The sequence below is a fragment of the Lygodium microphyllum genome, chromosome 16 (assembly GCF_053477565.2).
Source record: "Lygodium microphyllum isolate KBCC chromosome 16, Lygodium_microphyllum_v1.1.10, whole genome shotgun sequence".
Classification (NCBI taxonomy): domain Eukaryota; kingdom Viridiplantae; phylum Streptophyta; class Polypodiopsida; order Schizaeales; family Lygodiaceae; genus Lygodium; species Lygodium microphyllum.
In genome coordinates, this window is record NC_141150.1 from 70,332,245 (window position 1) to 70,476,423 (window position 144,179).

The 144,179-nt window shown below is 41.2% G+C and overlaps 2 protein-coding genes and 2 pseudogenes across 9 annotated transcripts; 2 read left to right on the plus strand and 2 right to left on the minus strand.

The window, feature by feature from the left end:
• Positions 1-13,659: 13,659 nt before the first annotated feature.
• Positions 13,660-17,134, plus strand: LOC148022962 (uncharacterized). The gene is made up of 7 exons (XM_087695897.1): positions 13,660-14,001; positions 14,448-14,685; positions 14,938-15,128; positions 15,623-15,858; positions 15,952-16,195; positions 16,292-16,399; positions 16,519-17,134. Exons 1-7 carry the CDS (start codon positions 13,783-13,785, stop codon positions 16,642-16,644), a joined length of 1,362 nt encoding a protein of 453 aa, XP_087552023.1. The 5' UTR covers positions 13,660-13,782; the 3' UTR covers positions 16,645-17,134.
• A 24,988-nt stretch (positions 17,135-42,122) lies between these two features.
• On the minus strand, positions 42,123-112,468 carry LOC148022963 (zinc finger C3H1 domain protein). Of its 8 annotated transcripts, XM_087695901.1 has the most exons (11): positions 111,850-112,453; positions 63,794-64,049; positions 62,429-63,723; positions 60,389-62,348; positions 60,121-60,197; positions 58,920-60,008; positions 58,651-58,755; positions 57,265-57,390; positions 44,894-44,972; positions 42,628-44,770; positions 42,123-42,518 (listed from the first exon to the last, which is right to left on the minus strand). In XM_087695901.1, the coding sequence occupies exons 1-10, from the start codon at positions 112,033-112,035 to the stop codon at positions 43,056-43,058; spliced, it is 6,888 nt and encodes a 2,295-aa protein (XP_087552027.1). In that variant the 5' UTR covers positions 112,036-112,453; the 3' UTR covers positions 42,123-42,518; positions 42,628-43,055. The 8 variants fall into 8 exon arrangements, with proteins under 8 accessions (XP_087552027.1, XP_087552024.1, XP_087552026.1 ...); XM_087695898.1 differs by having other exon boundaries at positions 42,628-44,972; positions 111,850-112,451; XM_087695900.1 differs by having other exon boundaries at positions 42,628-44,972; positions 58,950-60,008; positions 111,850-112,450.
• Positions 73,845-75,068, plus strand: LOC148022964 (uncharacterized; annotated as a pseudogene).
• LOC148022965 (uncharacterized) lies at positions 86,778-89,545 on the minus strand (annotated as a pseudogene).
• Positions 112,469-144,179: the final 31,711 nt, after the last annotated feature.

Below are 144,179 nucleotides of genomic sequence, written 5' to 3' on the forward strand. Positions count from 1 at the left end.
AGTAAAAATACTAAAATCTTCCTTAAAATTGAATTCTTTAGCTTGGAATATCGATCAGGAGAAGACTTGGGAAAATTCATCTCTCACATGAAGGGACTTATGGCACAATTTGCCTCAATAGAAGCTCTAATCCATGAAGAAGATGCTATAGCTATTCTCCTAAAAGTTGTAAAACAGGTGTTTCCTACTCTTGCAACCACTCTTACCAACATTCCAGATCCTACATTGGCAAGTACCATCCAATCCTGTTTGGATGAAGAAAAGAGGAACCACAAAGAAGGCACCAACAATCAGGCATCTTCAACTTCCCGTGATCAAGTATTGGTACATACAGCTCTCACTAGATGTTCTTTCTGTAAGAAAAAAGAACATCTTGTAAACAACTGTTGGAAGAGGTATCCTGAGAAAATAAAATGTAACAAATGCAAGAAGATAGGGCATATCACTAGTAAATGCCCCAACACTCCTGATTGTGGGAGCTTTCGCTCAACCGCCAAGACCCACGGACCGCTTATTGTTTCAAGCGTTCCAAGTGAGCTCTAATGGCTATCTCTCACCTACCCGACGCGCCGTCGATCCTACGAGTGTAGTGAGCTTACCTTGATGCCCGATCGAGTACCCTCCTCTCTCTTGCACTCCGGTAGCTCCACGATTCTCGATGCTAGCTCAAGCCTCCTCCATCTCCAAGCTCCATCCTCCATAGCCGCACGCGCAAGAGAAGAAAAGAGAAGAGAAGAGAAGAAGAGGAGAGGAGATGGTGAAGAGCTTCACCCTCTTGATCCCTCACTCTCACACACTCACTCCCTCACACTCTCACACTCCCTCTCTCAAGAACACACACACAAGCAAGAAGGAGAGAAGAAGAGAGGAAGAAGAAGACTCTGTTTGCCACACACCAAAGAATGAGCTTCTCATTCACTTTTCAACTTTATATATAAAGCCCTAAATCCTTTTTGGGTGGTCATCCCCTTTTTCCTCTTTTACATGGCCGGCCGTAGCCTAGGCCCTTTTTCCCATTTCCCACCATTCTAATTTATCCTATTCCCAACTAATGCATACACTTTGCACAGGAGCGAGCCTGGTACTCTTTTACAAAGATTCGGGGGGCGCTTTCGCATTTTAATTCTTTTGTTGCCTCGGGCCGACACCAAAGCTTCTTAGGGTCGTGCCCGAACATTTGAATTTTTCAGGGACTGGCTCTCGGTCAAGGTGCATTTTTCTGCTTTTATCCTGCGCCTTTTTTGCTATTTCCATTTTTTCCATTTTCTGCTCCTCTGTGCTGCGGAAACACGGTAACATTACCCCCCTCCTAGCCAAGTGCCAGTCCCATGGAACTGCGGTGGGACGGAGTGGCGAGTTAGGTCGGCTGCTGGGCGGAGCAGGTAGGTGGGTGGTTGGGGGAATGATAGGTGATGGAGGTTGGGGACGATGACCAAGAAAGATTCCAGCGTGCTTTAGGCTCCATGAAGATACTCGGTATCTTTCACACTGTTGTGGCGCCCCTTATGTAGCCGGTCGTCTTTTGAGTATCAGAAACGCTTAAAGCAATAAGTAATCCCTTAGGAGGATGGTATTGGAGGGATTTATTCTGGAGAAACCCCCCAAACGCTGTTTGTCTTGAAAACCCGTGGCTTTTATTGAAGATCCTTGTCTTTGAGTTGAAAGTCTTCAGTTTTGAGTTGAAGGTCTTCAGGCTTGTTGAATCAATAAGCGATCCGTAGATCTTGAGGCGTTGGGCATGGATCTTTGGACGGTGAGGTTCCAAGATCTATGCCAATGGTAGTTCTACCTTGACTTGGTTTGATCATGGTGGCCATCAGCAGGCAGATGGTTGGAGGCCGGCGCATGAAAAGAAGTTTGAGTCATTAAAGGGTGCCATGGGTGATCTTCTTCTGCGGGTAGCCATTTCTTGAGAGTCGAACATAACCTACAAAAAAAGTTGTGCACTCCCTAAGGGGTGTGTCTGCTCGCCGTGTAGTGCATGGTGCTCGTGGTAGTGGAACTAGGAGATGGGTCTAACCTTGGGTAAGCCCTTGGTAACGTCCCACACTTGAGGACCTAGTTCGTGCTTCGTTGGAGGTGCGGTGCGAGTCTTAGGGTGACAGGTCTGAAAGTCCTATCCTTGATGTGCCCTAAGCATGAAGTGGGGGAGGGGGCTAGGGAGAACCCTAGGTGTAGTGACTGTGGTGCTTCTCTTTTCTTTTCTTTTCTTTTCTTTTTTCTTTTTTTTTTCTTTTTTTCCCTTTTTTTTTGGTAATGATACATAGGCCTAATTGTCTTGATCGGAATGAGGAGGAGAAGGGGGTCGTAGAGACTTGCTCAAAAATCCTTACTTAGGGGCAATCTTCTTCCGAGGTTTAATGGTCTGCTTCAATGATTTGAACCTAAACTGGACTTCAGGCTCCTCTTTGTGGTATGGCTCAGTGGATGACCCTTGTGTAGGACAAGGAGGGTCAATGCTTGTTGCTGATGATTCTGAGGAGAGTACAATGACACTTATCCCTCTAATTTCATTGACCAATATACTTAAGAAGAAATCACTCAAGATATGCAATACACTTCTAGTGTATGATGGTCTATGTGTTTATAGTTGTACACATAGCCTTACAACTTGATGCAGGGTACTTAGTTGTTTTATTATCCTGATGAAAAACATTCAGATTATGTAAGTATTGCAGCAATGATGATTAGGCAATGTGCCTTAGTGCTCACAAGCACTCATCTGTAGCTCATGTTGCTAGAGATGGTAAATGTCGGTCTTTATGAGCTTGATGATGACTGTTCGAGTAGAGGAACTGCTAAAATGAAGTTCCCAGGTTCATAACTCACTCTGGAAGAGTTAACTCAATGATTAAAATCAATGTCGATGACCAAACATTGAAAAAATTGAAGATGGATGAAGCTTGAAGCTCCTGGCTATGGCTGCCAGTGTGACTGATAGTTAGGGTTTGGCTTGTAGCAGCCAATAGAGGTCAAATTTTATAGAGCCCTCTTAAGAGTAGTTGGCCCACTAGGGGGCTACAAAAGCCCTATGGTGGCCGCCTTCAATGCATCTCCCACTGCCTGTGCTTCAGTACAAACTGGCCTTCTGCCTCAGAATTGCGCCGTTCTGACTCAAAACGTAACGCCGTCCTTCTGCGTGGCTTATTTCAAGGTCTATGGTGCTGGGCAGCTGTGCCCTCAGTTGGGGAAGAGTTCCTTAGAAGGAACCATGAGCTGAAACCTCTTCCTTTATTCTCCCCGAGTCCTCCATCAGAGGTGGGTTTGGTTTGGCTATGGAGGCAAGAGGTAAAAGATGAAGATGATGGACAATCATGTGCACTTAGTGAGGCTGAGGGTATAGGAAGCTTAGGGGATCAGAGGAGGCTCTGATACCATGTGAGAAAGTAGAGTTGCAACATTGGAATGTGTACACAAGAGGAAGGAGAGAGCTCAAAGTACAAGAACAACATCTTGTTTACTAAGTTGCTTACAAGTATAACTTGGGTACACTCTCCCACACTTAATAGTGACCATAGGTTGTTTATATAGCCTCTGCCAAGCTAGGGTTAGGGTTTCCCCTGCCCCTAAGGCTATTCACACCCATCTTCCCTTATGCACCTTTGCTTACAGTGGGTTCCTATGCCTATCTTCTAACAACACATTTGTCAATCGAAATGGCATGACTATGTAGGAAAACACTCCCCATTCCGTTACAAACATTGTCTTATGCCTATTTTTGGGGTGTACCTACACTTGGCTATAACTTGAGAAGCCATCTAGGAAACTATAGGCAACTTTTTCCACTACTCTTTTGAGCATGTGCTCCGTGTAGGGCAATGGATAGTTCTCTCTCTTTGTTGTAGCATTTACCTTTTTATAATTCACGCACACTTGAATCTTTCCATTCTTCTTCAGGACAATCACTATGGATAATACCCAATCCATGTGCTTTATTTTGTAGATAAATTTGACCTTCAGCAACTTATCTATCTCCGCATTGACGGCATGTGCGTGCTTTGGATTCATTGGGTATGGTTGCTATTTAATTGGTGTTGCATCTGAAGTCATCAGGATGTTATGGGTTATGACCCTCGAATCAACTCCTTTGAGTTCATCTAAGGACCAAGAAAATACATCTATGAGCTCTCGTAGGAGAACAATGAACCTGATTCGGCCTCGGAGGCCATCCACATGGACTCGGATGATTGATCACCAAACCACTCGGACTCTGATAAGTCGGATTCAGATGAGTACTTTACTAGGATGTCTGAGTTTGCAACTAAGACGGTGCAACTTGAACATTGTCACTCAGAAACACATGGAATGGCTCATAGGGCCACTAGACTCACGAATCACTATCTAACAGCCCAAAAAATGACTGCACCACTAACCCTCTACCCCATGCCCTAATAGAGACGTAGACTAATTGATCAAACCTACTAACCATCGGACCAAATGTCTAGGATGCTGTAGAGACCAGAACAAACCGACTAGAGTGGTTGTTAAATGTACAAAAGGATCATGAAAAGCATATGTTGCAATGTGTTGTTTTCATTGAATTTTCACACTGCATCAATTGAACATTTGATGTGCACCAGAAAATCTAAAATCCTGATTTTTTACAATGCATTTGAGGAGCACACCACTAGCATCTAAGTGCCTGTAACATTGAGGATTGTTTTAAATAACAAGGAATTCACATAAAATAATATAAGCTGAATAAACCCACTACTAGGAAGAGACCCTAGACATCGAACAGTGGCCAAGGATACCAATCGTTGAATGCTGAGAGACTCAAATATTTGAACCGCCAAGGAGCAACAACAACAACAAGCACGATTAGGGACACAACTCTATCTGACTTGATCAATTTGATCGATGCCCTAGTTGCTTAAGAAGCCAACAACATGTGAAGGGCCAGCACAAACCCTGAAAATGAAGAGCTTGACTTGGGAGAATCCCCAGTTGATATCCAACAAATGATAACCCGATATGAAACTAAAATGGAGCATCACGATAGAACCCAAAGACATCATAGTCAATCTCGAGGAAGAGCAAAAGTTAGCAAGGAGAGCATTGCAAGGCATAGCCACCTACAATCAAGAGCAACGAGCTCAAAAGGTGAGGCAAGACATAGAAATGTGCGAGGTCCAATGCATCTTAGTACTCACCGACTGAAATAGGACAGGACCAAATGCTGAGAGGGAGAGAGCACTAGAAGTCAACCTTATGTTGAACGAGCTTCTTATGAAGTGACTCTTAGACAACATGGCTGCATAGCAGAGCGGAGCAGCCCTGGAAACTTATTGCTAGTAGGACTAGGAATCATCTTGAAATCTAGGAGCCAAACCAAGATACCCGTGGTTGCCCAAAAACTCGACAAGTATTAGCCTGACAATGATCTGTATAGTTTTGTGGAGTAGTTTAAGCAAATATGCAAGGCTAACGGCCTCACAAACCTACACAATGTGTGTAAGCTTTCAAACTTTGCCTAACGGGCATGATGCACTAGTCTAGACAATGCCAAATGCAATGACTTTGATAACCTCAAGCTTTCAAACTTTGGCTAACAGACAAAGGACAGACGTTGTGCACTAGTTTAGACAATGCCAAACGCAATGATTTCAATAACCTCAAGAGTCTGTTCATCAAGATATTCTCTACGACAGGATACTCTAACAACCTCATTGTTAAATTGATGAATGTCAGTCAAAATGACAAGGAGGATATCCGAGACTATGTCATCCACATGTGAAGTCTCTTTAAGAGAATCCCAATCATAGAGTGACCTAGCAAACAAGTAGTCTCCATTGTATTCATAAGTGGAATCCAAAGTGAAGAGCTTTAAAAGGCCTTGGTGAGCAACTCAACCCTGCAAAAGGATGTGCTAGCTAGGATCTTTGAAGAAGCCATACGAGTGGATGACCTACTCAAGGAGAGGAGCTCAAGACCCACAACCCAAGACAATACTACCTCTAGAACCTTAGAAAGAGCTATGAACATTAGTGAAAGATCTAGCAAGAGTATCCAAGACAAGGGAAAGAGTATCAACTAGAGCCAAGATTTGGCGGACATGAAGCTAGAGTTGGCTAGGTTGCAAAAGATGATAAGAAGGTCCACACAACCTCACGTGTAATGCATGCATTGTGGAGCAAACCACCTTTTGACCGAGTGCATGGATCCTAGATCATGAACCTATGCCAATTACAATAGGTTTGTCCATAATGCAATGCATTACTGATTACTGAGGTGATTGCCATACTCACATCCATACAATCAGCCTTACCTCCTAGGGAGTAGACCACCATATTTTGGAAGGGGAGCTCCACTAGCTCTCCCATCACCCAATTATTCAAAGCCAATTGTCCCTAGGATGGATATCAACCCACAAGGATACCTAGACCACTTGTGCCCATTGTGACCCATCCGCCAACGATGCTCCAATACATTACATGGAGGAGCTGAACAAGGACAAAGCATACGTGAGCCCTTACGTCTTGTGGTGATAGCATTGGGTAGGCGAAGAGGTAGAGGTCTAGGAGGACAAAACCAGGAACCCATCACATGTAGACTTGCAGCGGCCACTGAGGCCATTGAGGACACATCTCATCTCAATGCCCCAAAAGGGAGCAAGCCAATTGAGAAAATGCCGACTTAAGATATCCCTGAGTGAAGGATCGCACACGTACATCGAGTACCCTAGGCAGAAACCTTCCACTAATTCAACTATCATGCCATCCATACCATTGGGGCTGTTCGAAGTTGAAACACTAAATGGTAAAGTGATGCCAATTTTGCTAAATGTCATGACTCCAGCACAAGCAAGGCAAACTAGTATTTCATTACCAAGACCTAGCGACCTCAACACATCTTCAATAGGGAAGAAAAGATATAGAAGAAGGAAAAGAAGGAAAAGAAGGAAAAGAAGGAAAAAGAGGGTTAAGACAAAGATAATGCTTAAGATGGACGGTGACACCGCAATACCAAAGGGAAGCAAGTCATCGATGGAAAAGTAGAGATATCTACTCCTAAGACAACAGAAAAGGAAAGTTCCAAGATTGGAGAATATGTGGATCCGAGGTACCAATTAGAAGAGATTTATAAGGTCAAGAAGTGGATGAGAGAAGCCCAAGCGAACCTAAAGGATAAAAAACATATTATTGAAGATGGGATCGATGAGCTCTCTAGCATGAGCATACTAGTCTTTCTGACTCGGTGTTAAGATCAAGAGACACATCTGCACCCCAATGTAGCACCGCATAGACAAAACCTAGATGCCAAGGTAGGCAGACTACCAAAGATCATTGGAAAAAGAGTGCAAAGCCTTAAAAAAATTAGGTGGTTGGAAACTTGTTCATGACATTGATATTGGCCCTTGTGACCCTATCTCAGGGAGAGTTGCTCAAGCAGAACCCGATGCTATGGCAAGGGTTGAGGTAGTGGGGGATAGAATGACTTGACAAGCTTGGAGTGACCAACTTGCTTGACCGCGACATAGTAAAACACATACCAAGCTTGACCTTGAACTCAGTGCCTAAGTCTTTGAACATAAATGCCTTTTGAGAAGGCACTAAGATGCACACAGTCTTGCCTCTCAATGCATTGGGAGATGTCACAAGAAAGGGGATCGTAGACATAGGAGCAAGAGTTAATGTACTTAGCCATGCAGTCTTGCAGGCTTGGGGTAACCCATCTATGGAGACTGCAAGGTTTAATGTCACACTATCCAATGGAATGAGAGTTAGGCCACTTGGGGTATTGAAAGAGTGACCCTTGAAGATATTGGGAGTCCGGTTCTTAGAGTGAACTTCATAGTCATGAAGGGAGTGGACTACCACATCCTACTAAGCCGACCCTAGAAGTGAAATGCACGAGTGATGGAAGATTGAAGCAATGTTCTTATATTCTTAGGCAACAAATTGGAGGCTATGAGAATCAAGATGGATACCTAGAAGTCCACGCCGGTTGATCTAGATGCCATCTCTGTTATCTTGAAAGGAGACTCACAGGTTAGGAATTCTTAGGGACCACTCATGAAGTGTGTCCCTTGCCCTAGATCGAGTGAGATTGGATGCATGTGCTAGCCACCATTGACCTACCGCTCTCAGGTGATGATGAAGATTATAAGCAGGCTACAAGGATAGCCAGTGAGTCCCATACAACTACAACATCTAAGTTGTATCAAAGGGTAAGACCTTGCCATCAGTACCACTTTGCATGATAGCCAAGAGCCGTAGAGTAGACAACCAACACCTGTCCCTTTTCACATTCTGTGTAACAAACTTGACCTCCAGGGGACCCTTGAATACTTGACAAAAGGGCTGGCAAGTAACCCAACTGCCAATCTCAAACCCCTCAAGGATCTCATGGACCAACCAAAGTGGTAGTGGACCCAAGTGCACAACTTGAACCTAATGTACAATTGGGCACTAATCACGGATGAGAACAGGGTTGAGGCTAGAAGCCTAGGAGACGATGAGTAGTCAAAAGATAACGATTCAGACTATGAGTATGAAGACTGCTACTCTAAAAATGAGAAAAGTGAGGAAGAGGCTAAGACAATAGAGTATGATATGGACAACCAAGTGATTGAACAGATACGAGTAGACTCCAAGCCTCGCAAAGCCAATGTCCTTAGGATCAAAAGAGAATTCTTCAAAATAGAATGGGACCACCTAAGGGTGATAGACCATGACCAAGCTAGATTAGTTCAACCAAGTACCACGCCACTCCTTGGAACATAATCAACCTCAGAGCTACAACCACCTGGGGGAACTCCTTCTTCTAGGGAAGGTTGTGAGTTTGACTTTGAGTTAGAAGTGAGCTTTGAAAGTGACCCAAAAATGCTCAGACTACCTAAGGCCAAATTCACCAAAGGGGACCTTCCAGTCCACCGAAGGCATAGGCGGTTGAAGGAGGACAAGAGGAAGCAGCCAAGGGGATTGGAAGACAAAGAGCAACAAAAGCCCCGTGACCTACCTAAGCACTTCACAAATTTTAAAAAGGGTGACATGGTAGTAATCTTGTTAGGAGCTAAGAGGCAAGGAAAAGAAAATGAACCAATAGAAGGGCTTGCTAGTTCAAATCCAAGGTGTAGATCTCAACATAAGCATATCTAGGCATAAACAACAGTATCGAGCAAGTATCAACATAACCATATAGCATGCCCAAATAGCATGTATGCATTCGATACAATGTTGAGCTATTCAAGCTCTAATCAATCCAAGAAGGTTGGCTAAGCATCAGACTAACATCTGAGAGCTACAAACTTGTCCCATAAGCAGCATTACATAAGCATAGGCATTCAAATACATGCTACCCACTGTGTATTGCAGTAGACTTGCTCTATTTGCACAATCAATAGCTAAGTATATGCACTTGAAATGGTGCTCATTCAAGACTAGGCCTCCAATGTTGAAACAATGCCGAAATGATGGCCAAACCCAAGCATGGGGCAAAGAGTAGTGAGCTGTAGGTGAGCTAGAGCAGACAGGACAGGGTCTGAAAATGTAGACGCAAACAGTGTGGGCTATTCTTGCGAAGTTGTGGGTAGTTACTAACTAAGGGTGGAATAATAGAGTACTTGTCAATAAATACTTCCCTAGAAGGGCTCAAACAAGTACGGAACAAGTTGGAGTAAGTGGAAGCTCAATGGGACTTATGCATACCTTAGTGTGTGGCTGCCACGAAAGCTTCAAGTAAGATCTTCTTTCTCGGGTTGAATACAATGCTAAAGAAGCTGCTCGAATGCCCACTCTAAGATCTGTCTTGGAGCAAGAGTGGAAACATGAGCGGAAGCAAAAGAGAACTAAGAGCTGTGGAGGTTGAAGCAAGAGATAGCAAGACTGGTATGTAGGAACCCAAACGGTCACGATGTATAAATTGCCTTCCCTTATTCTATTGTTGTGTAAAGAATATGTGAAAAGTGCGGATCTAGAGCATGGCAAGAGCTGTGGAGGATGGAAGATGAAGACAATATTCATGTTGACATAGACAAATAGAGACCAACTGTTACACAAGTGAATTGGGTTCCAAGATGGAAGCTTGGACTCATAAATACAACCTTGTGTAATGGACTGACAATGACAAAGACACTAAGTGAAAGGACAAAGCATCATGATATTGTATTCATTCCATATGAAAGTGATAGTCGAGTACAATGCTTTATAGAAGTTGGATTGTTCCACTCTCCTCACTGCGCATATGGGATTCAAAACAGCTCTTCTTGGAGCATACATCATTTGTCATTTCTCAATACCCCCCCTCAAATGATGAGTCCCGGCACTTGATGGCTTTTCTCCCCCCTACATGATGACATTGCTCGAGAGACTAGCTCACAGATAGCCTACTCAAGTTAAAGCTTGAAACTTTACATCTCTGGCAAGGGTTTTGTTTTACAAAGCAAATCCACTAAGGGAAAAATAGAGATCCACTATGGGAAAAACATATGAAAGATACAATGAAAATTCTTTAGAACAATCTGTCAGAGTTGTTGATGGTAGTAGAAGCATCTTCTTCTTCTTCTTCATTCATGAATTGGTTCTAGTGGTGATCATTCTGCATTTGTTGTGCTCTTTTCTTGTGGAAACATTCACTAGCTATATGGCCAATCTTATCACATCAATTTTTGTTGTCAATGCTGAATCCTCGACCTCTTTCTTTGGGTCTAGCAGCTCCTTTGGTGTATAAGAGATTTTCCCTAGATGATGGGATACCATCTTTTGCATTCTTGTTCTTCTGTTTGTTCTCTTCATCAAGAAGAGAGTGCTCAATATCTTTAAGTGAGAGACTTGGAACATTACTTAGGGTGGACACAAGATTCTCATATGAATCCTTATTTACACTTGCAAGCAGTACAACTATTGCTTCATCTTCATCAATATTCTTCTTAAGAGTTGCAAGCTGGGGTTTGTTAATGTGTATGGTCATGGAAGCACTGTCTTTTATATCCAATTTATAAAACTACATGAGTAATTTTACCTTTGAATTCTTTACTTGGGTACCAAACATCCTATCAAGTTCCTCCCAAGTAGTTCTAGCATCTCTAATGCCAGAGATATGATGTAGCACATCATCACTTAGTCCCTAGGCAATGACGCCTAGTGCCTTGTTATTCATATTCTTCCATTCTTTGGTTTTTGGTGGAGCTATTGCAAGGATTCCACTTTTTAAATCTTCTTTCCCGTCATCTGCATCACCTTCATCATCTTCAAAGAGATCCCAGAGGTGTTTCCTCATGAGGTGGTACATGGTCTTTTCCTTCCAGGCATGGAAACCTTCTCCATTGAACTTTGCTATTTGTTCAAGCTCTACCATGTTGATAAGCTTCAATTAACCAGCAAAAGAGTTGCATTTCAATGTGTCAAGAGACACAAGTGCAAGGTAATGTGAAGACACACTCTATAGTATCAAGAGATACTATGTATGGTCTTGAGCTTGAATCTTCTTCCTACTTAATGGTGATGGCTTTGTCAAATGTATTTGAGAATGGAGTGAGGAGGGAAGCTTGAATGTTAATGACTATGGTGTTTTATTAGGGTTTGCAGGAACAGGCGACTAGTTTTTTGGCTGTAGCAGATTGTACAAGCAATCATTTGGTACAAGAATTGTTGGGGAGGTAGCCTATGAGGTAGGCTTAAAAAGCCCTATACCAACAAGATAGATTGCTCTGCGTGGAGGAATATATGATCGTACGTACAGGGATTGGCGCATTTTTCAAGGCAGCGACCATGAAATCTAGAAATGCTGGAGCATAGGGTGCTCAATGTCATGAGCTATTGTGGTAGAAAGTTGCGCCTTGAGTTGCTGAACAATCTTTAGAAGAAATCATAATGAGATATGGCCTCTACTATGAGATCCAATAGCTCAAATGGCTGTAGGTCCTGTTTGGCTATGGAGGACACGTAGAACAAAAGTTGACACAGTTGACAATGTTGAGCTATAGATGACCTAATACTGAGCTCTGAGGTGATAGAGAGGAGCTCCAGGAGTAGGAGTAGAGATCTCTAGAAGGAAGCTTGTCAAGATCTTGTCTGGTTGAAGAGATCTAAGAGCTTAAAGCAAGGTAGGTGCAGGGTGGCTATGGCTACCAAGCAGGGCAGTGAGAGGAAGGAGTAGGAAGACTTGTCCTAAGGACTGAGCTCAAGCTGAGCTAGATGAGAGGGAAACAAAGCTGGAGGAGTAGTGCCATGCTTGACTCAGCTCTGATACCATGTGAAAAGTGCGGATCTAGAGCATGGTAGGAGCTATGGAGGATGGAAGATGAAGATAAGATTCATGTTGACATAGACAAATAGAGACCAACTGTTACACAAGTGAATTAGGTTCCAAGATGGAAGCTTGGACTCATAAAGACAATCATGTGTAATGGACTGACAATGACAAAGACACTATGTGAAAGTACAAAGCATCAGGATATTGTATTCATTCCATATGAAAGTGATAGTCAAGTACAATGCTTTATAGAAGTTGGATTGCTCCACTCTCCTCATAGTGCATATGGGATTCAGGACAACTCTTCTTGGAGCATAAATTATTTGTCATTTCTCAACAGAATAAAGAATAAAGTGACACTGATTGGCATTCGTCACATACAATGTACAAGTGTGTGGGCGATAAGTACAAGTAAATGTAGGTGGCTAGGCATATACAACCTTTAACCCCCAACACTTTTTACATTCTTTTCATGTGGAAAAGAATGTCTTGCCTCCTTAACAAACTATCATGCTTCAGAAAATTTTTGCATTTCTACAACTTCAGAAACAAGTAATAGCCAAACCTTTAAGCTTCACTCTAACTGCATTGATTTTAGCCTTTGTATATTTGCATGACTAACGTGTTTGTGTCAGATTTTAATATTTGCAACCACACCTTTATCTTTAGGATATGTAGTACAATTAATGGCAATAATACCAACATAAGTAAGCATATGACTAACTTTGCTTCATTTTGGAACCAATCTCCACTTGTCATTAAAGTCTTCAATATATCCCTTTGGATTAAATCTAACATGCATCCATAGCTCAACCATTTGCCCAACAAAAACTAGATTCTTTGTGATATTCTTTGATACATGCAAGACATATGACAAATACTTAACTTGTCCATTATGCAAAGACAAGCGAACTTTGCCAATATGAGCTATAGGGTGGCATAACTCATCACTTGTCTCAATATAGCTTGCATTGTCCAAATTCTACACCTCTTTAAACCATTTTGCATAGCTAATTATATGGTTAGATCAATGTGAATCAACATGCCATGCATCATCACAAGTTTACTCTCCTACAACAACATTCATCATATATTGCATGACAAGTAGATCGGCATGCCAAGATGTGATGCCATGACCATTTCACTGTCACAAACTCTCTCTCTCTCTCTCTCTCTCTCTCTCTCTGTGGTGGGACCCTTCCAATCGCGAAAGACAAACGATTTTGTTATTTTCAAGTTGTGGCTCTCTTTCTTCATTTTACCTTTTCCATAAAAGGAAAGGGTTTAGGACAGCATCTCCTTGTGTTTTGGGAAAATCCTGGTTTTGGGAGAAAACTGGAAACCCCACGTGTAGCCCAGGGTGGTTTCCAGTTTTCTCACAAGACCGGTGGGAAACCCCCCCCCCCCTTCAAAAACCGGTGCGGGAACAGTTCCTTAATGTTGGCATCGCAATCTTCATGCAACTATACAAAAAACGTTTGGCAATCAAAGTCTCGATGAACTCGAAGAGAGCTCTCTCTCTCTCTCTCTCTCTCTCTGTTTGTGTGGGTTTCTCTTTCCGTCTATCTGAAGCTATAACGATCGCAGATGGCTCCTCCCACGCCTCGGACTGTGGTGAGCGTGGACACTGGCAAGAGGCCATGGGAGCAGCCGCAGCCTCTCCATAACCGATGGCATCCCGACATCCCCCCTGTGGCCCAAGTGGCAGCCGGCGAGGTCTTCCGCGTAGAGATGCTTGATTGGACTGGAGGTCAAATTGCAGACAATGATTCTGCTGAAGATGTCAAACACATAGATCTCTCCCAGGTATGGGATATTGTGTCTGATTCTCTGAGAGAGAGAGAGAGAGAGAGAGAGAGAGGGGTTGATTGTAATCTTTCCCCATAGTACCTTCCCGTGTTCATGTCTGCTTCAGTTCTCTGTATCTTAACACTCACCGTATGCATAGGTGCTGTTACTAGAGCTGAATTTCATGTCCTGACGATGATTCTGCACTAAATCTTACCTTATAGAAGCATACTCTGTTTAGTCCTTTGGTCAAATGAGCATGATGTTTGCTGGCTAGCAATTCTTTCTGTGCCGAAACATGCAGTGCTTCTTTGTGTCTACTCATAGAGAGAGGGAAACAAGTCTAAAAACACACTGTTTTGGTGTCACTTATTCAACAGTCCATGCACGTTGTCTGAAAATACATAATCTGTTTTCAATCCAGTCCTTAGCATACACCATCACGATTTTCAAATTTTTGGCAGGTGCACTACATCAGTGGCCCCATTCATGTAACAGATTCAGCTGGTGTTCCTGCCAAGCCAGGCGATCTACTTGCAGTTGAGATTTGTAACTTGGGCCCTCTCCCAGGAGACGAATGGGGATTTACAGGCACTTTTGACCGAGAGAATGGTGGTGGTTTCCTGACTGACCACTTTCCTCATGCTACCAAGGCAATTTGGTATTTTGAGGGAATTTACGCTCATTCTCGCCATATCCCTGGTAGTAATTGGAGTTTAGCTCAAAAACAGCTCAAAATGCTCTGACTTTTAATGAAATTTTTCTGAAGATCTTACATTAAAGGTGCTAGCTTTAAATTTTTTAAGCAAGTATGGTCATAACATAGTCATGCTTTCTCAGTAGATCTAGTTTTGCTGATTGCTATCTTAGTTGCACTGCTTTTTTTGAGATTCATGAGCTTGAGGATGTTGAGGGCTATTCTCATGAGCAGCTGTAAATTGATTTTTCCTGTAGGTGTTCGCTTCCCAGGTCTGATACATCCTGGTCTTATTGGCACTGCGCCTTCCCAGGAGCTTCTCGACATTTGGAATAAACGTGAGAGAGAGCTGGTAGAGAATGGAATGGAAGCCACCACATTGACTACTGTGTTACATACACGTCCCTTAGCATTGCTACCAACAACTCATGGTGCCCTACTTGGAAAGGTTTATTTTTTCCTACTCATCTTCTTGGATGATAATGTGTGTGTGGGTATGCCCATGTGTGGAATTTTGCATTTGTGAGCATGGACATGTCACCCCAGCCACAACCATCGTTTATGTTGAATAGTTGTCAGTGCATTGCAGCTTCCATGGAGTTTTGGTGGCGGTAGCATGCCCAGTAGGCAGCTATATGAGAGAGAGAGAGAGAGAGAGAGAGAGAGAGTGTGTGTGTGTGTGTGTATTTTTTAAAAAAACCGGAGTCTTGTATCAACAGTTGGTAGTGAATTACAAGCTAACAATCAGGAGAGTTTTTTTGAGTCTTCTGAACAAGTAGGCTATAGATAAAGTTCCACAGAAACTGACCCTTGCTCCGGGCTGATAGCATGTGCTCAGTGTTTCAAGGATGCCAAGAGTGTGTGCATAGTGCCTTTCATGTTGTATTTAATGTTTGCAATATGTCAAGAGGGAGGGCATAATTTACAATTGCTGTAGTGTAGGTTGAAGCTGGTACTGCAGCTTGGACCAAAATTGCGGCTGAGGCTGCACGAACTATTCCTGGACGTGAAAATGGCGGGAATTGTGACATAAAGAATCTTAGTCGGGGTTGCAAGGTTTACTTCCCTGTGTTTGTGGAAGGGGCCAACCTTAGCATGGGTGATATGCACTTTTCTCAGGGTGATGGTGAAGTATCCTTTTGCGGCGCTATTGAAATGAGTGGCTTTTTGGAGCTGAAGTAATAGAACAGTTTTTATGGTATTCTTGGTCTGTCTATTGACAATTGTCGGAATGTCATTTGGAATACTAAGCAGAGATGCTGCTAATGCAGGTGCGATATTCTGCGGGGGGGCATGGAGAAATATCTTACTCCGATGGGCCCCACGAAGCTACATGTAAATCCCATCTTTGAAATTGGACCTTTGGAGCCGCATTTTACTGGGTGGCTGGTTTTTGAAGGGGTGAGTGTGGATGAAAGTGGATGCCAACATTACCTTGATGCCAGTGTTGCTTACAAAAGGGCAGTCCTGAATGCCATTGATTATCTCTCAAAATTTGGATATACAAAAGAGCAGGTATGTTATTTTGCAAAGGAAAGTGGATGGTTGCAATCGATGCTGATACTGCCCATAGCTTGAAGTGACGTGGGTGTTTGGAAAAACCCTCTGCAGGTCTATCTGCTTCTATCCTGCTGCCCTTGTGAAGGTCGAATTTCCGGCATAGTGGACACTCCAAATGCATGTGCTACATTAGCCATCCCCACTGCAATATTTGACCAGGTTGAAGTTTTCGTTGGTTTCACTTCAAGTATTTCTCAGAACACTTATATAATCTTTGTGATTCATCTGGTCTTACTGCATCTATGATTCATCTAGTCTTACTGCATCATTTTCCACAGGACATCCGCCCCAAAAGAGAGGGCCCTCCAAGACCACCTTACGTGATTCAGCGCGCAGATGTCGCAAAATGCAGATATGATGGATCTTTGCCAACCACCAAAAATCAAGCTCTCTCTTCAATTTAAGTTCCATGTCCATCAATGTTAAACACTAGAATCCATTGAGCTTTTCTACAGTGAACCACAAATCTCGTGGATAATTGGCAGGTATATCTACTTGCCAATGGGTACTGTACATTCACCAAATAAACACCTACACACAACCACCCCCAACCCACACTTCCTGCCTCTGCCACGCTTTCTCCGTCTCTCATCAAGTACCCATACATTTATCGTGCCTTTCATATGCACTTCAAACAATCAAAGAAATTAAGTGTCCCCCGCCCCATCTGTGTGCCTGCACACATGTTACAAAGGTTAAGGTTTTAAATCTTAATCAAGAGTTACTAGAGCTTATGTAGAATTCCAACCAATAATTTGGCTTTAGTAAAAGTTTTCTAGCCTACTTGAAAGCCCTCGGGCAAACTTCTTGAAAGCCATGTAATCATCAAGCCAAGGACAAATAACATTTTAGGGCACATAGACAAAAGCATCAACTTTGATAATATTTTCAAGATATCTCGTAGTAGAATTGCAAAATGCCATCCATACAATCACTCTCATCTCGGACTTTTTGTGAAAGCTTAGACTAGGTATCAATGCTTTTTTAGCATTTTAGAACCAAGAACCTAGGAGAGAAGTGAAGAGTTGAGTCAATGAGTGAATCAAGAAGAGAAGTGAAAAGAGGAGAATAAAAGAGAGAACATATAGAAATGAACCTTTAGAGCTACGATGGAAAATAACTAGTGAATGAGATGGGCAAGGGTTAAAGACCTTCTAATCATTGATCTTAAAACCCTTGTGTAGGTATCTATACATGTCTCCTCCAAGACATTTATTTCTATCCATTACGATGATATCATGATTTTGTTAATATTAAATAGAATGGTCAACATGATGGTTTCCTTTTGTAACATTATGTTACAAAACCTTAGCTTTGTGATGTTTAGGGTAAAGATGTCTTTGGCTAGCCACTTGTGTATTTATTACATTGACAATATTTGCATACTTGTACATTATAGGTGGTAGGTGCCTATCATTGTCATTTTATTCTTTGTTATTTCAATGATATTTGAGTAAGGAAAGATCAGTCACATGTAACAGTTGGAGTTTTCACATGTCTATTTGTTTTTTTGTTTCATCTATCGTAGCTCTTGCTTTGCTCTCGCTTTTGCTTGTGTGCTTTCACTCATGTTTTACCTTTCAACTAGTATGAGGGCCAACCATTCAAGTAGCTTTATTTTTTATTTCAATTGGGATTTCAAGCTTCAACCCAAGGTTTCATAGTAGTTATTGTTTTTTTCTTTCGAGATATGTATTGAGTCTTTACATCTTTCGACTTGTTTTAATTTGCTCTGCACATATGAGTAGATGCGAAGCATATTATAGAAGTTGTGGTCAATTATGGCAATTTGATAACACTATTGTATTTTGGTTATAACTTTTATATATAATGTCAAAATTAGGTGTTTTTATAGCTAGAAATAAAGAGTGCAATGAGAGCTATAGATCTAGGTATCTATAGAGTTAATTATGTGTATATTTTTGTTCTTTGTTTCACATGAATAAAATAATTTTGGTTTGGATGGCAAACAATAAATTTCATAATACTTATTTGATACTTCAACAATATTACTTTAGTACTTGGATGGTATGGTTATGTGTTTGGAATTGGTTTGAGCTTGAAATAGCTTGGATTTTATTGTCATTTCAATATTGTAATAATAGAGGTATAAGTATTTATGAGTGAAAAGCTTATGTCTAATGTTTATTAATGCTTTATGAGATACTCGAAAAACGTGTCACTACTTCAGTAATGTATACTTTTTGATATGCTATGGTATATTTTTTAGTTGAGATTTGGGTTTCATTATATTAATGTTGGTTGTGGTCACATGCCTTGATTACTTTAGTGGTTGGCTTAGTTCCAAGCTTGAAAAATCTATTGGATTTTATAATCTTGATTTATGTTGCATATTTTTTGGATACTCAGTTGTCATGTACTTAATATTTTGAGTTTATATTGTTCATTTGGTATTTGTTTTTGTTTCAGTGAAAGCTATCTACACTACTTTTAATAGTACATAGAGCTTTGGATTCCTACAATTTAACTTAAGATTACTTTCACTATGATCATGAGATACGTATTTCGTGTACATGCTCTCTTGATATGTATTGCATATAGTTGTTTTATAATGGATTGATTTGATCACTTTGTATTTAGCATTTATGTTTATTGGTGTGTTAGTGATATTTTATATACTTTTGGGTTATATATTGAGCTTTGTTCAATGGGTTTTATACTCTTGGCTTATGTTATATACATCTTGGATAGTGGATGTCATGTACTTGATATTTTGAGTTTACGTTGCTCTTTTGATATTTGATTTTGTTTTAGTGGAAGTTATCTATGTTACTTTGGATAGTATATAGAGCTTTGGATTTATACAGATGAGCTTGATTTTACATTCACTATGATTTTGGGATACGTACCTTATATATATGCTCTTTTGATGTATGTTGGATGTAATTATATTATAGTGAATCGATTTGATCACTTACTTTACATCTAGCATTTATGTTTATTGATGTGTTGTGAATGATATTTTATATGCTTTTGGATTATGTATTGAACTTTGCTCAATGGGTTTTATACGTAGCTTATGTTGCATATATCTTGGATATTAGAATATCATATACTTGATATTTTGACCTTGCTCATTTGGCATTTGATTTTGTTCCAGTGGGAGTTACATTACTTTAGATAGTACATAGAGCTTTGGATTTATACAATTGAGTTTGAGTTTACTTTCACTAAGATTATAGAATATCTATTTTATATGCATGTTTTCTTGATATGTATTGAATGTAGTTATTTTATAGTGAGTTGATTTGATCATTTACTTTGTATTTAGTATTTATATTTATCGATGTGTTGTCAATGATATTTTTAATATGCTTTTGGATTATATATTACAATTTACCAAGTGGATTATGCATTTGGCAATTATCTTCTTTTTATCTTAAGATCTCTTATGTGTATAATGTTTATGTTTATCATATATAGTTACTAATGTACTACTATTACGATAGCTTTCACTATTTGTTATTTCTAATCTTTTTTTAATTGGTTGCTCATATATTGTTGTAGTTTATTACAATAATTTGTTATTTCACTTTTGTGTATTTTATCTTAGGACAGTTACTTAGATTTGACAGTCATGATTAATGTTAATGGATAGCTCGTTCTTCTAGCAGCTTCTCTTGTTCGGTCCTTAATTTGATTGTGATTTTGAGGTTGTTTTACTATCTTTTATAACTTATTTGTCTTGGAATGTGCTTTCATTTACTCCATTATGGCTAGTGGATTAAATTACATTGTTATTTGCATCATTGATAAGTTGGATGACACCAACTATAGCTATTGAAAGATATAAGTTTTTCAAGTTTTAGTATAAAATTTGCAAATTAAACCATTGAGACATACGGATGTCAAGTTTAAATGCATTGATGTAGAGAATTGGACTAAACTTAATGAGTTATGTAAATCTACAATCATTTTGTTACTCTATAAGTAGATATATTAAAATAGTCTTTAATGAGCAGATCACCTGGCAATTATGGGATAAGATTTATAATATTTATGATAAGTAGAGTCATGCCTCTTAGATGTATTGACTGAAGCAACTCATGGACCTTTGTATAGAGGAGATTTCTATGTCTATCCACTTAAATGAGTTTCATTTTACTTTCAACCACTTGTCTTTGCAAGGGTTTAAATTTAAGTATAATCTTCCTCCCTTAATAGTTATATTACTCGAGTATTGAGACACATTCTATATTACTATATGTGTAAATATATCTATGATGAGTTAAAATTGTAGGATATAGAAGGTGTACTCTTGAATAAAGAGTTTGATAGAAAGAATATATATAATTTTTGTATCTCTTATGCATCGATAGTCAAAGGTAATAATGGTAGAAACGATAATGATTATTGTGGAAGAGACTCTCAGAAGTCTTATTCTTAGTCACATGGACAATCTTATAGTAAGCTTCGTGGTTGTAAGTCTGTATTGACTTGTCATTATTATAGGAAGCAAAATCATATTTGATCAGTGTCATAAAATACGTAGTGTCTAGCACAAGGAAAAGAAAAAGGATGAAGTGTATGAGAAAAATGATGATAGCATTCTCTAACAAGTCTAGTATAAACATTAAAAAGATTAATGTCATATAGATTGATTTTAATGATGACTAAATACTTGTAGCTTCTTCTCTTGATGTTTCGCAATTGATTGATGTCTTATTCACCTATGCTTAGTGTTGACTAATTGATTTAAGAATTTCATTTAATGTCACTCCTTATTGAGAGTGCTTTCACTCCTACTTTAGCATGAAATAATTTGTTAGATTGGGTAATGACTTAACATTGAATATTGTTGGTATTTGAGATATTCAGCTCTAATTTTCTTTAAGCAATATATTTACTTTGCAGATGTATGTTATATTTTGGCTGACTAAAAACCTACTTTTAGCTGGACAGTTGGATAATGCAAGCTATGTTGTCTCTTTTGGTGATTTCTTATAGAAGCTTATATGTGGAAATCTTGTTTTTGCATGAGGTGTCAAGTCTAGTACTCTTTATTCCTTACCCTGTTTTGGTAGTAACTATGGTACTATATGTATTATTATGGTATCGTTGCCTTGGATATATATTCATAAAGGCAATGAAAATACTTACTTATTTATAGTATCTTCTTTTTCTTAACTATAAGTGTTTTAATTCTTGTGATCGTTGTCTTTATAGCAAGCAAACCCATAGTTCACATAAGAAGTCTAGCATTACATGTATGGGTGTCTCTAGCTCTTGTTCATTTTAATATTTGTGGACCTATACCTTGTAAGACTTTAGGTGGTGCGAGTTATTTCATTACTTTCATTGATGATTACTCACATAAAATCTCAGTATCTTCTATAAAGTAAAAATCGGAAGGCTTGGCTATATTTTAGTATTGGCTTGCTTTTGTTGAAAACTAGTATGAGTATAGACTGAAATACCTTCGATTTGATAATGGGAAAAATATGTATCTAAAGTCTTTGAGCGGTTTTGTAGCAAGAGGGGTATTAAGCGTTAGTTGACTACCTTGTATATTCCACCCCAGAATGGTATAGTTAAGCACATGAATAGGACGATTTGGGAGGAAGTTCATAGTATGTAGCTAGGTAGATTTAGAGCAGTACTTTCGAATTGAGATAGTTACCTTTGTCGTATATTTGATTCATTTATCCCTATGCACTACTATTGATTGTTAGATTGCAGAGGAGGTATGATTTGGAAAACCTTCATGAGGGATAGTTTACAATAAGCGATGCTCTAGTGGCCTAAGACCATGATATTACATAGGAGATACATACTTCATAGTCTATTTTGCGATGGTCTACTAGAGATGGACATAGTCTAATTGATTTACACTCTATGGATTATGTTATGGTGACATATGTTTATAAGTCTCTTACTTATGATGATGTCGTGCATAAATGTAATAGTTACTCTTGGGAGAGAGCAATGCAGTCAAAGTATGACTCACTATAGAAAAACCATACGTGTGATTTGGTTCCTTTACCTAATGAAGAACGTGCTTTGCCATGCAAGTGGATGTATAAGTTGAAGAGTACCATTGGATGCCCCAAGCAAGCCTATAAGGCCATATTGATTATTAAGGATTTTAAGCAAGAGCATGGTGTTGACTTCAATGAAGTCTTCTCTCATGTCTTCAAGATAATTACCTTACGCTTGGTTTGGCTTTAGTTATGTAGCTCGAACTTAACCTCTGCCATCAGATGGATGTCAAAATGGCATTTCTACATGGAGACTTGCATGAAAATATTTATACATAGCAATCTAAGGGCTTTAAGAAAAAGGGTAAAAACACCTAGTGTACAAGTTGAGAAAGATTCTTTATGGCCTTACGTAGGTATCTAGGAAATGATACCACAAGTTCGATGCTTTGATACATTACTAGGGATATATTCGTAGTAATATGGATTTGTGTTTGTATATGAAAAAGGCTCCTGATGGCAACCTTATGATTTTGGTATTGTATATTGATGATATATCGATTATTAGGAGAACTTATATGAGTTGGATGCCTTGAAAATTTAGCTCAAGAAGAGCTTTGAGATGAAAGACATGGGACATGCCTGACATATTCTTGGGATGCGTAAGAGTACATCCAAAATATTTTTAAGCAATTTCATATGTTTGATGTGAAGTCTATTGGTTGTTTATCTTCGATAGTTAGGCTAATTGTCCATAATCTGATGGTCTTTGATGTGGTGGTTTGAGGAAGCTACAAATCGAAAAAAATTAGATTATACTAGAGCTAGGCCAGTGTGTCCAAGTCTAATGGCTAGCATGGAAGCTTGCAAAGATAAGTGATTATGTCTATTAACAAGTTTGAGCCTTCAAGTTAGTTTGCCACATGAAGTTCTTCTTCTAGAAGGACTTTGTCCAATAAAGGATGTTGCTTTAGTTCAAAGGAATATATTAAACTATGAGAAATGAAAATTGCATGAAGTGAAACTCCACTTGCAGCAAGTTGGGTAATGCTATAGGGTCCTTATGGCAGGTCACTATTCTATGTTGGTAATTAATTGACTTCTGTTACAAGCAATGCTAGAAAGAACATTGTAGTAGGCCTCCAAAAATCAATGCTTGGACTTCCACTTTTGCCAGATTTCAGCCATTAAGAACCTTTGCTTTTGTGTGGCTAGAGCCCAATTTAAGATGTGTGTGGCTTTGGCACTCTTATCTAGAAGCATCATCAATATATCTTTTTGAGCCTTTTGACTTTTGCAAAAGATGTGTTTTCTATCCTTCCAAGTAGTCTTCTAATGGGAGATGAGCTCTATAAGTCCATGGTTGAGAACCTAATATATCCAACATCTTTTGATAATAACGATTGAAATAATCTTTTGTTAAAAGGTGTGTAAGAGAGGAAGATCTTAAATCCTTGAGAAATTGAATCCTACTATTTGACTTTTGTGTCAATCAAAATATCCAAAGTAATGAGGGTTTGTGATACTTACAAGGAGCTACATGAGAAGAAATTCCTTCTAAAGAAAACTCTACCACCCAACTATAATGAAGAAGAATCTACAATAGAGTAAGCCTTTGAAGCTTCAATCAAAACCATGGATGATTACTTTTTTTCCATGCAAGAACTATTGTTGCTCATCAATCCATGATCATATTTCCTAAGAAAAATGATTAAGCGCAACTCTTTAGAAAGTCTTCAGCCTATAGAAGAGCTTGCAAAAGCTTCAACATGGAGTTGCAGTAAGGTGCATGAACTTCACATACAAATGCACTTTCTTGGTTTCCATGATCTCAAAATATTAGAAGAGTTATCAAATGAAGGTGATTCTTTAAAGATGTATCTCAAGGTGAGGAGTTGGATGGAAAATTTGAGGACGAAGCCTTAAACCAATGAACTACAAAGACTAAATTATGATACCAATGGATGGGCCATAGAAAATATCCTTTTCCAAAAGGTGCTAGTGGACTATTAGTTCCAATACAGTGATTAAGCTTAAGATTGAAAGGGGGTGACTAGAATTTTTAGATGCCTTGAACTATGAGAGAGCCCAAATGAGACTACCTAACCTAGAGACCCTCAAGTAGGACATGAAGCAAATGCCACTTGTACTTAAGGTCAAGATAATTATTCTTGTAAGCTAGATAAGCTCCAAAAATTATTGAACAAAAGCATATCATTCATGCAACGAAAGAAAAATCTCAAAAGGATGCTTTTTCATATTTCTTTAATCATAAAATAAGCTAAGAAATATGAATCCCTAAATACATGCACAAGCGAAGTGATCACTCATGCATGGGGGGGGGGGGGGGGGGGGGATTTTACACATCCTCTTGTAGTGCACTCTTGTCTTGTAACTAAGTGAGATGGAGGAGAGAGAAAATAGATTATATGTGATATCTTCGAGCCCTTGGGTTCGAAAAGCACACAAACTATGGCTACGAGTAAAATGGTAAGGATAAATGAGATTTTTTAATTAAAATTAAAATCTTTTAAAAGAAGTGCATTCACTTTATCTTTCCCAAAGCTAGAGTCATCTCTACTTTTGCTTAGAAAGTTACCTAATGAATAGGAGAAGAAACTGCAACCAACCACTAAGTCCAAAGAAACAAAAAGACTATCAAATACCAATGGAAACCAAAAGAAAAGCCAAAGGTGGCTTCAATCAAATCTCATCACCCAAAGGCTATCAAGCATAGGTGTAAAACTCAAATCCAATGAAGGAGGAAACATAGATGGCGGTGTACCTCGCCATGATGGATGGCCAAAGCCCTACTTGAGGCATAGGGATACTACCAATGTAATCACCAAAATGCATCCAAGGTGAATTTATAATGAGAGATTGAGAACTTATACAGGAGCTTCCCAAGGCTTAGGCTTAGTGAGTGCTTATTGAGCTAAGGAGTAGCAATTTAATCCATTTTGAGTGGATATAGAGCATGCTATAGAAGTCATGGACAATTATAGCAGCTTAATAGCACTATCGTATTTTGGCCATAGCGTTTGCATTCAATATTGGATTTAGGCATCCTATAGCTAGAAACAAAGAATGCATCAAGAGATATAGATCTAGACACTCATAGAATTTATTTTTTGTCTTTTTCTATTCTATGTTTCACATGGAATAGAATAGTTTTTGGTTTGGACAACAAACAATAAATTTCATAATACATATTTGATACATCGGGGATGCTATTTTGGTGCCTGGATGGTATAGTTATGCTTTTGGGACTGATTTGAGCTTGAAATAGCTCAGATTTCACTATCATTTTAGCATTGTAATAACAGGACATCAAGCATTTATCAATGAGAAGCTTATGCATAATGCTCATTGATACTTTACGGGATACTTGATGGATGTGCCACTACTTTAGTTGTTATATATACTTCCTGATATGCTATGGCATGTTTTGAGCTAAGATTTGGACTCCATCACATCGATCTTGGCTATCGTAACATGCCTTGGTTACTTCAGTGGCTTAAAAAAATTACGAGCTTAAAGAATCTATCAGGTTTTATGCTCCTAGCTTATGCTTCATGTATCTTGGATACTTGGATGTTATGTACTTGATGTTTTGAGTTTGCATTGCTCATATGCCATTCAATTTTATTCTATTGGGAGTTAGTGACCTACTTTGGATATTACATAGATCTTTGGATTTATGTAGTTGAGCTTGAGCTTACTTTCATTGAGACAGTGGGACACTTACTTCACGTACATGCTCTCTTGTTGATATATATTGGATGCAATTGCCCTACAATGGGATGGTTTGATTACTTGCTTTGGACCTATCACTTATGTCTATCAATGTATTGTCAATGATATTTATATACTTTTGTGTTATGTATTGTGCTTTGGTTAGTGGATTATGCATTTGATAACTCTCTCTCTTTACTCTAAGATATGTGCATGATGTTTATGCCTACCGCATGTATGGTTACTGACATATTGTAGTTATAATAGCCTTCAGTGGGGGCGGTTATTCTCAATCTTTTTTTCTTGGTTACTTACACTTGGTTGTTGGTCATAGTTTATTACATCATCCTGTCATTTCAATTTTATGCATTCTATCTTAGGGCAATCACTTGGATTCGATAGTTGCGTGATTACAATTTGTGGACAACGCACCATTTTGGTAGTTTCTCTTGCTTAGCCCTTGATTTGGTTGTGATTTTGAGTTGTTTTACTATCATTTATAGTAGTTTTTTTGTCTTGGATTGTGCTTTCAACTCTTACATTATGGTTAGTGGGTCAAATGATAGTGCTATCTTTAACATTGAGAAGTTGGATGGCACAAATTACAACTATTGAAAGGTACAAATTTGGCAAGTTCTAGTGCAAAAATTGCTAATTAAGCCATTAAGACGTGAGGGTGTAAAGCCCAAATTCTTTGATATAGAGGATTGGGCTAAATTGGATTAGTGATATACATGTATAATCATTTTATCACTCTCTAAGTATATCTACTATAATGTTGTCTCAGACAGGCAAGACCACTTGGCAACTATGGGATAAGATTCACAATGTCTCTTTGATAAGTAGAGCATGCCTCTCAAATGTATTGATTGAAGCAACTCATGGATCTTTGTATGAGGGAGGGAATCTCCATGTTCGCCCACGTGAATGGGTTTCATTCTATCTTCAGCCACTTGTCTTTGTAGGGAATTAAATTTAAGAACAATTTTTCTCCCTTATTTTTACTGGTCACATTACTTAAGTCATGGGACACATTCCGTACTACTATGTGTGTAAGTATGCCTACTACTAATGGGCTGAAATTGTAGGATGTAGAGGGTGCGCCCTTGAATGGAGAGATTAATAGAAAAAATGTCGATGCTTCCTACACCTCTCATGCTTTGACAATCAGTGGAAATAATAGGAGTGGTAATGACCATCGTAGAAAAGACTCTTTGAAGTCTCATTCTTAATCACATGGATAGTCTCACAGTAAGTCTCAACACCCGTGGCCATAAGTCCACATTAACTTGTCACTATTGTGGGAAGCAGGGTCATTTTTTGCCACAATGCCATAAAATGTGCGATGATAAGTGCAAGGAAAAGGAAAATGATAAAGTTTAAGAAAATAATGATGATCACTGTATTGTCTCTAGTAAGTCCAGTGTCAATATTGAAGAGATTAGTGCCATGTAGACTAATTCTGATGATGACTATATAGTTGCAACTTCTTCTCTTGATGTTTCATGGTTCATTGATGCCTCATCCACCTATGCTCAATGTTGGCTAATTGATTCAAGGACTTCATTTCATGTCACTCCTCATTGAGAGTGGTTCCAGTCTTACTATAGCATTGCAAGAACTTTCAGATTGGATGATGATTTGGCATTTGATATTGTTGGTATTGGAGATGTCTAGCTATAGTTTCCTTTAGGCATCGTGTTTACTTTGCATGATGTATGCCATGTTTCGGCTTTAACTAAAAGCCTACTTTCAACTAGATGATTGGATATTGTAGGTGATGCTATCCCTTTTGGTGATTCCTCATGGAAGCTTACCCATGAGAATCTTGTCCTAGCATGAGGTTAGGTATATCAACCATGTTTTAGCAATAGATGTTGTACCACATGTATCGCTATGGCATCCTCACCTTGGGCACCTGTCAAAGGGAATAAAAATGCTTACTTATTTGTAGTATCTTTTGCTCCTTGACTATAAGTGTTTTGATTCTTGTGATCATTCTCTTTATACCTGGCAAACTCATAACTCACATAAGAAGTCTAGCATTATGCATATGGGTGAGCCTCTAGCTCTTGTTTATTCTAGTGTTTGTGGACCTATGTCCTACTAGTCTTTGGATGGTGCAAAGTATTTTGTTACTTTCATTGATGATTACTTACATAGGGTATGGGCATACCCCATAAAGTAGAATCATAAGTCTTGGCTACATTTTTCAGTTTTGGCTTGCTTTTCTTAAGAACCAATCTAGATGTAGGCTGAAATACCTACATCTAACAATGGGGACATATATGTATCTGAAGCCTTTGAGTAGTTTTATGATGATAGGGCTATTATATGTTAGTTGAGTACCCTAGAATGATATGGCCAAGCGTATAAATAGGACCATTCAAGAGCAAGTTCATAATGTGCTTAGCTAAGTACTTTTGGGTTGAAGCAATTACTACTACCATACATTTGATTAATCAATCCCCATGCACTGCTTTTGACTAAGTTGTAGAGGAGATATGGTTCGGAAAACCTCCATCATTTGCTCATTTGCATGTCTTTGGTTGTTGTGAGGCTTTCTGCTATGTTTTCAAGGACAAGTGCAATAAGATAGATCCTAAGTCCACGAAATGTATCTTTCTTGGTTATGGGGATATATATGAGATGGGCTATTACCTATGCGATCCATAGGCTTGAAAGCTCATACTATGTAGCCATGATGCTCTTTTCCATGAGGAGAAAATGCATAAGCAGCCTGAGTCAGTAGTTGAGGTATGCAAAGTGATATCTCAAGAGGAGCCTCGTGTTACTATACAGCCAACTAGACAGCTTACAACAACTGTGATACTCAAGTGACCCAGGACCATAATGTTAAACACGAGGTATAGACTCCACAGCCTATTTTGCAATAGTCTACCAGAGATAGGCATCAACCTGATTGATTTATACCCTCTATGGATTATGTTATGGTGATAGATGTTGGTGAGTCTCTTACCTATGATGAGGCCATGTGCAAAGGTGATAGTCACTCTTGAGAGAGGGTCATGCAATCAAAGTATACCTCACTACAGAAAAATCATATATGAGATTTGGTTCCTTTGCCTAATGAGAAATGTGCTTTTCCATGCAAGTAGGTGTACAAGTTGAAGAGTACCCCTAGATGCCCTAAGCTAGCCTATAACGCCAGATTGGTTACTAAGGATTTTACGCAAGAGTATGATGTTGACTTCAATGACGTCTTCTCTCATGTCATCATCAAGATGATAGCCCTATGCTTGGTTTTGGCTTTGGTTGTATACCTCAATCTAGATCTCTCTCATATGGATGTTAAGACAAATATTCTTACATGAGACTTACATAATGAGATTTATAGGCAGTAGCCTAAGGGCTTTGAGGAAAAAGGGAAGGAATACCTTAGTGTGCAAGTTAACAAAGAGCCTTTATGGCCTTAAGCAAGCACCTTGAAAATGGTACCACAACTTTGATGCCTTTATGCATTCATAGGGATATACCCACTATGATATGCATCCATGTTTATACACAAGAATGCATGTGATGGTAGCCTTATGATTTTGGTACTCTATGTGAATGATATGTTGATTACTAGGAGCACTCATGATAAGGTGGATACCTTAAAAGGTCAGCTCAAGAAGAGCTTTGAGATGAAGGACATGGGACAAGCCTCGCATATTCTTTGGATACGTATAATGCATGATCGCTCTAAGGGGCTCCTTTACTTGTCACAAAAGGAGTACATCCAAAAAGTCCTTGAGTAATTTCATATACATGATGTTAAGCCTATTGTGAAGTACATGAGTCATGAGGTACACTGACTCTAATTACACAAGACATGTAGATATCCACCTCTACCTATATCTTTACCTTTTCTAGAGGTATTCTTTCCCGGATATGCAGGGTGCAAAAATGCACTGATCTATCTACTACAGAGGCAGAGTCGGTTGAAATCACTAAGGCTTGCAAGCGGCTCTTGAGTTAGGCCATCTAGTCAATAGACCTTGGTATTACTGATATGGTCCCTACATTGCATTCAAATTCTATGGGTGCCATTGAGTTGGCCAAGAATATGGTCTTCCATGTGAAAAAAAAGCACATTGAGGTGCGCTCTCACTTCATCAAGGAGGTAGTAGAGAACAAATATGTTGAGCTTGTCAAGATATCGATGACTAACAAGAATCCTACCAATCTGCTCACTAAAAGTCTCTCAATGGAATATTTTACTTTCCTTAGAGAGATTATGGGTGTAGGATGAGATGATGTATATGCCTCATCCTATTGTACTTTATCTACATTTGTATGTTGGCAAATTTTTCTTATTCTCTCCTCACTAGGGACACATTTTCCTTTAAGTGGGAGGTTGTTGGGGGTAAAGGCACCTATGCCTAACTACCTGCATATTTATTACACTGATAGTATCCACACACTTATACATTGTAGGTGGTGCGCGTCCATCGCTATCACTTTATTTTTTATTCTTTCAGTGACATTCGAATAAGGAAAGGTCGATCACACATTGTGACTATTGGAGTTTCCACACACACACACACTCTCTCTCTCTCTCTCTCTCTCTCTCTCTCTCTCTCTCTCTCTCTCTCTCTCTCTCTCTCTCTCTCTCTCTCTCTCTCTCTCTCCATAGCTCTTGCTTCTACTTGTGTGCTTTCACATGGGCTCTACCTTTCAGGTCAAACCCATTCTCAATGAATAGCCCAAAAAACTAATAGCAAAATTATATGTTTGAAATGTTCTACAACCATGTGGAAGCCCTTTACCATGAACCCTATGATGATATACAACCACAAAGAACTACTAACCATGCAACCAAATCATTAGTAGCACCCATCCATTTCTAGAAATACACAAGTGAAATCAAATGATCAATCCAAGATAATTGTTATGCCTTTAACTTGAGATCCACAAGAGTAGTTGCCCCCATCTATTGCTCATGATTCTCCATCAAAAGAACTAAGTAACCCACATCTAAGGACATCATCACATGAAAAAAAAACGAATTGACAACAAACACATGGCCCCTAATCCTAATGCGGGCATCTTATAGTTGAAGATTCGAAGTTAAAAATACAAGCCAAGTGAAAGGCAGTTGAGCCATGGGAGAGTTGAGCTCTTGAATCCATAAGAGTGTATACCCAATGTCCCATTGTTGTGAGCTTGACACACCACTTATGTTTGCTAAGTTATACCATCTACAACTAGGGGTATTTAAATTACCTACTAGAGGTTGGATAATAATGTCTAACCACAATTGGAAACTAAAGACATCTATTGATAGGCCACTAGAATATCCAATCTTCTAGCATTATAAGCTTGTTCCTCAAATTAGACAAATGCTTAGATATTGAATTAGTATGAGCTGGCCTCTTGTTGGCACATCTTAAGGCATGGCTATTGGCTTCTTAGCAATAGATTGAGGTTTGGGAATAAGCATCACCACAATTTCCTTCACAATAATAAGATCATCTACCATTCAAAAACGTGAATCAAATTCATCATCATATAGTGCTTTAGCATGACCCAATTCACTTAGACATTGCTTTGTGAATTTTTTCCTACTTTGACTAAATGTGAAGTGATTTAGAAATTGGCTTATCATACGAGAAAATTAATGTTATCTTTGTTTGGATGGACATCATCATTATATTTGGTGATTCATTATCCAAGGAAATCAATTGAGTCCCACCGACTGTTAGATTGTGTGGAGAACTAGGATTCACATGTTCATATTCAACCTCTACTTCATGTTGAGTTAGTTGCAATGGAGCTTCTATGTAGAGATGCAGGTTGAGAGAGAAAATAGATAGAGACACACGATTTGTGGTACTAAACAATGTACCTCAATAATGATTTTAGATAGGCATATGTACTATGTACAACATGACCCTTATGGGTGGACACAAGCATTGCCCTTTATCCCAACAACCTCCCCCTTAAAGGCAATGTGCCCAAAGGTAGAGGAAAAGAATCATCTAATTCTAAGTATGTACAAAGTTGAAAAGACTATACCTATCCAGTACCCTCTAAAACTTCTTTGCTGGAAGACCTTTCGTGAGAAGGTTTGCAGGGTTATCATCAGTGTGCATCTTCACCAGCTCATTGCTCTTACTGTCAAGTACCTCTTTGATGAAATGATACTTCACCTGTATGTGTTTTGTCTTTGCATGAAAGACAGGGTTCCGTGCTAACATGATAGCACTTTGACTATCATAGTGGAGAACAAGAACCTCAGTAATCCCAAGCTCAGCAATAACCACACGTGTTAGCCATAAGGCTTCTTTGCATGCCTCAGTGGCATTCACATACTCTGCCTTCATAGTAGATAGTGCAACACACTTCTACAGCAGCCTGGATATCCAAGAGATAGATCCCCCTATGAAGTTAAACACATACCCTGTAGTGGGCTTCCTACATCTCCATGTCTAGCATAGTCTGCATCTGTAAAGCCAACGACAAATGTCTTTTGCTTACCAAGGCATATGCACAAATCCTTTGTGCCCTTAAGGTATCTCATAATACCTTACTACTTCCCAATGCTTCTTGCCAGGATTTTCCATGTACCTACTAACCACTCCCACTCCAAAGGCAATGTCAAGACGTGTAGCAACCATAGCATACATCAAACTGCCAATGGCTAAAGCATACAAAATCTTGGCCATTTCAACCTTCTCATGATCAGATGTAGGGCTATCCTTTGCAGTGAGTTTCACATACGGAGGCAATGGAGCTCTGATTGCTTTCCCCCCTGCATATTGAAACACTGCAAAATCTTGGATATATACTCGTGCTGAGATAGATACAGTAACCCCTTTGATCTATTTTTGAGCATATGCATCCCAAGAATGTGATTGGCATCACCAAGATCCTTCATGTCAAAGCTACCATGAAGACTTTGCTTCAATGAATCCAAGGCATGAGTATCCTTGCCAACAAAATCAACATGTTATCAACATACAGAACCAAGATAATGAGGCTACCATTTGTTGCCTTCTTGGTGTACAAGAAATGATCAACTTGACTTCTCTAAAAGTCCTAAGATTGCATGAAAGTGTCAAACTTATGATACCATTTCCTCGATGCCTGTTTCAGCCCATACAAACTTCGTTTGAGCTTACATACCATCTTCTCTTTGCCCTTAGCCACAAAACCTTCAGGTTGTTGCATGTATGTGCAGAGATCACCATGTAAAAATGAAGCCTTTACATCCATCTGTATGAGCTCCATATCCTCAGTTGTTGCAACCAAGCCCAAAATGGTTCACCACTTTAGGTAGCATGGAATAGTTTTCTGCCCTTTAGGTAGCTGTACCAACTCCCAAGTACCATTATTATCAAGTGATTCCATTTCCGAAAGCATGGCCTTGAACCACTTCTTCCTATTTGGTCTAGTCATTGCTTCCTTGAAGCATGACGGCTCACCACAGTCAGTAACCATGATATAATCTACAGCATATTGTGCACCATGAACAAACCTATTTGGTTGCCTTGAAGGTCGGTTGACCTACGCAACGAAGGTTCTACATTTGCGGGCTGGTATATGCTGTTGTCCACTAGGCACACATGGCTGTCTACAAGGTACATCCTCCTTGAAAACAACCCTCTTGACTTCCTCAATAGTCTCGGGTTGCTTATGCATGCAATCTTCATAGAAGATGACATCATTGCTACGTACTATCTTTCTTTTCTTGGGATCCCAAAGTCTATACCCCATCTCTCTCATCACCATATTTTACGAATATGCATTTACAGAACTTTGGTTCCAGTTTGTTGCATTCTTCTTTCCATATGTGCACAAAAGCCTCATAGCCAAACACTCGCAAATGAGCATATGAAGGTGGCTTGCCCAACCACTCTTACTGAGGGACTCTCTCCCCCAAAGACCTATTCAATGACATGTTGATCAAATGAATGGTTGTCATAATAGCCTCCACCCAAAAGTCATGGGGTAATGCAACATGAGACAACATCATATGGATCTTATCCTGTATGGTCCGATTCATGTGCTCTACAACTCAATTTTGGGGTGGATTATAAGGGGCAGTGAGCTCCCTCTTTATCCCCTTGTTGTCACAAAATCCCTAAAGGGATTTGGACACATACTCCCCACCATTGTCAGCGCGAAGACACTTAAGTGTCGTATCAGTCTGCTTCTCGACCAATGCCAAGAATTTTTAAAACTTGTCAAGCACTTCGTCCTTGCTATGAATAGGGTAAACCCATACCTTCCAAGCAGCATCGTCGACAAATGTGACAAAGTATTTCTTTCCTCCTAGAGATAACCCTGGCATTTGACATACATCAAAAGAGGCAAAGATTTTAATAAAAGAGACTTTTTATGAGATGTATGTGTATGCTTACCATAAACACAATGATAACAGTGCTTAAAATCAGCATAACGAAGATAAGGCAAGTAACCCAAATGAGAAAGTTATTTCATTCCTCTTTGACTCATGTGTCCCAACCGGCCATGCCATAAGGAAACAACACTTGGCTGCTCGGTCACGGCAACAACATGGTCACGCACACTAGGTACATGGAGAGGATACAAAGTATTGCTCTTCGAGCCTCTGGCAATAACCCTAGATCCTTTGCAGATCTTCAATTTCCCATCGCCAAAGGTGGTATGAAATCCATCGTCATCTAGATGTCCAATACTAATCAAGCTCATCTTGAGCTAAGGTACATGCCTCACATTCTGAAGAGTGAAGGCAGATACATGCTGAAACTGCAATTGCACACTGCCAATGCTTGCAATGTCACATGCATGATTTTCCCCAAGATGGATAATACCATGTCGACCTCCTATATAGTCTATAAACCACTCATGGTGAGGGGTGACATGAAGAGAGGCACCTGAATCAAAAATCCAAGTGTGCATATCGTTCATATCGGCTATCAAAGCATGTGCATTGAAACATGAAGAAACAAAGAGTACATCATTCCCACCGTCGCTCTCATGACTAATTACATTCACCTCTTCGAAATTTACACTGCTCTTCTTAGAAGGCTAGCTCTCTTTCTTCTCTTCTTTGCTGTCATCCATCTTCTTGCCCTTCCCTTTCTCTTTCTTCCGTTTATAGCAGTCACATTTGAAGTGACCCTTCTTGCCATAGTGATGGCATTCAACATCGTTATTACATGATTTACTACGTCCCCCCTTGCTATCAAATTTTCCTTTTTGTTGTGATCTGCCTCTAGTGTACAAAGCATTGGAAAACTTACTAGATGCATTGTTCTTTCGATTCATTTCTTCCATGAGTAGAGTACTCTCTACATCAACATACAAAAACAATTGGATATTATACAGAATTCTGCACAAAAATTGTTGATGTTGGCTATTATACAAGTAATGCTACACCTTTTGTGTGCTAGGCTGAAACAAGTAACATGTAATTGGTTCAAAGCAGAGTTAGTAGCCAAATCAAGTGGATTCCAATACTTTGTGCACCATGCACCACTCCTAATTCTCATGAGCTTTTCCTATCTAAAGGTTGAGCCTTGCAGCTTCTAGTCTTCTTCTCAGCCTTTCACTCATCATCCATTCCATGTCAAAACTAGAACTCACTCATAATGAATCCTCTATATTACTTGAACTCTCCAATCCAAACTTTCATTAGAATCAAAAATTCCTAAAACAAGGTCCCTTTACTAATCCTTTGATTTAAAAAATAGCCAAATAAATTTTTTCGTGTATGTAAGAATATGATATTCTCATATACTCTTCATTGGAGATAGTAGAGTCCAATTTTGTGGTTCTCTCTTTTTTTTAGTAGCAAGATCCAAATCCTAACATGTTACAATGGTCCCGTTTATTGATAAGAGCTATCAAAAGATATGAAAAAGATGGTACTTTGAACATTTGGATATCTAACTACAATACTCTTTTTGGTACCTATCCTATTTTCATTTTCTATCTCTAAGATATCTCATTTTGCACAATTTCCATTTTATTTCTTGAATTTCTCTTTGAGTTCCTTTGCCTCCACATTGTTTGTACTTTTATTTTTGTACATAGCATGCACAAGCCATCCTTCTTGTTCCATAGAGGGTGAAAATAGATAAATAAGAGGATGTAAATTATCATTGAAAGGTCCATACTACTACTTTGAAAATTACATCTCAAGGATGGTTTGCTCAAATCCAACACATTTACATAGCTTGAAATATGTAGCTACCACCAACTCAACATATTTCTCTACAAACACACCTATAAAGTCTCATTGAATAATGTTAGTGAATATATTTTTGCTTCTTTTGATGTAAGTAATAAACAATGTATTATTGCTCACAAGTTTCTTTCCATCAACAACATTTGAGTGGCAACCTTTTGGAAAGCTTAAGCGGTACTTTCTAGGCCCTTCACAAATAGTTAAGAAAGATGGTCTATGTTCATTAAACAATGGGTATTCAAGTAAAGGTAAAATTTTCGTACATTATGCACAATATATTGTCCCTTCAAGGCAAATTATACATGGATATACTAAATATTGGGCAAGCATTTCATCTCTAAATTGGGAGGTTATAGATAAAGCAAGTGTACAAAGCTTTAAACTCAAAATCTCCCAAAAATATTTAGAAGGCCATGACTCCTAAAAGGATCTCAAGAAGAATACGCTTATCATGGTTTGCACCACTACATATCTTTGTGGCTTAACAACAAACTTACATAGGATGAAGGTATCAATGACTAAAGAGAACTTTTGAGAAGAGAATTTGGATAAGACTATAACTATTTTGGAAATCTAGAGAGGTATAATCACAAGGGTAACTATGTAGGTGCAATGCATGCCCTTAATCCTTGGTTTTGTCTTATAATATCTCTCAACAATCTCTTACTATGGGCTTTGTGGATCCTTTAGATCCTGATGTAGATTGCATGACATTTAAACTTAAGATGCAAGTTTTTCCACATGAATAAAGAAAGGAGGTTAATTTACTTCCCAAATGACATAAGCAATGTTAGAGATACCTTGGAATTTCTTGACAACACCACTCCCAGACATAAGTTTAAGGTCAATGGTACTATAATTGGAGAAAAAGTGAATGCTCTTTATCTTGTATGAGTTGTCTACCTCTCACCCATGTTGTAAGTTTTGAGCCATGAATACATAAATACTCAACAATTTATTCTTGCTCATCGGCATTGTTGTTGTGAATAAATGTTTGGCAAAATCTTCATATATTATTCAATTTCCTTTTATAAATTTAGTATTTGACTTACATGTCCGAAAGGATTTCTTTAAATTTGAACTAGAGGTTATTCCAAGATGAAGAAAGGAAGAATGGTAATGTTGCTTGCCCTTGACATTAAAAGAGCTTAGAGATACCTTAGGGTTTCTTGACAGCACAACACAACTCCTAGATATAAGTTTAGGGTCAATGATGCAAACCATTAGAAAAAGAGTTGTATTAACTATATCTTGCATAACTTTTATGCCTCTCACTATTGTACTTTTTGAACCAAAAGATTTCATATTTTTTTCTTGCATTGGCATTGTTGTAATGAAACATTCAACAATACCTTTATAGACTATTCAATATACTTTCATAAACAAACATATGGGAAGAAAAGGTGTTAGTTTGTCAAGCTATCATATGAATTAAAAATTTTTGTAACATTTAAAAGAGGTCCACTAAGAGAAGTGGATCAATGATGAATATACTTCTTATAATATCATTGTTTTGAGAGAAGCAATGTACACAAATATAAGGATAACGATCTACACAAATTAGAGATAGATCCTTAAAAATTAGAGGGGTGAGAAGGGTTTATCTAATGCAACAAAACACAACTAAATTAGATAGTTTTGTTATACATCTGTACAACCCTTGGTAGCATAGAAATATTTTTGTTATGTATCCGTGTATGAGCCTCACAGTTGCCAAGCAGATGAAAGAAAAAAAAAGTGCACAAAGGTCCAAATTGTGTGCATATAGATAGATGGTTCATTAGGACCCTCATGAGCAATGGGAAGAGCATAGAGCAAAACAATAAGAAAAATGACAATTTAACCTTAATATAGATAGGGGGTTTAAGAGGCCAAGCATACCCTCATGAGCGATGGGAAGAGCATAGAGCAAAAGACCACTAAAAAATGACAATTTGGCCTTTATATTTTCCCATGGACTCAAGGACAACTTACAAGTGTTGTCCTCTAATTGGCCAATGATCACATCAATCCAATGGTAACAATCCAATGGCTATATCTACATGCAATCCGAATATTTTAGTATTTATTTCTTTTAAAAAGTGACAAACCACTCGTGGCTCTTATTTTCATTTTCGTTGAGAGAATTGTGGATATATATGGCCTTGGCAGAGAAGGTTCAGACGATGCAACATCACCACCGATACATGGCTTGTTGAAACCCTTGTCTTCGCATCTTATCAACCACCATTTGTAGAGGTTTTGCGAGAAGGTCAGCCTATTCATGGCTTGTTGACCCCCATGTTCATGCCGTTTAGACCTTTCTAAGGAGTTGCCTTCTATGCTTCCTAGTGCTCTTCCCATCCTTCAATATCAAATCCCAAGTCCCAAACCCCAAACTCCTCCAAGTTCAAGTGAAATTGTAAACTCCAACCAACTTAAGGCCTTTTAAAAGTTTCTTCTTCAAGTGCAATGTAAAGGAAGAGACCCTCCAACAAACATAAGGCCTTTACATAGGCTCCAAAGACTCATGAACTTTCTCCACCAAGTTCTCTAAGTGGCTCCAAGGCACCAAGTTAGCCCTTTCTCCCAGCTCTCCCGTAGTTGTTGGCAATGGACGCACTAGATGTGGCAAACTTTTAAAGCCTAAACCATAATTGAAGAAATCCATATATAGCAAGTTGAAAGGTCCCCTATTAGCTATACTATGCCTACTTTGCTAACCTTTTCCATGAACGACAAGGAGTTTCTACCAGTGTTAGATATCCAAAAGCTCTTCAATGGAAGAGAAAATTTACCATTTTCTATGGCCATGTGTCAATCATCTCTATTGTGTGCTAGATTTCATTCTTTATTCTCTACGTTTTGAAGGCCATCTCAAGGTTTTGCAATGAGTATCCTAGAGCTCTAAATGTCCATGTCATCAATGCATACTTTGATCAACCTCCCAAGATATGATTCAAAGAGGATATTGTTTAAGAAGACTTAATTTGAGGGCTAAAAGTATCCAATATCACTATTACACATAGCATATCTCTCATTCCCAATACAAAAAATCAAGTACCTCATCTCAAAAGGCAAGGGATAGTGATCCCTTTTTATCTCTACTTTGACTAGCTTTGCATACATGCATGCCCTTCATTTTCCATTCTTTAACTAGCTTTGCATCCATTCATGCCCTTCATTTTCCATTCTTTGTTTGAATGTCAACCAATAAGACCCACTCTAAATGTTCTATAGTGTAGATTGATATATCAGCAATACCTTCTTGACCTTGATTCAAATACCTTATTGGACAATTCCAAATCTACTTGTACTTTGCATAGCTAATATAAAGCCGTATGTAAGGCATATGGTGCCCAACCCTCAAGTCAGATGCGGTAATGTGAGATCAATTGTGGGAACAATGGACAATATGTGAGATCAATTTCGACATTTGTAAAATTATTTTTGTCTAATCCAAGTTTTTTTCAATGCAAACCTTAGGCACAAAGACAAGCTCACTAGGTCAAGCTCTAGATTGTCTATAAGCATATTTGTCTCAATATTATTCTCACTTATCGAAGTATTGTGTTCCCTCTAGAGGCTATATGTCTTCAATAATCGAGGATCCACTGGCCTCTTTCACATCCTCAATATTCTAAGAACTTCTTTTCTTGTCTTAAAGTCACAAGCGATTTCTTTACTTGATGACCGAGAACTTTCAAGACAAGGAGGCATCTCCACCCATCTTGGGTAGCTCTCATAATGATACGTCAAGATCTACCTATGAGAAGTGGGTATACCCTATTAGTCCATAATAAATTTGTTTTTCATCAACATACGGCCTTACTGGCTATATATCTAACCTCCATTGTCATTGTGTACATTCTACCTTCTCTCAAATCTTCCAAAGTCTATATCATTTACTACACCTTTTAGCAATACGCTCATATTTGGTGCTCGCATAATTTGCAAAAGCAGCACCAAGAACCGATGCACAATTTGAGCTAAATCCCAATTTATTTTCTTTCACACGAGTCCTAAAAACATCGTGAAGAAATCATAAATCATAAATATACTTTCTCTACATCTTAAATGATAGCCATTATTTTAGGCCTTCTTGCATACCAATGATATCACGTAAAAACAATTTTGATGAAGGCTATGGAAACCATATTTTTCACATTTTCTTAAGATTTTCAACTCTATCTTTGTTGTAAATTCTTAAGAGTGGCTGAAATTGAGTTTAAAACTAGTCATGGAGAGAGCTATATACTATACTATGAGCGTCCAATATTTTAAGGTCCCAAAGAAAAAGCCAATATAGCACTCAACATTTTAAGGTCCCAAAGAAAAAGCCAATATAGCACTCAACATCAGTAAACACGTTACAAACTATAAGGGGTCTAGGTAGTAGACCAAGTTTATGCACTAAACAGTGAGTAGTGTGTAAATGTGGCCATAGTAAGAGTCAATTGGGTGAGAACAAATGAGGTTGAATAGAGCCTAGTCCAAGAGTGGTCGAATGTTAAGCCGTTGATGCTAGCAAAGATGTAGTAAGGAGTTCTAATATAAATAAGACTCCAATAAAGCATAAAGAGATGGAGAGAATCATGGGATACATCCACCCACTAAGGGAGGTCCCATGTAATTGTGGGCTGACCCTAGAAAGTCTCTAATTATGCCTTGATTGTTGTAACCAAAGCCTATCAAAGCCAACCACTTCCAAGGTAGAATGATCAAGTGAGGGCATTAAAAATTCTCTCTCGAGTAGCTCCATTATCTCATGTCATCCTCAGACTTCAATGAACTCACTGGTTTGTTTCCACATGGTATGAGAGCCAAATGCATTCTATCTACCCAGTTAGATGTGATCAATAACTTTGCTAGACATGTAAGTCCAATTGAACGACCTACATACATCTTGGATTAGTCAACCTTTTACACCACATATAGAGACTAGGTGCCACCCTCCTTCAAATTGCATCAAATTCACTGTGAACAAGCTTTTATCATCTCTATTCTCTTTCGTGTTTGTGATTGTAATGGTCTCTCACAGTATCAGATATTCTCATATGAAAAGTAAAAAACTTACAAGAGGCTTATTTCTAAGCAGCCAAACAATCATATGTGGCTCTCAACTGTGATATTTAACCAAAGTTGCAAACTCTTCATTTCACACTAAACAAAACTTCACAAGGTTAGCCTCATGCACGATGTTTCCCCCCTTGATGTATAGTGCGTTTCCATATACATGAAAATTTGTATGTTGTTGATCAAAAGAGTTCCTCTCTACTTCAATGAAAGGGCTTAAGCCAATCTACCAATATTGTCATTCCAATAAGATTCAACATCGAATTACCCCCACATTTGCCTCAAAGCTATTGGAGAGTGTTAAAGACGGATGGGCCACATTGAACACCAGTAACAACATAAACTACAAATAGTAAATCTAAGTACAAGCCATGTTTTCTTAAAATTACAATTACAAACTCACAAGAGCTGGCTGAATTACTGTGACCAAAAACTCCAGTTTTTAACAGTTTAATTGAGAACATCCCCATACTTCAAAGAAATCATCATGCCAAGAGACACCATATTTACAAAAGAGGCTACTAATTTCCATGTATCCATTCCAAGTGAACATGATACTACTAACACAAGTTCAAAACTGTTATTGCTTATTTGTAAGCCCCATTCACACATCAGACCACCATCTTCTTATGAAGGCTCACAAGACTTCGCAATACTGAGTTCAATTGACAGCTACTTATTTTTGAAACTCAACATCCAATTGAACCTCCATCACCTTACAAGGGCTCAAGTGACTTGGTAATACTGGTGAACAGTTATTTATCTTTCAAACATCAAAACCAAATTGAAAAGTTAAAGTCGATTAAACTTTCTAGGAGATGAAAATCTTGTTGATTATGTTTTCATAGTCAATCGTGTTGAAGACAACATCTACATGTACTCAAATAAAACACAAAAGAAAGCCCTCTACTCATGAAATCTGGAAGATAGATCAAGACAAATCTTATACATCCGACAATCTGAAAGAGAGATCTAGATAAATCTTCTTTTAATTCCAAAATTGTATTTACAATGATAAGATGGGCCTGTTAGCTGTAGGTAGTTTACACAAACAAGTAGGGTGGACCTAATGGGGAACCCTGCATAAAGACTTTGGATCAAAATGCATGATCTTCACAACCCTGTACCCTAACTAGAATTCTTCTGGCCCACACAGCCTAGGCAAGAAATCTCCTGCATCTTTTACGAGACTGGTAAAGTGGGACCACCTTAGATAGCAGGATGTGATTAGTAAGTAATGCCTCCTAAGATACACTCTCAAATCAGGCTAAGAAAATATGGTACACTCCAGAAGTGGAAAATCATAAGAAGATGGCTGCTAGAAGAAGACTAGCTTAGCTGGCCTAGCATTTCTAGCAGAGCTCAAGAGCTGTAAATCACAACGATAAGAATTCACACAACCATAGATAAGATCATTCAGCAGGGTAATAACGAAATCCAAACTGCTTAAATGTAACTTGCTTATTGAAAAGTAATACCTGTAGGTCAGGCTGTCCCATCTTAATCAACACATGCCATGCAGCTCATTCCCTCATCTGCCAAACATGATTGATGTGCAGCTTCAGGATAGCCATCTGAACCCAACTTCTGTTGATACTCTGGAGAACCGAGGTGATCACCCACAGATGAATCTCCCGCCTCCAGACTCCTGCACATGCAGTCCCAAACCGACAATGAAAATTGATTAAAACTGCGAGTTTACAAAAATCTTCATGACCTGTAGGAATGATGTGTGCCGAATTCCTCAATCCATACTCCCTGTACCCCAGTACAAAAAGTCACCGTAGTGTACAAACTTCAAAATCTTAAAGCTGGCTGTGCTTCACAGCATTGCACAAACTCCCCTGAGAGGCCAGCAGGTACTGTTCTATACACAGTAACACATAAAGCTTTGTCAACCACTGCTTTAAACGTCCACCTTGACCCCTCTTCTTGAAGCACACTCCAAGGCTGATGTCAAATTTCCCCTCCTCCTACATGCAGCCAGAAGTCCATGCCACAGTGCAGTAGAGAAGGGATGCACTGCTAGAGCACGCTGATAAAAGTCTTCTAGAAGAGCATCAACTCCAAGCAGTGCCAACATGCTCCCTGCCTCCACCCATCTGGGCTCAGGAGCTTCTGGTGATGACTGGCACAACGAGTCAATTAACAAAGAAACAGACCAAAACACTAGCGCAGATTTAGAGACCGTGTCACATTCACCAACTGTGCTCTGTACAACTCTACAAACAGAAGAAGCTAATCTAACATTGTTTGGTACCACCTCCAAAACCTTCTCCACGAAATCGAGCAGATCTTTTCCTATTTTCCAGTCTTTGGGAAGTAATTTTGGCCCATAGAAACTTTCCAAAATAATGTTCAGAGAAGTGAAGTCTTTTGGCCAAGGACCCACCAAATGGTCCAAGAAACACCGTACTCTTCGATTTCTGACTCTCGAGCACAAGCCCTTCGACAAAGGTATCAATGTTGTAAATAGCTGAGATCCAATGAAGCACCTATCGAGTAGCCTAAACAGTTTCTCTTGAAGCACCGAGGGACTTGAGCTTTTTGTGCCTACTACCCCTCTAGACGTTAGAGCTGCTATCTCCCTCAAACAATGCTGCATATCAGCTACATCCACAGAAATGTTCAGACCACTATATGCAGCATTGAGTGCACCACCGAGATCTCCATTTAGAGCTTCGAAAAGTGCAAGATTTAGAAAACCAAAAACCGCATCCTTATACGAGAAAATCTGCTTCAAAACTCCGCAATTTTGAGCAAGCTGCCGCTTCAATATAGATGGAAGAAGACAGAATGCGTTCTTAATGCAATCATCCGAGTCTTTGCTAGTTAGCTGAAGGCTTCTATTTGTCCAATTTGGGTCTCTCTCAGTTTTGGAAAGGAATGTGCTGCAAAAAGCTTCAGTTACCCTGTCTCGTATTTCCACTACACCGTGAATCTCAGCAGCACATCTAGCCAGTAAAGTCTTCAGGTGATCACTACCTTTGACCCCAACAGCATACACAATATACTGATTCCAAAGCTGTAGTTTGCCAGCTTGATATATTGGCCAGCAAAGAAGTGCTCTTTCAAAGATATCAATCCCAGCTTCTTTACCTTTGCATAGTTCTTCTAAGCGGGCACGCAACAATATTAACTCAACAGAAGTAGGGTAAAGGTTAAAAAATTTATCCGCCAATCTCAATGAGCTTCCTGGTCCCTCACACAGAGCTGCACACTGCACAAAGTTGACAGCCATAGCTTCTTTTGATAAATCTCTCTCTTTTGTTGAAGACAAATCCATGAAATCCAGCTTTAGACAACCTATACCGTCAGAGGCAGCAGTATGCATCAGCTTCATAGCATGAACCCCACAGGACTTGTGTACTTTCAGATCTCGCCAGATGTCATGAAGAGGAAGAACTTGCTTGCATCCTAAGCTCTCTACCATAACTGACGGTATTACGGATTTTAATATCAAGTATGCACAGCAAATCCATAGGATACAAAGGTCATGATTTATCATACAAGTGAGAGGAATCAACGTGCTGCTTGTAGCATGCCTTTTCACAGCCTGAGCATCCTCAGAGGTCATTAACGTCAGTTGATTGATCCAAGAAACAGCTTCCAGGCTTAATCCTGAAATACACATGCAGTTTAGCATCTGCAGAACCAAATCTAACAAAAATGAGCTCTTTTCTGTCTGACATTGCCCCTCAAAAATTATCGTGCTGCCTATAGCAATGATAGCTGACTCGTAACCTTGTAGCCTCTCTGATAGATTGCTTCTACTGTTTATAAACATCATCCAAAGCTCATAAGATCCCTTATTATGTTGCACCTGTCATGCACACATGCCCAAAGCACCTGCACGTTAGCAACAGCAGCAGTTCTAAAAAACACAAGACATTCACACTTATGCAGGGAGATTAAAACAAACAAAAATTACAGGAACTTATCCAAACCCTAACGAAAACCAATACCATTGTTTAAGGATGAAAATCATAAGCTGTAGAACAAGCAGTAAAACCAATGCTCAATCAAAGACCACTTAAATAAGCACAATTTATCCATACGTGTTTAAAAAAGTAAATTCATGCAACTCCATCCCCAAATGTAGCACAAGTTTGCCCTACAAAAGCAAAGTGACTTCACAATGCAAGTTTCTAAAGATCATCATGTCAAGAGTGATGCAATGTGGAAGCGAATGACCATGACAAAGAGTGAATGGAGAGAGAAGGGAGAGAGTGAAACGCAGAAAATTTGCATTGAAGAATGCTATATAAGGATGCAGAATAATACACGGGTGCCAAGAGAGTATCTCTGTATGTCTCCGCCTTGAGGACCTTGATCTCTGTCAGCCCGAGTGCTGTCCCCGTCACCAGCAGGCTGAAATCTGTCAGATACAAGTAATAAAGTCTGCTGGAAACTCAGCCTTAAAGGCTGAAAAGAATGCCTCAAAAAATGCCCAAAAAGGCAGGTCAGCTGCATTTAATGCAGCCGACTACAGTCGAACAGTCCAACTGCAGCCACATGGCAAAACTGCCACTTGGCACTGCTGATGTGGCAGGGAGTTGACTCTTAACATCCCCTCTCAGATCCTCCCATTTGACACCAATCACCTTCTTATGAGAGGGACGAGGCACAAGGAACCAAGTGCCATTCCGCTCAATAGCCTCCAACTCAGCTTCCATCACCTTCCGCCAATGATCAAACTGCAAAGCCTCCTTCACTGATGTAGGCTCTCTATCCTGCATAGCATGGGACATCAAACAGTAGTTAGAGCAAACAAGCTCCATAGAATGAGCATGGTGCCTCCGTGACCTTCGTCGTCCATCCTACAGTTCCCACTCTTGGACCCCCTCAATCCCTGGATCTCAAAGGGTGTCACAGGCCCAGCGAGGAGGAGGCTGGATCTCTCCTCAGCGCTCTCCATCCACTGAAGACTCCAGTACATCCACCGGTGTGATCTCCACTGGGGTGACCGGTGGAAGAGAAGACTTGGAATCTCAAGAAAAATCTCCATCAAAAGGCTCTGGCTCCAAAGGAACTATCGCAGAAGCCCAACTCTCCCTTGGATCTCCAAGTACAGGATGCTCCTCAACCCCCTCTATGGCCAGAACATCCACGAACATCTTGGCTCATGTAGACATCCCGCTTTATGGGATCATACAAGTGATAACCTTGGGAATGGGAGCTATAGCCAACAAAGACCTATTGTCGAGAAGCCGCCTGAAACTTGTCACGCTACGTCTTCAGGATGTGCACATAGGCATCACATCCAAAGATCCCGAAATAACAGACATCACGCTTAGTCCCAAAGTAAGCCTCAAAAGGTGTCATCCTGTCAATAGCAGAAGTGGGGGATCGATTTAGGATGCGGACTGCCATAGCGATTGCCTCGGCCCACAAAAACTGAGGTGTCTGTTGTTGATGCTCCATCTTGGTGCACGCCATCTAGATCACACTTCAGTTCTTTCGCTCTGAAATGCCATTCTCTTGAGGAGTGTTGGCATTAGCAAGCTCCTGGTGAATGCCCCTATCTACACAAAAATGAGCAAACTCATTAGAAACAAATTCACCAACCTTGTCTGATCGCAAGGTCTTCAATCTCCAACCAGATTGGTTCTCCTCGAAGAGAAGCCAATCCTTGAAGTGGGAGAAAGCCTCCAACTTCAACGTCAAAGAGGCCCATGGCATCCTGCTGTAGTCATCTACGATCAACATGAAGTACAAGCTCTCCTTCAAGGACTCATTCCTCATCAGGCCACAAAGATCCGTAGATACAAGCTCCATAGGTGAAGTAGACCGCCTCAGCTTTGTTGGGAATCGCATCCCTAAGTTGCTTCCCACGAATGCAAGAGACACATGGCTGTTGGCTCACCAATATGTCCGGCAAACCTCGAACAAGCGATCGGTGTCTTCCGAAGATACTCGTAGTTCAGGTGGCCAAACCGAGCATGCCATAGCTCGGACTCTGTCTAAGAGGTAAGAAGAAGAGAAGTAAAAGCGGAAGAAGACTTCAATTTGAAGATGTCATTCTCCTCATACCCTGAAGAGAGAACCTTTCTCGATCCACGCTCAAGGACTCAACGAGCATCACTGTCAAACTCCACCAAGAGACCAAGAGAACAAATCTTATGTACCAAAAGTAAATGATACCCTAAACCTAGCACATGCAACACCTCAGAAGTGTGGGTACCACCACATCCATTTGAAATCAGTTGCATCTCACCCCGTACAATAATAGACATAGAAGAGCTATCTCCTATGAGAATTTGCCCACGTGAGGATTGTAAATGGGCAACGCCTACTGTCGAAGGAATCATGTGCCGAGGGACCATTGTCCACAATCCACTCTCGAGCCTGGGGAGCTGTCATCACAACATCGAAAGTCTTCGATGTAGGGTCTTCAATGACCGCTAAGTGTAGAAAAGTAGTTGATTGCTCCAGAATCCTTCATGTCCTTCTTGGTGTCCTTCTTGTCTTTGTCAAGGCAATCCTTCTTCCAATGACCGGTCTTACCACAAATATGGCATGTCGATTCTCTCTCTTTGTTCTTCTTAGATTTGTTGTCCTCGTTCTTTTGGTCCTTCCCCTTCTTTTGAGAGGCTTGACCAATCAATGCCTCCCATTTGGAAGCATTATGTCCCTTCAACTATTCCACTTCGTCCAAGACCATAAGAACTAACTCTTCCCAACGAAGAGTTGACTCCCACCCCGAAACAATAAGAGCGGAATAAAAGGTATCGAATCGTCGTGGCAATTGGGACAATAAAGTGATCACCATATCCTCGCAGGAAATGGGCTTCCCCGCATTTTGAACCTACATCTGAAGCTGCCAAAGCTTGTTGATCTATTTCCGAAGCAAAGAAGACTTATTTGCGAACAAGGTCCGCATCTGCACCTCCAAAGAAACCCTTTTTATAAGGGTCATCCGGTTGTACATCTTGTCAAGTTCCAGCCATATCTCTCGAGCCACCAACAAGTGCTTGATATGGGCTATCATGGTTGTTGTATAAGACAGAAAGAAAAAAGAACAAATCCTGGCCATAGTTACCAAGAACGGAGAACGGAAACAAGAACGGGACCCCCCGAAACGGAGGGAACACCCAAAGTTACGGAACGGAGGGAATGACACATACACACACACACACACACACACACGCATATATATATATACCCACCATGACGCCCCCCCCCCCCCCCAACACACACCACACCATGTCGCGACACGCCCTCCCCCTATATGTGTGTGTGTGTGTGTGTGTGTGTGTGTGTGTGTGTGTGTGATTAGAGACATAATAATCAAGTTTCAACAATAATAAAGATTCAAAACATTGTAATCAGCAATGGATTGTTGGATTCAATGTTGCATAAGTCTAACAAGTGTGCATTGCAAAGACATAAAATATGCACTAAACTCTAAAGTCTAAAGATCCAAGTTACAAGAGCTCCAATTTCCAAGTCAATACTCTAAAGTTCCAAAAGGCTAGCCGCTAAGTGCTCTAATTCATGGAAGATGGCTCCACTCTGCCTAAATACTCATCTTGCTGAACAACATCCTCACCATCACCATCACCATCACCATCACCATCATCATCATCATCATCATTGTCATCTTTTTCCCAACGTATAAAAGAATCAATCTTTAAAACTGATGTACGAGGTAGCAAGAGAAGATTGGAGCTCACATAAACTAGGTCATTCGTCTTCATTGTACCAACACGATTTCTCTTCTTTGAGTGAATGTGATTGAATGAGCTTCATAGTTGCTCTAAACAAGAAGAGCTAATTGTTTGGCTAAGAATATGAATAGCCAAACTCTACGACTTTGGAGCTTTTGCCCCGTAGTCCTCCACCATAAAGCAACCCCAATATTTGTCTTGTCGTCTAGTGCATCCTCTCTACCAAACATCCTAATGTTTACCAATACACAGAGAGCTGATTTTTAATTTTGCGTTGCATTTCACGGCTAGGATAAAGCCTTGCAATCAATGTATTCCAAGCCTTAACCACCTCAAGGTCTCTTTCTTACATCTTTCCTTGAAACTCAAAATCAAGCACATATGCTGCAGCATGCATAGGAGAGTCATACTCATTCCAATTGTTGATGCATAACTCCTTGATCCGCTCATACCTGTTTGCATTTGGTTCCAAACTCTCCAACCTCTCAATCATGCAATGCATAACTTCATAGATCTTCCCAATGCATGGATCCATGCCATCTGCAAACCTCAACATGTGCATAATAGGATCAACCATTTGGTTGGTGCGATTCACCTCATCCCAAAAATCTCTATCAGAGACACGTGCATTACATAACACAACAGTAGTAGTGGCCCCAATCCAATTTTCATACTCATCACTAGCAAATAGCTCCCTAATTGCACCTTTGCAATAGTACAATCGACCAAGCATAAGAAAGTTATATGCAAATCGTGTATTCAAGTATTTAAGTAGTTCTTTGTCACTTCTCTTGCAAAACTCTGTATGCAAGTACTGATGATTATATATAAATGTGATAATCTTGTTGCCTTTCGCAACAAGAGATGCAATCCATGGCAAGCCCCCAATATCCTTCAACAAGGTATTCAAGCAATGCGCCATGCATGGACTAAAGGTGATATGTGGATACATTGCCATTAAAATGTTTCCTGCTACCCTGTTTGTAGGTTCACCATCTACCACAAACTGCACTACATTTTCTGCCCCAACAATCTGCACTGCCTCGCATCACTCAGATGCCAATACATTTGCACTCTTTCCAGTCTCTAAAGCATCATGACCACCAATGAAGTATACATCCCCATGAGTATATGCGACACCACCATGTATGAACCTATGGCGTGTGTCACTCCATCCATCTGCTATCAATGTCACTCCATTTCTTGCCCATTGATTGCGAATATTTGTTGTTGCAATCTCTATGGCTGCTTTCTCCTTTTGAAGCAATGTAGTCTTGATAGTTTCTGATGAAGGGGGCTTATATATGGATCCATACTCTGCAATCTTTGCCACCATATTTAAAAAATAAAGTAACCTAGCTGATTTGAATGCAATATGAGCATGGTAAAAAAAGTATATCACTGCTGCATCTGTTTCCTCTTTTTTCTTTGGTTTCCATGAAGTGTACAATGAACTTTGTCTAACACCACGACCTGCTACCACTGATGGCCCACGAAAAGCCTACGTAGCCACTAATCCTGGTGGTCTTGTGCATGAAGCACCATGTCCTACTGGCCTTGGAGTCCATGTTGTCGGATCCACTGCTATATTTGGCGTCCTCCTGGCATGTGAATTTCCCATAGAAGTGGCTATGCGGTCAAGTAACTCCTGCCTTTTCTCAATTGATACATTAGTGCAAAAACACACCTCTTTCCCCTCCTCATGTAGAAGATGGGCTCTCACTTTATCAGTCCCACTAGTGCGAGCATAAGAGCAAAGTTCGCATTTCTAAGGGAAAGCCCCTCCACCTCTCAATGGCACCCTTGCATCTATCTCATCCCACCATGACCAAGAGACCAAGTAGTGCTTCGACTTCATCTAGTTGTTGACAAAGTACATGCTGAGGATGATGAAGATCCCATAGGTGTCAACACTGCCATCTATATAAAAGTAACAAATAATCAGTAAAGTTCAATGAAGTTGCAAAAATTTGCACCAAAATTTCAACAAGCAAGTGTTAAATTTTTGCTAAAAATGCCCGAACTTTGGTGCTACTTCAGCCTGCATTCCTTTTACTAAAAATGCCACAAATTTGGGGCATTCCAATCTGCATTCCCTTGCTGAAAATGCCCCAAAATTTGGTGTATTTCAGCTCCCAAATTTGGGGCAATGACTGATTCAAAATGCAACAAATTTGGGGGATTCCAACCTGCATTCCCTTGCTGAAAATGCCCCAAAGTTTGGCGCATTTTCAGCTCCCAAATTCGGGGCAATCATTGATTCAAAATGCCCCAAATTTGGGGGCTCTTTTATATGCTGGGACGATGGATCCCAATGCCCCAAATTTGGGGATATTGCAGCCAAATTTGGGCCCCGATCCTTGAGAAAGCCCCAAATTTTGAAGCAACTGCCTACTGCTGATCCAAAATGCCCAAAATTTTGGGGAGATAATGGCCCTACTAAACAAAAATCAGTACTGAGTAGAGAAACCCTTTGGTCGGTGCTTGATACGAGATTCCTCACCTGATCGCGGGTGGGAGTCAGGCCAGGCAAGTAGGAGAGCCGGGGCAGGCGGAAGCAGTAAGCGAGGCAGGCGGGAGCAACAAGCGAGAGCAACAGGCAAGGCAGGCAGGAGCAGTAGGCGAAGCAGGCGGGACAGGCGAGAGAGGAGAGGCGGGAGTCGTCACGCAGTGAATTGCAATCCTAAACGGGCGCCGACAAATGACCCTTTTTTTTCTAATTTCCATTGCTGGAACGGCTGTTCAAAACAAGGAACGGCCCTAGAACGGGCAGTGAACGGCTCGGAACAGGAGGGAACGGGTTGGAACGTTCTACCAACGTTTCTTGGGCTCCAACCTCCCAAAACGCATTAATCCGTTCCTATGTGCCAGAACGACCGTTCCCTGTCTCTATGATCCTGGCATTCAGTTTGTCCCAATGAGACGGAGCTTTGGTCAACTCCGCACGAGCAATGGAAGAGAGTTTTGACTCATCTCTCATTGAGAGACAGTTGATCTCCTCCATCACAAGCTCCACCAAATCATAAGACTCCAATATGGCCAACATCATCACTCGCCAGATACAGTAATTGTCGCCATCAAGCTTCTGATCTGATGAAGAAGCTAGTAGAACACGCACCTTCCGGTCAATGATCGCATGGAACTCCACATCAGTCTCTGTAGACATCTTCGCTTGCAATGCCTACACAAACGCAAAAGAAACCCCCTCTATTTGTGAAAACGCAGCAATTGTGAAAACGCAGCAATTGTGAAAACGCAGCCTACTAGGGCTCTTGTCTCCGATTTCCAAACCTTCTTCAACGCCGCTGGAGGCGATGAAAAGGTAAAATTTGTACTTGAAGGCAAAAAACACAGCCTTCTTCTTTCTCTAATAGCAAAAAAACAGCAACAACTTCAGCAAATCCTCTCTTTTCTTGCACGCCCATGCTCGCCTCAACCTTGTTTTGATACGCAACCCACCTGCTTGAACTTGAACACTGAAAATACAGCCTTTGTCGTACTGAAAACTCTCCTTCAGATAGGTCCACCCTAGGTCAGTCCTTCAATACTCTCATACCATGTCAAAGTGATGCAATGTGGAAGCAAATGACCATGACAAAGAGAGAACGCAGAGAGAAGAGAGAGAGTGAAAGAGACTGAAACGCAGAAAATCTGCAGTGAAGAATGTTGTGTAAGGATGCAGAATTATACACGGGCGCAAAGAGAGTATTTGTGTATGTCTCCGCCTTGAGCACCTCGATCTTCGACAGCCCGAGTATTGTCTCCATCACCAGCAGGCTGAAATCTATCACATACAAGTAATAAAGTCTGCCGGAAACTCAGCCTTAAAAAGGCTGAAAAGAATGCCTCGAAAAATGCCCAAAAAAGACAGGTCAACTGCATTAATGCAGTGATTGCTGCCACGTGGCGAAATTGCCATGTGGCACTGCTGATGTGGCAAGTAGCAGACTCTTAACACATCAAATTCTAAAATAATTGGTTATTGATACCAAATTTTGGAGCTCCAGTAAGGTTGGGAGCTCTAAGATTAGGATACTAGCTTTTGCAGGCTTAATTGTGCTCTCTGATAAGGGTTGAACAGATTGGGGTTTCTAACTACTTCACGGCCAACATTGCAAGGAATTAGTAGAATAGGATAGAACAGATACCCTATATGAACAGAAAAGGGCAGCACCACCAAATGACATCACTAGTAGGAATGCCTTTGTTGTATGGGCTCTTTACAAGAGGGCTCCCATCTTCCTTTGATATTTGTTCTGTATCATAGCACCACAGACCAACTCTCATCTCAACCAAAGATAGCACCCCAAAAACGTTTTCTCAATAAGCATGGGCATTTTTTGCCATGTAGTAGCCTTCAAAACCCATTTTTCAGCATTATCCAATCATTTAATTCATTTTCAAATTTAAATAATCCTGAAAATTAATTTCAACCCTTTAGACCTTGCCCAAAATTAAGTGTGCCCATCCATAATTAAATTGGCTAGGCTACTTGCAACCTAGAGTGGTCCCAAACTCTTTTTGACTCTTAGACTCGTATTAATTAATTAGTTAATGCTAGTCCCTGGTCACACTGACACTTACTGGCCGAACAATTGTCCTAGGATCAAAACTAAAACCAAGCTGACCACCGAAACCCAATTGGCATAACTTATCACAACTTTTGCCTTTGACACTTCCTGCATCCTCAAGGTCCTTGGTTTGTTAACATGAAACAACTGCCATGTGCATTACATGTGCTAAACAACCTTGCGCATTTAATTGATATCTTAATCAAATGTTATCAACAAGATTAGAGCATCCCAAAGTTCATGTCCTCGTGACATTGTGAGCCTCTACCAGAATCTAAGGAAACCGTTCCAACCCCTAACACTCTCCTTGTTGATTATTCTTGTCTATGATAGAATTGTTCATCCCAAGTCATTAGCTAGAGGTTTATCATCATCGTGGACACTCAATGGCAGCTGCATTTGACCTTTCAAAATTCAAACCTCTTAATTACCACCCACGGCTATATGCAACATAGCACTTCTCTTTCTGGCGGCACATTTACTGCTGCTGGTCGGTCACTTTTTGCAAGTCTACAACATGTAGAGCACATCGGCCATTCTTCTAGCAACAGTATTTGCAATGATCCAGCCAGTATCAATGGCTGGTCAGCCATTTTTTGGACCCATTGACTATTTATGCCCTTCCCTCCTTGTGCTTATCACTACACCATTGTCATCATTCTTTGTCCTTTATTGGTTGTGGTCATCCTTCTTCCTCTCTTATTGCAGCTCCTCTACCTCCAACGACATTTGCATTTTCCAATCTTCTCTGGTCTGCAGCATGTAGAGAAGATCAGCCATTTCTGGCAGCGTTATTAGCAATCATCCAACCAATTGGCCAGTTTTGGGCATGATTGACTAGATATGCCCTGCCCTCCTCGTATGCAGCCCTTTTGCTCAAATCTCTCCCTCTCCCTCTCCACACCTACCCAAAACCTCCCTTCCCCACACCTCCCTCCCCTCTCTTTTTTCCTCCCCCCTTTCCCTCCCCTCCCCTCCCCTCCCCTTCCTACCCCAACCCAAACAAAAAAAACTCCCCCCCCCCCCCCCCCGAACCTCCCTCCCCTCTCTTTCTCCCTCCCCCCTTTCCCTACCCTCCCCTTGTTGAGATACAAAGTCTTTAAGTTCATTGTACTCCATAAATTCCTATTTTGGTTTCCATCTACAACCCCAAGAAGGCTTTATTTGTTTATTAGTGTCTAGGTGCAATCTGAGAGAGTCAAGGCACCACCCTAGACAATTTAGTGATTCATGTGCCTATAAATAGGGGCATTCATCCATCATCGCTCCACACTTACTCTCTCGTTCATTTTTCATCATTCCCCCATCACATCTTCAGCCTCAACACTCTTACCATTGCTGTCCACACCCCTATCCTAGTGGATATCTCAGTTCCTCGTGCTGTCCAACTGATGCCATATACTAGCAAGTGATCTCCTTCTAGAGGTCTTCTTCACATCACCATCAGCTCCAAACCCTCTAGATTGCTGTGTTTTAAGTCCATTGCCGGGCATCCTATTCTTCGTCATTTCCATTGCTGTGTTCGCTGGTTTCACTCCTTGGACTAGTGCGACATATCATCCTCATCATCACTTTGCGTTTCCAGCTCCCACACCACCCCAACAAACAAGCAACACTTCCCAACCATCAGTTCACTTTATGGAGGCAATGTTTACAGCACATTCAAGTCAAGCGATTTCATTCTAGAGGTCTTCTTCACATCATCATCAACTCCAAACCCTCTAAATTGTTGTGTGTTTTGAGTCCACAGCCTAGCATCCTATTCTTCATCATCTCCATTGATTTGGTTTCACTCCTCCTCGAACTGGTACAACAAATCATCCTCATCATTATTGTGTTTCAAGCTCCCACGTCACCCCAACAAACCAACAACAATTCCCAACCAACCATCAGTTCACTTTATGAAGGCTATGTTTGCAACACATTCAGGTCATCTACAACAAGTTACACCCTCTTTATCAGCCCTACATCAAATAGTGACGTTTTTGTGTTTCTTTCGCTCCTAAAGGGCTGCCCAACAAATGTCTTGATAGCAGCCATCATCCCAAAGAAATTTCAGTATCCTTCATCTTCAACAGCTCTCAAGGATTGCGCTTCACTACCTCTATTGTTGTACTTCATGTTCCATTGTCTCATCTAGCATTCTACTAACCGAAGGAAAACGTTTTGCCCCCTCCATAGAGTGGTTTTTTTCCTTGTCATCAACAACTTTGCCCGAAGGATAGTATTTTGCTCCCCTCACAACGCAAACCCCTTCTAGGTATTGCCGCCTCATCAGCCAAGACTGCCATACTCTCCATGCTCCACTCCATTGTATCAGCATGATTCGATGTTCATCTTCTTCTTTAGTGTTTCTAAGTGTCTTTGTCTAAGTCTTTATCATACATTGTATTTATCTCCCGCAAACCCTACCGTCTCTTGACATGGTATCAAAGCATACCATTCTTTCTTTCAACAATCCTCCCACTAGGTAAGAACCTGAAACAATTTTCATTTGAAGGAGTGGATAATAAGTCATTCAAATATACGAGAATGGTAGACAAAATGATCCAACTCATGATTTTGTAGTCACAATCAAGCAAGTTCAGTCCACAAAGCTAAACTAGAACAGTAAGTTTAGGGATACTTTAAGATATACCTAAATCCTGAAATATGCATACTTAAAGGCTGTAAAGCAAGGAAGTGACATTCATGACTTCTAGTTAAGAGAGCAGTTCTTTTTAGCTATCAGTGATCTTTAGAGATTAAATACAAATTTTGGTGTGATGACACTGCAAGAAAGGTCTCATAAAATGAATGTGCAGGTCAAATGACAAATTCCATACAATTCAATGGTTGAGAATTATATGATAGAGGTGAAAATGTAGCCCTAACAGAGATCCTTGGTGTTGTAGAGATGATTGAAATCCTTTCTACACCAGGTCATAAAAGAAGAGAAAAGGTGGAGATAAGCAACAACCCGATGGAAATTAAAGACATTATTTACACTATGTAGACAGTAGCAACAGAAAGGTGCCTGAAGAGACTCGGCACCTTTCCAGCATTTCATTGGAATTCATTTACAGATACAACGTTGGCTGAGGATGAAGATGATGATAAGAAACAGGTTTTTGAGTTTCTGTAGTTTCAGAAGGGAGTTAACCATCAGGAAAAGTTGCTAGTAATGGTGGTGCTGCTGATGGTGCTGAGACGAAGCCAGAAGAAGAAAAGAGGAAGGAGGGACACTGGAGAAGACAACGTGCGTCATGAAGAAAGGTGGAAGGAGGAACAAGGGGAGGAGAAGGAAAAGCAAGAAGGCAAGAAGGATTGGCAGGAGAATTAGCAGGAGTAACAGAGGAAGAAACACCATCAGCGAGAGAAAGAACAGCACTAGCATCAACATGAGGGGAAGGAGGAGGAGGAGACAATTGTACGGTAAGAAGACTGTAAAGAGATCCCTGGTATAACATATCCACAAGCTGATGGTTTTGAAACTAAATGTCCCTGTAGACAAGAGGAGGAGGAAGAGGAGGAGGAGGAGGAGGAGGAGGAGGAGGAACAGCCCATGTTGAGTACAAAATCTTGTGTTATACAGCAAGAAGATCATGGAGACAATGGGTATGCAACCTGATAGCTTGAAACTGTGTGTTCCTGTAGACATGCTAAGTATTAATGTGATAAATTGATATAAGGGTAGGTCAGAGCAAGTTAAAAAGAAGCAGATCTACAAATACACCTGAGATATACACACCAATTCACATCATGACAAAGAAAATTTAACTGCACAATAAGGAAATTCATGACAATCTTTTCCAACTGAACTGGTTATGTCATTCAACAACAGGGAAAAAAAACCTTCCACGAGCTTTTCATCTGAAAGATGTAGTCTGCTCACCGCATGATAGAACATATCCTCTCCTGGAATGTTCTTCACCTGGCCATAGAACAGGTGAAGATAAACCACCCATAAAGCCTCAGATGATGGCGTTGCTTCCAAGCCTCTTGAAAGAATATACAGTGCCTGGAGTAATGATTAGAAACGAGCCAAAAATTCAGTTTGGGTGACTTTCAGGTTCAGTTTTCCTAGCAGCCTCAGAAGCATTTTAGGGACACCTAGAAATCACTTTTCGATGTGTGTTTTAGAAACAGATTTTCAAAACCATCTCAGAAACATGCATTTTAAGCAACAAAAGGAGGCTTCAGTTCATCAAAATGGTTTTAGCGGGTTCCAAAAGTTAACACTGCAATTGATCTAGCTGGAGGACTGTCCACAGCACTCTCAAGGGACAATTCAGGTTCCTACAAAAAAAAAAAAAAATCCAAGTACTTGACCAGCCATTATGAGGATTCAGACAATGTAGCATATGATTGGGCTCATCCGTAATACAGATCTTTGAATGCAAGTGCCTGTCTCTGTCCTAATTTGAAGTTGTAAAGCAAATGGGAAACCTTCCATCAACTTCAGAAGAACAAACCACGAGATCTTAATTTGAAAATGCCATAATCTTTATAGACTTTAGATCAAAAGAAGGGAACTTTTTCTAAACATGTTGCAACGTTTAGTTGCCTCCCAAAACACACGCACACACGCCCACACAGATGAATCCATTTGAGAAAACATCCCAACCAACAGCACCTTCAAGTCATCCATGCATAAAGGCTCGACCTGGGCCATATGGCTAGATGGTAGCCTTAGAATTTGACTTACTCAAGTCGTTGAAAATAAGGTAGAATTTTATTTCAGTATTGTGCATACAGGCAGCATGACAACCGAGAAGCCTCAATTTTCATTATCACCCCTCCAGCAGAAGTGTGACTTAAGCTAAGCTCCTCCCTACCTCGGGCTTTCATGACTGCAGATGTGAGACCAAAAATTATCAGGATGCGTAGCACAAAGAGTGGAGACAGAGTATGACATCTATCATCTGCATGCAATACTTAGAATTAAGCAATAAGATGGAATTGAGAGAAAGAAAACTTGTCAGCTAAGGCCAAAACCAAAAGCCCTAAACTGAGGACGACTCAACAGACGGCAAGACAAGGACGCTGCATATAGCAAAAACATGGCTTGCATTGAAACAGGATCAAGGAGACAAAATGGGACAAAGGCATAAAGCCACTGAGGTTATATAATGTGTTCATTAAAGTAAGATCCATAAAGTGTGAGTATCTATATCAGCCATACAGGAGTGCACTTCATAATCCAGTTGGGGTAATCAAATATGAAAATTTAACTCTAGGAATAGAGGAATGACATCGCAACTAAAAAGCTGGAAATTACATTTTTACAAGCTTCAGAACTCATAACATTGATATTAAAATCGATGAAGCTCAATGCTGCCTCTAGGATAAAATCTTCATCCTCCAAGCTCTCAAAATAATGTCCCTGCAAAGACCAGAAACAGTAGAGCAATCCATATTTACAGAAACCTACAAAAAGAACACAACACGTCTCGGAATTCAGCAAGCTACTGTAAAAATAAAGTGTCTCAACAAAATAAATAACAGTGCATTATTTAAAAGCTTAGTAAGCAAGGATGCGTATCCCACCAAAAGTGACATCTGATTTTGGAAACCAACCTCATCCTCAGTCTGCAACCTACTGGCAACTGGAAAACTGCCAGAATTTGGGAAGTCATTCCCCAAAATCTGTGGCTGCAAAGATGCATCTGACAACGCTGTCAATTCGACAGGCAACTGTCGATGAACAGGAAGGGACATTGAAAAGGGCTGCCGGAATCCAGACTGATGCTTACAAGTAAAGAGAGAAAGAGGTGATGTACAGTGCTCCAGCTTCACCAAGTAGGAACCTATATGGTAGACAGGGACTTTCATTAAATGGACGCTCCATGTAGACTTCATTGACTTTTGTGAAGCAGCAGCATTATTAGCTTCCAGTTCGTCTTGCCTCTTCACCTCCAACCTTGCTGGTGAATATAAGGGATCAGTCCCAGGTTTCTTCATGGCTTCTATGTCATTACAGTTCGTCGAAGTTTGAAACTGATCAGATGCATGGCTTGAACCTGGCAAATAGTCCCTTTTATGCTGCCAATCACACTCCTCATTATTGCATTTCCCCCGGTGTTCATATTTACACAATACTTTGTGTGGATCAATCTCGTATGTCCAGGTATTTAAGCTGCTAGAAAGATGGGAATCATCTCGAAAGTGACTAGGAGACCGAAATCCCCTTAGAGGACTCTCATAACGCACTGGTGCAACAACATTATTGTGATCAGCCTCATGGGCTACACTTTCCTCTTCTGTGTCAGACAGATGTTCAGAAAGACTCAAGTCTCTTTGACTAAACACTGGCAAAAGAAGCGAAGAAGGCACTACAGTCTGTACATTCAAAAAACCTTGTTCTGACTCTGACTCTAATTGCACCTTGTGTAATGGTGGGAGACTAGCCCTTAGCTCTGGATCTTGCAATGAATGAACTGATTGCATACTATTTTCAGCAGGCACATCATAGAGAACATCAGAGACTTTTCGATTATGGGCATTGTCACCCAAGTTGCTCCAATTCATAAAATCGATGGAACTATTGTCTGGTTGCTGTATGCTAGCTCCATGAAAACCGTTTTCATTCACAGACCTAGCATCTGCATTCTTCATCCTTACAACAGCACAATGATCCTGCATTTCGACAACTACATTAAAATTATTCCAATCTACTACAAACAAGTAAAATGGAACAACAGAAACTGTTGCAAGTCAGAGTGGCTAGAGTAAGATGTTAATCTCTTACTGGGGAGCAATCATCCCTGTAACTGAGGGATGCCTTCGAATCAGTCTGTTGACTTAAACATGATGCCTTGATTCTTCCTGCAACATTGCAAACACTTGAACTGAACGGCCATGTACTACCAATTAACTTTCAGCAACAAATTTTCCACAAATAGATCTCACAGTGAAGCCTGGCATTTTAAAATTATTAACCAACAAGCAAGGACAATGCCAATGACAAACTTGGACATAAATTTAAGAGAAAAGAAAAGTAGATTGTGACTGGATACCGTCAATTTCTAAACATTTCACATCTTCTGTCTCTGTCTGAGACTGCCGTGGTCCAGCAAAAGTGTCAGGCATACTCGCATCATGCATGACAGAACAAGCCCTGAAGCATTCCTCCGATGCGTCTGCAGCTATAGATGATCGGTGGATGCCAGTAGGATTATGATTCTCAATATTTCCCAGCACTTCGGGCTGTGTGGCGCTGGTCACAATACATTCAGAGTTACAATTTATAATTTGTGAATGGAACGAGGCAGCTACACCACCATCAAAATCCTTTTCTTGAGTCAAAAGGATCTCCTTTTCTGATACGGCACCTTCATTTCTGTCATTAGAGCTTGATCCAAGTAAGTCATGAACTCTTTCACCTACATTTCTCTGCAGATCTGTTGCAAAACTAGCAGAACTGAAACCGTGGTGAGACTGTTTCTCAGCATGATGAGCCTGAACAACTTTGTCCAATGTAGGACTAGTCCTACTCAGCTTACTTAGGTCAGTCTCTCTTATACCTTCTGAATAATTGACATTGACAGGACCTTTGGGTACACTACTCAGAGTGCATGCACTTACTGGACCTATGGTCTCAGAACCTGTAGGAGGATAACTCAAGGCGCAAGAGTCTGTTTGATCTTGATCTTCGGAACCTTCAACAACCATAGTTAAGCTCCTTTGCAAAAAACCGCTGCCTTCCCCAGTACTTTGATTCCCATCACTCTTCTGTTTCTTTGCCTCTCTTTCGAACACATCCATAAGGGCATTGGTAGAAGGAATGAAATGGTCCCCTTCAAGTTCATTAAATGCTGTGTCAAGTGATGCACGATTGCCTCCTAGATCATGCCGATGCAGGCTTAAATTTTCATTTATTAGATATTTATGTGCAGAACCAGTCACATTTTGATCCCCTGAAACCAAGCCTTTATCAAATTGAGGAACTGCCAAATCCATCATCACAGCATCTCTAGTCACATGACCATCACTGGCTCTGCTACTAATTTGCAAATTGACAACTGTCTGATCTCTGACCAACAAGGATGATGCTCCGATGTTTAAAGTTCTTCCTGATGAATAACTAGGAGAACTAGCATTCATTAAGATCCCTTCATCATTATGTACATGTGACAAAAAGGAAGCTTTGTTCGAAGAGAGATATTGTGCTTGTGCAGCTTTAATTCTAGCAGCCAGCATTTCCCTCTTCTGATAGAGCACATCACAAAGAGAGTTAGCAGAAAGGAGTGCTTCCTGTGCCTCCTGATAATGCCTCCTAGCCAGTCGTTCTCGAACCTCACATTTGCGACGATTTTGCTGAGCCTCTTCTAGCTGCTTGTCAACAAGAATTTCCTCTTCACGCCATCTACGAAGCGTATCACACCCAAGTTTTAAGCTTTGTTCTGAAATATCATGAAATAGTGACATATTTGAGTAGTGCAATTGATTTTCCAGGTTCCATACCGGAACACTTGAACATGAAGTACCACCAACAAGAACTCCTTGAATGCCTTTGCTACTCCCTCCAATAATAGCAGAATCGCCATGCTTCTCAATGAGGGTCCTCGAAGCACTCCCAACAGGAGTATTGGTTACACTAGGGTGTTTGTCAATGTCGGAAGTAACCAGGTCTTCATGATTGCCTGATATGAGTACTGTTGCATGCTCGTCCTTGTTCGTGTCAGAAGTGACTGATTCTTCAAGATTGCCAAGAGGTGTCATATTATTGACTTGCATGACCTGATCTGTAGGCAGTTTGATCTCAACACTGCTCAGATTTGCAGGCATTGAATAAAGAGAGAGAGAACTCTTACTTTGCTCTCCTAAATTAGACACATTGACTGCAATTGCATCTTCACCAACCCTTGCAGGAGAAGCAGCAGAAGGGACAGATCCAAGATCACTCTTTGAAACTGCATTCAGGCTCCCCTTTTCAACTTGACATTTTAGGAGTACTGGCATTGACATTTGAGATTCCTGTTCACACAAACAAAGTCAAAACAATTTATATATGTTGCACAGACTGTTTCTTTTTCTCAACATGGGAATTAATTTACCTGCATTGTTTCCATAGAATTGTCTTGGACCCTCAGTGAAGCAGCTGCTTCTGCATCCATAACCAATTGATCATTTAAAAAGGATGCTGTAGGTTTTTCTCCTTTCCGCACACCTGCCATTACCTGGCCTTCTGTGACAGATGGCTGTGATTGAGCAAGAGAGTTCTTTGTTTTCTGTTTCTTAACCCTCTCAATGTCACGCAACAAAACTGCACAATTGTTGACTTGCTCAGACTCATCACGTTTACGCTTTGGAGTGAAATTCATTTTGCCAACATCCCCATTCTTGTCCTTATCTAAGGTATCTTTACTTTGGGGCCTAGCTAGGCCTTTCCTACTCGAATCTGGATCAACTAGCCTTGAAAACTCAGTGTTTTGTAAGGCTTGAACCACCCCAGCCATTCCATAACCTTGAGTTGTTGAAACTCTTGTTGAAAATTGTCCTATTATATTAGGAACGTTACTTCGCTCCTGTTTACAAGCAAGTTTCTCCAACTTCTGTACTGGTATCAGCTTCAGTGGGTGTAAGGTTGCATCACCAGTCACCAGAGTAGCATTTGATGCAGAAGTAGCCCTGTTCATGATTCTGTCAGACTTCACAACACCATCAGACTTGGGCAAGGGCAATGAACCTGAACTGGTATTAGCTATGCAGGTGCTACCTGGAGTAGGCTCTCCAATCATCAGTTCCCTGATGCCGTTCTGCTTCCGTAGCTGTAGCTCACTCTCTTTGGCAGCAATTTGCTTCCTTAAGTTCTCTAGATCCACTGGAATCTTTCGTGGATTGACAGATGTGCGTGCAGTAACTGGCTGCAATCCAGTAGCAGAACTCAACCTTGAAAACCTTGATGTTGCAGAACTAGACTTTCCTTTTGAGCTCTCAATTGCTGCAATCTGTCTCTTGACACGATCAATTTCAGATTTTAAATCACCTGTGGTTTGACTGGACAAACTCATCTGCTGACTGCCATTACCATTTCCATTTGTTAAACCATTCAAAACCCCCTTCTTATTTGTAGAATTGTTCCTGACAGCCTGACCTTGTTGCTCTCCATCACTGTCGCTATCATCATCAGAGAATTTAATAACAAGAGAGCTATTTCCCTCAGCAGTAAAACCACCAGTATTAGGGACAGTTGAAGCAACTGGAATGTTCAAACTCGCTAGGAATGCATCTGCTTCTTTGCGTAAACCAGCTGCAGATGTAGGCAATGCAATTGGAGAACTCAGAGGCTTCAAAACACTCTGGGAAGTTGCTGTAACTGGAGTTGGACTCCTTGTTGCAGATTGAGAAACTGCATCCACAAAAGAAACTTAGTATACAAGTTAGAAGAACTTAAAATCAATGTGATGATAAAGGCTTACCATTTTCATCACTTCTTCTGGCTGGTTGAGAAACTTTCGGCATGGACATTTCGCTGATTGATGGAGGCCTCAACAAGCCAGAAGAACCAGAAACTGTATTTGAAACATCTATATTGGCAGGTACCTCTACAGTTACAGATCGTTGTACACCAGAATCTCCACTTACAGGAATGCTACTCCCTTGTGTTGTATTTGAAGTTGACAAAACTCCTCCTGGGGAGTGTGTATTGGGAATAGCCAAACCAGATTGTGATGCCTAAAAACACAATTAGATTAGCATTCCATTTTTGTTATGACAACGTTCTTTTACCACAAGAACAAGAGATTAAGCAAAAATATATCTCTAAGTCCAACCAAAAAAGCAGAGAGAGGAAAGAGAAACAGAGCAGCATTTAAAGCAAAGGAGCCAAAGAGGTAAGATAGCTAAACACTCCCAGGTGGAACATACTGGGAATATCCAAACCAGATTGCAAAGCCTGGAAAGTTGGAAACACAATTAAGGCCTTCAGGATGTTCTGGGCAGATTAGCAGCTATAATTTGTTATAAATATTTGCTGGGCCAATGCTTAAAGGATGGTGCCATGATGTGAGTCGGTCATTTGTTCAATTACATCTACTTAAATTTGTTAAAATGCACAAGCCAAGTGGATGCCACTTTGCCTTTTTCTATCACCCAGATTATATTTAGTAACGTAAGTGTTAATCCAATTCTTCTCTATCTCCCACTTCCTCTTCTTCTGCATCAACGATAATCTGGTAATGTAATTGCAAATGCAATTCTTCTCAATCTCCCACCTCCTCTTCTTCTGCATTATCTGGTATTCAGCCCCTCCTACCGTCTCTCTGTCCCTCCTGCATCCCCCAGCTCCTCTTCCTCTTCATCAGAGCTTCTATCTACAGCCTTTCTCTTCTCATCAGCTACAATCATTACCACACAGCTCTAGACATTTAAAGCCCAATGACAAAAAAATAAACCGTCCTTTCGTTGCAACATTTAAATGGTGAATTTTGCACCCAAAAAAGAAGTGTCTTTCTTTTCCTCCCTCTGATTCTTTCATCTTCATGTGTTCATGTAAAACCTCCACATTTTCCATAGTTTAGCTGCAAATCTAAAGCAGACTTGCACTGACCTTCATCACATGATCTCAGTTATCTGCTTCCAATCTTCACTTGGTGGTGAAGGAGAAAGTTGAGGATGTCACACAAGCCATGTGCTGCAACACGTAGCTGGACTTGCCACCCTGTCAAAGGCCACCACATGGCCAAACAGTATCTCTGTTTCAATATATTCAGAGTGGTTCTTCTTTTTTACATGTTCCTGCTATAATGCAAAGCCTCTCACCAGAAAAGCTTTCGCACATCTGTCATCTTCATGATCAAAACCCTGCCACTTGGCAAAACTTGCTTGTGCAAGTGGAAAAAACATTTTTAGGGACTGGTGGAGCCTATTCCAACCATTGTGAGAGAGAAGGAAGCTATTAGAGATCAAGGAGAGATTGCTAATATGATTTGCAGCCACCAAGGATCAGTCCTACAACATGTGACAGTACTTTGGAGCCCTCCAAGAGCACAGGTGACAGTAGCCCAAGGTCCTTCTAGTGCAGATGATAGCATATAGGATGGGATAGCAATCTGTCTAGTGGTCTGAAGCTGCACATGATAGCTTCCATGGCTGTTTGACAAAGCAACAGCAGCAAATGATTAATTTTCTTCAATTCTTCGTAAAGAAAGTCTAAATTTTCTCTCTCCACAACATTATCTCTCATCTCCCAATCTTTCTACAACCTTGCTCCAAATATTATAACATTAAGATCACCAAAGGCTAAAAAATTTCAAATTTCTCTATTATAAATCCTAATCTGCAAACAAAAATTAGGGTTTAGCAGCAACTTCAGGAAGCGTGCCAAAAATTAGAAGCTCCAAAACTTGGATTCAACAAGGCTGAATCTGTTTTCGGCCAAATTCAAGAGAAGGGACCAGTAACAGTAAATCCATGAAATTGGGGCATTTTCCATATCAATCAGAGCATATGAAGGACAATTGACTGCCAAATCAAGGGGCAAATAAAATTGAAGACTTGCTAGTCGGTTTGGACAACAAGGGAAGTTGGAATACCGAAAGGGATTCAAAAAAACCCATTGTACATCAACTTCTTCAATTAAGTTAAAGAAATACCGAATGTCCAAGATTGTGAGTTAATTTGCATTTCTCAGTTTTGTAATAAATGTTGATGTTGTAACGAAGTTCTAATCAAGAAACTACCACCTATCCACAGAAGAAAGGCTGGTTTCAACATGTGTCAAGGCTAGTCTTGTACCTATGTAACACGGAGCAAAAATGACTCAATGGTGTCCTACAGCTCAAGGGTCACAGCACACATGGGGGAAGATTCCTTGTACAACAGCAAAAGCTCCAACCACGTCTGCCAGGTACAGCGATGCAGAAGTGTAGGACAAAGACTGAGAGAGTGAACACAGAGAGGAGAGAGAGAGAGAGAGAGGGGAGACAGTGAAACGCAGAAAATCTGCAGTGTAGCATGCTGTATAGGAGTGCATAAATATACACGGGTGCAGAGAAAATATCTGTGTGTGTCTCCACCTTGAGAACCTCAATCTCCGTCAGCCCACGTGCTATCAGTCTTAGTAGACCGTCTCTGTCAGATGTCAAATCAGAATGTGTACACAATGTGCTAGAGGACTGCTATAAATAGCAAGCAAGAAAACACCAAAAATGACCAGGTCGGCTACTGACAGAAAATCTATCCGGCTGCACAGCCTGGTGTTGTGCTAAGAAATGCACTTAGCCACTTAAACAGCCCCAAAACATGCTTATTTTAGGCTTATTTTAGCCAAAACCCTAAAATGAGGAGCGGATCAAGAAAGTTAAGTGGGAAAGGATCTAAAACCCTAATTTTCTATAAATTGGCAACCAACCCTCCACTCTTTCACAATCTCGTTTTTGCAGGTTTCAGGTATTACCAGCTTGCTGCCCACACCCCAATCACAGAGGACATCTCAGCCCTTGCTGTCCATCAGTGTTCCCTACAGTCTGGCACCTGTTTCCAGCCCTCCACATTGCTGCTACTTATGCCTGGCGACTGACTGCTGTTCATCTGAACTGCTGTCGTACAGCCTGCCACGCCAGCAAACTGCTGCGTTTGCAGGCTCCAGCTGCCGCCCTGACAGTTTTCTCTCTCCTGTCTGCAATCGCTGCAGTCTTTCTCTCTCCTGCAGGCTATCCTGCCTACGTTTTCAGTCTTTCTCTCTCCTGCAGGCTGTCTTGCCTGCGTTTTTAGTCTTTCTCTCTCCTACAGGCTCCATTTTTAGTCTTTCTCCCTCTTGCAGGCTGTCCTGCCTGCGTTTTTAGTCTTTCTCCTGCAGGCTCCATTTTTACTCTTTCTCTCTCCTCACTGCTGTCTGCATCAGATCCAGCTTCTCACTACTGTGTTTGCTAGTGTTCGACATCCAGAGGCTGCCTTGCTGCAATTCGGGATCCATTCAGAGTACGACACACTCACCAGCTCATTACCCCTGCCTTGATCCTAGAGATACAGGAGTTCAAGGCTCAGTATTCATTCACTGCATAGTATGTTTGCTGCATGAGCATCGTATTATTAGTAGTCATATCATTTCATCTATTTATTGTGTTCATTGTCTCTGAGTTACTCTAACCCTAACCCTAACTGTGTTCTTTTTATCAGTCTGTGCTTTGTCGTACGGTTTCTGTTTATGCTTCTGTGTTAGGGTATTTTTCTTTACACCTAGCCGACTGCAGGCTGCCACGTGGCACCTGCACAGACTGCTAACGTAGCTACTGACATGTCATGCTAACATGGCTCCTATGCTGTCCGTATTGCTGATGTGGCACTTTGCGCTGTCCAAGAAATGACTCTGACGTGGCACTCTACGTTGTCCAAGAAATGACTCTCTAAGTTCCATGGTTGCACGAAACGCCGTTTCTGGCCCTCAGAAACGGCATACCGTTTCTTGCCGTTTCTGCTACGTAGAAATGCCGTTTCTGATCCCCCCCCCCCTTTTTTGACTTTTCAACGCATTCTTTGCAGGCCTTTTTAGGCGATTTTTCCCTACGTTTTTGAGCCCCCACGTGAAAAAACAAGAGCCCCGATTTGAAAATTGCTGCAACCTATGCATGCTCGTTTCTCGAATGCTGCCGGCAGCCATGGGCTCTGCACACACCTACGTTTTGGCCTGCTCTCTCTCTCTCTCTCTCTCACGAGTCCCTCCCGAGCTCTAGCCTCTCTCTCTCTCTCTCTCTCTCTCTCTAGACTCACACACACACAGTGCACACACAATTGTGGGCACTGGAGTTTGGGCCTTGGCCCTTGCAAGTCTCTCTCTCTCTCTCTCTCTCTCTCTCTCTCTCTCTCTCTCTCTCTCTCTAGACACACAATGCACACACAATTGTGGGCACTAGAGTCTGGGCCTTGGCACTTGCAAGTTGCTCTCTCTCTCTCTCTCTCTCTCTCTCTCTCTCTCTCTCTCTCTCTCTCTCTCTCTCTCGTAAAAGGTAATTGTATTAATTATGAAAAAAAGGTACAAGGTTACATGATTACAAGATGCACGATGGCTCTAAGCCACCGTGTGTGAACTTGTCAGTACAAAACACGAATTGAGATACACAAGTCATGGCAAAGACACAGAGGAAATTGCTCTATGCCAAGGAAGCAAGTCTTCCCGAGGGAGCACGTCAGAGTGCCGAATGAGATCTATCTGCCAAAGCAAGAGGCTTTTAAGGCTGGCAATGTGTCCCGGAACATTAGAGGCAGAATCAAAAAGAAAGGCATTTCGAGTAGTCCAATTATGCCAGCATCCCCAGTATCTGAGAAAATGAAACAAGGTCTTCATATGCAACTGTGCCGGTGCGGGGTATTTTGGGCGTACAAAAACCCAATCGAAAGGACTCATTGAGAAACCAACCACAACTCGCCAAACCGCTGACAAAAGCGACCAGATTTTCTTAGCGAGAGGGCAAGAGATAAATCGGTGACGGGCCGATTCCACAGCAGTGGTGCAGAAGAAACAGTTGCCGTTAGAGATTCGACGCTTGAAAAGGGCCGAGGCAAGAGGAAGACCACCAATCATTACCCTCCAAAGAAAGACCTTGCATTTGAAAGGTGTCTTGTTCACCCAGCCCTCCATCACAGTTGCCTTCCACCATGACTGAGATTTCCTCAACCCCCATACAGTATTAGCTTTAGTGACCAGCCATTGATGATCTTTAATTAGAAGATGGTACACCTGGTTAGCCGAGGCCTTTTCCAAATTTAACTGACCTACAAGGACCCAATCCTGCCAAGGGTGATCCACAGCAAGGGCAGGAAAGGGTTGCCTGCTCTGGAGCACTAACAAAAGCTGTTCCCATAAATCATGGTATCCACGAGGGATTCGGAAAAGCCTCTTGGCAGTAAGAAATGATATGAAGACATTACGACTGGCAAGGGTGGCATCTGCAACTGAGGTCAAGCCCAAACGGGCCATGCGGTTAAATTTTGGTCTAAGCTCCTGTTTGCCTTCCCATGAAAGTAATCTCGAGGCTGCCAACAATTCCAGTTGAAAAGAGTTAGTATTTACGCGGTCCTCCGCTGGAGACCAACGCGCCTTCTAAAGAACCAATTGCCAGGAGCCGACCAAATGAACAAGCAGAGATGAGGAAGGACTTGAAAACCGAGAGTCCGCATTAAGCACATGCCACCACGAGCCTCGAATTTGTGTATTCCCATGCAGAAGCCTGCGGTCCTCAAGAAAATAACGGGCTATAGCGGCCCACGGGTAATGCTCCATACACATGGCACGAAAAAGAAACCAACAAAGTGCCAGCATATGAGTTTTGGCATCCAAAATAGCCCCACCACCCAAGCGTTTGGGTGTACATGTTTGCGACCACGAAATCCACGAAATACCGGCATGCAATGAATCCTTCTTCCATAACATGAAACGAATGGGCCGGATGAGAGCATTCAAAGTAGTAGGAGACCAAGGCAGCAATGGTAAGAAATATGTGAGCATTGGCAGCATAATTGTTTGAGCCACTTTGAGGCGAAGCATGGAAGGGCCAAGCTTGCGACTTCCAATAGAGAAACTTCGCTGCCAATTTCTGTGAAATCCACTGTAGTAGTTGTTTTGACCGAACATCAACACCCAAAGGGTACCCAAGATGCCTGACAATGGAATCACGGGGCACAACCTGTCCCTGCCAGCCCAATGACCGTAAATCCGACTCCGTACAACTGAGAAGGGCCGATTTGAAAGTATTGATACGAAGACCAGAAGCCTGACCAAAGAGCGTCCAGACATCTATTGCCTTGCGAATATTGTCCTTGTCTGCACGTAAAATCATAAAACTGTCATCTGCCAAAGATTGACTAACGAACTGCTGACCAAAAGGAAGAGACAGTCCGGCCAACTGAGCAAAAGCTGCCATGGAGGCTAACATCGACAAAACCGAATGAGTCGCCAGGGCAAAGAAGAGAGGACTCAAAGGACAACCCTGTCTCACAGAACGTGCCAGGACAAAGGGCTCTGTAACACCACCATTTAGCATAACTCGCGAAAAGGCCGCCGCACTAATGGTGTAGATCAAGCGAGACATCCGAGTGCCAAAGCCCATCGTAGACATAAGTTCTACAATGAAAGACCAGTCTAAATAGTCAAACGCCTTTTCCAGATCCAATTGGATCAATACCACTTCCTGACTAGAGTGCCTTGCATAGTCAATAGCCATTTGCACATTTAAGATATTATGCAGAATGTTGCGGCCCTTAATGAAACCATATTGAAGAGGATGCACAATGGCCGGAAGATGTTTGTGGAGCCGATTCGCCAGCACTTTGAAAAAGATTTTATACATCAAACCCATCAAAGAGATTGGTCTCCAATATTGCAACATTGACGGCGAAGGAACCTTTGGAAGCAATTTGATAAGCCCTTCTTTCCATGAGGAAGGCATGAACCCCGTTTCCCAAACCTGCTGAAACATAGCCGTCAATGGCTTCACCAGTTGGGTAACAGCGCTCTCAAAGAACTCATTGGTGAGACCATCCCAACCGGAACTTTTATCCTTAGGCAGGCACAACAAAACATCCATAACCTCCTCCTCACAAATATCAGACTCCAAAGTAGTTTGCATATCAAGTGGAACCTGCTGTCGGACCAGATCATAGAAGACTGAACGTGCATGCGTAACCTGGTCAGAAGGTGACTGAGAAGAAGCAAGAAGCTCCAGAAAATAATTCATGCACATATTAACAATAGTCTGAGGGTCAATGACCATTTGACCCTCTAAATTCTGGAGTCTAGTCATATTTTCTCGAGCCGAAGAGGCATGCAACGCGCGAAAGAACTTATGAGTTTGACAAGCACTATCTTGCAAATTCTCAGTCAACTTTTGTAATTTGGCCTGCTGATAAGATTTCAGCTGAAACTCTTTAATAAGATCAGCCAAACGCATTGCCAGTGACAGCAGAAATTCATCATCTGAAGTGTCTACCAGAGTAGAGAACGAACCAAAGCCAATAAGTCCTCCGCTGCATGTCGACACCGCCGACAAAGAGAGGCATGGTGGATCCCATACTGCCGAGCTATCCGCTACACATTAGAGAGCAATCGTTCAAAGGAAGCAGTGCCCTCAGAGGCGAAGTCCAATAAAAATCTATCAATCAATTGCTACATATAGCCCCGAAAGAGCGAATGCTTCAAAAAAGAGGAGTTGAAACGTAAAGGGAGTCTATCAGCAGTTGCATAAAAGGTGCAATGGGTTGTACAAGTATCTTAAGCTGGAGAGGGAAATGGTCCGACAAGGCATATTGCTGCAAGACTGTCATTTCCAGCATCTCAGGAAGAAAATCATCATCCTGCATCATGTACATTCGGTCCAACCACGACCGTGTAGTGGCATACTGCGTCGAATGGAAAGTAAACCCTGTAGAAGAAGAGTGTAGCCATGACCATAGATCTTGCTTAAGCACGGCAAGAGCAAACACATTCCACACCCGACTTTCCAGAGCGTCCATCACCGAATGCCCTTAAGTGGATTGTGAAGAATCAACACACATATTAAAATCCCCCATTAAAAAAACCCCGTCTGCCAAGTGACAAGGAGGTCTTCAAGGTATTCCAAAGATCCCGGCGGGATAAAGGATCATTCAGAGCATATAGGCCCAACAACCATAAGATTTCTCCTTCAAATAAAACTTCAACCACCACAAAGCGGCCATGTACATCATTTTTAATAAGAACCGGCTGATATTTCTCATGTACAATCATAAGCACACCAGAATAATGCCCGGTGGGTGTCGTTGCATAAAATAAGCGAAACCCATGGCAATCCACAACTTTTCCTGCTTCACCGTGACTCTTGTGCTCTACCGCACACAAGACATCCCATTGATTCTCATGCAATACAGTCCACATGGCATGTTGCTTATGGCGAGAACAAATGCCTCGCACATTCCACGTGGCTATCTTCATGTGTATTCAAAAAGAAAATCAAGAACGAGGCACCACTTGCCTTGATTTAACCTTTTCTACGACGTGCCTCTACCAAGTCATTGCCACGGGAATCCAAACCCAAAGCAGGTTGTTTACCTTTATCCACAACTTTATGTGGCTGGGGTGCATGCTGGGACGAAGCATCAAGCACCATGTCTTCCATTGGCAACGCAACATGCTCATCATCTAAAGATGGTTTCTTATCTAGGCATTCGGCCATAAAATGCCCCAATTTTCCATACGAAAGGCAGTGTCCTGCAAAGTTGCCCCATTTCAAACGAAAGTGCAAAGGATGCATGCCAGAGCAATTAATACAAAGCCATGCAGGCCTTTTCCTAGCAGTGTCCCATAACATACACAAACGGTTGCGATTCATGGCCCTTAGGCTCGGGGGGACCATAACAGTTCCCACAACGGCCATGGCATCCTTTAACAACGGCCAATAGACAGCCGAGCAATTTTCCACTTCAACCCACACCGGGCATTCACGTTGAAGGACGCGCTGAAATGTCTGCCATAGGGCGCCATGGCACAACATGGACCAAACGGCGATCAAAGAACAATGGCAGTTTAGACAGAAGCTCAACCCGATGCGTCTCAGATTTCAACAGTACCTCATAGAGATTTCGAGGCCCAACAAAAATCTCCTCAACACACTCCCCCTGTAGTAAATGATGCAGCCACTAGTGAATGTGGGAAAGCACTGGAATCCTACCAGTAAAGAAGAGTATAACAGCACGGTCGTAAAACACCGAAAAAGAGCGCAAGACACTTTTCGAGTCCACCGTGGCTTCCAGAACATCGTCAGTTCCAAAGTCAGAAAACGCTGCATGATTGTGTTGGACATACTCGCCAAGCAGCGTGTTGGCAAACTCCAGTAAGTGCTCCCAGTAAATATCCTGTGAATCCACCGAGTCAGAGGCAACCTGAGCATACGAACATTCCTGATGATCCATTATCTCTTCTGACGTATGCTTGGAGCATTTGCCCGCAGGCTGGAAGTCCGAACCAAGGGGCATCTCCTCCGTACACAGAACCATATCCTCTGGTTCCTCTATATCGAATCCGAACCAAGGGCGGCTACCGTTTGGTCGATAAAAGCCAAATCCAATCCAGCCATGGTGTTTCCGTACGTGTGCAAGTCGGATGCCACACTAGGAGCTCGCGGAAGACCGAGACCGCACAACTCTCTCTCTCTCTCTCTCTCTCTCTCTCTCTCTCTCTCTCTCTCTCTCTCTCTCTCTCTCTCTCTCTCTCTCTCTCTCTCTCTCTCTCTCTCTCTCTCTCTCTCTCTCTCTCGCGACGCAGCAAACTCAAGATTCACGTGGGATTCGGGAATAATCAGCATCCCAAAGGATAAAGCATGAAGTCATGTCACAGTGCTTCAAGCTTACGGAGGTGGTGGTGGCTCCAAGCGGTGGCAATGCAATTATTGCGGCATTCAAAGAGGAGGGGCAGCCACAAGGATCAAAGATCATCTTGCCCATGTGCCCAATAAAGACATTGGTCCATGTCAACATGTGCCTACTAATGTTAAGGCTTCCATGGAGCATTGGAGGCTCAGCCGCTTGGCTCTTACAAGTGCATCTAGTACAAGAGAGGGAAACCATAAAGATGATGAAATTTCAGCAACAGGAGGTCCTATAAAGAGGAGAACAGGAGCTTCAGAGACTGACACAATGAGTGGTGCACATACAGGGGGTTCTACTAGTGGAGCACGCAGGACACCTCAGGCAACAAAAGGTTCATTGCAGGTGCTAGTATCAAAGCGGGTATTCAAAAGCAAGCCATTACAAAGGCCACTAGAGAGCTCACTCGATTATTCATTTAGTGTGCCATTCCTTTCCATGTCTTGCGCACGCCGAGATGGAAATCAGCAATGAGGGTTGTCAACCGCATTGGATGTGAGTGGGAAGGGCCATCGTATGAGGGTATTCGGACAAGAGAGCTTAAAAATAAGAGAGTCCGCATAGAGGTTCAATTGTAGCCATTGAAGGCCACTTGGGTGAAGTATGGTTGCACGATCTTGTGTGATGGGTGGTCTGATGTATGTAGACGAAGTGTTTATAACATTCTAGTCTCCTCTTGCAAGGGGACAATGTTCTTGAGGGCCATTGATGCTTCAGCGGCTTGCACAATGGTCACTGGCTCATATATTTGGCAGCATATACGCAAGGCAATCATGGAGATAGGTGCAGATAATGCGGTTCAAGTAGTCACAAACAATGGGTCCAATTGTGTTTCCATGGGTTGCATATTTGAGGCTGAGTTTCCGAAGATAAGGTGGACCCCATGTGCTTCTCATTCTTTGAACTTGCTTATGGAGGACTTGGAAAAGTTAGATTGGGTTGACAAGATTTTTTCAACAGCCAAGTCCATGGTGCATTTTGTCACAAAGCGGCCTAAGATGCAAAGTATCTACCGTTCACACAGTGAGTTAGAGCTACTCAAGCCCTCAAGCACAAGGTTTGCATATATGTTTATTGTTGTGGAGAGGCTTGTGCGAGTGCGCAAGGACTTGATACGCATAGTGGTGTCCCGAGAGTGGTGTGCTTTGGAGGATAGCCAAGATGCAAAACACATATCTTTCTCATGGATGGTAATGGATCAAGGATGGTGGGAGGAGGCTGAAGCCTTAGTGAAATCAATCCAGCCCATCTATTCTATATTGCACATTACTGATAGAGGGGAGCACCATGGGGCTACTCAATAAGTACATGGATAAGATTGGAGAGGCTTTGGACAACAATACCTTGCCTTTCTCGTAGAAAGTAAGTGATTTTTATGGTTTATGCAAATATGTATTATCATTTATGGTTTGCAAATTTATGTTTATCCACATGTATTGCATCCCCTATGGCGTAGTGAGGATTAGTCTGCTGATGATGAGCTAGAGAGCGGTATTCAGAAGTGTACTTTGAGAAGTGGGCAGACGGAGATTTGCAGATGGTCACGAGGCCTGAAGATGAGCTTCTCCTGTTTCGTAACCATAGCCTCTCTTTTGGTCACTCGACAGCCCAACTTCGAGAGATACAGTTGCAGCTTGTGTCTTGGTGGGAGAAATATGGGGCAATTGCACCTACCCTAGCAAGTTCTAGGCTGAGGCTCTAGCTTTTAAGTACTTAGTATTCATACATTGAGCATTAGAAATGTTGTGCAATCTGAAATTTCTCTTCTCGTGGATCGTGACAGAAACGTCTTGCTATTCGAGTTCTTTCACAGGATTGCAGCTCAAGCCCATGTGAAAGAAATTGGAGCACTTGGGCCCTCTTCCATACAAAGAGGAGGAATCGTTTGAGCTCACGGGATGGCTGGTCTTTTGTCACTGCAACCTTCGCCTTCTTGAGCATACCTCTACCTCTCCTGAACCTCGCCAGGTGAATGTCGACAAGGTAGACATAGAGAAGGTGAAAGACATACCAAATATTCCTAGTGAGAAGTTGGACATCTACACCATGTTGTACGAGGAGATGTCAGCTCAGCAGAGCTCTAGACCTCCATCATCCACTCCCTTCGCGGCCGATGGAATCAGGTGCAGGGCGAGTCCAGGGCTCATCGGGAGCTCCAAGGTCACTTCATACGCACTTGGGGCGGCCAGGGTCTGTTCTTCGTAATGCAGGCAAGCAACCCCAGCTGGCGATATACCCCCCCCCCCCCTCCATGTCTTCTTGCCCCCATCCTCCCTAGACTGCCTTGAGAGGCTTGTATACATGATGTACTGGTGACCTGCGCCCATCGCACACGAGCTTCACGGAGGGCCACTTCGCGACGGGATGGCGCCAGCACTTCAACAATTGCAGCCTCACCCTCTTCTACTAGCTCTCACTCTGAGTTAGATTCTACTTCTTCTAGTGCATCTGCTAGTGATGCAGAGGACGAGGATCAAGATGATGAGTAGTCACTCTAGAGTGTAGATTCCAAACATGTTTCAAACATTTCAGCTATTTATGATTGTATCGAGGCTTGAGCCTTAACTCTTTATCTTTTTGGTAATTTGCTTTGATGATCCACTATCCATGCATGATTGCACATGTTCACAGTATCTTGTACTCTTCTTTTTGAAATGATATAAACACACATGGATAGTGGCAAGTGCATGTGTATTGCGTAATCTCTCTTGAACTTTAATTTGATTAGTATTCTCTGATAATTGATTGTTGTGGACTATAGTTAAGAGTCTATGAACTTATGAAGACTCTAGAGGGCCGAGTGGCCCGTGGGAGAAATCAAATGATATTCATCTTTGCTTTGGATTTGGATGGTCAATTGTATACAATGGTTAAAGGTTAATGAAACTATTTAGTTTGTTATATTTTACATGTTTTTCCCATTAAATTGTTTTCACCGTTTCTTGTCAGGACCGAAACTCTGTTTCTACCGTTTCCCGCCCGTTTCCGTTTCGTTGTTTCGGAATCTCCTGGCAACTATGTCTCTAACATCCCCTCTCAAAGCCTAGACTGGTCAGAAGACTGGGGGATCTGGCATGGCTCTGAAGAAGAGCATGGGGAAACGCCTTCGTAAACAAATTGGCAAGATTATCTTCCGTCTTGCAATACTCCACATCAATGGTCCCATCCAAAAGCTTCTCCCGAATGAAGTGATACTGGATCTCAATGTGCTTCGTCCGGGCATACAGGATTTCGTACCAAGACAATGCAACTCTCATTGTCGCACCGCAGAAGAGTAGGATGAGTCTAGGGGCATCCAAGCTCCTCCAACAATCTCCGAAGCCACACAACCTCATATGTGGTGGAAGACGCGGCCTGATACTCCGCCTTGGTAGAAGAAAGGACTACCGTGGGCTGCTTCTTGCTACTCCAAGAGATAACACTTGTACCCAAGGTAAAACAATAGCCTATAGTAAACCTCCGGTGGTCCACATTGCCAGCCCAATCCGAGTCTCTCCAACCTGCTGGAACAAGATCGGAAGCATGTGTATCTGCGGGATAAGAAAGCCCTATTTTGAGGTCCCCCTCAAATACCGAAGAATCCTCAGGGCAACCTGCCAATGCACCTGTTTGGGTTCACTCATGAACCCCGCCAAAAGACCCACAGCAAAACAAAGATCAATACGAGTATTGAGCAGCTAAAGCAAGGATCCAATCAACTGACGTTAGCGCGAAGCATCCGTAAAGGAAGAATCTGAGTGGGAAGTGGCCTTCCAGTTCGGATCCATAGAAGTAGAAATGGTCCGGCATATCTCCATCTCAAAAGTCACCAAGAGCTCTTGAATATATCTCTACTGAGAGATAAAAATCCCCCTCTGAGACTGATAAATCTCGTGACCCAAGAAGAAATGAAGAAGCCCCAAATCCGTCATCTCAAATGTCTAATGTAAAGTTGTCTTGGTCTCTTGGATCTTCTGTGCATGATCCCTTGGCATAATCAAATCATCAACATACAACACAAACAACACACGACCACCCGCGGAAGTGTGCACATAAAGCTACGGATCCGCCTTGGAGTGCCGATATCCCAACTTTGACTGAATGCACACGGTGCTTGCTTGAAGCCATACAAGGCTTTCTTCAACCTGTAAGCTTTCCCATCCGAGGATCCAAAGCCAAGAGGCTGCTCAACATAGATCTCCTCATACAAGTCACCATTGAGAAAGGCCAACTTCACAATCAACTGATAGACGGGCCATCTCCTATAGCCAGCCAAGGCAAGAACAGCTCAAATAGTCGCTATATGTGCAGTGGGGGCAAAAGTATTATCGAAGTCAATACCTGGGCGCTGAGCAAAACCTTTGGCAACAAGGCGAGCCTTATAGCATCCCTAAGGAGGCTTGGTCTAGCAAATCAGCCTCACATGACCATTTACGCATATTTGGCTGCGATGCTTTTGTGTCGTTAGGGATGAGCTCAGGAACAAACTTGACCCAAAATCCACCAAAGGCATTTTCATGGGCTATGGTGATGAGGGTGAATTTGGTTTGGCTACAGAGTGTGGTTACCTGAGTCTAAGAAAATTATTCGCAGCCGTAATGTTGTGTTTAATGAGGCAAAATTGCTGAAGGGTACTTTAGCCTCTAATGAAGATATGAAAAAGGTGAAATTTTAGAGTTCGCAGCCACCTATTACTTCAGAAAATGAGCCTCATGGTGCCGTACCACAAGCTGAAACTGATGATCAGCCAGTTATTTTTAAGCCAGATGATGATGGACAGCAAATAAGAGCACAAGGAGGTCATGGACAGCAAGATAGACTTGCTGATTATGAAAATGCAGGTGCTGGTAATGAAAATGAAGGTGCAGTACAGCATGAATAGCATGCTTAAAATGGCTTGCAATAGCCAATAAATGCTGAAAATAATATACCTCCAAACGTAGACCAACTTCCCGAAAATGTTGATCATTGGGTACGCACGTCTACAAGCGTAAGAAGGCAACCACATAGGTTTGACCCCTCCTTGCATTTTGTGATGCTTATAGATGAGGGTGAGCCTCTTACATACAAAGAGGCCAAGTCATGTGAGTTCAACAATAAGTGGGAGCTAGCTATGCAAGAAGAGATTAAATATTTATATGCAAATGAGACTTGGGATCTTGTGTCATTGCCCAAGGGAAGGAAGCCACTTCCAAACAAATGGGTGTACAAAGTAAAGACAATTGATGGGAAACCCAAGTACAAGGAAAGACCGGTTGCCAAAGGGTATGCATAGAAGAAAGGGATTGACTGCCAAGAGGTCTTCTCACCTGTTGTGAAGATGACCACTCTACGTGTGCTTTTTGTTCTCACTATTGTATTGGACTTAGAGCTGTATCAAATGTATGTAAAAACAACTTTCTTGCATGGTGACATTGATGAGGAAATCTACATGAAACAGCCCCAGGGCTTTGTAGTTCCTAGAAAAGAGTAGATGGTGTGTAAACCAAAACGTAGCCTATATGAACTGAAAAAGTACCACGGTAGTGGTACAAAAAGTTTGGCACTTTTATGCTATCTCATAAGTTTGCACGCAGCCATGTAGATCATTGCTTGTACATGAAAAAGGATACAGATGGCAGCCCCATCATACTTGTTTTGTATGTGGATGATATGTTGCTAGCTGGGAAAAGAAAGACTAGCTTGGATGCTCTCAAAAATATGCTCTGCATTTCCCAAATCTTTCATGAAATCAGCCTTCTCCATGAAAGATTTGGGAAATGCAGAGCATATTTTGGGTATGAGGATTCATAGAGATAGAATGCAGAAATTGATGTTTTTATCTAAAGAAAAGTACATTGGAAAGGTACTAGACAGATTTAACATGGCTGAAGCTAAGCCTTTTGGGGTACCCTTATGCATCAGCTTGTGGCTCTCTCATGTATGCTATGGTTGCTACTCATCCACATATTGCTCATGCAATGGGAGTTGTTAGCAAGTTTATGCCAAATCCTAGCAAAACGCATTGGGAGGCTGTCAAGTGTATTCTTTGATACCTCAAGGGTACACAAAGAAAGCGTTTTTGCTATGGGCAGGGTCCACTTAGTTTGCAAGGTTATTGTGATGCAGATATGGCATGTGACTTGGACAATCGTAGGTCCACTAGTGGGTATGTCTTTACAGTTGCTGGTGGGGTTGTTTCTTGGTGTTCCAAGTTGCAGAACATTGTTGCACTGGGTAATACATCTCAGCTATTGAAGCTTCTAAGGAAGCTATATGGTTGAGCAGACTTGCGGAGGATTTTGGTATATCTATGGGTTCTGCAGTTTTGGGATGTGATATTGGGATGTGATAGCCAGAGTGTTGTGTATCTAGCTAAGAATGCCATGTATCATTCACGCACAAAGCATATAGATGTGTGATATCACTTCATCAGACAAATTCTGAAAGATGGTTAAATCACATTGACCAAGATCAAAACACGACAACCCTACAGATGTTCTCACAAAAAGTCTGAGCAAAGCTTAGCACGAGCATTGCATACGACTAGTGGGAGTTGGTTAGAGGTTCACATCGGACCTTTAAGTGAAAGGTTGTTGGGATAAAGGCCCAGTTTAACCTCCGTGTATAGTACACGCACAGTGTACATGTGAATGCACCCTTATGTGCCCTAAGTATAAGAACATTCTATTCTTTGTGTACCAACACATTGTTGGTACACTCATATCGCATCGTACTTTCACTCTACTCTCTCTCTCTCTCTCTCTCTCTCTCTCTCTCTCTCTCTCCAGCCGTCACACTCTCACCCTCACTCCTCGAACTTCTGTCACTCTCAGCTGAGCTCCAACAGTAAGAAGGGTCATTTAAGGAAGGATTGCAAAGAGTTAACAGCTTCAAGGAAGAAAAAGGAGCAAAAGACGAAGCGGGATGCGGACTCCTCCAACGAGTCATCATCTGCCTCAGATTCCAACTAAACTCCTCCAACCAAGGCGAAGTCCAAGGCGTTGAAGGGATCCTCTTCTTCGAGTCATGGGAAGAGCTTGGTGGCCCCTTCCTCAGCTGGTTTCTAGTAGTGTTGATAAGGTCATCCCTCACAACTCTCCAGTGCCAGGGAGGGAGTGTGAGAGGGTGGTGAGCTGGGGCAGTAGTGCCTCATCTATATTTCTATACAAATGCACAAGATCCAGAGAGGTACATTCCTAACACATCCGACCGCAGTCTAGCGGGTATAAATCCTTCAGCTAGGATTGACATTCAAGTTCATGATGGGCTAGTTACTTGACAGAGAGCAAGTGGCTTTTGTCTAGAGCTCACATGAGGGGACACTTTGGCGGTCTAGCCAAAGAAGAGAAATTCATGGTCATTTATGCACTACGGCATTGGTGACAGGATGGGTCACGTATACTACATCAAAGGCATTGTTGACAAACATTGACAGCTGCTATGATCTTCTCTATCTTCAAGAGCCAGTACAATCGACATCGACATCAGGTTCTCTTCAAGGCACCTTGGTGATGGCTTGCGACCCACTACTTGGGTATCCATGGTTCTACTATGATGGACATTGCTGTATGTACTATGATGCGACATTATCATTGTATATTGTATTGTATCAAATCACCCATGATCTGAGAGAGGATATTAGCAAACTAGTCAGTTCATGGATCAGTCTGTACATATGATATGGCAAGCTGGGCACAGAGATATTTTAGGCATTTTATTTGCCAACATTTATTGTGTTTTGACATTGTTTACAGGCACTCGGCCAACATTTAATACTAGTTGACCAGTCATATTTTGGCATTTACTTGGCCTATATATTGTCAAGCTGCCCCTCCACATTCATTCATCGCTTAACAGTTCTTAGAGAGAGGAAGCATGTGTCAATGCCTCCACAACCAATGACTCACATTGCTTATGTATTGTCTCATGTCTTGGTATATGGATTCCATTTCTCGAGCATACATCTGAGTTCTCATCTGTATTGTGTTCTTTCTTTCCCTTTCTCTTTTGTCTTGTGTTTCAGCAATTTATTACAACTAACATTTATGCTTCCATTGTTGCACCACTTCGGACACTACGCCTGAAACCGGTCTATGACTCACATAAACCTGTAGTTCCTTCAATTAACACCTGCACTTTACATACACACACACAAACAGAGACCTCTCTCCCTCACTCAACACCAAATTGGCCTCGAAAAACGGCGCCCCTCTTGGTATTTCTTTATCAATTAAAAGATAGAAAATTACAAAAATGGTAATGTTCCAAAATACATAACCTGTGAACAGCTGGTTTTCATCTCTTCTAAGTACATCCCAGCTGCATAGGAACAGTACGGCATGACCAGATCAACATCCCTCACTGTCCAGCATGAGCAAAGTTCACTGTCTTATTCAACATGAGCAGAGTTCATTGTCCTTACAGTTCAGGATGTGCAAAGTTCACTGTTCTGATTCAGCATGAACAGAGTTCACTGTTCTTATTCAGCATGAGCAGAGCTCATTGTCCTTACGATTCAGCATGTGCAGAGTACACTATTCTTCGATGGAATCAATGCCTCATGCATACATTTCTTCTAAGAATAGAGAGAGAGGTCATCAGAGGGAGCAAGCTCTACCTCCATGCTTGAGTCAAAGACATAGAAGTACTCTCCATGGCTGGTTTTCTTGCAGCAATCTGCCCTCAGCTCCTCCAAACTTCATTCTTCCATCTGCCCCTTGTGCCTATTACGTTTTTTTTTTAGTACTCTCTCTCTCTCTCTCTCTCTCTCTCTCTCTCTCTCTCTCTCTCTCTCTCGCGCGCTCGGAAATTTGTGCCACATGGCATACATGTAACAATTTTCCCGTTTAAACCTTCCGGTCTAAAATTCTCCATGATCGGTGCAAAATTTGACCTCGGCACAGACCAAAGAATTAATCCTCGTGTAAAAACGAAGACAATGACGCAAACAGATTTTGGGGTCCATAAATAGTAACTCCCTAAATTTTAGAGATGGTGACCCCTGCATTCCTCAAATTGTTATGGGCAACTTTTATCATTGCGACCACATCAAAAGTGTAATGTGGCTCAGTTACAGTGACTTTTATTCCGTGAGCATTCTCACATGTGCATCTTCTATCTTGGCCAGGCTCATTGTCTTGCATCATCTCCAGTGGCTAAGCACACAGTCCCAAACCACCAGCATTCTATTCTTCAGTGCCCATTCAATATGAAACTGATCCTAAGGCTCAAACAAACCATTAGTCCAATTTGTCCCAATGGCTACCTCTTCTGGCCATGCAAAGATCCCGCTTAATTCAAGAGAAATCTGGGGATAAAAAGCAACAACAAAAGAAAAGAAAAATAAAATATTTATATAAGTAAATAAGAAAAGCAACTGTAAAAAGTATCACCACATGGTGACATACCCCCCTCTTGAAAGAAGCAAGCAACCTCGATTGCATGCCACACATGCTAATGGATGACACAGGGCGATAACAAGATTCTCCATGTTATTAGTACCATCGCATGTATCACTTGCTAACAGATAACACGGGGCAATGGTAGGAGTTTTCCCACTACCATTTGTGTCATCGCAAGTTCAAGTTTCAAGTCTCACATAGATGGAGGATTACATCCTGTATCCAACTATGATTATTAGGAGCCTTTCTAATATACATGTTTCCAAATGCAACACAAGGTGACAGCACGTATGCGCGAACTATTAGTGTCACAACATGCATATTCATTCAACTGAAGTGTAACAAATACAACTTCAAAGCACGGAGGTTTCATTCAATGATACACATGTTAATGCTAAATGTAAGCCATACATTATGCATAATTCAATGAGATACAATATTCAACTGTACAATAAAGAATGTACATTGCTTCAAAAAGCATTCTAAGTCACTGTGGATTCCAGTAAGAAAGCTTCTCGGTAAGTTGCAATAGCTGAGGCGAATCTGCTAATTCAACCTTTTCCATCCATTTGGCATCCATTGGTGAATAGTTCTTGAACTTCACCAAAAATCTTCTTATAACTCTACCTTTCACTTTCCTATCCTTATGTGCTAGGATCTACTTAGGAACTAGAATCTTATCTAATTCCTCTACTTCAAGTTGTTCCTCTTGAACCAAATCTTTTGGCAGTTCACCAATAAAATGCCTCAATAGGCTCACATGGAATGCATTATGAATTTTCCAATTCTCTAGCAATTTCACCCTATATGCTACGTCATTGATCTTCTCTGAGACTTAAAAAGAGCCATAATAACGCATACTTAACTTTGGAAACAAACGTTCCTTGCCCTTCTGTTTTCTCAAACGTGCCTTTTCAAAACACAATAAGACCCAATCATCCTTTTTGAACAAGAGCTCCCGACCATGACTATCAGCAACTCTTTTTTGTTTAGCTTGTGACTTTTCTAGGGTATACTTGATCTTTTTATATGCTTCTTCCCAATCTTTTACATAACTATCTGCTTCAAAGATGTTATCTTTTGTCTTCTCTGAGACTTAAAAAGAGCCATAATAACGCATACTTAACTTTGGAAACAAACGTTCCTTGCCCTTCTGTTTTCTCAAACGTGCCTTTTCAAAACACAATAAGACCCAATCATCCTTTTTGAACAAGAGCTCCCGACCATGACTATCAGCAACTCTTTTTTGTTTAGCTTGTGACTTTTCTAGGGTATACTTGACCTTTTTATATGCTTCTTCCCAATCTTTTACATAACTATCTGCTTCAAAGATGTTATCTTTTGTCTGCAAAATGGGAGGCAATTGCTTTCCACCTTCCACAATCTCAAAAGGTGCTTTGCCAGTAGATGAGTGCACTGTATTATTGTATGCATACTCAACCAAAGGCAAGTAGTGTTCCCAAGAAGTCTTATGATCTAAAACATAACACTTCAGTAAATCTAAAACAGTCAAATTTACTTCTTCAGTCTGTCCATCAATTTGTGGATGGAAAGAATATGAAAATTCCAACATAGTGCCCATGTTTTCAAACGATGCTTTCCAAAACAAGCTAGTCATTCTTGGGTCCCTATCATTAACAATTGACCGTGGCATTCCATGGTACTTGAAGATATTTTGCATAAATATCTTTACCATGTGTTCTGACTTAACCTTTTTCCTTACAGGAATGAAATGTGCATGTTTGCTGAATCTGCAAATGATAGTCCAGATTCCATCATTCCCTGAAGAAGTTCTTGGAAGATCAAAAATGAAATCCATGGCAATAATTTCCCATGGCCTTTCTGGAATAGGCAGTGGTTGCAATAACCCTGGTGCCTTCTGTCTATCAAATTTGACCTTTTGACATACAAGGCAAGATCTGACATATGCATCAATATTAAATCTCAAGGCTGGCCAATAGAAGAAAGTCTCTACTGCTTTGACTGTAGCATCAATACCACGATGTTCTGCATACGGTGGAGCATGACTTTCTAATAAAACTTTTGGCCTTAGCTGTTTTTTAACGCATAGTCTTCCATGCATCATGATAAAGCCTTCTTTGAACACATAATGGTCATGATGTTGGCCATTGATCAACTGTTCATAGATTTCAGAGAAATCTTCATCATCAACATACTGCTCTTTCATATCATCCAATTCATAGTGATAAGGAATTGAAACAGTTGACACATGTGGTTTGCGAGATAAAGCATTTGCAACTACATTCTTCTTGCCTTTCACATCCACTATCTGAAAATGAAACATAGATAAGAAATTTTCCCAACACATGTGTTTCTCTGACAATTTAGCCTATGTGAGAAAGTATCTAAGTGTTTGATGATCCATTTGCACTACAAAATCAGCACCAAGCAAATAGTGCGCTTCTAATTAGAGAGTGCATGGATCATAGCCAATAATTCTTTTTCATAAATTTGGTAAATCCTTTCAACAACAGAAAGTACTCTACTCTTGTATCCCACAACTCGGCCATTCTGCATTAATACAGCACCAATGTTGTTTCCACATGCATCACACTGCACTACAAATGGCTTAGACCGATCTGGTAAAATAAGTACTGGATCTGTAGTCATTTTCCCCTTCAAACATCTAAATGTTGGCTAAACATTCCTGCTCCCTGTAATCGATCAAGAATGTCATCTATCCTCGGAATCAGAAACCTATTCTTGATCGTGTTCTTATTCAAGGCTCTGTAGTCAATACACATTCGCCAAGAGCCGTCCTTTTTCTGAACTAGCAACACAGGTGAACAAAACGGAGAACTACTGGGCTGAATTAGTCCTTTCTCTAAAAGCTCATTAACATGTGTCAAAATCTCTTTCTGTTGCGCTGCACTGACCCTGGACGGTGGCCTATTGGGCAGACTAGTCCCTGGAATAAGATCTATGGTATGATCTTCAAGCTTCTCAGGGGGTAACTCTCCTGGTAACGAATCTGAGAAACAATCACTGAATTTATCCAAGAAAGCCCTTCTACTTTCATCTAGTACACACACATTACTGTCAACTTCATTAACTTGCTTTGCAAAAACCAAGTACGCAGAAATATGATTTTTCATTACACAAGTAATTGCAGAAGTAGAAACAACTGGGATAGACTCTCCTTTAAGCTTCACATCTAGCACATGAGTCTTGCTCCTATGTACAAGAGTAATCGTTCTATTGTAAGCATCCAAGATAGCATGCTTCCTATGGCACCATGGGATACCCAACAGAACATCACAGTCCTCTAGAGGCATAATATGGAACTCCTTTGTGTCCACATAGCTCTGAATATGCATACAAAGTTTGCCAAGAATGAGGGTATCAGGTTCAGTATGTCCTGGGCATGCCAAATCAGCCTGTCCAACTGGTCCCATTTCCTCGGGACGTATACCCAATTTAGCTACCAATGCTGGTGAGATAAAGTTTGCACGCGCTCCAGAATCAAAGAAAATAAGCATTGTGGAATCTCTGATCTTTCCCCAAGCTCTGCACAATTATGTAGCATCATTAACTGATTGATCTCCCACCATATCAAGCACTAAGCCAATGCTGGGCTTCTTTTTACTTGGCGCATCTTTATCCTCCGCATCTATAGAAAATTGTTGTGGGCACTTAGAAGCAATATGGCCTTTCTATTCACAAATAAGGGATTTTCCAGCCATCATTAAAGCCTTTCTTTCTTCAAATGATTTGCCAAAAAGTGGCCTCTTTTGTTCTTTAACCTGTTTAAAAGAAGTCTGAGGTTGCTGCTGAAATCTTTTCTTCCAAAAAGACTTCTTTGTAAAACTGGTCCTTTCCGAAAATTGCTTCTTCTTCTTGCCAGGATCCTGCTTAAACTAAGAATCCTTCTTTTCAGTGCCTTTAAAGCTGTCAGTTTTCCTTTCAACAATGAATTTGCCACACCAACATTTTCAATTAACTGTACCATATTTGTAACCCTAGTCTTGGTACAATAATCCCTAATGGCTTCGGGCAAACCGCAACAGTACTTTTCAATTTGTTCTGACAAGGGCACTGTCCTATAAGAACTCACAAATAAAAGTGCTTCCCAAAATTTCTTATTGTACTCTTCTAAATCCGTACAATTTGCCACGTCCAATTTATGCCAAGCAATCATGACATCTACTTCAAACGTGTTAGTTAACCATGAGGCTGCAAACAATTGTTTGAAATGAACCCAAGTGGTTGGTGCATATCCTTGCATCAACAATATGTTCCACCACTGCAAAGCATTACCTTTCAAAAAAGTTGCAGCCTTCTGCAACTTAGAAGTCTCAGTAAAATTCCCTCCTGTGTAAGCTGCATCAAACTGCTGTATAAATGTCAAAGCTTTCAGCTTATCTTGCATACCACTGAAGGTTTCAAACTTTATTGCCTAACCACCCTCTTTATAGTCTTTAGGCTTTGCACTTTTGGTATCAGCTTGTCATAGACAGGTGGCTATAAAAAGGGGAGTCCCATAGGTGCATTATCAGCATTCGTTTCACTTGTCTTAGCTGCCATATGCCCACTAGGCTGAGAAAAACCAACGGCTGCATTTTGTACTCCAGGCATCAAATAAGGACTTTGCAGAGTCTGATAACCGGGTTGTAGACCAATATTAGCATAAAGTGGGTTCACTGCCTCCATAAGCATCATTCTTGGTGGCCCTCTAGGCAAGTATCCCTGATAACCCGTGGGTAATGCAGCCATTTCTTGAAAAACTGACCCACCACCAAAGTAACTAGGATAAGTAGCAAACTGAGGAATAGTCTGTTGTGCCACTTGTGCATAACTACCTTGACCATTCATTCCCTGATCCCATGCTTGTGCTTCTTGTTGCACTGGACATGTCTCCATGTTTTGTGTCTTTTTCACATGCTCACGCACATTAGAGGTTTGCCTTTTTTAGCACTCCATGGTATGATGTGATGACTCAACTGAAGAATTCTCATTATGTGACTTCAAAAATTTTTGCATCCAAGGATTCTTTATCAGCTGTTGGAAAGAGCGACCCATACTGAGGAGTTGTGCCATAAACAAGTCCTCCTGTTCTTGCTCCTTATCATGTGGTTCAATCTCGGTTCTAGAAGGTGCTAACACCTATGCACCAATACTCTCTCTTCGATGTCTATGAGCAAAAGAAGAACTCTCTTCTTCATGGGGGAGTTTTCCTTTGCCTTTATCCATGTCTGCAATCTCTCTAGTCCTGTAATCTCTATAAAACCTGTAAATATGGCCTTTTCACCCAAAACTATCCGAGCTTAAATTCTTACAGAAAAGAATTCAAATCCCGGGGATGGAACCATGAAACCGGTCTATGACTCACATAAAGCAATAGTTCCTTCAATTAACACCTACACTTTACATACACACACATAAACAGAGACCTCTCTCCCTGGCTCAACACCAGATTGGCCCCGAAGACCGGTACCCCTCTCGGTATTTCTTTATCAATTAAAAGATAGAAAATTACAAAAATGGTAATGTTCCAAAATACATAACCTATGAACAGTTGGTTTTCATCTCTTCTAAGTAAATCCCAGCTGCATAGGAACAGTACAGCATGACTAGATCAACATCCCTCACTGTCCAGCATGAGCAGAGTTCACTGTTCTTATTCAACATGAGCAGAGTTCATTGTCCTTACGATTCAGCATGTGCAGAGTTCACTGTTCTGATTCAGCATGAACAGAGTTTATTGTCCTTATTCAGCATGAGCAGAGTTCACTATCCTTACAATTCAGCATGTGCAGAGTTCACTGTTCTTCGATGAAATCAATCCCTCATGCAAAGCATTTCTTCTGAGAATAGAGAGAGAGGTCATCAGAGGGAGCAAGCTCTACCTCCGTGCTTGAGTCAAAGACGTAGAAGTACTCTCCATGGCTGGTTTTCTTGCAGCAATCTGCCCTCAGCTCCTCCAAACTTCATTCTCCCATCTGCCCCTTATGCCAACTATCTTTTTTTTTAATGCTCTCTCTCTCTTTTGGAAATTTGTGCCACATGGCATACATGTAGCAATTTTCTTGTTTAAACCTTCCGGTCTAAAATTCTCCATGATCGGTTCAAAATTTGACCTCAGCACAGACCAGAGAATTAATCCTCGTGTAAAAGTGAAGACAATGACGCAAACAGATTCCGGGGTCCAAAAATATTAACTCCCTAAATTTTAGGGATGGTAACCCTCGCATTCCTCAAGTTGTTCTGTGCAACTTTTATCATTGCGACCACATCAAAAGTGTAATGTGGCTCAGTTACAGTGACTTTTATTCCGTGAGCATTCTCACATGTGCATCTTCTATCTTGGCCAGGCTCATTGTCGTGCACCATCTCCAATGGCTAAGCATACAGTCCCAAACCGCTGGCATTCTGTTCTTCAATGCCCATTCAATATAGAACTGGTCCTAAGGCTCAGACAAACCATTAGTCCAATTTGTCCCAATGTCCCAATGGTTGCCTTGCAAAGATCTTGCTTATTCCAAGAGAACTCTGGGGGTAAAAAGCAACAGCAACAAAAGAAAAGAAAAATAAAATATTTATATAAGTAAATAAGAAAAGCAATTGTAAGAAGTATCACCACCTAGTGACAACTCCTGGCATGCAATGGTCTGTGTCAAATTTGAACTGACCTATATCAACCTCTCCAATACAATAAACATATAAGTAAATCTAGTGGCAGAGGGCTTCAATAGCTCAAGTGTACTATTCGCTTGATACATGCTTGTGATGAATGGCCTCTTTTTCATAAATCATACTATCCTTGTTACCGTTCTAAAAATGATATCCATCCAAGATATTTGCCCAACATCTTCGATAAGCAAGTCAAGGCAATGGAATGCACATGGAATCCATACTATCTTACAAAACTCCTCCTCAAGTATACGTTCCATAGGCACAATTGCTTCCATCATTTGTCACTACCTGCACCACATTTTTGGCCTCCTATATCCATGATAATTTGTCACATGTGCCTCCAAATGAAAGCTCTTATGATGATGGTAAGACCTGAGATAGAGGCATCAATGGCCATAATGAAAGTGGTACCTTTGCATGAAGACACCAAAACATTGTAAACATTCCTTTGACGCATATTCAACCATCAATCACATAATATAATGCATCCATATTTCCCCCATGTCTCCTTCAAAGGCTCCAATTGAGCCTCTATGGATGCTTTTTCCTTTCAAAGCTCCCGTGTGCATAATGCATCTGCGAATGGGCATTTCCACTTATATCCTATGCCGCCCACTGCCTTGATTAGCTTCTTTCATTGACGTGTAGTGGCCACATCAAAAGGGATAGCACCCTGAATAAATAGGCATGCAAGTTTCCTAATTACCTCCACAATTCCCTACCTCTAAAGTCTTGTTGAAGGAGAGTGAGAGTGCCCAGATGGTGTGCGCAATGAGAATGGAGTGTGTTTAACAGTAGAGAGTGAAGACTTGAGTTGGATCTGTAGCAATGTGGTGCACACAAAGAATAAAAGAATGTATTTATACTTAGGGTACGGTGCACTCACACTCGTAAGGGTGCAGTCACATGTACAAGTAAATTTATACATGAGAGTAACAAAGGGCCTTTACACCCAACAATCTCCCACATAAAGATCCTTAGCCAACCTTTAGCCAACTCCCACTAGTCGAATGCAATGTTCATGTTGAGCCTTTGCAAGGCTCTTAGTGAGAACATCTGCATAGTTATCTTCTATCCTGATCTCAATCATCTGACTAGATCACTATCATCTACAACATGTCTGATAAAGTAATATCGCACATCAATATGTTTGATACATGCATGAAACATAGCATTCTTGGCCAGGCATGCAACACTCTGGCTATCAAATCCAAGTACATGTGTTTTGGTGGGCAGCCCAAAATCCTTGACCAAACGACTAAGCCAAACAACTTCTTTTAAAGCTTTAATGACTCAAATATATTCAACCTCAATGGTAGAAAGTGCTACTATCTTTTATAATCTAGAGCACCAAGAAATGGCCCCACCAATCAAGGTAAATATGTACCCGCTAGTAGACTTGCAAGTATCCAAGTCACCTGCCATGTCTGCATCACAACATCCCTGCAGATCTAACGTACCCTTTTCATAGCAAATACATTTTCTTTATGTGAGTTTAAGATACAGAGAGATGCATTTCACTACCTCCCAATGTGCTTTGCCAAGATTTGACATAAACTTACTCACAACTCCCACTGCATAAGCAATGTCAAGTCTAGTGGCAATCATAGCATACACAAGTGACCACCAAGCTGAAGCATAAGAAACACCCTTCATAGAGTTGGCTGCCTTATCATCTGTTCGGCAATCTGCTTTGCTAAGCTTCAGGTATGGTGGTAAAGAAACACCAAGTGGCTTAGCATCTGCCATAGAAAAATGATCAAGTACTTTGCTGGTATATTTTTATTATGAGAGAAATACGAGCTATTGCTCTCTATCTCTCATCACAAGCATGCCCAAAAAGTGTTCAACTTTACTCAAGTCCTTCATGGAAAAGATTGAATTCAACTATATTTTTAGTGCATTAACCTAGCTTTTGTGCTTACCAACAATAAGCATACTATCCATATAAAGCACAAGGATTATAAGCTTCCATCATCAGGCTTCTTTATGTATAAGTAGTGATCTGCATTGCTTCTTTTAAAGCCATGTAAAAACATCAAGGCATCAAATTTCTTATACCATTGTATAGGAGTCTGTTTTTAAGCCATACAAGATTCCCCCAAACCTACACACCAAATGCTCCTTTCCTGGTATAACAAAGCCCTTTGGTTGTTTCATGTTCAACTTTTCTTCTAAATCACCATGCAAGAATATAGTTCTAACATCCATCTGATCAAGCTCAAGATCCATAGATGCTACAATAGCAAACAATGCCCGAAGAGTGGTCATTTTGACAAGTGAAAAGACTTCCTGAAAGTCAATCCCCTCTTTCTGTGTATATCCCTTAGCCACAAGCTTGGCTTTCTATATGGGTTTGCCATCCACACACTTGATTTTATAGATCATATGTTACAAATAACTTTCCTATCTTTGGGCAATGGAACCAAATCCCAAGTATCATTCTAATACAAAGATTTCATCTTCTAGCATAGCTAACTCCCACTTTTCTTTAACTCACATGATAATGCCTCTTTATATGTGAGAGGCTCACCCTCATCTCTAAGTAAAATGTAGTCCAAAGAGGGATCAAACCTCTGTATAAGTCTCCTAACACATGTAGACCTTCTCACCCAATGATTTGTGTTATCAGGCAATGGATCCACATCCAAAGGAATGTCAATGACCTCATTATTTGGCTGTTGAACTGCATTTTCAGATTGCTGTAATACATTTTCAGGCTACCGTAATTCATTTTCAGCATGCTGATTTTGTTGCCCAAGCTAATTTTCAGCATCGCTTTGCTGCCCATTTCATCTACGCTGATTATCAAAACCAGCATCAAATGGAGCTGAATTTTCAATGAACTGATGATAGTTCACTGGCTGATCATGCTGAAATTTCATTTTCTTTTTGTCTAAATCACTAGATGTGGCATTTTTCAACAGCTTTGATTCATTAAATACCACATCTTGGTCGCATAGTGTTAGCAAATATGACAGCTCATGTGTGAGTCCGAGCTACAAAGGCTTGGGCACATTAATCAAGTTATTTAGGCATTTTTTATTGTGTCATTTTATGGTCATATTTGGCATTTATTGCTGCCCAACCTGACATATTTTATGGCCTTATTTTTGCCTATTTATTCTGGAAACCATTGTAGATCAGCTTGCTACTATTGGTTCAAAAGTTGAAAAGGATGACATGACTGCAATCACATTAAACGGCTTGGATAAGGAGTACAAAGCCTTTGACACATCGACTTTTGTGAGAGAAAGTAACCCTTGATTGGGATGAATTACTTGCATTGCTGCTACATGAGGAAGTCAAGCTTGGCTTGAATACAAGTTCGAGAACCTCTCAGAGAAGAGATACCATATTTTAGTCTAGGCAAAGAGCTAGAGGTGGCAAAGCTCGTGGAGCTTTTCGAGGTTGTGGTGACACTCAGAATGCCTATGGATAGTAGCAACAAAATGCATAGCAAAGTTCAAATACACAAGGCTAGTCATTTGAAGACAAGGGGATATCACCTAGAGGCAGAGGTGGTTCTTGGGGCGATTCCATGGTCAATCAAATAGGAACAAACTCCTCAATTGGCCAGTTCACCACCTCGAGTTCCCATGGAGAGAGGAGCCGGTGCCGATGCCGGTGCTCACGCAGCCAATGACTCACTGTTGTATGCAACAGTCTTGTGTCTGATATATGGATTCCATTTCCCGAGCATACATCTGAGTTCTAATATGTATAGTGTTCCTTATTTCTCCTTCTCTTTTGTCTTGTGTTTCAGCAGTTTATTACAGCTTATGTTTACACTTCCATTGCTGCACCACTTCTGGCATGGTATTAGATTTCAGGATTTGTGCTCATACTGTGTTTTCTTGCTGATTTCAAGACTGTTTTCACCCTTGCTGATCAGGTGAGTGTTGCTATATACAGGCGACCTGTTTGACCAGCGTTTTTTGCAGATTTACCATCGCCTACTGTCTATGGCCTCTTTGTTGCTTGTGTTTTCAGTTTTCAGGCTGTTGTGACAGTCTTCCAGCCTGTTTATGGCAACATTCAGCCTGCGTTAGGTGTTCCTGACTCCTTCTTGGCTGGGCCACTGTACCTTTAGGCCGTTTTTGCTGTTTTTAGCAGTTTTTGACTGATTTTTTGATTTTTTGCAACAACTTTTTTTTGAAGTGATGCAGCAATGGAAGCAAAAACATAAGCTGTAATAAACTGCTGAAACACAAGACAAAAGGGAAAGGGAAAGAAAGAACACAATACAGATGAGAACTCAAATGTATGCTCGGGAAATGAAATCCATATATCAGACACAAGACTCTCACATACAACAATGAGTCATTGGCTGCGTGGGCACCGGCACCGGCACCGGCACCGGCACCGGCTCCTCTCTCCACAAGACCTCCAGGTGGTGAACTGACCAACTGAGGAGGAAGAGCCCAGAATAAATAGGCACAAATAATGCCATAAAATATGTCAGGTCGATCAACATTTAATGCTGGTCGGCCAACAATAAATGCCCAATATGACCACAAAATGACACGATAAAAAATGCCTAAATAACCTAAATAATGTGCCCAAGCCTCTGCAACTCAGACTCACACATAAGCTGGCATATCTACTAATACCCACTCTTAGATCGTATGAGAATGAATCATAAACCATACAACATAGAACCATCGAGTAGAACCATGGATACCCAAGAAGTGGGTGATCAGGCCACCACCAAGGTGCCTTGGAGTGAACCTGATGTCGATGTCGATTGTACCAGATCCGGAAAATAGAGATCATAGTAGCTCTCAATGTCTGTCAACAATGCCGCTGATGTAGCACACATGACCATCCTATCACCAATGCCGCTGATGTAGCACACATGACCATCCTATCACCAATGCCACAACACATAAATGACCATGGATCCCCTCCTTTGACCAAAACCGCCAACGTGCCTCCTCATGTGAGCTCTTGACGAAAGCCACCCACTCTCTGTCAAAGAACCAACCCATCATGAACCTGGATGTCAATCCTAGCTCCAAGATTTGTACCTGCCAGACTTCTGTCAATGCGTTAGGGACATCCCTTTCTGGATCCTATGCCTCTATATAGAAATATAGATGAGGCGCGGCTGCCCCATCTCGCCACCCTCTCACACTCCCTCTCTAGCACTAGAGAGTCATGAGGGATAGAAAGCAGCTGAGGAAGGGGCCACCAAGCCCTTCCCACGATCCGAAGAAGAGGATCCCTTCCACACCTTGGACTTCGCCTTGGCCGAAGGTGCTGAATCGAAATCTAAGGCAAATGATGACTCGTCGCAGGAGCCCACATCCCGCTTCGTCTTCTGCTCCTTTTTCTTCTTAGAAGCCGCTTAACTCTTTGCAGTCCTTCCGCAAGTGACCCTTCTTGCCACAGTGGTAACACTAGGCCTTCGACTTCTTCATCTTCGAATTCCTCTCTAAAGCTGTAAAAGCCTCACCTGAATCTCCATAATGTGACAAAAGCCGCCCTTGTAGTCGCAAAGTCGCCTCATGCTCAAGGAGCATCAAGGACATTTGAAAAAAACTAACAAGAGTCATAGATGTCTGTGTCTGTAAAGCATTCACCACTCCATCAAACTCCCAAGGAATCTTGTAGAGTACCGTATCAACAAGATGTACCTCTAATAGGGCAGATTGCATAGTACGAAGCTGGTCCTAGAGTTGGATAACGCGAAGTAGAAATGATTGGATCGTATCTTTGGGTTCAAACTTCAGTTGCTGAAGCTGGTCATAGAGGGCAACGGCCCTCATGGTTAGAGGAGCCTCCTACATCAACTACAACTTCGACCATATGTCTGAAGCTGTCCTGCAGGAGGTGACCATCGATAGAACTTCTTTGGAAATACACCGAAATAAGGCCGAATAAGCACGGGCATCATTCGAATCCCATGTAAGCACTTCCTCCGTATGGTTGTCTTCATCAAAATCAAATGGAACAAGAGAAGGTGGTTGAGGAAGTGCCATAGCTTCACCAACCACGTACCATAACCGCTTCTGGATAAACCAGGCCTTCAGCATCGTACTCCACGTGTAATAATCAAGTCCATGGAGCTTGTTATCAATGGATGTGCACAAAGGAGCCATGTGTAGAGAATGTAGAAGAGAAAAAAAGGAAAAAAGGTATTTGAAAAGGGAACACCACCAAAACTCGAGCACAAACTACAAAAAACAAGAGTTCACATACAGTATAACCCAAAATCTGACCAAAAGAAGACAAAAACTGCTGCAAAAAATCAAAAAATCAGTCAAAAACTGCTAAAAACAGCCAAACGGCCTAAAGGTACAGTCGCCCAGCCAAGAGTCAAGAACAACAAAAGGCAGGCTGAATGCTGCCACAAACAAGCTGGAAGACTGTCGCAGCAGCCTGAAAACTGAAAACACAAGTAACAAAGAGGCTGTAGACAGCAGGCGATGGCAAATCTGCAGAAAACGCAGGTAAAACAGGTTGCCTGTATGAAGCAGCAGTCACCGAATCAGCAAGGGTGAAAACAGTCCTGAAATCAGTAAGAAAACACAGCAGGAACACAAATCCTAAAATCTGATACCATGTCAGAAGTGGTGCAGCAATGGAAGCATAAACATAAGCTGTAATAAACTGCTGAAACACAAGACAAAAGAGAAAGGGAAAGAAAGAACACAATCCAAATGAGAACTCAGATGTATTGTAACAGAACTCCAAAACTCCCCAAAACATGCCTTGGCTCCAAAACACACCTCAACTCGGCATATCACGTCCCTTGGGACTCAACACGGCACCATAACATGACATATCGCGTCATAACACGGTTTTCCCACTCAACATGGCACCACGGCACGGCATAGCCAAACACGCCACGGAAGGTAACACGACGCGGCACCGCGACACGGCCCAGCGCCGACGCGACTCAACTGTCCACCTTGTTATCTCCCCCCATCGGGCAGGGAATTCCTCATGGCACTTGATATTTCTTGGTGCTTACGCAAGGACGCACCTCCGAAACCCTTTGTGGTAGCACAACACCCCACTCACCTCTCGCCCCATAAAAAGACTACCCTTCCCCCTCACTCTCACTGTTTGCACTCGCCATCCCCACTCACCTATTCCTGGGGGAAGCCCCGAGCCACTTAACCATGCCCAAGCGACACGCACTACGGCCCCATGCCGCGACGCGCCCAAGGAGAGCCAAGCCTCGAGTAGGGTACCTCCCCTATACACACCCCCCCTACATGCCAGCTCCCTCGCTGTGTCCACCTCGACATGGCCCTGTACGGCCTGATTTTGCAAGTGGGACCAGAAAAGCTTGTACAAGTTGATATGCGATATTTTCGCATGTCGCCTTGCCCTGATAGCCAAATCCATTTCTTTGGCTGTGAGTAATGGCCTCCTGATGCCGGGACTAACCTTAGTGACCCAGGTTGAAACCAAGCCTTCACACCTGATTTCTGCACTTGTGTTGGGCTCCTCACTGAGCCGGATCTGTCCTTGCAAACCTGGAGGGTGAAGCCTCTGCGCAACCTGCTCGGCTTGATCGTGAAGCCATCCAACCACCACGATGTTACCCAACAGGTTGCACCCCCTTGGTCCCGAGACCGGAATGGGCTTGAATGTGTTTGTGGACTTCAAGATCAGAGTGGGTTTCCTGAAAGACACTCTCATCCGAAGCGCAGGGTCCCCAGCCTCATGCACCTCAGCGACTTGAGTCCCCCTCAAGAGCGACCATTCGTCACTATCTGTCCCTGCGAGGGGCGCCCCAGCACCCCTATCTTCCTTGCTGTATGAGGGCTTGTCTCCCTCTGATTCAGCCGATGTAGTCCCGTCTTCTTGCTCCAAAGTTTTGTGTGAAAGTGTTTGCAGTTCTTGATTAGCATGTATATGATTCCCCTCTCCCGCTGCCTCAATCTTTTGTGGTCTTTCGGTTTCCTCTGTCATCGCCACCCCCTTCGCCCTGGGCCTTTTCACCACATCGTATTCATCTTGCTCTTCCGCACACGTCTCTGTCTTTTCCCTTTTTCCCTCACAGCCCTTCCCATCGTCACCTGCTCCTCTGGTTTCACTGTCCATCTCATCCACCCACTTGTCACAATACACGGCCATTTGTTTATACTCGCGGCTCACGAGTTCTTCAGCATCTCCCGTCTCCCTAGCCTCCACCTGTTCCTCAACCCATCCGGCACGTTCGTTTAGACTCGCGGCTCCACGAGTTTGATCTACCTCTTCCACTCTGCCTTCGGCCGTTTCTTTAGACTCGCGGCTCACGAGTTCTTCCCTCAACTCTGTTTCTCCATACACGGCCGTTCGTTTAGACTCGCGGCTCACGAGTTCTCCCTTCACCTCCATTTCACACACGGCCGTTTCTTTATCCTCGCGGCTCACGAGTATTATGCCTTCCCCCTCATCCTCTTCCCTGTACACGGCCGTTTGTTTATCCTCGCGGCTCACGAGTATTCTGCCTTCTTCTTCGCTCTCCTCTCCGCACACGGCCGTTTCTTTATCCTCGCGGCTCACGAGTATTGTGCCGGCCATTAGTTTATCCTCGCGGCTCACGAGTACCATGCCTTCTCCATTTCCTTCTCCACGCACAGCCGTTTCTTTATCCTCGCGGCTCACGAGTACTATGCCTTCTCCCTTCTCCTCTCCACATCCGGCCGTTTCTTTATCCTCGCGGCTCACGAGTTCTTCTTTAGTCTCTATTTCGCATACGGCCGTTTGTTTAGACTCGCGGCTCACGAAATCTTCCCCTGCCTCCACTTCTTCTAATTCCCAGGCTCCCAGCCCATCCTGTCCTGGATTGTTTATACTCCCCCTAGGTTCAGGAGTCTCTGAATCGTCTGTCCCGATTTCTTTATACTCCCTCCAGGTGCAGGAGTCTTCAGCGCTACAAACACCCATGTCCTCAATCTTACCATCGTCATACTCGTACCTTGCACACTCATTGAGAACTTCAAGTTGATCACTGTCTTTCTTGCCCCCATACTCCATTTTGCACTCCTCTAGGATCACTCCATCTGGTAGAAGATTTGATTCATCAACCATCTGCTCTTCTGCGCATTCTTCAATGAGAACTCCATCAACCATGATACCTGGCCCGCAGGCCTCTGTTTGTTCCCGTGGATACTCTCTGGTAACAACTTTATTTGCACTCTTCGAATCCGTCACGAGCTCTTCAGGTTGCTCCTCATCACATGGCCTATCAGCCCACCATTGTTCTGCTTGGAGTACTTCGTGATCATTATCAACAGAATGTGGCCCGTAGGCCTCCTCTCTTTCCCCTTGCCACCACTCACTGTCTTGTTCTTCATGCTCGAATCTTCGTGATTGCGCATAATAGTCTGGGTCCCATTCTAGATTCCTTTCTGCCCATCTGTCCCCTTCGAACATTTCTTCTTGATCTCCAAAGTAAGCTTCTTCAGGCTGGTCATAATATTCGTGGTAGGGCTCATTTGCCCCCCACTCCTCTTCTCTCCACTGCCTTGCCTCACACGGTACATCCTCTTCCAGAGCGTCTTCAAATTGGCTAGAACTATTTTCCATTTGAGCCCTTTCCGTTCGATGTGCATCCTGCATCATTTGTTGCCGTATTCGTCTTTCGACCTCCCAATCTATCTGCTCGTCTAGATAAGTCTCATCTGTATATGCCTTTGATTCATCACTTATTGATTCGTCATCTGATTCACTTAAGACATCTGGTAGTTTGGTTGTTGCTCCATATCCTCCTTTTCGCTCCGCCAACCCTTTTTTCAGTAAGTTCATTACCTGTAGTAAGTTTATACGTTCAGCATGACTCAATTGCCCTTCTGATATCAACCTCTCCCCCACTGCTAACTGGGCCTCCACTACAGCATTCATGTTCTCTCCTTTCTCTACTTTGCCTTTACTGCTCTCACTATCAGACTCACTTTCCGTTTCCATTTCTTGCATTTCTGTGCTTGGGTTCTTTTGATTTACCTGGGGTTTCATACTTTTTCCCTTTTCATCAGGCATACCCCCTTGTGCCACAACCTCTCCATACTCTTCACTGATTTCCAATCTCAATTGTTTTTCTATATGTAACAGATCCAAGTTCAAACATTTTCTATGCTCTTCATGCCATTCTTCTAGTTTGTCATTTAGCACCTGTAATTCTTCTTTTAACGCAACTTGTTTAGCCTTTACTCCATTCAATCTCCTTTCCAAATCCTGCTCCTCCCCCTTCGAAAATCCATATCCACTCTTCAGCCATTTCACCTTTGTTGCCCACCAAATCCTGCGTTCATCCTCACAATCATACCACCTTGCCAAAACTTTGTGTTTCGAATCATACAAACCCTCAATTCTATGCTTTTCAGCTTCGATTCGTGCTTTTTCCATCTCGTTTTGGTCACTTTTCACTCTTTTTCCACTTTTCTTGTGTTTTCCCATTTTTTGAATTTTTTATGAATTTTTGAATTTTTTATGATTTTTTCGGAATTTTTCTGAAAATTTTTGAATTTTTGACTATTTTTGCCTCTCCCCGCCTCCAGACGTCTCCGAAGCGTCACGGGGTCCCGCTCTGATACCAAGTGTAACAGAACTCCAAAACTCCCCAAAACATGCCTTGGCTCCAAAACACACCTCAACTCGGCATATCACGTCCCTTGGGACTCAACACGGCACCATAACATGACATATCGCGTCATAACACGGTTTTCCCACTCAACATGGCACCACGGCACGGCATAGCCAAACACGCCACGGAAGGTAACACGACGCGGCACCGCGACACGGCCCAGCGCCGACGCGACTCAACTGTCCACCTTGTTATCTCCCCCCATCGAGCAGGGAATTCCTCATGGCACTTGATATTTCTTGGTGCTTACGCAAGGACGCACCTCCGAAACCCTTTGTGGTAGCACAACACCCCACTCACCTCTCGCCCCATAAAAAGACTACCCTTCCCCCTCACTCTCACTGTTTGCACTCGCCATCCCCACTCACCTATTCCTGGGGGAAGCCCCGAGCCACTTAACCATGCCCAAGCGACACGCACTACGGCCCCATCCCGCGACGCGCCCAAGGAGAGCCAAGCCTCGAGTAGGGTACCTCCCCTATATGTATGCTCGGGAAATGGAATCCATATATCAAACAAGAGATTGTCGCATACAACAGTGAGTCACTAGCTGCGTGGGCACCGACACCAGCACCGGCTCCTCTCTCCACGAGACCTCCAAGTGGTGAACTAACCAACTCAGGAGGAGCCCACAATAAATAGGCACAAATAATGCCATAAAATATGTCTAGTTTGTCAGCATTTAATGCGGGTTGGCTAGCAATAAATGCCCAATATGACCATAAAATGACACAATAAAAAATGCATGAATAACCTAAATATTGTGCCCAAGCCTCTGCAACTTTGACTCACACATGAGCTGACATATCTACTAACACTTTTGTCTTCTTTTGGTCAAATTTTGGGTTATACTATATGTGAACTCTTGTTTTTTGCAATTTGTGCTCGTGTTTTGGCTATGTTCCCTCTCCAAATACCTTTTCTCTACTTCTCTTCTACATCCTCTACAAATGGCTTGTCCAGGCACATCCACTGATGGCAAGATCCATGGACCTAATTATTACACATGGAGTGTGGTGATCAAGGCCTGGTTTATCCAAAAGTGGTTATGGCACGTGGTTGGCAGAGCTATGGCACGTCCTCAACCACCTTCTCCTGTTCCATTTGATTTTGATGAAGACAACCATGAGGAGGCAGTGCTTACATGGGATTTGTATGATGCCCGTGTTTATTCAACCTTACTTCGGTGTATTTCCAAAGAACTCCTACCAGCGGTCACCTCCTGCAGGACAGCTTTAGAAGTATGGTAGAAGTTGCAGGTTGATATACGAGGCTCCTTCAACCACGAGAACCGTTACTCTCTATGGCCAGCTCCAACAACTGAAGTTTGAACCCAAAAACACAATCCAATCACTCCTACTTCGGGTTGCACAACTCCAGGACCAACTTTGCACTATGCAGTCTGCCCTATCAGAGGCACATCTTATTGGTACGGTACTACTCTACAAGCTTCCTCAAGAGTTTGATGGAGTGGTGAATGCTTTACACAGACATCTACGACTCCTGTCAGTTTTCTTCACATGTCCACGATGCTTCTTGAGCATGAGGCGACTTCGCAACTACAAGGGCAACTTCTATCACACTATGGAGGTTCAGGTGAGGCTTTTACAGCTTTAGAGAGGGGTTCGAAGACGAAGAAGTCGAAGGCCCAGTGTTACCACTGTGGCAAGAAGAGTCACTTGCAGAAGGACTGCAAAGAGTGAGTGGCTTCCAAGAAGAAAAAGGAGCAGAAGAAACGGGATGCGGACTCCTCCGACGAGTCATCATTTGCCTTAGATTCTGACTCAGATCCTTTGACCAAGGCGAAGTCCAAGGCGCGGAAGGGATCCTCTTCTTCGAATCATGGGAAGGAAGTGGTGGCCCCTTCCTCAACTGCTTTCTAGTGGTGGTGATGAGGTCATCCCTCAGGACTCTCCAATGCCACAAAGGGAGTGTGAGAGGGTGGTGAGATAGAGCAACCACGTCTCATCTATATTTCTATATAGATGTATAGGATCCAAAGAGGAACATCCCTGATGCATCGACTGAAGTCTGGAAGGTACAAATCCTAGAGCTAGGATTGACATCCAAGTTCACGATGGATTGGTTCTTTGACAGAGGGCGGGTGGATTTCGTCTGGAGCAAACATGAGGGAACACTTTGACGGTTTGGCCAAAGGAGGGGATCCATGGTCATTTATATGTTGTGGCATTGGTGACAGGTTGGTAACGTGTACTATATCAACGGCATTGTTGACAAAGCTTGAGAGCTACTATGTTCTTCTCTATTTTCCGGAGTTGGTACGATCAACATCGACATCAAGTATTCTCCGAGGCACCTTGGTGGTGGCTTAATCACCCACTTCTTGGGTATCCATGGTTCTACTTGGTGGTTCTATGTTGTACGGTTTATGATTCATTCTCATTGTACCATTGTATTGAATTAGATCATCCATGATCTGAGAGAGGGTGTTAGCAAATATGTTAGCTCATGTGTGAGTCTGAGCTGCAAAGGCTTGGGCACATTATTTAGGTTATTCAAGCATTTTTTATTGTGTCATTTTATGGTCATATTTGGCATTTATTGCTGGCCGACTTGACATACTTTATGGCATTATTTTTGCCTATTTATTCTGGGCTCTTCCTCCTCAATTGGTCAATTCACCATCTGGAGTTCCCGTGGAGAGAGGAGTCAGTGCCGGTGTCCACGTAGCCAATGACTCACTGTTGTATGCGACAGTCTTGTGTTTAATATGTGGATTCCATTTCCTGAGCATACATCTGAGTTCTCATCTATATTGTGTTCTTTCATTCCCTTTCTCTTTTGTCTTGTGCTTCAACAATTTATTACAACTTATTACCTTTTTAATGCTTGAAACCCAAACTCTATAACCCATTTCACGTTCGTCTCCATAAACCATAAAGATGCCTTTGAGGTATTTCATGTCAAGTTTGGTTCTGTTATCAAGAGGTACATGTACATAGCATTCGCAGCCAAAGACCCTCAAGTGGTCATATAAAGCAAGTTTGCCAAACCAAACCTCTTCAGGGATGCCACTTTCAAGTGCACGATGTAGAGATACTCTCCCCCATTGTCTATTCTTATACATTTTAGTTTTAAATTCTTTTGAGTGCAACACGAATGCATAAAACCTCTCAAAGGCGTCCAATGCCTCGCTTTTTTGCTTAAGCAAGTAAGCCCATAGCTTTCTAGAATGGTCATCAATAAAAGACACAAAATAACGAAAACCACGATGAGTTTTTATTGGCATGGTACATACATCAAAGTGGACTAAATCCAAAATACATACCTTCTTAGAGGCTCCATGAGAGTATCAACTCTTCACATGTTTTCCCAAAACACAGTCGTCACAAAGTCAATCTTTGAGTTTTTCACATCAACTCTTCCAAGGGAGGAAAGTGCTTGGAAACCCATTTGGCTTATGTGTCCAAGACGCTTGTGTCATACCATACCTCGATATGTGACTGCACTTCTCTAACTGCAACAAACTTTCGAGAAAGTGCCTTGCAATGAAGATAATATAGAGTTTCCTTTTTACCGCCTCTAGTGACTAGCATGGATCCTTTCTGTATCTTCCACATTCCACCACCAAAGGTAGTGAAGTAATCCCTGTTGTCTAACTACCCAACAAAAAGCAAGCTCTTCTTAATGCCAGGTACATACCTAACATCATGAAGAATCAATTCCTGGCCATTTTCAAGAGCCAAGTGTATGGTGTCTGTTGAGAAACCCTTCACCCGCAGTTTGTGTTTTTGCGTTTTTGCGTTTTGCGTTTAGGGTTTGCAGCCCCAAAAAGAGGCACCATCCAAGACTAACTGTGCCTATTTATAGGCCACTCTCTCATTCATTCCTTACGGCTGATTTATTCAGTCCGTCGCCTCTTCTCTCCAGCCTCCCCACTACCCTCACACCTCTTCAGGAGGACATTGCGGTTCGTGGTTCGTGGCTGTCTTCATCATCTTCCTTATGCTACGGCACGCTTGTTCCCTTGTATCACATTCACTCCATGATTCAGGTCTTCATCATTCCATTCATTAGAGTTTCTTCTCTCTTCTCTTCTCTTCCCCATGTTTGCCAAGTTCACTCTGTGTTCCTCCCTGCAAACCCTACTGTCTCGCCGATACGTCATCTTTTGACATGATATCAGAGCTGGATCTGCTCAAACAATGGCACAGATCCTCCACTCCAGTGAAGGCAAAGACCGGTGGCGGGTTCAACATCCACTTCTCTTCTTCTTCTGCTACATCAACATCTCGTTTTTGCAGGTTTCAGGTGTTTTCAACTTGCCGCCCACACCCCTTTCGTGGAGGACATCGCAATCTCAACTGTCCCTAGCTGGGCAGCTACAGTCTTGCACCTATTTCCAGCCTTCCACCTGCAGTTTGCAGCTGTTTACAGCAGAGCGACTATTACTGATCACTCTCCATTCAAAAAAAAAATCTCGTTTTTGCAGATTTCAGGTATTTCAGCTTGCTGCCCACATCCCGGAAGTGGAGGACATCGCGGTTCAAGCTTGCCAATGCTGTCTAGAACAGTCTGGCGCCTGTTTCCAGCCTATCACACACTGTTCGGAGCTGATTTCAGCATATTGACTGCTGCTGCTGTTTTTTTCCTGCGTTTTTAATCTTTCTCTCTCTTGCAGGCTGTCCTTGCGTTTTTAGTCTCTCTCTCCTGCAGGCTGTTTTTCCTGCGTTTTTAGTCTCTCTCTCACCTGCTGCCTACGCTTTTAGTCTTTCTCTCTCCTGCAGGCTGTCCCACCTGCGTTTTTAGTCTCTATCTCTCCTCACCTGAGTTTTTCTACTGGCTGCAACCTTACTGCTGGTCACATCCTCCTCCCACTGGCAACTCACTTCCACTGCCCTTCCACCCCTTGAGATGGACATTGCGGTTCATGCTTCACACTGCTCTCACACCCCTTGAGGCGGACATTGCGGTTCGTGGTTCATGGTGGCTGACCTCTTCCTTCTTTAGCAAGGCAAATTGGTATCCATGGCTTCTTTACCAGCAAATGACCAAACTACTAGGTGCTCCTACTGTGGCATCACCGGACACACCACCAATGCTTACCGACTTCAACCTTTGCTCCCCACCCCACCGGAGTACATGCATCTTCCACCAAGCACTCCTTGTGCCACCTCTACTTTCTGGGCCACAAAGATCGTTCTACATACGCTATCAGAGTACTATGCTCAAGGCAATAAGACGCATCCAATGCGCACTAAGTCCTTTCGAGCACATGGAGGATTGATTGGCTCTACGATCTCCTAGAGATCGTCGCAATGCCAGCGGTAATATTCTCCCACTTATTTTCAGGTACAGTGGCTTCTACGACCTATGGATCTGCAGTCCGCTCCATCGGGAGACAGTGATCGTTTGATACCGTCTTCTCGTCAGTCCACTCCTTTGAGAGAGAGTGGCTGCTCAACTCCTTCCTCTTCTTCGGCTACCCAATTTGCTCCACTGAGAGACAACGACTCTTGCCCACCTCTTGCTCGCCATTCTGAGCCAACCCTTCCCCACCCTCAACTACTCAGGTTCAAGAAACTACCTCTGGGAGGTCTTCGGCACCCAGATACCTTCTTGAGCACCACCCGCGGTACTTCCTTCGTCATCAGACATTTCGGAGTCTGTGATCCATGAGCTTTTGGATTCCCTATCTACTTCAGAGGGGGATTCAAAGGGGATGTTATTTCTTTGCCCTCAACAAGGGCATCTACTTCTTCTTCGACTTCAGCGAGAGCCCCTCCACCTCCCACCTCAGAGGGGAAACCTACTCCACATGAAGTTCTTCACCCATCCTCTACTTTCTTGGGGTGGCTATCTTCGACCAGTCATCTCTTCTACTGATACCAAAGATCTTCCGATACCACCTAGATCAGGACCTCAGAGGTTCAGCTGTGACTTGGTGACGAGGCCTTCATATTCCTTTCAGCATGGATGCATGAAGCTAGTGGCTTCTCTCCTGAGGTTTGGTTTCGGGTTCTCCAATTCACTCTGTCTACTTTTCTTTATTGTAGGTTCCCTTTCTGGTGGAAATCTTGGATCTTAGGGGTCCTCTACATCTTCTTACCTTGGTCACTTGGTCAGCATGGAGCCACCTCTCGAGATTCAGTACGGGCATATCCTTATGGTTCTCAACACCACACAAAATCCGACATTCCTCCTATGCATTCCATGTTTTCTTTATCTTTGTACTAGGGCCCTTGGGCAAGTGAACAATTTCCCCACGAGGGACACTATCCAAGTGGCACCTATTGCATGAGCATTCTTCAACATGTAGCATTGCATCTCCACCTCACTCTTCTCGTTTCCCTTTTTGGGTCTAAGAGGGGGTGTTGAGAAACCCTTCACCCATACTTTGTGTTTTTGCGTTTTGCGTTTGCGTTTAGGGTTTGCAACCCCAAAAAGGGGTGCCATCCTGGACTGATTGTACCTATTTATAGGCCACTCTCTCATTCATTCCTTACGGCTCATTCATTCAGTCCGTCACCTCTTCTCTCCAGTCTCTCCACTACCCTAACACCCCTTCAGGAGGACATTGCAATTCGTGGTTCGTGGTTGTCTTCATCATCTTCCTTCTGCTACAGCACCCTTGTTCCCTTGTATCACATTCACTCCATGATTCAGATCTTCATCATTCCATTCATTAGAGTTTCTTCTCTCTTCTCTTTTGTTCTCCATGTTTGTCGAGTTCACTCCGTGTTCCTCTCCGCAAACCCTACCGTCTAGCTGGTACGTCATCTTTTGGTAGTGCCTACTCCTTTAATATCACATGCATAGTTACTCCCTAGGTAAAACTTTCCCAAGGTTACCTATTGCATAAGAAGAGAAACGCTCCAAAGATGGAGTTACATGAAATGAAGCACCACTGTCAACAATCCGCGATTGTGACAAACCATCATGAGCAAACAACAAGGCATCTATTGCATCCCTTTTAGGGATATACATATCTTCCATTGTCACAGCATGTAGTTCTGAAGATGCAACCAACAAATCAGCATCTTTATTTTCTTCTATCTCCTCAATAACAACATTAGATACCACATTTGCCTTCTCTGTTTCTTAAGAGGTAGAGCTTCCATCCTCCTCATTCTTTTCGCATTTTACATTAGTCTGCTTCTTGTGTTCTTGCTCCTTTTCATGGTACCTACAATTGGGCTTTTTATGCCCTTTGCGTCCACACTGATAGCAAGTGATATCTTGCTATTTTTCCTTGCTTTTGCTGTGATTTTTGTTCTTATTTGCAACATTTGACCTCTTTTCAATTCATCCTCTTACATTGTAGGCTGATCCATTGTTTTCCCTACTTATTGAGAATAAAACCGTACACACCATCGAATGTCAAGTTGGGGTCCTTGCTCAATGACAAACAATCCTTCCCATGAATCAAGTAAAGTCATTAGCAAGAAGATAGCCTTCCACTTATGATCAAAAGTCAATGAGTCTGCATCTTGTAACTTGTAACTGACTCAAAATACCATTGAATGCATTTGAGTGTTTTGAGGCCGAGCTTAGACTCATCAAGCTTCAAGTTGAACAACTTTCACATGAGATGGACTTGATTGACAAGAATCGTATTCTCATACATGCGATCAAGTGAGGAATCTTGTATCAAGCATCGACCAAAGTGTTTCTCTACTCGGTACTGATTTTTGTTTAGTAGGACCATTATCTATCCCAAATTTGGGACATTTTGGATCAGTTGTTGGCAATTGCCCCAAAATTAGGGGATTTCTCAAGGTTTGGGGCCAAAATTTGGCTGCAATGTCCCCAAATTTGGGGCATTGGGATCCATCATCCCAAGATCTAAAAAAACCCCCAAATTTAGGGCATTTTCAGCGAGGGAATGCAAGCTGGAATGCCCCGAATTTGTGGCATTTTGAATCAATCATTGCCCCAAATTTGGAAGCTGAAAATACACCAAATTTTGGGGCATTTTCAGCAAGGGAATGTAGGCTGAAATGCCCCAAATTTGTGGCATTTTCAGTAAAAGAAATGCAAGCTGAAGTAGCGCCAAAGTTCGGGCATTTTTAGCAAACATTTAACACTTGCATGTTGAAATTTTGGTGCAAATTTCTGCAATTTCATTGAACTTTATTGATTATTCGTCACTTTTATATAGATGGCAGCATTGACATCTGTGGGATCTTCATCATCCTCTTCAGGTACTTCGTCAACAACTAGACGAAGTCAAAGCACTACTTGGTCACTTGGTCATAGTGGGATGAGGTAGATGCAAGGGTGCCATTGAGAGGTGGAGGGGCTCGCCCTTGGAAATGTAAACTTTGCTCTTATGCTCACACTAGTGGGGCTGATAAAGTGAGAGCCCATCTTCTACATGAGGAGGGGAAAGAGGTGCGTTTTTGCACTAATGTATCAATTGACAAAAGGCAGGAGTTACTTGATCACATAGCCACTTCTATGGGGAATTCACATGCCAGGAGGATGCCAAATATAGAAGTGGATCCAACAACATGGACTCCAAGGCCAGCAGGGCATGGTGCTTCATGCCCAAAACCATAAGGATTAGTGGCTACGCAGCCTTCTCGTGGGCCATCAGTGGCAATAGGTCGTGGTATTAGACAAAGTTCATTGCACACTTCATGGGAACCAAAGAAAAAAGAGGAAACAGATGCAACAGTGACACGGTTTTTTTACCATGACCACATTGCATTCAAATCAGCCAGGTCACCTTATTTTTTAAATATGGTGACAAAGATTGCAGAGTATGGACCCACATATAAGCTCCCTTCATCAGAAACTATCAAGACTACATTGCTTCAGAAGGAGAAAGCAGCCATAGAGATTGCAACAGCAAATATTCGCAATCAATGGGCAAGAAATGGAGTGACATTAATAGCAGATGGATGGAGTGACACATGCCATAGGTCCATACATGGTGTTGTCACATATTATCGTGGGGATGTATACTTCATTGGTAGTCATGATGCTTCAGAGACTGGAAAGAGTGAAGATGTATTGGCATCCGAGTGGTTCGAGGCAGTGTAGGCTGTTGGGGCAGAAAATGTAGTGTAATTTGCGGCAAATGGTGAACCTACAAACAGGGCAGCAGGAAACATTTTAATGGCAATGTATCCACATATCGCCTTTAGTCCATGCATGGCGCATTGCTTGAATACCTTGTTGAAGGATATTGGGGACTTGCCATGGATTGCATCTCTAGATTATCACATTTATATGTAATCATCAGTACTTGCATGCTGAGTCTCGCAAGAGAAATGACAAAGAACTTCTCAAATACTCGGATACACGATTTGCATATAACTTTCTTATGCTTGGTCGGTTGCACTATTGCAAAGGTGCAATTAGGGAGCCATTTGCTAGTGATGAGTATGAAAATTGGATTGGGGCTGCCACTGCTACTACTGTGTTATGTAATGCGTATGTCTCTGATAAAGGTTTTTGGGAGAAATACTCTATCTAGGCTGGCCGCAATTGCTAAAGATAACAACAAGCTTGTAGCAAGTGGCAACACCTTTAATGTATCAACAGCAAACAACACTAGAAGGCAATGCAACAACTATGAAGACTAGGCGACAATCTCTGACAAAGCCAGATGAGGTAGCTAATGGAAAAGCAAAAGCACAACTAAGTAAAAGCCTATGGCAAGAGCTTAAAACACAAGTCTATGATGAAGAATCCAATAGTCAAAAGCCACGATGATTAAAAAAGCAATAGTATGATACTACATGCCAATCTACAACAAATCACCCACAAGCCACTAAAGGTGACAACAAAGCTAGAACTTCAAGATGGTCAAGGGTCGTTGCAATGGTTGGAGGATATTGTATGGAGACAAGCTACAATTGCTAAAAGCTGGCAACAAGTGGCAACACATTTTATGTATAGGCAATAAGCACCAATAGATGAAGGATGACAACTAGAAAGGTTGGGTCATAGCCTTTGATAAAGCCAAATGAAATAGTTAATTTGGAATCATGGCATTACATTAAACATTTATGTTAGGCCTCTCAATTTTTTCTTCATGTGCAACTATGAGTAGGCCACTTCATCAATTCATCAACATGAGTTAATCCTGCATTATAAGTCCACATTTGTATATGTCATATGATGAAGATCTCACAATTGGAGTTGTGGACTCCCAAGTATCATGGTTCTTTTGTTCTTTGCACATCTACCTATAGCTCCCAATTGAGCTATAAGAAAATGTAGGAAATTTAGTGAGCTTCCCCTTTGACATCACGATGAACTCACAACAAGCAAGAGTCATGAAAGTGCCTAGGACTCAAGATTTCTTATTCGGCATCTCTGACATGTAACAAATCATCTATAGCTAAGGCACTGAAGCCTTGTTGTTAAAGTTTCTTCGATCACTCCATATGCTTTTTCCATCTCTGTAACAATCTTGATCTTCAACACATGCATGCACATGTACTTGTTGATGCTAAGCTACACACAAAAAGTAATATCTACCATCCTGAATCCCTAAAGATGCACCAAAAACCTTCTAGAATCTCAATGTAGACAGTGCACTAGTCACTTCTTAAAATCTTGCTAGCATTTGGTAATCTCACAAGCCCAAAGATGTTCCCCCAAATCAAAAAATCAGCAAACAAAGCACAGCCACCTTCTAGTATCCATTCAACTAATAGAAAAGTTTTTGTGCACCTCTATCCTAACACAAGGACATCAATTAGAACAAACAACTCTACAACTGAAATAACATAACTTAAATTAGTGTTGCCTCACACCTTAATTTATTCAAATAGTTACCATTGCAAAATTGTCGAGTGAGCAAGCAACAGCGAAACCGTTTTAGTAACTAAGCTTACGTGTGGGCTTCTCTCATGTACAAATTTGGTACATTCATGGTTGTGTATTGTAATAGTTGTGTATTGCCTTCTCATAAGTTCCATGAATAATTCAAAGTTTCTTAATAGTACATCTTTAGTCCACCAGTTTATCATATAAAAGCTATGTAGACCATCCTTGCCAGCTAAGTAAAATGAGGCATGCGATGCAGCAGGCTTTCTTGCTCTCTATCAACACCATGCTTACCAGCCCAGCAAGTGGTAAGGGCATGAGGCAGTAAATTTTCTTACCATATCAACACAATGACTTCATTAACAGAACCAGCACTTCTCGAAAACAAGAACCAACTACAGGAAGGGCAATACAGTAGTCTCACTTTAACTCAATCAGGTGCTTGTCGAAATTGGAGAAGCACCTAGAGGAAGGATGGTACAGCATTCTCACTTTAACTCTTGCTTGAGATTATGCCTACTGAAAGCTCCTTCCCTTCTCTAAGATCCACAAGAACTAGTACCTCTCATCCCAGTAACATAAATAACAATGGGTTTTGAATTAACTCTTCAAACCAAATCCTGCTTTGGTAACACTGGTGCGCTAGGAAAGAATTGAACCCTTCGAGACTCGACAATCTTGCCAAAAACGTCAATCAAAAATCCTTCGAATCAAATTGAACAGTCGTCACTGTATATGCTAAAGAAGTGACGGTATCAACAATTTAAAGCTTCTCTTAAGAAAGACAACAAACCATGACCGCTGCTGCATCTTCGTCAGAAAGGATCTCCCCTTCTTCTTGGTCATCAGATGTCCGTTTCCGCTTCCCAGCAGATGCTACCGTTGGAACTATAACCCCCTGATGTTGCTGAGCTTTCCTAGAAGGAATGGACGCGAATGCAAGGGCTCGAAGCTCTTCGATTTCCCGGCTGTTGACCATTTCGCGGAAACCCCCTCGTTTGCCGTAACTGCCACAGCTGCACTCCTTTGAAAATCACCAAGCTGCAAGGCCCTTTGACAGGAACTGCGAATGGATAGACTGTGGACAGGAAACCCTAACCCATCCAGCCTGAAAGCCTGCGTCAGCTTTCACAGGCGAAGAAACTTGCGGAAGCCTGTCTGTGTCTATTCGTCTCTCGCCGAGGGCTTGGAGAGGGGGGGCGGCGGTGGCGTCAAGATAGATACAGGCGAGAAACCCTAGAACCCTGGGGGGGCGATCCGCAAGTGCGTACGCAGGAATGGGAAGGCAGCACATGTCAAGGGGCAACGGGGGCCGTCCCTCTCTCTCTCTCTCTCTCTCTCTCTCTCACACACACAAATCTGCAGTCATGCAAGGCTAACGACAAGCGCCTTTACATGATACCTGTGGATACCAATAACCCCAAAGAACTATCCACATCCTACGGTCTAAGCCATGGAAATGAGGAATACACCTCAACTAATAACAGCCCCCTTGTTAATTCTATCAACCATTTCGTGATGCACTTCCAACTATCAAAGCCTTCATAGGTGAGGTAAGTGCAAAGGCTCATCAAGTAGGTCCTGGAGAGGAAAAAAGACACTGACAAACCCACATGGGGGTGCACATGTTCTAATTCACCCCCAAAATCACTTGAACGAAAACCGTGTGGACTAGATATCAGTCACTTGAACCAATCAAGAATTCAACACAATATCTCCTCAGGAGACCTTGGTTAAACCAAGATTTAGCAGCCACGTCATTAAAGTACTCACTTGATTACTCTTTTTGGGAGCATGGTCCCTCGTGTGCAAGGGCTCAAATTATGGACCACCCACTTTGTTTTAATCAACATTCACGTAAGCATTTCTAAGGTTCTTCATAGTTCTTTGTATCTCCTCTGTGTCTTTCATCCTAAAGCCCAATTCCCATCATAGTATATTATATCTTCATTATACAAAAACTTCATGTTTACAATTATGGATGTGTTCTTGAATCACATGGTCTTTATTTGCCATTCCATTTTTACAATTGTCAGGTTTAAGACCTTTTTCAACTCTAAAGGATTTCTAAAAAAATTTGTTGGACTTAGGGTTGCAAGAATGTGCATGTGCATGCACACACACACACACACATCCTTGAGAGCACACAACACAATCAATGTATTCATAAGTATCGATAAAAATTTACATGACTAAGTTTGCCCTAGAATGAATGGCCATAGATACAAAGTCAAGAGAAAAGAACCTCTTAGCAAGGGGAAAAAAGTGCCCAACAGTCCTTCTATGTAGTGTTCACACAAACCACTACCAAATCATGGTAATAAATTCCCCCTGGGAGTGATGCAGTGAAGAAGAGATTACATTCATGTATAGGAAAGTGCCAAGCCCAATGGACTATGTTCAATCCACAAAGGGGAGAAAGCCCAAAGCTTTGCAAAAAGGTTCAAACATCTTACAAGGCAAAGCCTTTGTGAAAGGATCTATAAGGTTGTCATGTTCTGGCACAAAGGCCAAGTTGATCTCTCCTACAAAGAGTCTCTCCCTCATAATGCACCTCAACATGCTTGGCACAAGCATGGAGCACTACGTTCCATGCAAGTACCGATGTGCTTTGACTATCAATGAAGATGGTAGTGGTAAATGCTTGTCCAACAAACAAATCAATTAAAAGGCATCTAAGCCAAGCACACTCAATTGTAGCTATGAAAGCTACCCTATTCTCAACTTCACAATTAGAAGTGGCCCGATTGTGTTGCTTCTTTCACAGCCATTGTCATAACAACCAACCCAATCAAATCCAAAAAATGCATGTAAATCTCGTAGGAATGATCTTCCCTTGGATAAAACAACCCAAGGTGTCAAGTACCACTCAAGTCACTGAAGGTAGACTTCATTGCTTATTGATTCTTTATGCATAGACTATCCATAAATTTGCTCATAGAGACTTCAAACACAATACCATGTCTCATAATGCATACATAAATCAAGCATCCAGCAGGTTGCTAATAGAGAAAGACATCAAAGTAGTATTTGACATCATAAAGGTTTAACTTCAAACCTAGCTTTGTAGGAGTTGCAATCCTCAAAACCAAATATTATCTGGACATATTTGTCTGACACAAAGTAACATCTCCATCAATTTGTCTCAATACAATGCCCACATAAGGATATGATAAGCCAATATTAACATCTCAAAAGCCAAACTCAAATCATTCTTAAAATCAATCATATATGTTTCATTAGGACCAATGAGCAACATGTCTTTGACATAAACCACAATTATTAGAGATACATCATCCTCATGTCTAACATACAAGGTGCCCTCAATTAAACTATTCAAAAAACCATGTGTTATCAAGTATGCATCCATTTTCTTGTACCAATCCTAATGTGCTCACTTTAGACCATACAATGCTTTATTTAATTTGTGCCCTTTTCTTTCTAACTATTTTTGAACAAAATCATGAGGTTGAAATACATATACTTCCTTGTCCACATCACCATTCAAGGAATCCGTACATTACAACCATTACTAGTAGCTACTACAAAAATGTTATGAGTTGACATCATACGACAAGTGGGAGTAAAAGTCTCGTCAAATTCAATGCCCCTTTGTTGAGCGTAACTGCTTATCAAAGTCTAGTCTTATAGCAATAAATACTACCAACAACTGGCTTTTATTTCAACTTGTAAATCCACCTAGTACCAATTTCCTTTTTGCAAAGAGGCAAGTCATGCAAGAACCAAGTGCCATTCTTGATAACAACATCATTCTCAACTTCCATAGCACATTGAATTTTCAAAATTTTTGCATCTTCAAAAGAAACATAATAATCTAATGCATAAGACATGCTATGAAAGCCAAAATGAGCACTATTAGATAAAGGTGCACCAAATTTAGTGTCATGTGACCTTTGCACAAACCATTTTGTATAGACTTGGACTACTCTCTCATCAAACCGTATCATCCATATCTACGTCAAAAATAGGCTGATCTAAATGTGGATGATATAACTACATCAGTTGCACACATAACAACCTCAAGCCAGAAACCAAGTGATGAAGCTTGACTCTTCATCATACATTGTGTCATCTCCATGAGAGGTGTTCTTTTTCTTAGCTACTCTACTATTTTGTTAAGGTGTACGTTGCATTGTACATTGGTGTTTTGTTCCATATTTAGCCAAAAATGCATTAAACTCTTTTGGCATGTAAGCCCCCCCCCCCCCCCCCCCCCCTCAAAAGCAAAATGGAGAGCATCCACTTTACATCTAATTTTCAACTAGATATACAATTTGTTGGAAGCACAATAACACTTTAAACTTAGCTTTCAAATGATAGACCATGTATTCCTAAAGTAATTGTTAATAAGAGTTACAAAGTCTAGGCAGTTTCCAAATGATGATATTTGCATCGGACCACAAATATTAATGCATACAAGCTACACCTTGTGACGAATAGCTCTCTTTGAACCTCATTTTGAAAAGGAAGCACACTATATTTTACTCAATCTATAGCCCACTCAAATATGTTCCAAAATATGTCAAGAGTAGGCAATGAAGACACCGTATCATGTTTTTGTGCGTGTAGCAAACTAGCAAATTTGATATGACCATAATGAGCATGCCAAAGATTTGCATTTGAAATACTTGCAAATCTACAACTATACATGCCAGATCTTCCATATGTTTTCCATGATTATGGAGTTGCTAGATCTAACAATTATATCACTACATGAGAGATCATGAACAATATATATGTCGTTTGCAACTCTGATAGTCAAGCCAATCTTGACAAGTGTAGAAACGAATCCCTAGCACACACAAAGCATCTACAAATATGAAAGTACTATGATTAGTAGTAATCAACACAAATTTCCAAACTCATTAATAGATAAGAGGAGTTATTGATGCATGTAGTAGTATTATCCTTAAGAATAGACTCAAGAGAAGTGAACAATTTGCATTGCAAAGTAATGTGCTCAGTGGCACCTATCGAGAGATTTTGCAATGGGAAACATTGAATGTGTATGGCAAACATTATGACACAAAAAAAAGGGATGAAGCGAAGGATCATGCTCAATGAATCGTATTGAATGCTAACATAATAGTGTGAGAGCCATAAGATTCCATTTCTCTTAAACCACTATTGAGGTGAGGTGAGACAAATCAACGATGTTGATCAAATCTTGGAGATAACTACATCATCTTGGCTAGTCACACAATAACACATTGTGAAGGAATGCTCCATAAAGGGAGGGAAACATACTCCCCCTCTCAAGGAATGCCAAAGAAGACACCAAATGATGAAGGACGATCTAGAGGGAGTGAAACATAATCCTTAGAAGCTATCAGTGAACGAAGAATAAATCTCTTCAAGATGATGGCTAAACTATTAAGGTGATTTTTGAGCAACCAATTAGAATAGAAAATCCAAAGATGATAGTAGGTTGAAGCCTCCAAATAATAAAATACAAGTGCTAGATGGTAGTAATTACTATAGAAGATGTTAGGTGAATTGGGCACCTATCTTCAAACAACATCAATTGAAAATGTATACCCATCAGCTCCTCCCAAACACCTCCTAGACCATTAATGGAAATGGTCAAGAGCTTGAAATTTTGTCTGTAAATTGAAACAGAGATATTTAGGTCTAGCCAATAGTTTTAAGAGTAAGGTTAGATATTGGGAAAGTATCATAGATTATATATCACCAATTTAGGATTGTGTGTTAGAGGAATCAAGTTTCCAATTGTAACGAGTGTCTCTGAGCCAAAGAGGGTGTCACAAAGCAATGGAAGGTGTCTGCGAGAGCAAGTGAACGAAGTTGCCACAATGAGGGGTGCAAGGCTAAGGTAGCACTCAAAGAGGTTGAGGAGTGTAAGATTTGATGAAAACCAAAACAAGGTGGATGAATATCCACACATGCCCTATTTATAGGCTATTTTGGAGCATTTTTCCTACCATACAAAATAAACACCAATAATAAAAGTAAAGCCTTTTTGGGGTTGTTATTGGAGACCAATAGTAGAAATTAATGCACTACAATTATATGTTAATGCATGATGACTTTGGTTGTTGAAAACCCTCTCAAGCCCAAAAAATTTCCCTAAGAGAAGTCAGGGAGACATGCTCCATGCATATACAAATTTAAATGTACATGAAAATGTAAACACAAGGGGATCCCCAAGTAAGAATAATTATGTGACATGGGAAGTCAATGATGAAGATAATACTTGTAATTTAAGAAAGGAAAGAACTCCGTCATAGAGGAAACCTATAAGGAAGAACAATAGACAGATAGTTAATATGATAGTTGAGGGTTCCCAAAACCCATACTTAGGAGAGAACCCACCAACTCCATACCCACATTGGCAAGAATACAAAGCCATACATGATCCTAGGTTTTAGTGGCTTCCATGACCCTCAGCTTTGTAGTTTGCTCCACCCAAAGATAAAGGCTATCAGATACCATATTTTTCGCAATTCTTTCCATCGAGAGAGCCTATTGGACTCCTTTAGGTAGTCCTCTCCATTGCATGGCAATGACTATTTGCTACCATCTTCAGATTTATAGTCTACTCCATTGAGAGAAAGAGGTTCTCACCCACCCATGACTCCATACTCCATAAGAGCTGCACATTTCTAGCCCCCTCATATGAGCCCAAAACCACCAATTCTAATGAGGGCATGGAGGAGATAATCTATGATACCCTAGATCCATGCAATCCCTCCCTCCTATTCCTCTTCTACTTAGTTTAAGGGTGACATTTATTGGCCTTTGTTCCATTATAGCCTGTGATACCTTCATTGACACTATCAATGGTCATTTTTTCACCATCGAGGTTGTGCATTCATAGTTTTGGATTCCCTATCTCCTTTAAAGGGGAACTCAAAGGGGCCTTGAGAGGGGAATCTCTTTCCTCCATTTTATGAGCAGGTCACTATGCATCATGCAAATATTCACAAGCCTCATCAACGAGCCTTGGTCTACTTCTCTACTATTTTTGACACCAACACCTAGGATCTACATACTTTACCCATGTGGGAGCCTTGGATATTTTAGCCACAACTTACTAGATGCAACTTTGCATATTTTCTAGCATAGAGACTGTTAATCCTCAAACGAACAAGGTGGAAAAGCCAAAAAATCTAAAGCAGAAGACGAAGGCATGCCAAGAAGAATCTAGAAACACAAGAAGTGCAGAAAAATCCTAAATCAAGGAAAAAGGCGCACAAGAAAAAGTGTGAGTCTATACTTTTGTAAAAAAGCACGAGGCACACCATGATTTATTTTAAGAGTGCCGGGCTCTCACCCGTGCAATTTGTAAAGGTGGAAGGGTAGTAGGAAGGAAGCTAGAAAGATAGAAGGACAATGGGAAAAAGGGCCTAGGTCACGGCAGACCATGTAAAAAATGGGATAAGGGAATGTTCACCCAAAAGGGATTTAGGGTTTTATATATAAAGTTGAAAAGTGAATGAGAAGCTCATTCTTGGGTGTGGCCAAAAGTGGCTCTCATTTTCTTCTTCTTCTTGCTTGCTTGAGCTTGTGCTTGAGAGAGGGAGTGTGAGTGTGAGGGAGTGAGTATGTGAGGGTGAGGGACCAGGGAGGAGAAGCTCTCCATATTCTCCTCTCTTATTCTCTTCTCTTCTCTTCTCTTCTCTTCTCTTCTCTTCTCTTGCTCGCGGCAATGGAGCTTGGAGTGTGGAGCTTGAGGATGGAGCTTGCTTGAAGCTTGCACTTGGATCGTGGAGCTACCAGAGTGCTCAGGAGAGGAGGTAGCTCGATTGGGCATGGAGGTAAGCTCACTATAGTCATAGAGATGGATGGTGCGTCGGCTATGTAAGAGGTAGCCATTAGTGCTCGGCTTGGAACGCTTGAAACAATAAGCGGTCCATGGGTCTTGGTGGTTGATCGCCTCTACATTTTGGTTCTGTTGTCGAGACCAACAGATTCAAGCCTTGTGCACTTCAAATTGAGCATTGAAGTAGGGTTTTTCCCGAACCGGTGCTTGAGGCAAATAGGTAAGAAGCGAGGGAGTTTGAAGAGGTATTGGATCTCCTTAGCAAGTAGGTTTTTGGTTGTTGGACTTGGAAAAGCATATTAGAGTAGTGTAGATATTTCCCTTATGACTTTTTCTTGCATTTAGGAAGGATAGGAGCAAAACATTGGAGCACGCATTAGGGTTTTCTGTTGTTGTATAACAGGCTAAAACAGGAAAAAGAAGGGCAAAAAATGAGTTTTTGGGTTAATATTGGTGAGGGGAGCAAGACTAAGGTGAGTACAGGCCTAGGCAGGGTGATAAGGGACCATGAGTAGCAAGGAAGACCACATTTTGCATCGCAGGGTTTCAAGAGAGCTAGAGAGAGGGAGAGAAAGCTTCATTGCGTGGACTTGCTTCGATCTTGCCATTGAGGAGTTCTTTGCCCACCACAGGTAATTCCACACCTCCCCTGCATGAGTAGCTTAGATCTAGAGGTGCTCGACTAGTAGGAAGGCCTCGATCGCTCGGTGCGACGAATTTTGTGGAGTTCGGCGAAAAATGTGTCATGCTCGGCCCATCCAAGTGACGACGATTTTGGGCGGAGTCCCAAAATCGGCCCTTGGTCCCGTCTTGTATTCTGCACTTGGCCCACTTGACTCGGACACCCACATCTTGGCCCGTTCGAATTGACCACTTGGAAGAACTTAATATTCGGCCCAACTTGACATTTGGCCCTCAGCCATGCCGACTCGGCCCAACCCCACACTCGGACAAGCGGACCTTCGGCCCGCGACCGAATTCACCACTCGGCCCACCTAACTCGACCTCGGCCAGTCGGCCACTTGGCCCTCGGACAACCACATTCAGACTGGCCAAATTTGACATTCGGTCCAGTTACATTTTGCTCTTTCTCATTCAGCCCTCGGCCATTCAGACGGGCCGAATCAGACATTCGGCCCTTGCAATTCGGACCTGTTGGACTGAATTTGGATTTCTTCAAAATTTTAACATCTAATCCTTGAAACCGACCTAGAGACCATATAGAGCCGAAAGCACATCATAGATCCATCACTAGGCGAAAATCTAGAGCAAGTAGTTCAAAAAGGAAGCATTGTGTCGATGCTCTCATCGATGAAGGAGCTAATTTTAACATCTTGACCTATGAAGCATTGACCCTACTAGGCCAACCAGAGCTCACACCGACTAATGCAATGCTTAGTCCTTACGGGGGACACTCCCAGGACTTATGGGAAAGTGCAAAATCCTTGTAACCATTGAAACGAAAAGCTTGCCTATCCTATTCCATGTTTCTCCAAATAGTGCTAATTGTGGAAAGGAAACCCTTATCGGACGACCTTTCAAAAGGGCGACTAAGTGTGAGGCTAATTATGTAGAACAAAGGATACACTTTGACACTACCGAGTGTGAGCATAATCACAACCTTTAGCAAGGGTGGCCTCGTCAAACCTCGGGGGAAAGACAAGGAACATTGTGACATGCTATGCAAGCCTAGTAACGAGAGCAAGGAACTGTTGAAAGAGTTGATACAAGCACATGTTGAACATAGAGAACCAGTGATGAGCGAGGCTATGCTTGAAACAAGAAGATCAAGAGACAATGCCAAGGATAAGCTTTGGACATACAAATATCGTAGAAGACCACAAAAGAAGCCGAAGCCTTTTAGACGAAGGTATAGATGGAGAGCTAGCTCAACGCTGCGATGGATATCCACAGCATTGCTACGTGCGCAAGGGTATTACGCAGGTAACCGATGGATTTGGGTACCAAAACCCCCTGCTAAACCTCCTCTGTTAGCTAAAGGCCAGGGCGTATCAAGTGCGAAGAAGCGCATGAGGAAGTCTAAACAAAAAACCAAGTCTCGAGTCAAAAACATTGGAGTGACCGAGCCCCTCACGATTGAAAGCAAGAAACCAAACGAGACTATTCAAAGGATAGATCCTCAGTCGCCTAGCGTACTTGACAAGCAAAAATTAGATGTAATCATTGAGGGTACGCAGAAGCCACTAGTGCCCAAGGAACCTTTGATTTCCCAAGAGGATAATAGGCATCATAGGCACAACATTGCTCATGGCAAGGTTAAATGCTCAACAAAGCAAATGGCAGAATCATCTAACAGTTGCGAGCAAATCTTCCAGCCACCAGTGCCAAAGCCAATTAGGAGTTCCAAGTCTCCTACACCCTCTTTCCCTAATTGGACGCAGAAAGCACAACATCAATCGTCAAGTGCAGCTGCTAAATCCCAATCTCTATCTCCATTTAAGCTTCCAAATGTCTAAGAGGTGGGACATGACACCACCCGTAGCTCTCGGCCCAAGGATATGCCTGTGCAATCTATTGTGACTAAATCAACTGAGGCTCAATCTGCACAAGTGAATGCTCAAAGGGCAAAAAAAGACACAACCACTTTTAATCTACCTAAGGACTTGACACCGCAGTCTACCAACAGTAGCCAGTTCATTGAACTAGCCATTACTACTTCCAATCAGGGATCACAGCAGCCACAGCCTTTGGCTGTGATGACAACCCTTACAAAATATGTCCTTAGCAATTCACCTATGGAAGAGGTGTCACAAGCAACATCCTTGACATCTCCAGCACTTCTAAAGCACCTAAAGCCTAGGTTTGAGGAGAAATCTCTCAAAGAGGTGGCCAAGGAGGGGGCGCATTTGACCAATCAACCTAGCAAGGCTATTTAGTAGGCCGCAACCATGCCCCATGAGGACACACTAGAGAAAGAGAATGATGAGGCCCAACCAAACATATCAACGATTGACCTGGTTTAGGGTCCTGAGTCCTTAAAGGATGCACCGCAATTGTCCAAGAAAAAGAGGAGAAAACAACGGTAGTTGCTAGTGACTGTAGACAACAAGAAGATTGAGACCAAGAGCACTGATGAGCTAAAGAATAAAGCATCGAGTCCATCTACCAATTAGCTCATTGCCATCTCCTAACAACGGTGAAACCTTAGACACATTCGTGTGTTCTGATAAGTCAAAGCAACCATCACCATCAACGGTTGCTTGCAACACTCAATCCACTAACAACAGAACTTGCATTGACCAATCAAGAGTAGATACAACACTGTCACAATAGGGTGACCAATCTATACCAGTCGCATCCAAGGAGAACCATGACACAATAACAACAAAGCTTCAGGAGAAACATGGAAACCCTGAGGACATAAGCAATCCCAGAATTGACCAATCTTGCTTATCTAGGCTTGAGCCCTTAGATATGCTAAAGCCTAGGGAAACTCCTAGAACCTTGCATGAGATAGCAACTGAGCAAGCCCTCATTGAACATAGAAGTGTCACAGAATGCTTAAGTGAGTTAGCTAAAGACTTAGCTAAAGAAAACTCTCTAATTGATAAGGTCCTCACTGAGGAGGAGCTACATGTTGCGAGTAGGCTCAGACAAGGTACCGTGCTACTCAATGTTGCAAAATATCTATTGTTATTGAGTAAGCTGCCATGAGTACTGGATGCGTGTGCCACACTCCACTATAATCATGAGTTTTACAACTAGTTTTTATCCTCACAAAGTGACATGGATTCATAAATGTGTACATAAATAAACAATGAGTTTTGTGATTGTGTATAGATAATGCCAACAATCATAACCAATGTTAGTCAAAGCACAGGGAGAAAAGCTTGGGTTTTACAGGCTGAGCTCCTCAGGTCCTCCTCTCACCACACATCTAGAAGTTGTGTGGTTGTTCCCGCCACCATGTGGAAGGCATGTAGCCCTCATTGCCACCATGGAAAGCCCTAACCAACACCTTTGAGCATGTAGACGGGGCGCCGTCCCCTTCTATATGCCTTTCCCCTATTCGATCTATCCTTCCATGGACGAGCCCTGCTCCACTTCATCACAACCAGTCCATGCAACTTAGCATAAGCCAAGGTTTGCTAATGGCTGGAATACACCCTGCAGTCGAAGTAGGGCGAACATCATCACAGGGGCCGTCCCTCTACAACAAACACTGCATGCCTCACCCCTCCTCGTCATATGCGCTTGATAATCTGGGGTTTAATCACTGTCATGCAAATAATTCTATATTGCCTCAAAGTCTAACCTTGGTTCACATTTTGCACATTCCCCCACAGTAACCGTCATGGAGCACATAGTGCAGGTGGCCTACAAGGAAGCTCACTGCCGTCAGAGGGAGCATAAGGCACTAGTGCCTCCACCAAAACGCTATGTGCCTACTCTAAAGAGGTATGCGCCAGAAAGAGGCCCCAAGTGACACTGCCCAAGACGCAGACCGAAAACTCCCCGAGCCAGGAGGACAATGGCTCAAGGGAGCACCCGGTGTGTAGCGACACCTGCCATGCAGGCCCTCACCAGACGCTCGGGCATCAGGTGCTCAAGAGGAGAAGGCAGCTAGAAACAAGAGGGAATTTGATGAATTATTTAAAAGTATTCTTGAAACAGCTACGGCCAGGGACTACACCATTCGGGTCCTGACCGATATCTTCCATGCCCAGCCTGATTGGAGCCCCTCACCGACACAGCCCCAGTCGCCCAACCACCTAAACTCACCCTGCCTCGTACAAATAGAATAGGGCCTATGTTGTATAAGCTGCTTAACAAAGGCCATCTTGCCATAACTTTTTGTCCTTAAGTGGTTAAAGGGGCAGGCTCCCTAACTATACAAACCTCCCTTACCTACTACTAATACATGTCATGTCTTTAACAAGCACCGATGATATGCATCACAGTCAACACCATAGGATTTTGATAAAGTAATATCTTTTTGTGTCACTTTTGTTCATTATAATTGATACATGTGACTTGCATACACTCTCACAAAGTATCAAGTGGATACATGACGACACAGGTCTTTATACGAAAGTGTTCAATGCCCAAGTGACCGCAAGACCACCAACCTCACCAAGAGCCATAACGAAGCCTCACCGTCGAAAGCAAAAATCACCCCTATCAATTGCCCACATCGCATGGCCCAAAGCATGATCAGTGTGGCCACTCTCTCTTTCTGGGTCAAACTCTACACCTGGCACTCACGGCTGATGTTACCTCAATTGTACCAACATTGCACATTACAAGAGAGGTCTTGCAAAATCTCCAATGTATCTCCCCATCTCAACAACTGTTCCTCTAGCAACAAGGCTAGGATACAATCATCCCTATAATATCCATTTTCACAGTCGTTGAATCTCGACATTTCCCAATTCAATTGAAAGGCTGATAGCCTCAACGTATTGCAATGGTTATACTCATGTTATTCTTTAAAATTAAAAAAAAAAGCACTCACAATCACATAAGACACCTAGGGGTCCTCAAATTAGGTATGCCAGTGACCTTGGTTGACTGGCTTGGCGTCCCTAGTCCCCTAGCCCTCTACACATTCCCCACAATTGTTCAGGGCACATCAAGGGCAGGACATACCTAGGAAGCTTGTCTCGCCTATGTTTAGACATGTCACCCTGACCCATTTGCATGATTCCTTTTTGTACTCCACCTTAATACCATTGCAATTGATCGTGGTAAGCACCGCACCAATGGCCATGAAAAGTACACCGTACTCATCAAGCAGGCCCAATAGCTACCAACTACTACCGAAAGTTCGGTGTCAATGTGTTCAATTATGCTACATCGTGCTGTCACAATGCAAAGGATGTCTCATACACCCTTCATGTGTACTTCTCCTCAACATGGACAACTTTGCTTCATCCACATGTTGTTACGAGGAACCAGCCCACGGTCTTCTAACTACATAATATCTAAGTATGCAGGAGCACTGACATAATATATGCACCGAAATATATACACAGTTTGGGTCCTCAAGTGCAGGACAATACTCTCAGCTTGCTTAGAGTTCAACCTATCTCCCAAACTAATTGAGCTACGTCTTGTGCACAATAATGAAGACTAGCACTACCCCGAGGGAGAGACCACATATGAGAGGTTTTTAATTGCACGTATTGAAGACTCCAACGAAAGTGTCGTTCGCTCTTCATTGACACTCAACTCTGAATTCTTATCCTTTATCATCCTGCAAGCCCGCCAAGAATAGTCGACCCGCAGAATCCCCAAAACATCAACACCTGTGCCAACCCATGAGTGCAACTCCCAGCCCTATCACCAACCACATGTCCCCAACGACCTTCATCTGCACCACCGCCAAAACTCCTCCTCGGCAAACCACAGATGTCCCTTCCACTCACGTCTTCGGTGCATGCCAAAGTCTGCTACCTACGACGATGAGTGCCATGGGACTGGCACTCGACTAGGAGGGAGTAATGTTAACCCTCAAACGAACGAGGTGGGAAAGCCAAAAAATCTAAAGGAGAAGACAAAGCCAAGGCAAAAGAGAAACAGAAGATGAAGGTGCGCCAAGAAGAATCTGAAAACACAAGAAGTGCAGAAAAGTCCTAAATCAAGGAAAAAGGTACACGAGAAAAAGTGTGAATCTATACTTTTGTAAAAAAACGCAAGGCACACCATGATTTATTTTAAGAGTGCCGGGCTCTCACCCGTGCAATTTGTAAAGGTGGACAAGTGGTAGAAAGGAAGCTAGGAAGATAGAAGGACAATGGGATAAAGGGCCTAGGCCACGACCAGCCATGTAAAAAAGGGGATAAGGGAATGACCGCCCAAAAGGGATTTAGGGTTTTGTATATAAAGTTGAAAAGTGAATGAGAAGCTCATTCTTGTGTGTGGCCAAAAGTGGCTCTCTTCTTCTTCTTCTTCTTCTTCTTGCTTGCTTGAGCTTGTGCTTGAGAGAGGGAGTGTGAGAGTGTGAGGGAGTAAGTGTGTGAGGGTGAGGGACCGGGGAGGAGAAGCTCTCCATCTTCTCCTCTCTTCTTCTCTTCTCGTCTCTTCTCTTCTATTGTCTTGCTCGCGGCAATGGAGCTTGGAGTGTGGAGCTTGCTTGAAGCTTGCACTTGGATCTGGAGCTACCAGAGTGCTTGGGAGAGGAGATAACTCGATCGGGCATGGAGGTAAGCTCACTACACCCTTAGAGATGGATGACACGTTGGCTATGTGAGAGGTAGCCATTAGTGCTCGGCTTGGAACGCTTGAAATAATAAGCGGTCCGTGGGTCTTGGCGGTTGATCGCCTTTATAGAGACAATGGTAGTGTCTTGTCTCCGAAGAAAGTAGTTAGGGGAAACGTTTGTAGCTCATTGTGATGGGCTCCAGTAGGGCTTATCACTAGGACTTGGAGTCTTTTTTGTACACAAGGCTTAGTACACATTGTATACATCTCATTGCATTGAGCATTGGATACTAATGTCCAATGCAAAACTATCTTTGTTGTTTGAAATGGTGAGATAGCATAAGAAATGCACAAGGGTAGATGCATATACTCTAGTGGAATAGGTCACAAAGGTTGATGACAATATTCTTTGGTGGAGCAACCATTCTTACCATAGTAGGTGCACCAAGTGGTCCATGCACCGACCATTCTTTTGAAAACTTGTGCCCACGACCTTTATTCACCTTCATTGACAAAAAGGATCTTTAGCTCTATAAGAACCTCCGTTTTAATGCCACATCAAGAAATAGTAGGGTTTCTGGGTAGAAAAACAAAGTGTGTATGGCAAGCACAATGAGACAAATATCAAAAAACACAAAAAGAGAATGAAGTATTGAATAATGTTAAATGCTGATAAAATGGACTAAGAACCTCATGGTTTCATGTCTCTAGAACTACTACCAATGTGAGTAGAGTCAAGTCAATGGCATTGATCAAAACTTGGAAATAACTACACTATCTTGGTCAATCAAGTGGTAGCATTTGTGAAGGAATGCTTTGTTGAGGGAGAAATACACAATCCTTTGGATGCAGGATGCCGAAGAAGACAATGGATGATGGAAGACAACAATAGGGGAAGCAAAGCACGGCCCTGAGGAGATGTCAATGATAAAGAAGATGTTGAAATCTCTTCAAAATGATGGTTGATATCAATGTGAATTTTGAGGAACCAACTAGAAATATAAAATAAAGATGGTAATAGGTTGGAGCCTCCAAACAATAAAACCCAAGTGTCAAATGGTAGGCAACTTTTATAGAAGATGTGAGGTGAGTTGGGTAATTTTCTTGGAGCAAGTATCATTGAAAGCATAGATATGTGAACTCCCAAATATCTCCTAGGTAGCACACATAGATGGCTAACAGCTCCAAAACTAATCCATTGACTAAGATGCATATGTTCGAGTCTAATAGGCAATAGTAGGAGCAAAGAGAAATGTTGGGTGGCTACTAAACACAAGGTTTGCTACTAAGGGAATCAAGTTGCTCAACTATAAGTCATTAGCTTGAAGAGGGTGCATGTCACTAGTAGCTGCACAAGGTCACCCCACTCAAGGAAGAGAGGCATCGGATTGAGACAACACTTTGAGAGGCTAATGATGCCAGGAGGCATATTCCACGGTGGATTCCGTAAACTTTGATGACCGGGGCTCATACACAAAGTGGATTCTTTGTGCGAGAAGTTGATGGGGACGCCTGTCCTTTTCGGGCGTTTCATTAATTTAGTGTGTATGTGGGTGATTCCATAGCGGGTGATTCCGCAAAATACATATTAAATTAATAAACGTTTATGAGTTTAGAGTGCGCACTCGTAATAAATTAAGGTTAGGGTTTATTTCTAACCAGTTGATTTATTTATGTAGCTGAGGACTGCTAGGTATTCACTTTTGTTGGTTTAATTGTATTATTTTACTAACAATTGTGAATGCTTCAGTTGATGTGTAGAGATAGCAGCAGTGGCAGAGGAAAGCATTGGAGTCTAGCGAGTATTCGATCTATGGATTATATTTTGATAGGCACTACGCCTATATTTTGCCATGTCTATTGAGGCATCGATTATTTATTATTATTTTGTATGCGCCCATGCGCACGGATATGTTATTTCTATTTGGACATTGTATTGGGTGTGCCAGACTCTTTGGGCACCGTCCATTAGCTTTATTCCTATTTTTGTAAAAGCAAACTCAAAAGCTAAAAGTTTGTCATATTTTTGTAAATTGGGCTATTATTGAGCATGAAGAAGAAATATACATAAAATACATGCTTTGTGAAGCGCTCACACAAGGCATGGGGGAAGATTGCACCCAATTGGTCTCTTGCTCTTGTCGTTCATGCTTTTTACCTTGTAACTTGTGCAAAAAGTAGAGTTCATTGTTCTTGGGGACCTTCTGGGATTCACTACGTGAGCATACAGCGACTGATCTGCGCACCAACTAAGGAGTATAAGACCTAATGAGGAATGAATTGGGGGTGGATGAGCATCCACACATGTCCTATTTATTGGAGATTTTGGAGAACTACCATGCACAATAAATGCCAATAACAAAAATAAGTCATTTTTAGTGGTTGTTAATGGAGAACAAAAATAAGTCATTTTTAGTGGTTGTTACTGGAGAGCAAAATTAGAAATAAATACATTAAAATTGGATGCCAATTTATACGATGACTTTGGCTGCTCAACAACACCTTTGTCATGGTACTATGCATCCTAATCCACAATAGACATATAAGAACCATGTAGCAAAGGGACATAACTATATTGCACACTAAATGCCCATTTTGTACCCTACCGAACGTTTCTAGATTCCAAATTAGAAGGATAGGTATCTAGAACATTTGTAGTTCTTCTTAGGCATTTTAGAACAATCTTTGATGGCATGTTCTCTTACCTTACAGTAATGCAAAAGGAATTTACATTTAGTTCTACTGTATTACTGTAGAACCTTCTTTGTTTACATTATTCGAGTATATACAATATTAAACATTTTTGCATTACTGTAGAACCTTCTTTGTTTGAATAATACTTGTAGATTTTTGCTTACCAATAGAAAATGTAGCTTTTCCTTTACCTTTTTGACTAGCCACACATGCTTGATTACTAACACACATAATTGACGTATTTTGCTGAGTTTGATCTTCTTACAACAAAATAGAAACCAACTCCTCAAGTAACAAAGCATAGGATTGCCTTTTATTAAAACAATGAGTGGACAATAAACTTTGAGAAGACAATTGAGAACATTTTACACAAGAGAGTTATTTGGCAAAATCTCATCTATAACAATTGATTACTTCTTAAGACATTAGATCTTTGTCGAAAAAATGCCCACAGAGTCAACTTCATTCACGCTTAACTCTCTCATTGCTTATTCAAGTTCGCAATGCTGGCCTCATTTCTTCCTTGATGAGTTGTACAAATGTATCCCAAGTATATTGAGTTATCTTACATGAGTGAATGTGGGGGATCAATGTGAGTTTAAATGGATAATGCAATCAAGGCATGAACTTGTACATCTCTTCCATCTTGGGAAATCTACTCAATTGTAGATAGTAATGCTCTAGCATTAAATGCAACAAAAATGGAGCATGCAATATTCTCAAAAGCACATGCTTTTGTTGTAGTTATGGCTTTCATAGCCACAAAAGTACATACATCAATTCCTTGAGCAATCTTCCATAGTCCTTTTGTAATCAATAAAAAATGCATCATATAAGCGTGTGATGAATAGTTAACTCCATCCAACTTCTCCTTAAGAACCAACATATGAAGTACATTGTTGTTGTTAGGTATGGCCATTGATTGCACTTGATGCAAAAATTGCATTTATGGAGGAAATTTTATGAAACCAACTTTTACTACATAGCACTTCCTTTCTAAACTAACCCCATGTATGTTTTTGATTAGTTAGGCTTTCTCAAATGGAGAGCAACAAATTACTCCATGCTCTTTAAGAAATCAAGGCCTTGCTATAACTCCAAACATTTATATGAATTTGTTTTATGTTAAGTTCTCATCTTTAGATTAAATACAATCTGCATAAGAGGGAGCTTGGCTCTCAAATTTTACAATCTAGCATCGTGAGATTCCACTAAATAATAAAATCGTCCAATTTAAGCGACTGTGGAAACCCAATATCATTTAAAAAATGATTCAATCATTTTTCTATGACCCAGTTAGTTGTCTTCTTCACCTTCTCAACTTAATTATTCCTTCCTTTGACATGCGCATTATTATTGCAGGTTACTAAAAAGCCATTAGTAGTGATAAATGAAGTAATTGATGAATGTTAATGCATAATATGGAGTGTGCTACTTATCTATGTTTTGTATTATGTATGCATATAAGAACTAGACTAGCCAATACTATGCTCCAAGTCCAATGTTCAATGCACATGAAAAGTTGATTAATTGCTCAAACTTGGAAAACTTATAGAAAGCATTGTCATTCACTATGAACATGATGTGCATACTTTTTGTTTATATGCTTGCTCACTCTAAGGTGCATAGTCTTGAAAATCTTATACATTCATATTTCTCAATACATTTTTGTATTGCGTACTTTCAGGCTTCTTCTTCTCCGATCTTTCCTACAACCCTAAATCCAACATTTGGTATTGGCTTTGACTTCTTATGGAGGGTAGTCAATGCCCTCTGGTTCATTTCCTCCAATTGGGATGAGATTTCATAAGCATTCATAGGTCAAACAATATTGTGGGAAAGCCCATAGGGCTTGGTATTGTTAAAATTTTAATTCATTCATTTTGGGCTCTATTTGCACTATCATCAATTTGGGCTTTGTTTGCACTATCATCAATATGACATAGGCTAGTTTATCCTATTATACAAAATTTGTAATAGTTATATGGCTAATGCTTTTTTTAGTCCACATTGATTATATTCACTTGAATTATTGATGGGAGTTCGTAGAGCAACATAATACAACCCTCTATAGCTTCTTTGGCCCCCCAAAAAGAACCATAGTACTATGAAACTTAAAATTCAAAAACCAAATTAAAGCAACGTTTTCAAGTGGAAACCATTGGAAAACTTAGAAAGTCTCATTCTCTTGACCTTTTATCAAATACATAGTGAGTGTTATTCTTGGAAGCATTTACAAGGCTTTTTACAAAATGGACATTTATAGCAAGAGGTTTTCAAATATCAAACTCTTATTCTCAAATGATTGATACATCATAAACGTCCTCAAGCAATTCTTTTGGCACCACGATGTTCTTGACCTAACAAGGCAGTTCCAAGATAAGGGTTTGTTCATCAAAGAATGTCCAAGTTACAACCTCCATGCAAGGACAAATAAACATTATATATAGTTGAGGTTGTAGGTGAAAGAGCCAAGATTAGGTACAGTCATGTATACAAGCTAGTTATTGGATATCCACAACTAGTCACAATAGTGTTGAGTGCTTCATACCACATACATTATTTCATGATGAGGCATACATCAATAACACCACTTGGAGGATATTTCGGAATTAAACCTTGAGCTTGAATTATTATCACAACAAAGAGATCATACAAAGAACATGTTTCAAATACAATTTTGAAGGGGGTGCCTTCTACGTGCACCATTTGGGACCAAGATTCAAGACACACTATAATATATATATATATATATATATATTCTTTGTCTTTCTTTTGATACAAGGTTGTTTTAATGCCAATGGGATTAGTTGAACAAGTTCTTCAAATTGACACAAGAAGGCCTTTAACATTCTCCCTTCCAAAAGAAACCCTCTTTCCCAAAAGCAGTAACTAGAAAATCCCTTTAAAAAGAGTCTTCTTCTTGAAACTTTAGCATATTTGACATTCATTTTCCGTAGTACTTCTTCCAAACTCTTCAATTAAAGAAAAGGCTTGAATACAGGGATTGAGTTGTGGGGAAATAAAGTAATCTTGAGCATATTCATTTTGAAAAAGAAGAAAGAAGTAGAAGAGACGAACAATCAATTCATCATGGTGGCCCATCTCCACCTCCTCACAAGGCTTTTATCCATTTTTACAATGATCCTAGGTGCCCTCTTTCCTCATTCAATTCCTCAAAATGCATGTGCCTGATAATAACACGTGCCATTTATGCCTTCAACTTACTAATAAGACACTTGTTTGAGTCCTCAAACACTTGTCAATTTCATCTAGGCCAAGTCGACTAATAAAAACGTGCCAGCTTCTTGGATCATCTATAGAAGCTTCAATCCCAAGCATTATTGTAATTGTCATCATTTGGGCATCACAATTTATGTTAGCAATATGAGCTTCTAATAATTGACTATTCCTTTGGATTAGCCTTTGTAAATGTTTCAATATTTTGTTTTAATTCCTTCATATGCCCTCATTCACATGGGCAATAAGTGCTAACGTACTTTGAAGCCCACAAGGTCATGTTCTCATGGCCCACTAGCTATAGCTCATAAGATGTTTCTTTCCCCCAAAGTTTCTCATCGTCAGAGCTCATGGCAATGGGCTTATATCATTATTACAATAGTGCCATGCATCCATATGGTAGATTTCCCTCACAAATTCTTTGCAATTCCCTCTTTTCATCCCTTCAAACTTTCTTAGATCTTGTTGTGTCAATTTTCTAAGGTAGAATAAATTGCTTCTACCATCATTTCCAAGGCATTGGCATTATACTTGAGACAACTTGACAAAAATTACAACACCCCTCTTTACATAGACCTTCAAAATATTCATGTTCCTCTAACCTAACTATTTATGCTTTAGAAAAACCCAACTATACACATTTATAAGAGCCTTTTCCAGGCTAACAAAAAGCACACATCATTGTAATCCAATGTGAAGCATTTTCATGTCTTCTATTCATTGATAGCCTTCTATTCATTAATAGCCTTACATGGATTGCAAGCGTTGCTTGATTCATTTGCTTAAGGAGAATCTTTGGAAGCATGCTACCCATTATTCTCATTAATGATTTATTACTTCCATGATATATGCTCATTGGTTTACTATGAATTGCATATCATGTTGGTTGAGAAATTGGATAGTGCACATCCTTGCATTTCTTGACATTCCATAGCAATACTTGTGGAGCTTTAATTGTGGAAATATCAAGAGACTTAGAACACTAAAAGTGTTAAGTTATTGAATAGTAAAGGCAATGGTCTATTATTTTGGCATGTTTTTTATACTTTTGATTATTGTGTTATTTGACTCCACTTCCTAACTAACATGAAGGTTGGACAAAAGTGCACCTACTCAATGCTAAAGAGAGACTCAAGTTATTGTGTGGCCTAATACTAAGAGTGGCAACCCAAAGACCAACACCTCAACTATTTGCAAGAGGTTAATACCTCGACTAAAAAGGTAAGTGGATAACACCTTGAGTAATTGCTAGTGACCAATACCTCAAGTAATTGTTTTGAAGGCATATTGTTTTTTAGAAAAATAAGATCATTGGGGTAAGGCTTTTTGGCTCATTTCTTTTTAAGGTTCTCACATCATGTTGACATATTTCTTGCTTCATCAATCCCTTCTCTTTCTTGCAGATTCATTCAGTTGATTATATCTTGCATCAACTGCACACTTGCACATCATCATTGTCTCTCTATTGCAAAGGGTCAAATCCTAGAGGAAGGCAAATTGTGACAACAATTGCACAAAGGAATGCAAGCCATCAATTGTAAGTGTAATTATCCACTCTTGATCATCAATGTCCAAAGCACAAGTAACCACTTGTACTTTTTCAATTCAAATTATTATTATTTGGTGATGTTGGAGCTTAAAATTTGATACCTTGACTCTCATACACTACCCTATCTTCTCCTTCTCACAATATCTCAAGTACATGCATTGACAATATGTCAATTTAGGGTTTTGGCCTTGTATCATACCTTGATTTATTAATTCCTTGAGTGTAATTCCTTGATGGCTTGAACATACTTAATAATACATAGATCCAATACCTCATCTAGATTCCTAATGCCTTGAGCGCATGACTCCCATACCAAGCCAATACCTTAACTCTCAACTGTATTGAATGCCAGAAGGTCATCTTAGAATTGATGTCTTGATATCCTTTAGCTTTTACCATGAGTGCATAAGGCTCCAACATAGCATCATGTTATCAATATTCCTAGTGCTAGAGAGCTTTAATGCTTTGAAAGGGATAATCCTTGTTTTTATGCCTTGATCCCACATGTACAATACCTTGAGGGTGAGCCATAATATAGTACCTCAAGTGGGTTGCATGTGAAGTAACCGTTTAGTACCTCAAGTCTCAATTCCTTGAGAGTTTGTCTCTAATTCCTTAGTTTTCATCCTCAAGACTCTCAACACTTTTAGTTTTATTGCAAGAACCTCATGGACTCCTTAACTATTACCTTGAATAGTGATTGCTTCAATGCTGCTGCAATTGAAAGTAGAAATTAATCTTCCATTCAAAAACTTGAGTATAACCTTCTAGAATAACTTAAGAGATAGAGCTCCAACCCTAGTAGCTTGAGTGCTTTTAGGTTCTTTATCCTTTTTAAGAACTTTTGTGCTTTTGAGCCTTCGTCCTTGTAGTACCTTAATTCATCCTTGAGACCCCAATTGCAACTTGCATACCTTGAATACCTAGTTCTAGCTAGACCTACAACTCAATTCTCTTCTTAAATACATATTGAACGATTGGAGCTTGGATCTTTGATTACTTATACCTCGCCTCAAGACTTGGATCGAGGACTTTATATGCATTTGAGCATATTGAAACACAATCATAGGGCATGAAGAATTGTGGAAGAAGGGCTAGTATATGTCAATGTAACAAGGGTCACTCATGAAGAACAATGAAACTTAGGCCATTAACACAAAGATGAGAGAAGTAAGTCCCCTTGACTAATAGAGAATTTTGGTGCAAGTTACATTAACTTGAAACAACAATGAAGCTAATATTGAGACCTTATGCTGCTGGCCAATCTTGAGGTAACTAGAGCCCATCTGACTCTTTAGGCATACACTTCAAGATTTACCTATCATAATAGGTTAGAGGGTTGTACTTTCACCCTCTTGGACCTCTTTTAAATCAAATAGAACCACTGCAAGTAGCACATGATGGGCTACAGGATGCCTACCTAGTCATAGGAGGAGGCTTGATCACTTTTGAACACAAAAAACATTCTAGACATTGTAGAAGTGTTGGTTGTACTCATTTTGGACTGTGAAGATTGTGAGTACACTAGAAATCAAACTAATAACGTTTGATCAAAAGATTTGGCACTGATTATCATTAACAAAGCTAGAAGCCACCCTTGGCCTTGTATTGTTGATTTGAAGAGGAATTGTGACATAAAATGGACCCTCTAATTAACCAAGAGAAATGATCTAGATCATAGAATTTTGAAAAAGTCAAGCCTCAAGAAACTACAAGTGACTTAAAAGAAGAACCGTAACTAGGGCTCAAAGGCACTGCTTATAACAATAAAAGGTAAATTTCACACATTAAGATGATAATACATGAATCACTTGTGTGAAGGCATGCAAGTATAGTTTAACAATACTTGCATAACCTAATGAGCAACTTGAAGAAAGCACAAGATTTTGGACTGTGCTTGGGAGAAAAAGGGTAAGGATGGATCATAAGTGTATATATAGTTGACAAGAATGATTTCATCACCTTAGAGGACCTCCTATTTATATTGAAGATTCTCAAAGGTGGTTTATGCAAGCAACCTTATAGTCAAGCTCATGAATGTAAGATAAATAAAAGTAAGGTTGTTAGGACTACATGACTTATGTCTATGGTCTCCCATAAGAGAATCCCTACTCTTAAAAGTCTAACATCAAAGGAGTTTATAACAATTGTGACTGGCATGGCCATGAAGCCTTAACGAGATTCCCATATACAAGACCTTATAAAAGCAATCCTTATCAAGCTAGTAGAGGACTTTCACACAAAAGAGGAGCATCTCCACTTATGCATGCATTGAATGACCGATGACCTATGAGACTAGGATGGATGAAGACTACTTGGCCCAATCATTATGCATTTGGTAATCAATGTTCTTATGTCAAGGAACCACTAGATGAAGAGACATAAACTGATTCTAGTGATGGTACGTACATGAGATTGGGGTTGTTTGTAATATCCAACCCCACGAGAGGAAATTTCCTAGTGGTATTGTGGTCAAATTAGGCATGGAATATCCTATTGCATAGAAAATTAGGAGCAAGACAAGGATAACAAAATAGACCAACGATGCTACAGATGTGATGTCACACATATGTACACCAATTGTGCCAGAAGGAAAACATTTAGGAGCAAGGCAATCATGCCTTTGATACCCTTGAGCCTACTTGGAGTAATGAATTTGGATAAGGATAACATATACATCTTATTGAATGACATGACTAGAGCCTAAACAAAGAAGGTATGATTATCCTCCCCAGATCATTAGCGATGAAAATGTTCTAAATCTAAAGAAAGAACCATAGGAAGGGATCAAGGACACAACCTACCAGAGTTAATCTCAAGCACAATGCTATTGCAAATAAGGTTGATACTAAAGCAAAAACTACTACATCAACACTTAAGATAGAGAAACAAGAAAGCATTAATATATGAGAATATATTGACTTGAAACATCAATTATGTGAGCAACAACATTAAGGACTATGTCAAGGATGACACGTGTAGTTTTAAGATCATGAAGTGGAGTCTAACCAAAGTGCTAAATGTATGTTGAGTGTAATGCCATCGTTCAATCCCAATAGGATTAGGTGCCTTTGGGAGACCAACTTTTGACCCACGAGCATAGGAAGTTAATGATAATGTCCTCCCATGGACAAAATGACTCAAACACCCAAAGGATATAGCTTCAAAGAGGTGGATTCTAGGATGATTGCAATACTAGCATCCATAAATGCTTCAATGCCAATATTATTGTTGCTAAAGCAAAATCCGATGTGTTGGTATTAATACTCGATAATGGATATTGGATAGAGCTTGTATTAGTTCAAGAGCTTCAACCTTCCATGGCTCAATTTCTAAAATATCAAATCCATGTAATGCATTGAGAGAATGCAGAAGGTGGACTATTTGATGATTTTAGCATATGCTTTGTTTCTATCAATAAAAGAGAATCTCCCTACACTCATTACACCATAGGAACCCATCATTCACCTATGAACTTCACTTAGTTAGGGAAATCTACCAATAAACCAGTAGTCATCATAAAACTTATATACAGGTACCTCATCTCTTTTGTTAAGCTATTCATTCTTTTATGCTTCCACTCTTTGTTACTATTGTGCATAGTCTTACTCTTTCTCCTCTCCATCTCTCTTTCAAATCAAGAAACATGGCATCTTAAATCATTTTGAAAGGTAGAGCCTAAGTGGAAGCACACAGTAGAAGTAAGAGCAAAGTAATAACTACAGTGGATAGAGTAAGAGAGCAAGAGCAAAGTAAGAGCTATAGTGGATAGAGCAAGACAGGAAGAAAGAGAAACACCATATATGGGAACTCCAATAGTCACAATGTGTGATCAGCCTTCCCTTATTCAATAGTCACAATGTGTGACTATTGAATAAAGGAAGAGGGCAAGAGAGCAAGAGAGAGAAACACCATATGTGAGAACTCCAATAGTCAAAATGTGTGATCGACCTTCCCTTATTCAATAGTCACTGAAAGAATAAAAAATAAAGTGATAGTGATGAGTGTTGCTACTTGTAGTGTATAGGTATGGAGTCATGGTGTGTAAAGTAAAAATAGGGCCGTGCAGGCATAAGTTCCTTTACCCTTGTAACCTCCCACTTAAAGGCAAATATATATTTAGTAAGGAGATGATAGGAAAAAGTGACAAAGGCATACAAATGTAGATAAAGTACAATAGGATGAGAAATATATGTCATCTCATCCTATGTCGATCATCTTTCTAAGAAAGGCAAAATGTTATATCGATATACTTTTTGTGAGTAGATTTCTAGGATTCTCATCCGTTGAGATCTTGACAAGCTTAACAAACTTGTCTTCTACCACCTCCCCAATGAAGCGATAATGTACCCCAATGTGCTTTTGTCTTCACATGGAATACCAAATTCTTAGCCAACTGAATAGCGCTCATAGAATCCAAATGTAGTGTAGGAGTAACAATAATACCGAGGTCACCACTAGATGGCCTAACCATAGGGCCTCCTTACAAGCCTCAATGGCTATAATATACTATGCCTTAGTTAGTAGACAAGATTGTGCATTTCTGCACTTTGGATATCCAAGAAACATCACGTCCAACAAAAAGTGAAGCCATAACCAAAGGTGGACTTCCCACTATCTACATATCCTACATAGTTGGAGTTAATGTAACCCATGATTATAATATCCTAACTACCATAGAAAATGCTCATATTTGCAATGCTTTTTAGATACCTCATGATAACCTTCATCTTTCCAATGTATCCTACCAAGTGTAGCCATATAGCATGCCACAACTCCCATTGCAATTGCTATGTCGGGGTGAGTGGCTATCATGGCATACATCAAACTACCCACCATTGTGGATGCATAAGGGATCATGACCATCTCAGCCTTCAGCTCGTGATTGGGGACAAATCTTCCTAGTTAACCTTCACAAAGGAAGGTAAATGATAGCCAATAGGCTTAACATCTTGTATATGGAAGTGATCAATGATCTTTTGTATGCACTCCTTCTATCACAAGTAAAGGAGTCCCTAAGAGTGATTGCATACCTAATGTGCATTCCAAGAATATGTGAGGCCTTCCCTATGTCTTTCATCTCAAAGCTCTTCCTGATTTGAGTTTTCGAAGCATCCAGCTCATCATGAGCTCTTCCATAAATCATCTATATATAAAGTACCAAGATAATAAGGTTGCTATCATGAGGCTTCTTTGTGTAGAGACACGGATCTATATCAATGTGAGAGTAAGATGTGACAACATAAATGCATCAAACTTATGATACGGTTCCCTACGTGCTTACTTAAGACCATAAATACTCTTTCTCAGCTTGCACACTAGGTGTCCTCTACCATTTTCTTAAAGGCCCTTGCATTGCTACATATAAATCTCATCATGGATCCCCATGTAAGAAAGTAATCTCAATATCCATCTGACAGAGATCCAGATTTAACGAGGCAACCAAGGCCAACACCAAACATAGGGTAGTCATCTCGACTATAGGAGAAATACCTCATCAAAGTCAACACTAAAGTCTCCATCAAGAACTACATGACTAGTACATACATTATTACCATCTAACACTTTCTTATTCCCTTTGTCATTACCTACAATACTAATAGATGCACTTGAAGATGTGGGGCTGCTCCTTAGTCTCCCACACCAAGAACTAACTATAGATGTACTACCAGATGATGTCTCTAGTCCATTGTGATTTCTAATTTTCTATCTATCATGATCATCAACATCATCCAATGCATCTCCACTAGATGCATATCAACTACTCATCTCATAAAAAATAACATCTCTACTCACCTGAAACTCACTACACTCACAGTGTTATAGTAATGATACCCTTTTGCTGAGTAAACTATCCAATGAAAATACATTTTTTAGCCTTTGAGTTCAATTTCTTCCTCAAGTCATCAAGCATATGAATATATGCAATACAACCAAATACTCTCACGTGTGATACATCAGCTTTCTTGCCTATAAAGCACTCTTCAAGGGTTATATATCATGAACCATAGTTGTAGGAGACATGTTCATAATATAGACAACATTATGAACAACCCAAGACTAGAATTGCTTGGGTATAGTTTTTTTGGCTCATCAATGGCTGTGTATCTTGTGCATCTTTTTCATTTTTGTAAACCCATTTTATTGTAGGGTTTGGTATACTTGCATGTAAATTGTCACTGTATCCCACGAGATCTCAAAATCACTAAGCCCATTAGAGATGCATTATTTCTCTTCATCTAAACTCAAGCACTTAACTTTTAAGCATATTTCTGTTTTAACAACAGCCTCAAAAGTTTTGAAGTACACTTAACTCTTTTCCTTCATGATATATACAAAGAGTTTTCTAGAGAAATCATCAATGAACATAACAAAGTACTTATTACCACCAAGAGATACATTTTGGGTAGGTCCCCAAAATATCTATATGCACAAAGTACTTATTACCACCAAGAGATACATTTTGGGTAGGTCCCCAGATATTTATATGCACAATGTCAAGTATATTCTTGCTTATGTTTTTGTCTTATCGAAACAATTGCATTGCTTGCTTCCCAAACTGACATGCTTCATAGCTTTATGTAATTCTGTAACTTTGAACGTTGGGAAACTTGTACCAGCCCTTTCAATTGCATTAATTTTTAGCCTTTGTAAATTTACATATCCAATACATTTATGTCATATTTCAATGTTTGTAACCACACTTTGCCTTTAGCATACATAACAACATTCATAGTATGAATTTCACCATCCAAAGTAAAGCAACCAACTCTACTTCCATTTGCAACTAACTTGCACTTATTATTGAAGTCTTCAATAACATAATCCTTTGCATTAAATCTAACCAACAACCCTTACTCTACTATTTGATCAACAAATACCAAATTCTTTGTGATGGATGGCATACGTAAAACATTTGACAAACACTTTATTTGGCAATCATGTAAGGATAAAGAAAATTTCTCAATATGTAAAATTGAATGACACAAATCATCACTCATCTTTACATAACTTAGACTTTGTGAATCATGCATCTTTCCAAACCATTTTTCATGGCAACAATAATCGTATGTTGCATGACAAACAAATTCTTATTTTTGCCATCATTCTATCTTGAAGATGATGCATGGTTTTCTTGTTGTAATTTGCTGACTGCAAATGCGTCCTTCTTATCAAAATAATGGACTACAATATGACTTATTCTTTTGTAGTAATGGTAGACAATACTAGAATTGTTAGAGCCTTTGTTTTACCATCCACCTCTTCCTCTAGAGCTCTCTCTACCTTTAGAATTACCATAGCCTCTTGAAACCTATATGTCACCAAACTGTTGATTTAACTTTATCGGTTGCTACCATGATGATCCATACCATGGCCTCTTAAAGAGGACCTACCATGTCCCCTTCTTGAACTTGAGTAAAATGCTTGGACCTTTTCACCGCTTCTTTTAGATGATTCAACTTGCACATTAATCTCATTAATAATCTTGAGAGAGACCAACTCATTAAAATTAGGAAATAACTTCCATACGTACACAAAAGTAACAAAAGATTTCTAGGACTTCTTGTTTGAGTTGGGGATTCTTTTGTGACCTCCTTGTTTGGATAATTAAGACTTACACAAGAGTGACCAAGAGCACTAACTCCTCTCTTCCTCATCTTCTTTTTGACCTTCCAATATCTTGCTAGGCTTGATCTGAAAGGTAGAGCTCAAGTGGAAGCACACAAGCAGAAGCACGAGCTATGGTGGAGAGAGAGAGAGAGAGAGAGAGAGAGAGAGAGAGAGAGAGAGAGAGAGAGAGAGAGAGAGAGAGAGAGAGAGAGAGAGAGAGAGAGAGAGAGAGAGAGAGAGTGTGTGTGTGTGTGTGTGTTTGTGAACTTCAACAATCACAATGTGTGACTAGTCTTTCATTATTCAATAGTCACTCAATGAATAAATAATAAAGTGATAATGATGGCACTTACCACTTCCAGTGTATATATGTATGGTCATGGTGTATGAAATAAATATAGGGCGTAGATAGCACGGGCAAATTTACCCCCAACAACCTCCCACTTAAAGGTGAATGTGTCTCTAGTGAGAAAAGAGAACAAAAAAAGTGATAAAGTACAACAAGATGAGGGATAGATATCATCTCATTCTACATCCATAATCTTTCTAAGCATCTTTCTAAGGAAGACAAAACATTTTGCTAGGAGACTTTTAGTGAGCATATTTGCAAGATTCTCATTAGTCGAGATCTTGATAAGTTCAACAGACTTGTCCTTTATCACCTCCCTAATTAAGTGATAGCACACCTCAATGTGCTTTGTCTTCGCATGAGAGATGGATCCTTGGCCAACTGAAGAGCACTTATCGAGTCCAAATGTAGTGTAGGAGGAACAATAATATCAAGGTTTGCAGTAGATGACCTAATCATAGGGCCTTCTTACAAGTCTCATTGGCTACAAAATACATTGTCTTAATAGTAGATAAGGCCGTGTATTTTTGCACCATGGACATCCAAGAAACAATATTTCTAGCAAAAGTGAGGACATACCCAGAAGTGAACTTCCAACTATTTACATATTCTACATAGTCAAAGTTAACATAACTCACGATTATAGTATCTTGACCACCATAGTGAATACTTGTAATTCCTTTTAGGTACCTCATGATACCCTTCATAGTCCCCCAATGTCAATGGCTAGCTATAGCCATATAGCATGCCACAACTCCCAATGCAAATGCTATGTGAGCACAAGTGGCTATCATGGCAGATATCAAATTGCCCCACAATGGATGCATAAGGGATATTGGCCATCTTGGTCTTTTTCTCATATGATTGGGGACAATTTTCTTGATTGATCTTCATATGGGAAGGTGAAGGACAACCAATAAGCTTAACATCTTGCATATGGAATTGCTCAAGAACCTTTTATATGTACTCCTTTCGTGATAAGTAGAGAGGCCCTTGAGAGTGATTGCACATTGATGTGCATCCTAAGAATATCAAGGCCTACCCCATGTCCTTTATCTCAAAGCTCTTGTTGAGCTAAGTTCTTCAAGCATCCAACTCATCATGAGCTCTCTCAGCAATCAATATATCACCATATAAAGTATCTTGATAATAAGGCTGTTATCACAATAGTTCTTTGTATAGAGACACGAATCCATATCATTGTGGGAGTAAGATTGCGATTACATAAATGCATCAAACTTATGATATCATTCCTTAGGTGCCTGCTTAAGACCATAAAGACTTTTTCTCAACTTACACATTAGGTATTCCTTACCCATTTCCTAAAAGCCCTTAGGTTGTGTGGGGCATGTACATCTTGTCTAACATGATGAACATGGGCCACTAGAATATTAACAATAAGTTGTCTAGTTTGCTAAATAGTAATAAGAGACTCCTCTTGAAATATCACCCTGCATACCTCAACTACTTGCTCAAGCTGCTTATGCATCTTCTCCTTATTATGGAAAACAATATCATGGCTACGATTGACCTTCCTAACTTACGGATCCCATAAGTGATAGCCCATCTCACCTACATCCCCATAACCAAGAAAGATACATTTCATTGATTTATGATCTATCTTATTATGTTTGTCCTTGAATACAAGGCAAAAAGCCTCACATCCAAAGACACACAAATGAACATGTGACAAAGGTTTCCCAAACCATACCTTCTCTACAGCTTCACAACCAATAAATAGTGCACATGGATCTATTCATCAAGTGTATGGCAGCCCAAAAATACTACGATAAGCTAGCTTGGTTAGGCATATTACAGACTCTCTCCTGAATCGTCATATTCATGCACTTTGCAATACCATTTTGGGGTGGGGTGTAAGGGGTGGTCAACTGGTACTTAATGCCCCACTGATCACTAAATTGCTCAAATGCTTTAGAGACATATTCACCCCAATTATTTGACCTTAAGCATTTCATCCTATACCCAAACTGGTTCTGAACAAGAGCAAGCCAATGTTAAAAGGTAGCCAATATATCCAAATTTTAATTTATAGGATATGCCCAGACCTTATGTGAATAATCATCAATGAAAGTCACAAAATACTTTGCACCTTGATGAATAGGGCATAGGACCAAATACATAAGAATGAACAAAAGCCATATGCTAATCTGTGTGTGTAATGCCAGACTTCTTATGAGAATTGCATGTCTTTCTACCACCATAAAGACAATGATCACATAAATCAAAACATTTGTAATCAAGGGACAGAAGATACTGCAAATGAGAAAGCGTTTTCATTTCTTTTAAAGACATGTGCCCAAGGCCACAATACCATAAAGATACATATGGTATGTTAACCATAGCCAAAAAATGGTCAATAGACCTAAATATAAGGAAGGGATAGAGGTTGCGAGTCTTCTCATCTCAAGCAAATACACGATTCCCATGGGTAATCTTCCATGCAGAATCACCAAAAGATATATGATATCCTACAACACCTAACTATCCAGTAGAGAGTAGACTTTTAGTCAAAGTTGGAACATAGCATATATCATGCAAAATGAAAGCATTACCTGAAGCAAATTGCAATCCAACATCACCAATGCCAAATCATTTCCTAGTCTCACATAACCCATTATGTCACGATAGGAATGAAACCAATCTCTATGCAAGGTAACATGGAAATAAATCTTGAATCAAGCATCCAACTTT

What these genes read in the sequence shown, in the direction of transcription:
- LOC148022962 (XM_087695897.1), top strand. Translation starts at nt 13,783, where the DNA reads ATGGCTCCTCCCACGCCTCGGACTGTGGTGAGCGTGGACACTGGCAAG. An exon ending in TCATTCTCGCCATATCCCTG is followed by an intron (nt 14,686 to 14,937) that starts GTAGTAATTGGA and finishes TTTTTCCTGTAG; the next exon opens with GTGTTCGCTTCCCAGGTCTG. An exon ending in TTGGATATACAAAAGAGCAG is followed by an intron (nt 16,196 to 16,291) that starts GTATGTTATTTT and finishes AACCCTCTGCAG; the next exon opens with GTCTATCTGCTTCTATCCTG.
- LOC148022963 (XM_087695898.1), bottom strand. Translation starts at nt 112,035, where the DNA reads ATGGTCAACAGCCGGGAAATCGAAGAGCTTCGAGCCCTTGCATTCGCG. An exon ending in CAGAAGAAGTGATGAAAATG is followed by an intron (nt 63,724 to 63,793) that starts GTAAGCCTTTAT and finishes TTGTGGATGCAG; the next exon opens with TTTCTCAATCTGCAACAAGG. An exon ending in AAAATCAGATGTCACTTTTG is followed by an intron (nt 58,756 to 58,919) that starts GTGGGATACGCA and finishes TGGTCTTTGCAG; the next exon opens with GGACATTATTTTGAGAGCTT.